Here is a 125,478-nt window from a genome sequence, read left to right on the forward strand (position 1 = left end):
ACATCTTTATTTTTTATAAAAGTAATGTGTGCGTTTGTTGACTTTCACACGTCAAATTTTTTTTTTTTGGGAAAAAATTAGTAAATTTTATTAAAAGGTTCAAATTGATCAAATTACATCAAAGGCTATAATACACTCAAATACACTTAGAACAACGCCTAACACTAAGTTTTAGTTAAGACAACGCCTAACATTAAGTTTTAGTTAATTAGGATAACACCTAAAAATGTAAACACAAATTTTATTCACTACTGAGTTTCTTAAAATCGAAAGGGAAAATTATTGATTCCTTAAACTACGAACTAGTAAAGAACTAGAGGAATTTCTTTTGAGTATGGTCGAATCAAGTCATCTTCCTTATTATAGATGAAGACAACACCATTCCAATCAGCCCGATTTTTTTCTGAAAAATGTTATATTTTGGGGTTATAAGTTTCAATAGTATTCTTTTTAGGTGAAAAAGAAAAAATTCCATTCATCTAAAGGCACTGCCCCAACTTTCCCTACCTTGCCAACTCAAATATGACACCCAAGTTCACCTATCACATTATGATGGCCAAGCTTAAAGCATAACAACTATATATAGGCACCAAATTCTGAAATCATACCATAAACAAAATACTAAGATGGTTCTCGCACTCAAACACTTGCTACTGTTTCTCCTTGGGCTAGTGGTTCTCTGCTCCTCTTCTTCTCTCTCTGCTATGCCTTTCAGCGGGCAATCCTTTCGTAGTTACAAGCCTCACCCAGAATCCAGACCTCGGAATTATAAGGACAAAAAGCCCATTATTTTTCTGAAACCAGCTATCGGAAAAGGATCAATCTTTCCGACTCCCGGGAATCCACCAAAGACTTCCAAGGTAGACAAGCCATTCCGAGAGCACAAGACGCCAATTTACAAGTCTTCTCTTTTTTGCATATGGATTACAACTTGCATTTTATTTTGGTTTTGTCAAGCTTCAGGCTCTTTTTGGGTTTTAGTTAGCACTATACATTTTATGAGGATCGAGTGAGGCTCATAATGTCCCTGAATACCTGTAACTTTCTCTTTTTAATCATTCCACTGAGGTTAAAGATTGAGAAGCAATAATTCCCAGAACACAAGTACTTATGATGAATAATATATCCATACAACTGAGTATGAAGTATATATGTACAGATAGATAAGAAGCTAGAAAAAAGTGCTTGTGCCGACTCATATTGCATATGATTTCTTCTGCATCTTATTTCAGTTATCACTAGTACTTGCTATGATCATCTCAGTGATAGGTAGTGCATGGATGTTGTTGATTTGTTTGTAGCTGATTCAAGTGTAAAAGCAGTTGAGCGCCAGCTGCAAGTGTACATTTTGGCTCCCTATCTGTTCTCAAGCAAGCTCAATATTAACTCCATGTTTTTGCCACTTGGAGAATTTTTTGGCCGACAGACTTGCATAAACACAGAATCTCATAGATTGAATAAGTTCACCAATTGGATTAGGTAAGTTGTATTTATTCAACCTGATCACTACACATCAAACTTGAGATGGTAATGAACTCTCCTTATAAACTTGACTCTTCAACTACGGCATATTACAAAAATTCAGCCAGCATTGCTAGGTTTTAGAAATGAGATAACAAATTTGTTGCATCTTGTAAATTTCACTTTTATTCTGAAATAAGGAAAAAGAAGCTACAGCCTCGGAAAAAATACAGACTGGTGTTTTGCAGTACATGTACATTTGGATTCGTGAAAGTTACAATTAGGTGAATGAGTTCCATATCATCCAGTGACCAAAAATGTTTGCTGTCATTAGCAACACAAAATCAAAAAGGATGCTAAATGATTTGCTCAAGCAACAGAGCAAGATGGACCAGCTACCTAGCTTTTCAATTCATTCACTAAATTTGAAGATTAAATTACTATTGATTAAATTAAATAGACACCAAACGTTTCAATGTGAATAGGAATGTTATACTCTTTCATGGAGAATGAAAGTTCTCTTACTTCTCGCACATTATAAGTAAGGATTTAACGAATAGGAGGAGCATGCTTGAAAACTGAAATGTATTATGATACAAACATCTCCGATTATTTTATAAGACCACTTATTAATAAACCCCATTACCGTTATAATTAATAATATTCTCTTCCTCTGTCTCTGCATCTTGCACAGAACCCAGGTCGTTATTTCGTCGCTAAGTGACACAGTGCAGAAATAATACTAGATGTTATTATAGCGTATATTTTTAAAACTTAAGAAATAGGACTCTTACAAGTGAGGAAAATATCTCAATTGAAAAATTATTGAATATTATTGATGGAAAGTTGGTGTAAAGAAATAAATATAATAAGTCTATTTATATTAGTTAGGATTATGCTATTTTTAATAAACTTATGATTCCTTATAAAAAAAGAAATATGACTTAAATAAGAAAATACAAAACAATTCTTAATTAAATTAGAAAATTTTATACTCCACTCTGTTTGTCTTACAACATTAAGTAATGTGTGCGTTTGTTGACTTTCATACCTCAAGATCTCAGCTTTCCATTTTTCTTTTTTCTTTTGGTTAATTCTCATAACATCTTGCATTTATTTCCATATATATAGACCTTAATTACGGATGTGCTCCCATTCATCTAAAGCTGTCTCTGTCAATCTTTGGTTCACCCACTTGTGGTGGTTAGTGCTGCTGCCTAGCTATCAATTTGCAATCTAAATTACTGACAAAATAAACCAATGAATATGAAAATACCGACATTTTGTATTTGAAACTGGGTAAATCCAACTTCTCAAAAAAAAAAAAAAAGGTAAATCCAACAGGAGACAATTGGGCTAATCTTAGACTCAATGGAATGAAGCACAAGACAATTGGGCGAATCTTAATCAAGATAGCACCTAAATAAAATGAATCACAAAACGCCAGCAAGAATCAGAGATAAAACAGAGAACTAACGTACCACAAGGTAGCCATTCTCATCGCACCAGCGTGAGCTTCAGGCTCTTCTTTATCAACTAGAAGGATCCCAGATTACAAGATGTTTCTACGAGCTTCAAATCAAGCTTCATAAGCTCTATAATTCCTAGAATTACACTAGTTCCAAGCTGCTAAGTTGGTACATTAATCAGCTTCAGAAACCAGCTATGGTCAACAAAGCTATCCTAACTCTCTCTGAAGTGGGGAAGGTCCACGTCAGCATCTTTAACAGCCGATTTTGCCACCAGAATCAGTTTCATATGTAACAGTTAACCCACAAAGTCTAATACAACATTTAAATTATGACATCCTTTCCCTTGAAGGAAATCAAACTGGAAATATAATCGAAAGATCCAACAGTTTCGGCCATTTCATTGAACAAACACAGGTACGACATTGAAGGCTCAAGTAAACATTTCCACTGCGCGCAGATAAACTCAGAGAAATTAAAAAACATATATAATTAAAGCTCACAAATCATATATAGTGACACAACCCTTATTCAGTACCAGTAGCCATGCATATATTTAAATAGTAAAATGAAACCGAAGATAAATAATTTAACTCAAGCATAGAGATCAGGATTTGCCAACAGATGTGCTTCCACAATCTTGTGCAATCCCATTGCTTTCTCTTCAGCTTCCTTGAGTGCCTCCTCTTTGATCTCTTGATCACCTTTTGTATGGAACTCAGAAGCAACCTTGCAGATGGATCCACCATTGCCAGAAGCCTCGAATTTAACATCGTATACAATTGATTCCAGGATTGTCCCCAACATATCTCCTTCAATCACAGTGTACTTGCACCTAAAGTTGTCTTTGTCAAGTTCATCAATTCTATGCTTCGCGTACTTGAAATTACCACCTGTCAATTACACCAAACTTTCATTAGCAGAACTCGGTTTGTTACTCAAAAAAACGAAGGTATTGTTTTTTGTTCTCCATTACATACTTTTACTTCAAAATTAAGTTTTAAAATCCATTCGTTTTTCAACTATCAGATTTTCTATTACAAAATGACTCAATTACCCTTTAAAGGAAATTTTGGTGGATCTTGAAATAATAGGAAAAATAAATAATTTTACCAAGGAAGGATTTTGATAGTTTTTCCCCATATATATGAGTATGTAATAAGTATGAATCTAATGTTGTATCAAAGATCAAATCAGGCAAGAATCTTAGTTTCTTGGGTACTAAATTGATTCATGATTTTAAAAATCTAAAAGCATTATATTATAGTTAAGTAGAATGAAATGTTAAATATGTTTACACATATGTGACAACTCGATCGAATAAGACATACCATCAGCAAAGTTGGTTATTTTAATGCTACCAGCACCTCCATCTCCTTGGAGAATCTCAACGCTCTTGATTGCTTGAGGCACCAATTTTGGCAGAAAATTGTGAGCCTCAAGGAAGAAAGCTTTGAACATCCTAGATGGCGCAACAGCAGCTGAGACCTCTTTCTCAAAGCGCATGACACCCATGTTGGCAATACAATTGAAAATAATTGTGATAATGAACTTGCTTTATTAGAAAAAAAAATGATTTTGATCGAGTTTTCGTAAATGGACAACAACTTAAGGGCATATATAGACCTTGGAAGCATTAGATTTGGCATTTAGAGATCGAACGATCCATAAATAAGGGCTGGCTACCGGCCTGGAAATTAATTTGAATTATGTTTTTTCAAACTTGGGCGGAAATTAACACCAGATTTGATTGCTGCAAAATTAGATGCTTCAAAGATAGTTGTTAACTCCCAACTGTTAGATTTTGATCGGTGTATGCAGTACTTGTCTGATTATGATTCTTAATAATAATAAAGCCCCAATACTTTAGCTTTGACAATATTATTCACAAATTAACCTGGGAATTGGGTGAACTTTTCTATGGGAACGGATAACAAACTAATGACTGTAGCGATGTATCCCAACAAATGTTGAATAACTAGATAGTCATCCTAAGTCGCAACTGCTGCAAAAAAATACACAAATAACTATGACATAAAAATTAATAATATATGGTAAATATAATTTTTAAATAATAATATTGACAAAAATAATAGACATATTATAAATTTTTGATAAAATAAGTATAAGATTAAATTAACTTAATTTTTAAACCACGACAACAAATATTTATATTTTAATAGTACTATAGTTTTAAAACTATAGTTATCCAATCACGTTACTAAACATTAGCTCATGAAACCAATCAACACATCTTAAATTAAAAATTATCACCTAATTAGTTGGGAGCCATCAACCCACAAATTCTTAATAATCATAATATGACATGTGGACACGCACGTTATCTTTTACGCCTCATGGCCATTGCTCTATAGACCCCATAAATCTCTTCATTTATGTTTACATTCTCATAATGGAGAAAGTCTTTGGAGCCAACTATATACATCACAGAGTCTCATATTCATTAACGCCAACTTAACAGATTCATCGATCTCAGTTTTAACACCACTTCAACTGTCAAATTAATTATATAATTTGAACTTCTAGTACTATAAGAATAAATGGATGCAGCTATTATATTAGTTGAATTTCTGAAGAACTTGCCCCATGACCCATCATTCACCTCTTCTAATATATATAACTACAAATTAATTAAATCAATACACAAATATATCCTTGGAAATTCCTTCAAATTTAGTAAGGCTTGTCTTAATTCTTATGTTGAACATCAATCAAATAGTTAATACTTTTGTGTCAATTTTCAAATAACCTACTATAAAATTAAGTCAAAGTTCAATATTCGAACCCGCCCCCATCTAAGGAGAAGATATGATGCAGAAAATTAACACCACAATCCTCCACCTGATCTCTCCCAATTCAATGTAAATATGGCAACGGCATAGTCGATTGCTTGATAGGTTCCGTTTAAACCAATGAAATTAAAGATAAAAGTACCTGATTCACTCATTTCCTTTTGTGGCAGTTATTAGGACGATGATTAAGAGGCTTGATTAATTAGCTTGAATGGTGGAGAGAGTAATGAGGTCTGACAAGTGACAAAAGTAAACTGAGAGTTTGAAGTAAGTGATTTTTTTTTAAAAAAAAATTCTTTTGCCACGCTTTAACTGGCGAATGAAAATTGATTTTTTTTATTTCATTATTTAAAAATATTGTATTTACTGATATACTCATAATTTATTTATGGATAAATTTATAAACACCTATGTATGTTTTAATTTTCACCAATTTCATATACTTTGAGTTAACAAAAAATATTACAAAATTAAAAATAATTTGTAACAACATGCAACTTATGGACGTTGTTATTTACATAATTATTTCTACACCATATGCATTCTATACTATTCTTCATCTTCATAGTCAGTGGGTCGTGGGTTTTCGGCTCTGGCAAATGTTTGTTGTTGTTCCTTTTTTTAAAAAAAAAAAAAAATCATATCAGTTTTAGCCACTGATTTTGCATGCTTTGGCTGATTTGTGCATGTATTGAAAACTGGGTTAGGGTTTGATGTTAGATTTGGTGGCAATGGCGGCAAAATTAAATTAATATTAATGAGTTGAGTCACGTTTTTCAGATATTTATTTATTCAATTTAAAATTCCATGTAGCAAGATAATAAATGCATCAATGACAGTAAAGTTAGTAAATTTTACATTTTACAACTAAATTAGTTGTAAAAAAATAATAAAAGATGGTTTTGGTGTCCCTTATCGAAAACTTGAGAATTTTCACTGTCAATCTTCTGGTAGAACAAGTGTTTCCAACCATTTCATAAGGAAATTCAATGTGAATAGGCCAAGTCATCTTGTAAGAGAAATCGAGTCCTCATGAATGTGATAGTTCAAGTGATTCTACTGGTAATCATTTTCCCAAATTTTATGGGTATACCTGTCCTTTTTCCAATATATATATATAATTTTTCAATAAAGATTTATTGAAGGAGAGCTACAATATATTGAAATAAGTGTTTTCTTTATCTTGTAACTTGTCTCTTAAGATATTAAAGTAACGGAACATTTAATATAGTTATGGTAAAATTTTATTATCATGATGATATCTGCCATTTAATTAGCAACATAAATAATATTCTTCATTAATTATAAAGGACTCGGTTCCCTTAGTGTGTAGAGTTTGATTAACAAAAATATTCAGGAAGAAAGAAAGCATAATGAATCAAATAGATATACGTACACACACACACACAATTTTATATCCATTGACGGAATAACTTAATGAACTCATAGAAGCACAATAGTTTTATTTATTAACAACAAAGTACATAAGCAAAAACTGATGTTCACATTATTGACAGATAATAACATTCTCCATCCTTTTATTTAATTACACATAACACGAAAGTGTAATATTATAACACTTAACCAGCATAATCAGGGTTTCTCCCGTATTGAGGAACAACGAGAATATCAAGATCTTTGTCATTTATTTTCTCGTCATCAACAATACTAAATATTACAAAAAGTATTAAACACTCCGTCCGTTCGTTCTTACCTGAAAATTTCATTATAGAAAACTTATTCACAAATGGATGTATTGTAAAATAAGATTATAAATGATATTCAACTGAACGTGGGCTAAAAGCTAACATGTGCAAGAAGTTTCCATATTCTTCATATCAGAAACAATCTCTGCTAGCTTCTGGACAACCGTGATCAAAAGTGAGTAGGTGAGCTTGATTGAGTTCCTATTTCTGGTTTCATCTGATATATATAGATCAAGTGGGTGCATGAGTTTGAGGCAGCCAAAATTAGTGTTTGGAACAGATGGCAGATCTACGGCTGAAGTTTAAAATTTGGCATGTCCCACACTCTTAGCGACTAAATTGAGTAGAATTTATCCATCAAAGACGTGGTAGGAGTTGATTCTTGCTTATCAGTTTTATTGTGCTTTGAAAATTTTGGAATGATTATCTGCATCTTTTAGCTAAAATATGGCTTTCGAAAGAAGGAAAACGAAAAGATAAGATAAGAAAAAAGATTATGTTAGAATACAGTAAATTAACATTTTTTTCCCCTTTTTATCAATGTCTCCAAGATCATTGTAAGGGTATTATTATTGTTGTAAAAGTAAAGAAAAATTAAGAACAATAGTGTAACATATTTAACAACAGAAATATTTTGAAGCATTTTTCAAAATATATAAGCTGATTAAATGGACTTATAAACCTGAAATATAAGGACAAATAAAACGGAAGCTTGATGACCAAAATTTGAAGATAATGGCGGTTTTCGTCATTTAACCAAATGTTCTAGTTAAGCTTGTCAAGTCTGAGAGTTTGACCTAAGTGAATTTTTTTTCTTTTACCGCGCTTTACCTGGTGAATAAAAATTAGATTTTATTTGGGAGGAGCAAAGAGTCTTAACTGTGACTACACCCTGAATCCGGATTAGTCGAGGCCCAATGCGGTCGCAGGACACCGAATGCTTTACACCAAAAAAAAAAAATGAATTTTCATTTTTTATTATTTTATTATTTAAAAATATTGACTTAATGATATACTCACAAAATTTTATTTGTTATATATGTTTATGGATAAACTTATGAACACATATATATGTTTTAATTTTCACCAATTTCATATTACACTGAGTTACCAAAAAAATTACAAAATTGAAAAAAGAATTTAACAACTTGCAACTTATAGACGTTGTTATTTACCAAATTAGTTCTGCAACATATGCATTTGAATGTTGTTATCATAAACAACTAAAGATAACGTGCAAAGTCTATATGTTGCGGTCATTACACACTCTTAAACAGCAGCTGCCAGCAAGGTTGTCGAAAAGTGTTACACAGTGGTCACTTGTTGCGTGGTTAATATTTTCTAGCTACTTGATTCTAATTTATCAGATCACAAATAATAAAGAAATATAAAGATCGCCCATGGCGATGGGATAACATAAACCCCCCCCCCCCCCCCCCGGGGCCGCGGAAAAGCGGTAACATAACCTCAAAACTACTTTATACAGCTTTATGACTTTTATATCTATTGGAATTGGTTAAGCCATGATCATTGGCAATCAGCCAAGATTATTAGCAATATTGTAGGCTATGTCTTTTACCTGTTAGAAGCATAACTTGTGCAGTTAATTTTGGCACATCACATGTTTGACGAAATTACAATAACAAATGCGTAACTCATGTACTCTTTCTTTTTTTATCATCAATTCTGTACTAAATATGTACCTGCAAATAGTGAAATATACACACAAATCATTTCTTTTATCAATTGTTCTTCTTCTAATTTATTTTACATGGTATCAGAGAATTGATTACTCTCTTCATCATGAGTATTAAATCCAGCCTCGGAATTTATCCGAGTACATCCACTGGGTTGGTCAGTCAAAATCATACTTCTCTATATTATCTTCATCCCTCTGATAATCCAGGCACTGTACTAGTGTCTCAACTCCTAACCGGTGATAACTATCCCACTTGGCGTCGAGCAATTCAAATGGCTTTTTCAGCCAAAAATAAAATGGGATTTGTCAACGGAACCATCCTAAAACCAGAGGGCCCTGAGGCTGCAAAATGGGAGCGTTGTAATGATATGGTATTATCTTGGCTATTGAATTCTATATCTCCTAATATTGCTAACAGTGTTATTTATGCTGATACAGCTAAAGAAGTTTGGGATGATCTTTACAATCGTTTTCTCAAGGAAATCTTGCTAGAATATTTCAAATCAAGCGTGCTATATGCACTCTTCTCCAAGAACAGTCATCCATAAATGTTTACTACACAAAATTAAAGACCCTATGGGATGAACTTGCATCTTATACTTCCATTCCAAATTGTTCTTGCGGATCTCTCAAAGAAATTCAAGAATATCAACAACAAGAACGTGTTTATCAATTCTTGATGGGGTTAAATGACTTTTACGCTGCCCTTCGAAGTCAAACTCTTGTTATGGGTTCACTGCCAACCTTAGGAAAGGTTTACTCCACATTCATCCAAGAAGAAAAACAAAGAGAGCTTCATATTAATGCCAATCCCCTTCCTGAATCTGCCGTACTAGCTATAGCTAAGGGTGAATTCAATCAAGATAAATTTCGTCCACAAAATAGTGATTCTAAAGGCAAGCAGCGATCAAAGTGCGAACATTGCGGTAAGCTTGGGCATGTTAAAGCAAAATGCTACAAACTTCACGGTTATCCACCAAAACAAGCTCATGCAGCTTCCACCACAACCAATGTCCCTTCAACAAACAACGCTGCAGCTCCTGCTTCTACAAATAAGGTTGAGATTCCTCACCTCACAACAAAGCAATATCAGCAGCTGATATCCATTCTCAATCTTAACTCTACTGCACCAGCAGTAAATCTCACGGGTAACTCTGTTTATTATTCAAATTCTACATCTTCATCTTGGATTATTGATACTGGTGCATCTGATCATATTACTTCATCTATAGATTCATTATCACATGTTACACCTATCTCTGCTCATAAACATGTTCGCTTGCCTAATGGTAGTTTTTCACAAATCTCTCATATTGGGAATATCAATCTATCAGAAAAAATCAGACTTAGCAAAGTTCTTTGTGTACCTGATTTTTCTTTTAATCTTTTATCTGTCAGCAAAATTACTAAGTCTTTAAATTGTGCTGTTATTTTCTTTCCTGACTTCTGTGTTTTTCAAGACCTTGTGTCGAAACAGATGATTGGTCTGGGTAAAGAACACAATGGACTTTACTACTATTATCCTACCATTTTTCCTACTGTTTTGCTCACTCAACAACAGCATCCTGCATTTGATCTATGGCACTGGCGCTTGGGTCATCCATCTGCATCTCGACTTCCTTATTTAGCTAAGAGTATTAATAACTTTTCTTCTAGTCATGATTTATTTTGACATATGTGCCCTTTATCTAAGCACACTCGCTTACCTTTTCCTAATAAAAATAACCGGTGTAATGAACCTTTTGATTTAATTCATGTTGACATTTGGGGTGATTATTCAGTTCCTTCTTTATCTGGAGCTCACTATTTCTTAACTATTGTTTATGATTACTCACGTTGCACTTGGCTTTACTTAATGAGACATAAATCTGAAACTCAAATTCATTTAAAAAATTTCTTTGCCATGATTAAAACTCAATTTCAATGTTCCATTAAAAAAATTCGTAGTGATAATGGACTTGAATTTATATCTCTGTCTCATTTTTTTAATGAACATGGCATTTTGCATCAACGTACTTGTGTAGCCACACCCCAACAAAATGATGTTGTTGAACGCAAGCATCGTCACATCTTAGAAGTTGCACGTGCTCTTCGTTTTCAAGCTTACTTACCTCTTAAGTTTTGGGGTGAATGTGTTCTAACGGCAACATATCTTATAAATCGTTTGCCTACACCCTTGCTTTCTGGTAAGACTCCTCATGAAGTTCTTCTTAAATCTAAGCCATCTTATGACCATTTGCGTGTTTTTTTATGCTTATGTCATGCTCAAAATTTATCTCCCAAGAAACATAAATTTGCTCCTCGAGCAATTAAAGGTATCTTTATCGGGTACCCCTTTGCTCAACGAGGTTATCGTATATATGATCTTGAAAAGCATGTCGTATTCACTAATCGTGATGTCACTTTTCAGGAAAAGATATTCCCTTTTCAGGAGAAACAACTTCAGCAAAATCAACCCTCAATTGTTTTGCCCATACCTATAAATGAAGTTATCAATGAAACATCAAATGAGGCTAATGCTCAGCCACCACCAAGTGATCAAGAAAATCTGCAACTATCTACGCTTGATCAACAAAATCAGCCACCACCATCTGGCTTGGACATTGATATACTTCGTCGCTCCACTATGACTCATCAACCACCTTCATATCTTCAAGATTATTATTGTTCGCTAGTCACTTACTCTAATTTATTACCTCATTGTCCTTTCCCAATCATTTCTAAGTCTAAAACAATCTCTTATCTTCTTCATAATTTTATATCTTACAATACATTATCTTCTAAACATTTTGCCTTTACAGTTGCTATTTCTACAGAAATTGAGCCAACATCTTATGCTCAAGCAATTAGGCACCCAAAATGGCGAGAAGCTATGGCTGCTGAAATTCAAGCTCTTAATAAGAACAAGACTTGGACTCTTACACAGCTTCCTCCTGGAAAAGTGCCCATTGACTGTAAATGGGTGTATAAAATTAAGTTTCGGTCAGACGGGTCTGTTGAGCGATACAAGGCTCGCCTTGTAGCTAAAGGCTTTACTAAAAAAGAAGGTTTGGACTATCATGGAACATTTTCCCCTGTAGCTAAACTAACAACTGTTCGATGTGTTCTTGCTATTGCAGCTATAAAAAATTGGCCTTTATATCAACTTGATGTTCATAATGCTTTTCTTTATGGAGATCTTCATGAAGAAGTCTACATGAAACCTCCTCCAAGTTTTTGTCAACAAGGGAAGCACTTAGTTTGTCGACTTCAAAAGTCCTTATATGGTCTTAAGCAAGCTTCTCGTAATTGGTTTGAAAAATTTTCTTTCGTCCTTCGTCTTGCTGGATTTAAACAATCTCATTGTGATTATTCATTATTTACATCTACAATAGGGTCCCCCATTACTGTAGTATTGGTATATATTGATGATATCGTCATTACTGGTAATAATGAACTTGCCATAAAAGCTCTTAAGGATTTCTTGCATCATCGTTTTCACATGAAAGACCTTGGAATTTTGAAATATTTTTTGGAAATTGAAATTGCTAGATCTAGTAAAGGAATTTTTTTATCTCAACGAAAATATGCCTTAGAGATCTTGAATGATGCAGGCCTTCTTGGTGCTAAACCAATTGATTTTTCAATGGTGCAAAATTTAAAATTAGATCCAGATGATGGTGATATCTTAGAAGATCCAAGCTTATTCAGAAGACTAGTGGGACGCCTCCTTTATCTTACCATTACTAGACCAGATTTGGTGTATTCAATTCAAAAATTTAGTCAATTTGTCTCTAATCCGCGTAAACCTCATTTAGATGCTGCTTATAGAATTTTAGCTTTTTTAAAATCTTCTCCTGGTAAAGGCATCTTATTATCTTCTAATAGTTCTTTTCAAATTGAAGCTTATTGTGATTCAGTTTGGGAAGGCTGTCTAACCACTCGAAGATCTGTCACTGGCTATTGTGTCTTCCTTGGAGAAAGTCTTATTTCGTGGAAAAGCAAAAAAACAGGCAACTGTAGCTCGATCTACAGCAGAAGCAGAATATAGGGCTATGGCTTCCGCTACTTGTGAATTAATTTGGTTGAAATCGCTTTTACATGATCTTGGCGTTTCACATCCACAACCTATGCAACTCTATTGTGACAATAAAGCTGCTCTTCATATTGCTGCCAATCCAGTGTTCCATGAAAGGACCAAGCATATCGAGTTGGACTGTCACTTTGTTCGAGAGAAAATCCAAGCAAGATTGATCAAGACAGCACATGTTTCATCTGCTCATCAAATTGCTGATATTTTTACGAAAGCCCTTGGAAAGGAACAGTTCCATCGTCTTAGTAGCAAGTTGGGCATTCACAACATCCATGCTCCAACTTAGGAGGGAGTATTGGAATTGGTTCAGCCATGTTCATTGGCAATCAGCCAAGATTATTGGCAATATTGTAGGCTATGTCTTTTACCCGTTAGAAGCATAACTTGTGCAGTTAATTTTGGCACATCACATGTTTGACGAAATTACCATAACAAATGCGTAACTCATGTACTCTTTCTTTTTTTATCATCAATTCTGTACTATAAATATGTACCTGCAAATAGTGAAATATACACACAAATCATTTCTTTTATCAATTGTTCTTCTTCTAATTTATTTTACAATATCACAAGAAAACAACATCGATCATAGTTTTCTTTTTGGCTTCTGATTTGGGACAGCTATGCACCAAAGGAAATCTCATCATCTTACTTGTTAATCCTACATAAGTGAAGATGATATAAGATTCCCATCAATAATGATTCCCCTTGGTTGCTGTCCCAAATCAATATTTGTTCTCTTTTTGATATGATCAATTTGTCGGACGGAAGATGCTAAGAATCCCTATTTTGAAATGAGAGCTAAAATGACTAGGATATGTTGTTCGGTGTAGCTGTAAGAAGATGAAGATGGTGACGATGTATTTCTGGTCTTTGGCTTCGTTGGTTGAAACGGCTAGGGTTTCTGAGAGATGGAAAAGTGAATTATTTTTTTTTTGTTGGGAGTCTTATCAAACCATATTTATAACCTTGTTTATTTAAGTGTTACTTAACAATATGGAAATTTCAATATTATGAAATGGAAAAAATACGCTTTGTAGAACACAACGAGCCTTATATTGGAGCTTAAATTATGGTGAACAAAGCCAGCTGAGTTGATTCAATTGATAATCCTAGAGTACATATCAATACTTCCAAGTCTATCTTAGCTCATTGTATGCACTTCACCTTGTCTTCATAATAAACGTCGATCATGTATTCTTTGTTTTTGTTTCTAGTTTTTTGTTGTTGTAACAGTTTTTCGTTGTTGTAATATTGTCATTTGGCACAGCTCAAATCCAGAAACTTTATTGTGTTGTTGTAGCATTTTTTTTTTTAAAGGTCCGTTTTGATTGTGGTTTCACTTTACAAATCTGAGTTAGGTAGCCAGACCTATAAAATTTTCTCGAATACCTCATGAGACCTAATGTATTAAACTACTTTTCATTTAGAACATAAAGGAAAAATTTAGAGTGAGTAAGACTCAAATTTTTGGTTCTCATTCTATCACCCGTTCTTGTGACAGTGTATTAGTGACTACCTAGGCCTTTGATAATCAAAGGTTTACCTTCTTTTCAAAAGAAGAAGAAGAAGAGGAAGAAGAAACGAAAAGAAAAGAAAAAAATAAGAGCTTGGGTCGCCTTGGCGAAGAAAGATGGAACATGCATGCATGCATGAACATCTCAAATCATCGAATCTTTGTTGGAACATGTCACCGAGTTACTTATACTTGGTACAGTCCAGACCCAACCCTACGCCGTGGGATAATATATTATTAATTGTTTGGATTTAGACTCCTTAAGCTTGTTTATACTTGGTCCCCAGTAGATATCGTATTTATATAAGTAAAAACAGTAAAGTTTAGAAATTGAAACTGCAAACATGTACGTATAAACTGATCATACACGATCGATATTTATCTTATATGTGTCCAGCAGATTGGACATTTATTTAGCGAACACACTGTCAAAAGCAGCCATCTAGATGGTTTGAAACAACCATCTAGATGGTCAGCATCCATGTTGTTCAAAGAAGAGGAATTTTGTAGCAAGTTGGAAAGGAAAAGGAGCACACGGGTTTGACATTTAAAAGAAGAAAAAAGAACGTAAAAATAATATAGAATTGCTGCATAGTGCCAAAGTTTTCTCTATAAATAGAAACGAAGAGAATGAGCAAAGGCATTCCATTTAGAAAGCAATTTAGGGATTTGAGAGAGAGTTCAAGAGCTTGCATTTATAAGCTCTTGTTACAGTGATAGAGAGAGTTTGGGTGTATTGGGGTTTTGGGTAGTGAGCTAAAATACTACAATACTTGTAACTCCTTTTCACTAGTAAAATATTTCCTTCTGTCTTCGCCCGTGGATGTAGGCTAAAAGCCGAACCACGTAATTTTCTGGTGTCCTCTATTGTGCTTGTTCTTTATTTTCTTACAATTTCACTTTAGCTGCGTGTCTGCTTCACCCACCAATTTCCTAACAGTGGTATCAGAGCTATTGGTTGTATTTTTTGGAGTCGAGAACTGTTCACGTAAGGGGTACTATTCACGTATACGGCACTGTACACGTATACGACACTATTCACGTATACTGTACTGTTCACGTATACGGGTTTGTTCACATATACGGTACTGTTCACGTATACGGTACTATTCACGTGAAACGGTGGAAGCGATCCAAGAATTTTCCGGTGCAAAGCAGGGAATAGTAGTGTGAGAAAAGCAACTGTGGTTTTGTACATGTCTAGGAAAGTTCTGTCACAAAGGCGATAAGAGCTTAAGGAGTCTGGGTTTTAAGTGGGACCATTGTGACCCCTCCAGTCTTTCCTGGGAACTTTCCTGGTGTGCATTCTCACACATACTCACAACTATTCAAGGTGGTACACTAGCTTGTGTGCGGTATTTATCAACAAAATGGCGGTAAAGTATGAAATTGAGAAGTTTAACGAAAATAATTTTTCGTTGTGGAAAATGAAGATGAAAGCTGTATTAAGGAAAAATAATTGCTTGGTAGCAATTGGAGAAAGGCCCATGGAGATAACTGATGACAAGTGGAACGAGGTAGACGGTAACGCCATTTCTGATCTACACTTGGCACTTGCGGATGGAGTATTATCTAGTGTGGCAGAGAAAAATACGGCGAAGGAAATATGGGATACTCTCACAAAATTGTATGAGGCCAAGTCACTACACAACAAAATCTTCTTGAAGAGAAAACTCTATACTCTTCGAATGGCAGAATCTACAATGGTGACCGACCACATCAACACATTGAAGACTCTATTTTCACAACTCACAACGTTGGGTCATAATATAGAGGAAAATGAACGTACAGAGCTTCTACTTCAAAGTCTACCAGATTCGTATGATCAACTCATCATCAACCTAACGAACAACAATCCAGTGGAGAGTCTAGTTTTCGACGATGTTGCAGCCTCCGTATTAAATGAGGAGAGCAGGCGGAAAAATAAGGAAAACAGACAAGCAAGTTCGCAGCAAGCGGAGGCGCTATCAGTGACGAGAGGGAGATCAACGGAACGTGGCCCCAGTGGGAGTCAAAATCAGGGTAGATCAAAATCCAGAGGTAAGAAGAATGTTAAATGCTACAACTGTGGCAAGAAAGGGCACGTCAAGAAAGAATGTTGGAGTAACCAGAAGAGAAGAGAGGGCAAAGAACCTGAGACATCAAATGCTCAGGGGTGTGTAGCAAGTACCTCGGATGATGGCGAAATTCTCTACAGTGAGGCAACAACTGTTTCAGAAGGCAGAAAACGACTTTCTGATGTCTGGCTTATAGACTCAGGAGCTACCTGGCACATGACCTCTAGGAGAGAATGGTTCCACACATATGAACCTATCTCAGGAGGATCTGTATATATGGGTAACGATCATGCCTTGGAGATCGCTGATATTGGTACTATCAAAATAAAAATGTTTGATGGTACAATTCGCACAATTGGGGAGGTACGACATGTCAACGGCCTAAAGAAAAATCTATTGTCTTTGGGACAAATAGACAATCATGGGTGCAAAACTCATGTGGAGAATGGAATTATGAAGATTGTTAAAGGCGCGCTTGTATTGATGAAGGCAGAAAAGATCAGTGCTAATCTATTTATGCTTAAAGGAGAAACACTACAGGAGGCTGATGCGTGTGTCGCATCAAATGGAGAAGAGTCAACGATGATGTGGCATCTCAAACTTGGCCACATGTCGGAACAAGGTTTGAAGATTCTCTCTGAGCGAAAATTACTTCCGGGGCTCAAATCGGTAAGTTTACCATTTTGCGAGCATTGTGTTACAAGTAAGCAGCATAGATTAAAATTCAGTAGATCTATTGCTAGAAGTAAATATATTCTAGACTTGATTCATTCTGATGTCTGGGAATCACCGGATATATCCATGGGAGGTGCAAAGTACATGGTGACTTTCATTGATGATTATTCCAGAAGATGTTGGGTGTATCCAATTAAGAAAAAGTCATATGTATTTCCAGTGTTTAAAGAATACAAAGCGCGGGTGGAACTTGAATCTGGTAAAAAGATCAAGTGCTTGAGGACAGACAATGGTGGAGAATATACAGACGGTGAGTTTCTTGCTTTCTGTAAGCAAGAAGGTATTCAGAGGCAGTTCACGGTGGCATACACTCCTCAACAAAACGGAGTGGCAGAGCGGATGAACAGAACTCTTACAGAAAGAATAAGAGCTATGTTGAAAACTGCCGGTCTACCTAATTCATTCTGGGCAGAAGCAGCCAAAACTGCCTGTTATATAGTAAATCGGTCGCCATCTACAGCAATTGGGTTGAAGACGGCGATGGAGATGTGGACTGGAAAGCCAGCTGATTATTCCTACCTACATGCATTTGGATGTCTTGTGTACGTGATGTACAATGCCCAAGAAAGAACAAAGCTGGATCCAAAATCTAAAAGATGTATCTTCTTGGGATATGTTGATGGAGTAAAGGGGTATCGTCTGTGGGACCCCACTGCCCACAAGATCGTCATTAGCAGAGATGTTATCTTTGTAGAAGATCAACTGCAAAGAAAAGATGGAGATGATGGCACTGTAAAAGAAAAGTCAGAGACTATACCGGTATATGTGGAAAATAATCCAGAAGATTCAGATTCTTCTGAAGCAGCGCCAGAGCACGAGGAACAAGAACCAGTCGAATCCGAGGCTCCAGAAGTTCGTCGATCAACTCGTGAGAGACGACTGCCAGCGTGGCACTCGGAGTATGTCACAGAGATCAATGTTGCATACTGTCTTCTAACAGAGGATGGAGAGCCTTCAACTTTCCATGAAGCTTTAAACAGTTCAGATGTTGTTTTGTGGATGACAGCAATGCAGGAAGAAATTGAAGCTCTACACAAGAACAAAACATGGGAACTTGTACCACTACCACACGGAAGAAAAGCCATTGGAAACAAATGGGTCTACAAGATCAAGCGTGATGGCAATGACCAAGTGGAGCGGTATCGTGCAAGATTGGTGGTGAAAGGATATGCTCAGAAAGAAGGTATTGACTTCAACGAGATATTTTCTCCGGTAGTTCGACTCACAACAGTCAGAGTAGTCTTGGCGATGTGTGCTACATTTGACCTACATCTTGAGCAGTTAGATGTGAAAACTGCATTTCTTCATGGAGAACTTGAAGAAGAAATATATATGCTCCAACCAGAAGGTTTTGCAGAAACAGGAAAAGAGAACTTGGTTTGCAGGTTGCACAAATCTCTTTACGGTCTCAAACAGGCGCCGAGGTGTTGGTATAAGAGATTTGATTCCTTCATCATGAGCCTTGGGTACAACAGACTCAGTTCAGACCATTGTGCATATTACAAGAGGTTTGAAGATAATGAGTTCATCATTACGTGGTTCGGCTTTTAGCCTACATCCACGGGCGAAGACAGAAGGAAATATTTTACTAGTGAAAAGGAGTTACAAGTATTGTAGTATTTTAGCTCACTACCCAAAACCCCAATACACCCAAACTCTCTCTATCACTGTAACAAGAGCTTATAAATGCAAGCTCTTGAACTCTCTCTCAAATCCCTAAATTGCTTTCTAAATGGAATGCCTTTGCTCATTCTCTTCGTTTCTATTTATAGAGAAAACTTTGGCACTATGCAGCAATTCTATATTATTTTTACGTTCTTTTTTCTTCTTTTAAATGTCAAACCCGTGTGCTCCTTTTCCTTTCCAACTTGCTGCAAAATTCCTCTTCTTTGAACAACATGGATGCTGACCATCTAGATGGTTGTTTCAAACCATCTAGATGGCTGCTTTTGACATTTCTCCCACTTGGAGATTAGATTGAGAGTCAATCAATCTCCACACCATCCTTTCTGCTTCGCCATAATCATGTTGCCTACGTTTCTGCTAGGCCACAAGAGGATCTACTCCAGACAAACTTATCAGTATTTATCGGCTTGGTCAAAACATCTGCTAGGTTCTCTTTGGTATGGATTTTCTGCAAATCCACACTTCCATCTTCCACTACTTCACGAACGAAGTGATACTGGACTCCTATGTGCTTTGTCCTGGAATGAAAGGCTGGATTCCTTGCAATGTGCAAGGCACTCTGACTGTCACAAAACACAGGAATTTTCTGTTGTTTGTGCCCGAGCTCCTCCAATAATCTTTGTATCCAAATAGCTTCCTTGCAAGCTTGTGTAGCTGCCATGTACTCTGCTTCTGTTGTAGATAAAGCCACAACAGTCTGCAGTTTAGAAACCCAGCTTACAGCTGCTCCCGCAAATGTAAACACATAACCAGTAGTGGATTTTCTTTTATCAAGATCTCCTGCAAAATCTGAATCTACATAGCCCTTGACAGTAAACTCTGATCCTCCATAACATAATGCAACATCTGAGGTTCCTCTGATGTATCTCAGAATCCTCTTCACAGCTATCCAATGCTCTCCACCAGGATTCGCCATGTATCGACTGACTGCTCCCACTGCTTGTGCAATGTCCGGTCGTGTACATATCATAGCGAACATCAAACTTCCCACTGCTGATGCATACGGTACTCGAGACATCTTCTTCCTCTCTGCTTCATTGCTAGGACACATACTTGAGGATAATTTGAAATTAACAGGAAGTGGGGTAGAAATTGACTTACAATCTTGCATGTTGAAGCGCCGCAAGATTTTCTTCAAGTAATTCGTCTGCGAAAGCCAAATCTTCCTGTTAATTCTGTCTCGGTAAATTTGCATCCCTAGAATCTTGTTTGCTGCTCCCAAGTCCTTCATTTCACACTACGTACGTACGCATATTTACATTCAGCTTCAAAAGCTTATTTACATACAATGGCACGAGCCTTATTTGATTAGCTAGCTAGAAATTTCGTAATTGGCAAAGCCAATGCATATGATGATTAATTTAGGCGTAGCGATTGGGGTTAGCCAAGAGATAGGCGTCCAAAAGCTTGAATAATCCCAATCCTTGTTCCTCGGATTCCTTTATGTACCCTTCATTGACCAGTTTATCATCATTAACATGGATCTCCTCAACAAACTTGAAGATGCTTCCTCCATTGCCAGAATCCACGATCTTAATATCGTACACACTTTTCTCAGCCAATTTCAAAAGCCCATCTCCTTCATACGTAGTGTACTTGCCTGTTAAATTGGCCTCATCAAGTGCATCGATTCTTTGCTTCGTCTGCTGGTAATCGCCACCTGTCAATCCCAATACTAATTCAATCTTCTTTAATTACATTTTTAATTAAGTTTGTGAGATTTTGGATTTGAAAATTAAACAGAACGAGCATGATGCATGTAGCAATTAATAAAGCTATGTATACTACTTACCACCAGCAAACTTCAACAGCTTGACAGTGCCAACACCTCCATCTCCTTGAAGAATATCGATGCTCTTAATTGTTTGAGGCGCTATCTTCGGCAGCAAATTGTGGGAGTCATTTAAAGCCTTGAACAATCTTGATGGTGCAACAGCGGATGGCACCTCTTTCTCAACGCGAAGGACACCCATGTTAAATATGAGTTTTGCTGCGGTAGCGATAGCTTTTGTGTTTGTTATGAAGATGAAGAACTTCTCAAGGGTTTATATAGAGGGCTTGGAAGTGAGTGGAATTCAAGACAACGAATTTGACATCCACCTAAAAAAATTTATCAAACATGAGGATTCTTTAATCTTAAAAGGCCAATAGTTGGGCTCCAACTATTACACTTTATATAGTATTTTATTTCTTTTCTTTCTTCAGGTGTAGGTATCCAATTTTCAAGGACACAAGCTTTGTTACGTGCCTTTTCAATCCGGATATATCCAACATTCAGAATAAATTTTTTGAGTGACTTTCAACGGATAAATGACAAAACTTATTATATTTAGGGTGTACTTTTATTGTGTTTTGGTTTGATACTCATCTTATCGGAATGAAAGAAATTTTTATTTTTATTTTTTTAATTAATAGTCCCGCAGTATAAGCGTTGATTTTCGCAGTGAATATGTTCTGCTTCTGGAATATCAATCTCAGATTTTATCTCTTTGTAGACGCTGGGCTCGAAATTTGTTTTAAATTCGGGCCACGAAGGTTGGGTTCTTTTTCTTTTTGGATTCTTGGGCTAAAACTAATGAACCTAATGTCCAATATTTACGATCATTTGCATGCTGATGAACATTCATGATTTTACTTTCGTAGCAGTGCAAATATTGACATATTGTTCTTTATTTTCTTTTTGCTTCTTTTTTCCAGCTAAAATTTTCAACGCTTACTACTCACTTGAAGTATGTGTAGCACCAGACCTATTCATTTGTCGAGAAAATTTACAGAATTGAGGTCATGCAATATATAATACACGGCAAATTTTGTGAATGAGTGGGACTATTAACACTCCTTTATAATTTTTATAAAACTCCTCTCTTATCACAATTATATTAAAGGACAAAATAAATCAACCTATATTTTCTCTCTCCATAAGTTTGTTTCTCTGGCATTTACACCCATATAGTCACAATAACAGTTTTTACAATTTTTTCCTTTTTTTTTTCTTCACAACACTTGGCATTTTAATTCGTGTGATTCTATTAAAAAGGATGTTTTAGAAGTTAAATAACATATATAAATTTTGTATAAGAAAATCATATTTGGAGATTTGGAGTAGAGAGGAAGAAACTAAACAAATTAGGAAAGGATGTTTTAGAAGTTAAAATAGCTCTTGATCGAAAATAGCTTTTAAAACCAACGAGTGCTTAGATCAGCTAGTATGAGATTGTTCTAACTTAATCAAGGTTCTTGGTTCGAGACTTGAGAATTCAAGTGCGTTAAATATTCGTTGGGAGAGCTTTGCTGCCTTAGTAGTCATACCCAATTTGAATCTAGATTAATTAGAGATCAATGTGGTTTTTGGATATCAAATGATTAATATACAAAAAAAATTCTAAAAAGAAATTATTGGGGTGCTAATAGTCCCATTCTTTATAAAAATAATTATACTAATAGTTTAGTCCAGTATAATCCAATTCAAGTTAATTTAACATTCCAAACAATTTTTTTTAGAAAAGAATTGAGATTTATTATGAAGCTTTGTATTTATGTATCTTTATTTTTTTTCCCACAAAACCACCATAGAATGATACATTTTTAAGCTACTTACATTGATTCAAGTTTCAAAAGTATGGTGCGACTCTTCTTTTTTTTTTTTTTCCTTTATATTTAATATAAAATTTAGTTTTTGTGTATCTACAATTTTTTTATCCTCCGTAAATAAACATTGAATGATATAATTTAATATCGAAGGCATAAGTTCTAGCTATAAAGTATGTTAAGACTATTCCCCTTTCATTCCCAATTATATATAAATTATTGTTATTATTAACGAAAACTAAAACCCTAGATCCTGAAATTGAAACCTTTACCATTCATATCATTGTTCACTTTTATTAAAAACAATAAAATCAACGGTCATTTATAAATTGACCTTACACGTTTATTGAACAAAACAGGTAACGTTCAAGCTTCAACTAAACATAATTATTAGAAGAACCAAAGATGAGCCGAAACAAGTCAAACAACAAATTAGAAGCTCACAGTGAGACAACCCTTTATTCAATTAGCAACCAAATTCAGAAATCGAAAACGCCAATAATGATGCGATTTAGGCATAGAGATCAGGATTAGCCAAGAGATGTGCTTCGACAATGTTGTACAATGCAGTTGCTTTCTCTTCGGCGTCCCTCATCAACTCTTCTTTGAGCTCTTGATCACCCTCTATATGGCACTCAGCAGCAACCTTGCAAATGCTTCCACCATTGCCAGAAGCCTCGAATTTAACATCGTACACTGCTTTCTCAAAGATTTCAGCTGCTCCCTCACCTTCATAGACAGTATACTTGCATGTAAGATTGTCCTTGTCAAATGCATCAATTCTTTGCTTCGAATGCTTGAAATCGCCACCTGTGAATTACATTGAACCTTCGTTAGCTTATCTATGTTACGCTTTACGAACAACATGCACGATGTAATGATTAATGAGAAAAATGACCAAGCCCTTTTTTTTTTGTCTTTTTAACGATCGAAATTGATCAGTTCTTTGTCATGAACCACTCTGACATTACAAAGATAAATAATTTGATATTTGAAATAGTAAAATCTGACCATTGTAAAAAAAAAATTGTAACACTAATTATGAAGTTAAAAAGTTGACGGATAATGAAATATTATTAATGTCAGGTGCGATTAATTTGAATCGTGGTACAAAGGGGAATCTTGGACTTGGAAAATTAACAAGCAGAAACAAGACTTACCATCAGCAAAGTTCCATAGTTTGATAGTGCCCACGCCTCCATCTCCTTGAAGAATATCGATGCTCTTGAATGCTTGTGGTACTATCTTTGGTAAAAGATTGTGAGAGTCAACGAAAGCCTTGAACATTCTTGAAGGAGCAACAGCAGCTGGAGCATCTTTCTCAAAGCGAATAACACCCATGTTAATTAGCTTAAAAAGAGAATGAAAGAGAAATGCACACACTACAAGAAGTTAAAATGATGAATGAATTTGCTTCAAATGCAGATGATTTTTGAGTTTGTGATGAGAATGACGAACAACTCAAGGGTTTATATAGACATGGAAGTGAGGGAGATAACTTGGTTGAATTCAAAGCGTGCACATTCCATTAAGGTGTTCTGTCTACTGTGCCACCGCCCATTACTAAAAATATTTATAAATAATTTGCTTCCTAGAAAACCTGATTAAATAGCCAATAGCCAATAGCTAAGCTCCAATACAGTTGCTAGCCTTTGTTGTAATTGTTTAAATATAATACTCGATAAATTTTCAATAAAACACCCATATGCTTTATATTGTGCAATAAATTAATCCACATGGTTAATAAATGCCAATAAATTAAGCAAGCAGCTGCACCCAAACTTTTAATACTGAATTTCTAATATTTGTTTACTTGTACAGTTGAAAGTTTTAGGTAAAACAGACAGAAAATCCACTGATTACTATTGCTATTCCGCATGTTCACAACTTGCATGTCAATCTGAGAGCTGCATATGCATTGATTTTTATGGTAATTTTTTTCTGTTTCTAGAAGATTAGGCAATGAGTTTTGGGCACACAAGGCTCTGTATTTTTCCTAAAAAATGGGCTGGATAATGTGGATTTCCTTTTAGTTTTGGGCCATCTACAAAACCATATCTAGTATTTGTGCCATTTATTACTGGAACGAAGCGGCTAATTCAATCGAAAATCATGTCCCGACACTTCCTTTTTTTTCAATACCATGTCCTAACACTTGAGTGTATGTATTAGCTCATTGTAAAACATCATTACTGAAAATATTTCACTTCGCCCACTCTATTCAATATTCATGATCGGATTCTATCATTTCACTTCGAAACTGAAGCAAATGTTTAAAATTATGTTAATGGGTAGTTGTTAAAGTCGGTTTGAAAATGCCAAGCAAAGGTCATTGTTATATCTAAAGAATTGTTTGTCTTTTATTACCTTCAAACATCATGCTTTTGCTTAAAAGGGATATGTTTGAATGTGCCTTATACTAGAGATCAGAGGGCATAAAAATTTGAGGAAACAAAGAAAAATGAAGATTCAAAAAATTTACCTAAAAAGTGATCGCAGTGAGCAAAGAAATGAGTCCCCATATCTTCAAAATCAAACCGATATTTAGTCAATTCATCAATTGCATGATGCCAGAGCAGGGTCCCCAATATTATCCAAGGCATGACGCATCCGTTAGTAATAAGAGAAAGCAGATGGCCTTCACACGTACCAGCCAAAAGTTTTGCCGGTGTATCATCAACTTACCATAGGTGACCTTGAGCTTGAACAAATTCAAAGCTTCTTGTTCCGAAAAATAATTGACCTTTTAACATTTGTCAATGCTTATGCTTCTGCACGCTCTGTCAAATATGGTGATCAAAACTATCTTTGATCCACTGTGAAGAGGCACACCAACTTCTAATGACGATATTGATGTCCGTAAATCATCCAACAAGAAGGCAAACTTCTTGTTTACCGATATTTTGTCAATTCATCAATTGTATGATGCCAAGATCAGGGTCGCCTATATTACAGGGCATTGCGCATCCGATAGTAATAAGAGTATGGTAATAAGAGAAAGGGAATGGCCTTCAGAGACGCTAGACACAAGTTTTGCAAGTACATAAGAATGAGAGTTCAGTTTAGCGTAGGTGAACTTGAGCTAGGACAGATTAAATGCTTCTTGTTCTGAAAAAATAATTGACTTTTTAACATTTGTCAAAGCTCATGCTTCTGCACGCTCTCTCAAATATGGTGGTCAAAACTATCTTCGATCTACTGTGAAGACGCACACCAACTTCGAATAACGATATTGTTGTTCGTAAATCATCCAACAAGAAGGCAAACATCTTGTTGTATAATTTTCTGAATATTTCAAATGCTCTGCCATTCTTATCCTTGTTGCTCCACGAAGAATTTGAAATCCGTAATCCAGACTCCAAAAGTCTTAACCAAAATTACCCTGTCAAAGTTGAGGTTGAGGTTTGGTTGGCTGAAATTTTTATTAAGTAGGTTTAACAAAGTGCTCTTCCCAATCACTCTAACTCCATACAAGCTAAAGATTCTCACATCATCATCTTCAATATAGCTCCAAACTTCATTTAGTCTAAAGCTAATGCCCACTGACTTCTTACAGTATCTCGTCCACAGTAAAAAGGGACTTCAATCAGTAGCTCCATTAAATTTTACTTGTGCTAGAAACTCAATGGCAGCATTTGTCATCTCAAAAATTTTCTTACCATAATTGTAGTTGAAATAACAATTCTTGGAACAATTATTATACGTACATAACTAGTCTTTCTTGTCTTCACCTTTCTGCAAAATGGATTCAACTTCCTGTGACTCTCGACGTGCTCTCTCCAACCACTCTTCCATATGCTTTCTAGGCGAGTACCTTCTTTCGCATGCTCAACTCTCCCTATAACATTGTTATTAAGGCCATCGAGACTTTGTTTGCATCTCTCAATTTGTTTAAGTTAACTTCAAGACGATGGATGTAAATGGTCTGTTCGACCATGCAACACAATATTTTACCAAGAAGAGTGATGACTAGGGTCACACAATCCATGATTTTTAAAAAATTACGAAAAACACAATGGTTACTAGGTCAGCTATCAAATGGTATTAGGGGTGGGCAGATTCAAGTTCGGGTCAATTTGATTGGGTTTCAAGTTGTTCGAGTTGGGAAAAAAGTTATTTGAACTTGTAATCTGATTTGGTCTGATTCAAACTCTATTTAGATCAGATTGGATAAAAATTCTAGGTTGAGTTCGGATTGGATTAAGTTATAATTATTTGTGGATCAAGTCGGATCAGATCAAAGCGTGAGCACCTAAGAATAACATATAAGGTTCATGTTATCATGTAAAACAAAAAAAGAGCTTTCTTATATCAATTTATGGATATAATCAAAAGTTTATGAGGCAATACTTATTTATTACCCAAGAAAAAAAAAATATGGATATAATGCACATATGAGTGGGATGAATATTGTTCCTCTAGAAGGATATAAACAAAATTGAATTTTTTTTCATAATAAAAAAATACTACAAATTATTAATTTCATTGATTTCAACGGATAAATTTATAAAATGCTGGTGACAAAACAACATGCCAATCATTTAGGCCGCCTTCATTTTTTAAAAATAAATTTAGATTTAGTACTAATCATTTTTAATGATCTTCGGTTGCACGTACATTTATAATAATATACGTTTAAATTTTAATTATTTATATATCCTGAACAAATAACCACGACATAAAAATTACATCAACATTGAATGGCTGTCCCTTAGAATGAATATCCATTTAAATAAATATAAAACATATCTCCACAATTACTCAACTATTATAATGTGTATAATTAAAAATCCTGCAGCACACGAATTGGTTTCATAAGATCATATCATGTACTTCTAGAAGAAAATTCTCAGATTTTATCTTTGGGCATGCTGGGCTCTGAAATTTTTGTAAAATCGGGCCACAAACTGGGGCTTCTTCTTCTTGGGCTTTGGGCTTAGAACTGTAAATCTATATCGACTGCAGATTCATGATTTTCCTATTGCTTATATTTTCTAGCAAAATGCAAAAATTTTCTATGCATGCTGTATAGTCACTTCAGGTATGTGAAGCACCAAATGAAATAATGGATTATTCAATATTAAAACTTTAATTATTATGAAGACATGGTGACAGAAGAAGTTTCCAATATTAAAATGAATTTAAGAATATCCCATTTTGGGTCATATCAAAAAGATCTTAAACTCAGATCCCATCAGCATTTTAAGATAATTACAACTCTATAGTCAATAATAATAATAATAATAATAATATCTAAATTAGCAAAATGATTAGTCCAAGAAACTGAAAAAAACAAACAAAAAAAATAAAAAATAAAGCCAAGAAATTTCTCGAATAAAATACATTGATGATCTCATCATTCTGGATTCTTCTCGCGCCTCTTGAGTATATCCCACAGTTGCCTACTCTTTTCGAGTTTCAAACTAATAAATATCTTCTTCAGAAGAATCTGAATTTCCATTATTTTTCTGGTCCAACACAATTACACAAAACGCTTCACTTCATCACATCGCCACATCTGCATAATACAAATCACTATTTAAAAAATTTAATCGCGATTATAAAAATAATTATTATAATTAACGGCAGCGAAAACTAAAACCCTAGATCTTGAAAGTCGAAACCTTTACTCTTCACATCACTGTTCACTTTTATTGAAAACCTTCGTTTCAGTTTCTTTCGATTGGGAACTCAAAAAACTGCGTCGTTTCGTTTTAATTCTCCTTCCGATTGCGATAATGTCCGGTTCGAGAACGGTTCCGATCGGCCGCGGAGGGCGCGGGGAGAACCGGTTTTACAATCCGCCGCACGTGCGGAAGCAGCAGTTGTTGCGGCGGCAACAGGAGGAAGAGGAGGAGAAACAAAGAGTGCGGGAGGAGCGCGAGCGGCTGAGGTTGGAGAAGTTGAGTTGTTCGGAGAAGAGAACAGCGGAGAGCGATGAATGTGAATCGGTTTCGAATTCGTTTGGTGAATCGACGAATTTGGATAGGTTCTTGGAGTACACGACTCCTGTGGTGCCCTCTCAGTATCTTCCTAAGGTGATTGTCACAAAAAAAAAAAAAAAAATCACTTTTTGTCATTTTTTTTTAAATCAATTTTGATGAAATTGTCGAAATTATTACTATGCTTTATTAATGAGTTTTGAAAGCTGTTAATTTTTGTCTCTTATTGCAATTTCTATTAGTTTTATTAATTGAGATGATGAAAATTTAGAATTTTTATGAATTTTGAGGGGGTTGGAATGCAGTCTTTAGTATATTTATGTCTATTGGAGTTGACTTCCATGTAATTTTGGTTTTTAGGGATTTGTTGTGGTGGTGGTTCTTTGTTATTCCGTTAGAAAATGTTGATATGTTTGGAGCTGAATGAAAATTTTAGTCTTTAAATTTTGGTTTATTAGGTTGCTTGGAAGGGAATTAGTGAATAACTCATAGTTCAGTAAGAGAGAAATTAGGGAAGCAATATATGGTTGAAAAAGAAAGGGTAGAAGAGAGGCTGTTTTGCCTGTTTGGTTGGTTGGAAACATTGACACTAAAGGTAATGGGGGATGCACAAGCCAAATGCTTACGGTGGTGAATGGAATAGAGTATAGGGACCCAAGAAAAAAACAATAAAGCTTATTGATGGGGAGATATAATTTATGATTTTACGTTCTTTTATGTAAAAGTAAATGAATGTGGATATGTGTATGGTAACTTCAGCACATATTGTCTGATTTAGATATAAATGTCTCTTGCTTTTGTTGTTAGGGGATGTCAATTAGTGAAAGAGCTGTATTTCCTTGAACGTTTATCATAGCAACCAAAAGGACAAGAAGAATGGAGCTTCGTCTGTGTCCTTTCCTTCACTTTTCTTTTTCCTTTCTACTAGCAAGCATGCTGATGATACAGTTATCTTGATTGTTTGAGAGTATTTATGAATCAATATTAATTATGCACGTTTCTCTTGTGCTTTAATCAGGACCAAAAAAAGTAAATAAAAAATTCTCCACAATGCAATCTTTTCTTGCTGGAATGTATTTATGTGGCATTTGTTCAATATTTCTCGGTTTCTCTGTTCTCCTTTTCTTTACTTCTTCCTTTTTTGTTACATTGTGGAATTTGTTATAGACAAGTGTGAGGAGATGGAGAAGCCAGGAAACAGAATTTCAGCCGTACTTTGTGCTTGGGGATTTGTGGGAATCATTTAAGGAATGGAGTGCTTATGGAGCTGGTGTCCCCCTCTTGTTGGATGGGAACGAGTCTGTCAAGCAGTATTATGTACCATACTTGTCTGGCATTCAGCTGTACATGGACCCATCGAGACCTTCCTCAAGGTTGAGGTGAGACATTGTCCCAGAATTCTCATTTATAACAGTTTTCTTTTTTAGTTACTGGGTTTTGCTGCCAAATGTTCTTATTTTGATATGCTTTTGATAAAACTTGGCTATATCCTTAACTCTATTGCTGGCATCTTGTAATTTTGTATTAGTCTGCGAAGAGCAGAAAGGGAATTTCTTGTGTATTTCGTTTAGCCATTGAAGCAGTCCATTCCTTTTCTGTTGGAAATGCTGGATGAGCATTCAAGCTTAGGTTAGATAGTTGTATGGTTCTTGATGATGTGGAGGTAATTTCTAGCATCAGGTTAGATAGTTGTATGGTTCTTGATGATGTGGAGGTAATTTCTAGCATCAGATTATAACGAACTCATAAATGCAGCAAGTGCTGAAGTATTACATGGATTACTCATCTTGTTAGAAACAACTAAGATGGTGCTGTTGTCATAATGTCCTGTCAGATTGTTTGTGTGGTCTATTATTTATTGACATTACTGTCATTGCCTTGGTGGGATCTGAAACTGTCATGCTTTGGCTAAAGGAATTTCATTCATTTCTTTGGACAGGAGGCCTGGTGAGGAGAGTGACGCTGAGTCATCCAGGGAGACAAGTAGTGATGGCAGCAGTGACACCGGGGCAGAGAGGCGAATCAATGCTTTTGTTCATGGGACGTGGAGTCAGCAGAACATTGCAGATGCAAATATTCAGAATTTCAGTGGGCTTTCGCTGAGGAATAAACCCTTTGTGGGTTCATCAAGTGAAGAAAGTGAGATTTGCAATCCCCCCGGCCAGCTTATATTTGAATACCTGGAGCATGATCCTCCATTTAGTCGTGAACCTTTGGCTGACAAGGCAAGTGCATTGTTCTTACGTAGAACAATATATTTAGTTTTCAGTATTTTTACCTTAATCATGAAAAAAGACTCAAAACCTTGGATCCAACCTACAGATTGGAATTCTCGCATCACGATTTCCAGAACTGAGAACATACAAGAGCTGCGATTTGCTACCTTCAAGCTGGATATCTGTAGCATGGTATGTTTTTTCCATGTTATTTTTCTATGTGAAGTTAATTTTTTTCGTCTGAGTTCATATCCGCAATCGTAAAGAGTTTGTGTGCTATTCTTAATGTAGGTATCCTATATATAGAATACCCACGGGTCCAACATTACAGAACCTTGATGCCTGCTTTCTAACCTTTCATTCTCTTTCCACGCCATTTCAGAGTAAGTTGCTTTCTTGCATCATATAGGGATGTGTGTGTGTGTGTGCACATGCGCGGTTTCTATTGTCCTCCCTGCCATAGGTAGTGACACTTGCAATCTTATCTGGGGCAGGTACAAGCTCTGAAGGGCTACACTTCCCTAATTTGACTGTTAGGGAGGTTCACAGTGCTGACATGTTGTATAAGCTACCGTTACCGACTTTCGGGCTTGCTTCATACAAGTTCAAAGTTTCTTTTTGGAACTGTAATGGAGTTTATGAGTGTCAGAAAGCTAATTCTCTGCTGCGAGCTGCAGACAACTGGCTTAAGCTTTTGCAAGTCAGTCATCCCGATTACAAGTTCTTTGTTTCTCACAACTCATATATGAGGTGAGGAAGTTTTCATTTTCCAACTCGAGATTTTATTTCATCGAGGGAATTGGCACCATCAATCTTGAAAGAGTAACCAGCTCCCTAGTGCATGTCTTTTGGTTTCAAATGTTGTGGAGTATCAGGACTTGCATATATTCACTTTGGTTCCTTCTTTATGTTAATGAATTTCCTCCCAAAAAAAAAAGAAAAAAGTTCCAATCTTGGTGTTCGTGGAAGTGCTTAGCAGAGGATTGATCTATTATTATGGGAGAAATGTGTTTCAGATGGATGCCTTACACATGGAAGTGATTGTCCAAGATATGGCTCGCTGATGATATAATTGGTGCTAGATTTTGTTCATGTGAATTGTTAGCTGGCTGATTTTGTGACCGGTTGCAGAGTTGCAACAGCTTGCTAATGAGTGTGTTAGATGATGATGAAAAGCTCAGTTATATGTGAATAGTTAGGTCCTCCTAAGTATTGTGTATACTCTTTATACTGACATCTTTTTAATTTAAAAAGCAATTTATAGACTTTGGCTTTCTTTAGTGCTTATGTGATGTTGAAGAGCTAATGTTACAGCACATCTCCAATTTTATGGTTTCTACATTGCATCCCAATGAAATGGCTTGTTTCTCACTCATCCAATTTTAGGCAATGCTAAGATAGTTCATGACATTAGTATGTTTGAAATTTCATTTCATGAAGTATTTTTGGAAGTTTCATTTAATTTGTGCACATTTTGGTGATTAAAAAATGATTACCTCTTTTCACAAATTTTATTTTTGCTAATAAACCATACTTACATTTCGTTGGTGCGACTGTTATGGAGAAAAATGGGAAAAAAGAGAAAAGAATTTGCTATATCAAGATGATGCCGTGTAGGTGTTAAACAAGAAAAAGGAAAGAGTGATCCAAAGTATGGTTAAAAAGTATGTGAATATGAGTATAATGATTGTTTTTGAAATCATTAGACAATACCCTTCCCCTCTAGAAACAGTGATAGGGATGAGATGAGATAAAAGTCTTTGGGGCCTGTCTGAACACATTTAGTTGTAATATTATCTTTTGAGACTTTGGTGATATCTTGAGTAAAATATAACATTTTTGTTGAGAATGTTGAACATTGGAGTTTGTTGTATATTGAATTATTTTGGGAGTGTTTGTTTTACATATTTTCATATTGAGAGTGTTATAGTCGAATTTTCGACAGAATCCTTACTAATAGAATTATTATCAATCCAGTTTGGAGGAGGTTAGATAGACTCCTCCTAGGGTTCGGGGCAGGTTGTTTCACAATATTTTTCATATATTTATTTATTTATTTTAAAATTTCACGTAAGAAGGTAGTAAGTGCATCATAAATACATAATAGTAAATTTTACATTTTCCATTGAAACTAATTGTAGAAAGTAATAGAAGAGGGTTTTAGTGTTTCTTATTAACTTGAGAGTTTTTGTGATTATTTTTATACATCATAGGGGTGCAGCCATCTTTAATCCAGTATATTGAAATATGTATTTTGTTTATTTTTTAACTTGTCCTTTATCATATTAAAGTAGGAGAACCCTTAATATAGTTATGGTAAGATTTTATAATCCTGATGATATACGCCATTTAATTAACAAATAACAAACATAAATAGTATTAGTACTATTAATTAATTATAAAGATTTTGGCCCCTTCAAGAAGAAAAAGAGCACAATTAATCAAATAGAGATATTTAAAATAATACAATTTTATATCTATTGCCAAAATAATTCAATCAACTCATACACACAATAATTTTATTTATTAATTAAGGACGACAAATACATGTGCTAAAGAAAGCAGTTTTTTGTCTATCCCACAAGATCTTAGTAGTTGACTAAACCAACCTTGTATTCACATCATTGATGGATAATAACATTATCCATCCTTTTATTTAACTAAACATAATATAAAAGTATAATGCTGTAACACCTAACCAGTGTAGTCAGGGTACCTCCCGTATTGAGGGACAGTGAGAAGATCAGGATCATTGTTATTTATTTTCTCATCATCAAACATGCTAACTCCTATATTAACCTGCTGACCCTCTGACCATTCTTTGTTACCTGAAAATTTGATAATAAAAACCTTATTCACAAACACATATATTAAAATTAGAATTATAAATGACATTCAATTGAACATGGCCTAAAAATTAACCTGTGTAAGGAGTTTCCATTTTCTTCAAAGCAGAAACGATCTCTGTTAGCTTCTGGAGAACCGTAATCAAAAGTGAGTAGGTGAGCTTGAGTGAGTCCTTATTTCTGGTTTCATGTGATATATATAGATCCAGTGGGTGCATGGATGTGAGGCAGCCAATATTAGTGCTTGGTAAAGATAACAAATCTACGGCTGAAGTTTAAAATTTGGCATGTCCCACACTATTAAGGACTAAATCAAGTAGAATTTATCCATCAAAGACGTGGTTGGACACTTGGACTGGATTCTCGAAGTCTTGCGTATCAATTTTTATCGTGCGTTTAAAAGTTTGGAATGAGCATCTGTATCTTTTAGCTAAGAATAAATAAATGATAAGTAGAATTTAGCTATGAAGGAATTTACTTTTAAACGAAGAAAAACGAAAAGAAATGATAAGATAAGAATAAAGATTATCTTAGAATATAGTAAATTAACTTCTTTTTTTCTTTTTTTTACTTTTCCAAATCATTGTCAGGATATTATTATTGTAAAAGTAAAGAAAAATTTAATAACAATTCTGTACATAATTAACAGCATAAGTATTTTAAAGCATTTCTCGTGGGACTATTTGGACCCATTAAATTTCTCTAGGGACCCATTAAATTTCTCTCATAAGTTCCTCTTAGTTAGTAATACTAGTTATTTGCAGCTAAAATAATATAGTTGAATGAACTTATGAGAATATATGAGATTGAGAAGCGAGAGAGAAATGGTTAATTAAGTAATCTTTAAAACAATTATTTAAAGAAAAAAATTCTTTAACTAAAAAGAAGGTATAGAGAGGAAATTAGTAGATATAGTCTCATCTTTTTTAAAAAAATTTATGGATTGATTAAACAGATACTTGAACCCAAAAGACAGAGACTAATTAAACGGAAGCTTGGTGGCCAAAGTCTCTAGATAACAGCAGTTGTAATCATTTTGACCTACTTGTCTTCGCTACCTGACTAGAATTAGACTCGTTTAGGAATTAATCAAATGTTCTGGTTAAGGGTGTCAGGTCTGAACTATATTTAAAATTTTCTTACCATTTTCCTGAAATTAAGCTTGCTGTGTCCTCTTTTAACTATAGTTATTTCAAGTATATGTGGTTTAATAAATAAGTAAATGACTGATATTCCAGAAATTTATCATGAAAAATTTTGTCCATGTTGATGACGGGCAGCAAGGCTACTGGGCCTAGTAGACGAGTACAAAACGAGGAAGAAACTGAAAATTTTGAATTTAAATTAATGTTTATTGAGGAAAAGAATGATTTTGGAATTAAATTCAGACTTGACGTTAAATGGCGGTGCTAAAAGGAAATTAGAGGGAGGCCACTAGTCCTGCTTTTCTTTCTACTATGAACATAATAGTGTTTGTGTGATAAGTCTGAACTACATAATTTTGTTATAGAGATTACATTTAACCTATTTCAATTGTATTAATTTAAAAATTAATATAGGACGACATGGAAAATGTTATTAGCAAATTAATTAATATTAATCTCTCTATATTTATATTTTGAATTTCTATATTCATTTCGGTAATGGCTTCTATTTTTCACTAAAGTTGTTTAAAATAATTTCATATTCTTTCCCACCAAATGAAATTCATGTTCAACGTTATATATGTATAGAGAGAGAGAGAGAGAGAGAGAAATGATTTAGGATCTTGAATTTATTAAAGTCTGAGAAAGATGTTAAACTACAATCATTACATTATTAAACCACGTTGTTTAATAACTTTTCTAGATTTTGGTAAAATCCATTATTCTAAAGTAAATTGGAACATTTATATATATACACTTCAAAAAATTTTGGCACACTAATTGATGTACCAAATTTATTAATGATTTTCTATCTAAAAGGAATTAATCTAAAATAAAATGTTTATCATCAATATCTTAATTTAAATTAAAAAAAGCCTAATTTTGAAAATTTGCTTGAGGCCTTAAATTATCTTGAAGAGCGTGAAAAAGTAAAATAATAAAATGCAAATAGAAAAAAAGAAATTTTTTTTTTATAAACATAGCAAAATCCAAATTACGCACTTATTTTTTTTTATATTTGAAGTTTTAATTTACATTCATTTAAGATACTTTTAAAGTTTGCCTTATTTGTTTTTGTATCTGAATTCTTATTGTAAGATATTTTCATCTAAATGAAAAAATTAAAAAAATTTAACGTTTATTTAAATGATAAAATTTCTGAATGAAAATTTTTTTTTTTACAAACATCGTCATTTAAATATATTTATTTCATACCTATTATGTAAAATTTAATAATCCTTTTTTTTCTCTAATCAAAAAGATTTTTCTAATTCATTGTAATATTGTAAGTTAGATGTCGTATTAGAATTTCTCTTGATCTCAATTTTTACTTAGTATAAAGTACCAAACATACAAGTTCAATTTGAATTTTGGCATATTCTTTTATTATCAGATAACAATAAAAATAATGTTATCAAAATTATTTTCCACAAATTATATATCAAATGATTACCTTATATATTTTTATAACATATAAATAGTATTATACTAGATAAGGTCATGAATATATACATATTTAAACTTCTAGATATATATAACACTTTTGAGGGCATAAGTGTTAAAAAACTAGATTTAAAATGTTTTGAATTTATAAAAACAAATAACTTACCACTTATACTCATAAATAAAAGAATAAAAAATAAATATATCATTCAAACATATGGATTTAGATTTTTGTAACATTTAGATCCATTCGGATTTTTTCTTAACCAAGCACATGCTATCAACATATGAGTTAGGGTCAGTAAATGAAAAATTAGACATGTTGAAATACAAGTAAGTAACCTAAGAGGGGGAGTGAATTGGGATTCTAAAAAATTATTCAATATTAAAGAAAATCTTAATGCAATTATAACTCAAATTTAAAGTAATAACAATTAAGACGATCACAATATAAAAAGATAAGGGAAGAGAGATTCAAACACGAGATTTTTACGTGGTTCGGCCAACCTTGCCTACGTCCACGCCTCCAAGCTTTCCGGGCTTGAGGATTCCACTAAGCAAGCCTCCAAGGCTTCAAATGCTTACACTTGACTTCCAAGGTGTCAATGAACCTTTACAACAAGAGATTATCCCCAATCTCTTAACCCAAGTGTATCCCAACACTTACAATCACTCAAAGTAAAAGATTACAAACTGTTTTGCCTCTCACAATATATAAGATTACACAATGATGCTTAATATGTGAATAGATGAAGCAAGAATGTGTTCTAAGCTCTATGAAAATTGTATTCTCGAATATTAGCTCAAATGGTCGTGTTGTGATCAACCTTCTTTGAATTTGAATGAGCTTATTTATATTTGGAGCCGAAAATCTAGTCGTTACAAACTGTCGGACAAAAAACGGTTCGTCGTTAACCATAAACGGTTAACCGTTTAGGCTGGTCAAAGTTACCGTTGGGCCAGATTTCAAATAAACGGTTTGCCATTTAGGTTTGCCCTTTCGCCGTTAACTTCCAGAGACCTGCAAGATGAGTATTTGTTATTCGTTTACGCTAAACGGTTAAGGACTTGCGTGAAGTGGCTTCTCTGGACATTATCGGTTAACCGTTTGATATAAACGGTTCGCCGTTTGTCTCCAGTAACCTGCAAAACAATTTAGCCTTATCAGTTTTTGTTAATCAGTGCCAGAGGAGGACAACCTTCAATTCTGGACATTATCGGTTAACCGTTTAAAGTAAACGGTTCACCGTTAAGTTCCAGTAGCCTTTCCATTCTTGGTGATTTCTGTTTTTCATAAACGGTTAGAGCTTTAGGCATTATGTCGCTCTCTGGTGTTAATCGGTTAACCGTTTAAAATAAACGGTTCACCGTTAAGTTCCAGTAACCTTCCCATCTTTTGTGTTTTCCGTTTTTCATAAACGGTTAGAGGTTTAGGAAATATGTTGCTCTCTGGCTGTTATCGGTTAACCGTTTAAATAAACGGTTCACCGTTTATAACCAGAATTGTATTTTAAACCAGTTTTTGTAGAGAATCTTTTTCTAATTTTAAAGTCCATCTTTTATGAAGTATGAATGGAATGATTACTAAGGCTCTCGTTTATTAAGAAATAGCTCCAATACTTTTATCAAAAATCATTTAAAATTTGTTATCATCAAAATCAATATTAACAACATATTTATGTTAACACATGTGGCTCAAATCATTACAATATTAGCAGAAAACTTAATTTTTTTAGAAAACTAAAACCGATAATTGTCATTGAGTGCATGACTTCATGTGCCGGGCGGCACCCGCAAGATAAATATAGTTGTACACACAAATGAATGCCCAAAAGAAAAAAAAGCGAGAGCTTTTGATAAAATTTCTCTTATTGTTTGTGCCTTTGTAGAGGGAGCCTCAATTTGTGCAATGAATAAGAGAATCATGCATGGGTCTGATTAAATTGCTCTACCAAACAGATAGTATCATTTTGCCAAATGCAGCTCAACACCACCACACCCAAGTGTCTGCATGCTTTCATATTACTCGTTCGGATATAAGATCCAAACCAGTATTTAATTCTAAATACTTGTCTATTGCGTGAAGCTATCGTCCGAGAACGCAGGGGCTGCCATTTCCAATCCCAAAACGACTAATGTTCAAGTCAGTTGCCTTAGTAAAGGGGTGAAAAGAAAGCAATTCTACTCTAAACTGAGAATATTTGATGCCCAGAAAAGTGATGCTTCTAGCATAAGTGCCGTAATCGCCCATCTCTACATATTATACCGGCAAATATATTATATATGAAAAATAAAAGCAAGCACACAGGAAAATATGATCTTCCATCTTTTCATTATACACACACAACCTCCTAACATATTATGCAGATACAGACTTCTGCTTTTACCTAAATTTATCTATTACAACTTATTAGATAAAACTGAATCTCTTCCCTCTTTATGCATAGGCGCAGCTCTGGTCCTAGTATTACGATAGCAATTGCATCACCCCCATCGCCGATAGCTTATAAATAGTCACCAAGAATAGTCGACAGCACCAACCCCTGAACAAACTCACTCTTGCGAGCCTTTTCTTCTTGATCTTTGTCTGATAGCGGTGGCTGTTGCACATGCCTGTCACCATAAATCAGTGTAAGAATATATCGCAACCAACACAAATCTGTTTTGTAAAATTATTACATCCTTAAAATTCGATGCCAATCAACACCCACCAAAGTTAGCATTGCCCACCCTCAAGGACTTCATCAATTTTATCTAAAACCAAATTGTATTATTGATACTCCAAAGTTCCTTCCAGATATAATCTGAGGACACCAGTGCATACACAGGGCATGCCACAAAATCATGCATCAAGATAGCTAAACAATTTTGAATGATATTTCATTTAGTTTCAGATATTGCTTAGATAAAACTTCTAATCCTACACTTCTACAAGCAAAATTTACAAAGCCATCAAACGCCAAATATTCTAATATCTTGTTGCATTGAAAAGAATTAAAAGCAGTAAAACAAATAAAAATGCCTATTGACATACCTTTCGTGAAGGTTCTCATTAGAGCTTTCCTTCACCAAGGTTGGCTCAGTAATCGAAAGTGGTTGCACACTAAGAGGTTCATCAACCTTAGGCGAGTTAAATATAAATGACGACAACAATGGATCAGCCTCTGTATTGGAGGAAGAAACAAAGCATGAAGATCCCCCAAGAAGAGATTGTAGGTTTCCATCTCGTAATTCTTTTCTCAGTAAAGAAAATGTCGAATTTGGTCCACCCCTACGCAATCTCCGTTTGCGCTGAATGTAATCCTACGGTCAAGGAAGACTAGATACTCTTCATCATGGACATATGAGGAAACCAAAAACAAGCAACAAAGAGCGTAATGCTACAACTATACAAATAAACTGAGTGACCTTGATAGGAAAAAAGTACAAACAAAGATTCAATTAATAAATTAAGCAGAAGTCAATAGCAGGAGAGAAAGGTTAATTCACAAGACAAATATCTATATAAAGCCAACAAACAGGAAAAGGATATTTTAAAAAAATTCCCATGCTGCATGGTTATGTGGCTAACAATATCCGTTCCAACTCTCTTCGCACAAACAGGGCATACCTGACAGCACAAATTAAACGAAAATTATGAGCACATATATATGATGTTTTAAAGGAACTAGAAACGTAAGATGAAAATAACAGTATTCGGTCAAAATGTTATTTCAAAACCAGCGCACAAGGCTGTGGAGGCCTAATTAACCAATGCTCCTTAAGCATGTTCATCAACCCGCACTACCTAAACAAATACTACCACAAGATATTTTCCAAAATCAAGTTTGCAGAAATGAACCAATTTCTCAGCTACTCTAGTGCTTTAAATCTAACCACCTAAAAAACTAAAATTATGCTGTCATGAGAAATATTCATTTCCAATCCACCAAACAAAACCTGGAAGCTCCTTATTTATTGTCAAAGATCCACATTTCTTCTACCCTTACTTCATTTCTGAGTTGTCACAATAAATACAAATTTTACACAAATTGCTAAAATCATATTTTTAATAAACTAACTCACAAGTATCACATGCAAATTTCTTTCTTTTTTCTTATAAATTCATAAAAAGAGTAAAGGAAGCATCAATTTAAAGTTTAACCCACAAAGCATAAAACTAATTAATTTATCACCTAGTAATTTAATAATTGAAATTCCTTTTCTAGAGTTTTGGGTAAATATATATATATATAACTTTACCCCGTTTTTAGCTTCAATCGGATGATCCTCATCGATGTGGCAACAAAGTCCAACAATGTCGAAATCTTCAGCACAAAACGGGCAAAGAAACATCGCATTCAAATCATCGTCGCCGTCCGTTTCATCGTATCCTCCTCCGATGAACAGATCTGTACAAGAATCAAAATTCCAACAACAAAACGAGTCAAACGGTGTCGTACGGCAACATTTCTTTCAATATTTTTGTTCAATATAAAACAAAACAAACAGACCAGATCGAGACTGGTGGTGGTAGCGTCTTGAAGAAGCCGTTGAGTGGCGATTGCTCCACAAATTCAACTCCATTTTTTTCGTTTAAGAAATTAACGATTTTTACGGTGGTGGTGGCAATCGTGTAAATTCGTTTGAAATTGTCGACTTAATTGTAAAGATCTTAATAAACAAAACCCCCCAAGACAAATGAGATGTGAAAGGCCAAGGAAGCAACACAACACAACACAAAACTCTCCTTCCACCGAACTTCCGCTGCGGTGAGCAACTCGGGGGAAGTCTATATGAACAATTTGTTTTGCGGAAATGCCCCTTGACTTTTCTTTATTTTCGTTAAATGCCATTACTTACATGAGGTTTGCATCACGGGGAAGGGTGTTTGTTTCGTCACCCGCGGAATTACACTGGGCCTAAGTCGAATTATAGCACGTGTGGGATTGTTCTAGGTCTTCGAAAATTTGTGAATTCATCTAAAATAGTATGCGCTATTCAATAATTGCTCTCGTAGCTCAGTTGGTTAGAGCACCCGTTTAGTAAGCGGGAGGTCTTGAGTTCGACTCTCAACGAGAGCAAGTTTTTAATTTTTTTGGGAGAGAAATTAATTTTTGTTTCAAAATAAGCAATACAAGTAGAAAATGACTAAACTGGCTACCACCACCCAAGATAGAGAACAAGGCTGGGTGGTCAATAAATACTAAATATTCAAAAAATGTAAATTAATTTTTTTTTATCTCCCTACCTTCACAAGATTTAAACTCCTATAAATAAAACTGTTTGAAACTCACTTGTCCAAGACTGTAAAGTAATCTTTTGTTTAATAGATACACATCGTATTCCACATGTTAGGAGTGTAAGTAATGAGTCAATTAAATATTATGTAAATGTTTTTAAATACGTAATTAAATTGACATAAAACAAACACAACTATGAGTACTCTATTATTCATCTCAAAAGAAACTAATGATGAAAAGTCTACAAAGATGAGATTTTATATTGAAGATGATGAATCAAGTGGAGTCATTGTACTGGATCCCAGTTGCTGTTGCACGTTCCAATAATTCGACGCGCTGGAGGAGCATGTAGATGGCTCGTGCACCTGCAAACTAGGATTCGAGGCTCGTACTGTTTTTTGTCTACGACTACGAGCATTGGCATTATAACTTGCGCCATTTTCAAGCGTTTGTTTTTTTCACTCATCTATTTTTTTGAGGAGTTTTACTCATCTATTTACTTTTTCATTCAGATAATTCCAATGATTTAACAAGTCAATATTCATGTAAAATTTTATATTTAATTTCCTTCAATATCTCAACGTCACTTTTATATAATTTGACAAAAGTTTCAAAATAGAAAATTTTAAGGAATTATGAGGACTATAGAACAAATGAAAGAATAATTATGAAAGGGGAGAATGATATAATAGTAACTAAGGGAGATTTCCAGTTTTGCCTATTATAATAAATAGATACCACTCACCCTCTTACTTTTTTTTTTATAATAGCTAATAACTTTCTAATATAAAAAGCTTAAAGGAAAAAAAGGGGATAAATAGGTCATCTATTTGATATTTTATTTTTAGAATAGAAAATATATTTATTTATTATTAGAAATTATAAGAAAAATATTTTATTACTATTTTTTATTCATACTAAAACCTATATTTTTTATTTTTAGTATTTATTTTTATTTTTATTTATTTTTAAATTATTTATTTATTTAATAATAAATATAAATAAAAGTATATTTGAAAACAAAGATACTATGTAAGAATTTATGACATGTGGTCCATATGCTATTGGCTAATTAATTAAATAAAGTGGATAAACTTATAATTATTACTCATTTAATAAGTTGTAAATTAAAGTGTATAACTTATTCACTTATTTGATGGAAGGAAGTAAAAGAATTTATGTTAATTTCACTTGTTTAATAAAAGGAGTTCAAGTGTCTTAAGTTATATCTTAAGGCTAACTATAAAACGGTCCTTAGCTTTAGCCAATTCAAGCTTTACACTAATTTTTTTTATTCATCACAAAGAGGCCGTAAGTGGAATAGGCTAGAAGACACCGTATGTCAACTAAAGTGTGTAGAGAATACAAAGCCTGAACAACTATCATTGGATGTATAATCCTATTCAATATACATAATATTGTAAAGTTATTATGTTAAAAGAGTTATTGATTATTATGAAAATAATAGATGGGTAAATAATATATATTAATTTTAATAAGGGATAAACTAACAATCTCTATATTAAAAACACAAACGTTAGAAAATACCCCCCCCCCCCCCTCTTCATGCATTATGTGCTCGACAATGTAATTATATGTGTGTTAGAAATAAACTATCATCAACTTTGTGCTTTAGTTTTACGAGAATATAATTTCTTAGAAAATTAAGCAATATTTTTTTTTTATACAAAAACTACATAATTATTCATGTTAATTTTGAATAAACTTAAATAAATATATATACCAATTTATTAAATTACCCAAAAAAAAACCTAATACATGTAATTGCCAATGACTCCAAGCAGTCAATACATGCCTATAGTATCCTGCTCGATACTCCCAATGCATATTTGATATCCACTTGATCAGGAATTGTAAAATATGTTAGAGGTAATATAATCAACTAAAGCATATATGATAAATGTAATTAAATTTAATATAATCAATACTTACATAATAGTTTTTAAAAATAAATATACACATATTATATCATTAATTATTTCTCCCACTTAATTCAGTTAAAACAAGTAAGATAAACACGTGCAGAATCCAACCCAAAAAAAAAAATGTATGAACAAGATAACACATAAAAGTTTATTAATTAATTATTTCTTATTCTTCTTTGAATGATGGAAATTAGCCCTAAAAGATGTTTTCAAAAGGTCAGAAAGCGTAAAATTCAGCTCAGAAGTGATTCTCTCGAGGATAGATGCCAGTGAGTTCACATCCGACATGGCTCGATGAGCAGAACCCTCTAATGGAATTCCAAAATATTCCCGCAGTGCTTGCAGTGAAGTCTTTGAAGAAACTGAACCTTTTTGCTTCATCAATTCACGAGCAAGAGGAAGAGTGTCGAGAAAACGCCAGTTGTCAGGAATGTTCATCGAGCAGCGGCTGAATTCTTTTGCTAGAAATGGCACATCAAAACGCCTCGCATTGTGAGCTACAAATATGGCAATCTCTCCAGGTCCAAGCCGACTGTTTACATATTTGATTAATATTGGAATCAAGTCCTCCATCCTGAATAAGAAATCTTACCAATTAATTAATCTATCAAAGCTCAGGTACAAAATTTCGGAAACAAAGAAGATTGAGAGTCCTGTTTGTAACTCTCGTATGTGTTTCAGTTAACGGGTTGATAAGCACTCACTTGAACTTGAACTTAAAGCTTATGCGAAAACTTATCTCCAATCAGACATCATGTGTTCATTAATTAAATTGTGATTTTGCACAATTGTAATTAGTAAGTTACGCTGTCACGAATAGGGCAGTAAAGTGCACTGAACATCGACCAAAATCAGAGTCTACTAAGTAAATACCATGTAACATGATGCTTCATTTAAGAAACAATTTTTGGGACAACTTTAGGAGTGCCAGCATTATTGATTTTTATTTCGCCATATATTAATTCTATCCTCGCTACATATGTCACATAATTTACACTGCATCTTTAGGATGAGGTTCTGAGATGTCATTAATCAAATTTACAACTACTCACCAGCTTTACATTTGAACGTTACTGATTTTATTTCACAAGATATATGAGATAAAAACCAAAAATCGCATCACCTTGATCCTGATTATGAACGGGCCGTGAGAAAGTTTTAGTTAATTACGAAGCAAAGATTGCATACATACCTTGGAACATATGATCGATTAACCATTTTGGTCGTGATGCCATGAATATGCGAATTCGGAACGTGTCTTTCAGGATTGACTAGGGTTTGAAAACAGCTATTCTTTCCCCCTGAAAGATCTCGGATTGCAATTTCGATAATCCGCTCTCCATCTCTGAAAAATCCAGTGGTTTCAATATCCAAACCAAACAATCTTACAAGACACTTGGAATTTCCCATCTCCAGAATTATTGGCTCAGCATCCGAGTACCGAATGCTTGCAAAATTACGTGACAATGAATTATTATTTTTAATGTTCTGTTCCCCAGTTGTGTCTAAGAATTCATGCCTAAGATTGCTTGGTTCACTGCTCTTAAGGTCACAAGATCTTTGCCCAATTCTTGCTGATATCGGACGCGAGATCCACCTTGCATGCAATGCATGTGCATGACAAGTGCTTCTCGAAGTGAACAAGCTTTCTGTCAACCTGCCTCTGTAAGTTGATCCAAGGAAAGAAAATGAATGGATTCTGCATCTGGTGGTGGTGGGTACTTGCAAAATTGAATGCCACATAGCTCTCATCATCATTCGAACTCATAAAGTAGTAGCAGTAACCCAAACAAATGATTAAACAAATAAGTAGTAAGAGATCAAAGCACTTGTGTTGAGTACGCGAAGAGGGGAACGAGGTAGTTAAAAACGGTTGGTGATGTGAATCTTGCGGATCATGCAAAAAATGAGACCCCAAATCCTGCGAGTCATGCGCAATTGAGGCTGTAACTTTCTTTCAATTGGGCTGAGCCCATTTGCAAAAATCTCTCACATTATCATGTGCTAGTTGTGTTTGTACTTTGTCCGAGGCCCCTCCCTAGCTCATGTGGCGTTTTTGGCCCTCACAAATAACGAGGATGCGGCAGCACCACCTATCCAATGATGGATGTTGACTTTTTGCTATCCAAGCCAATAATGGCACTACATGCAGATGCTGTCACCGCAACAACAAACACACCAAAACTCACTGCCAACAATTTATTGGCCCAACAACAGGGATGATAAGAGAAAGTAGAGATTTCAACCTAAAACCCGGTTGCTGCCTCTTGGCTAGTGGCAACTGCTACCACGACTCTCGTGTCATTTTAGTAGTTTTGTCTAATGCAGCATTATTTTTGATCGCATACACTTCAAGTTTTACAATAGTACCATTCCGAACAAAACATTACAACCGTACACTAATATATAATAATTATAAGTTGAGAGACGAAAACAAAAATTTAAGGGTCAACAACGAAAACTTTTAAAAATAAGAGAATAGGGTTGAAACCTGATGTCACTTTGGTCACCGTTTTGCAATTAATTTAATGGTTTCTTGTCGTGCACCACCTATGCACGCAGCTTCACTTTTTGCGGCTAACTTGAACTAAATTTGAACATTACTGCGAAAAGCAAGGGGATCCCATTGTTGCCCACCATGCATTGAGATACAAGAAAAAGGAACTGCAGCTCCACTAGCATGATTTTTAACATGGAAAATAGTTTCTTTTGTCAACAAATTTCCTTCGAGGTAAGAGTGTTACAAGACCAAGTACATCGTTTTGAACTCCCTTAATCATGCACCTAATTCCATCTAAAAGAAATGTACAACAAATTTGCCTTTGGTGCTATTATAAACAACAAATTTGCTAAAAACATCCTCAAATGCAGGTTGAATAATTTGATGGTTTTTTGACATTTTAAACTGCTGCGGTTTCTTACAATTAAGCGAAAGTATAAAAGTTATAATACGATAAAATCAAACAAGTTTACACGCACTTGAAGATAACCGTTATGAAATATATTTTAAATGTATATTTTATGAATCAAACATAATATACGATTATTACTACAATATATATATATCTTTAATAAATTTAGATATTCAATCGTATGGTCAAACACATGAACAATATATAATTATGGCATTTTTAAAATTAAGCAGAAACACAATAGTTCCAAACAAACAAAGATGAGACGAGGTCCATCACTTGGAGCTTGTTTGTTTGTGGCAGCAAGGTACAAGTATCCTGTTAATTTGTTGTCATTACCTTCTTATTATTATTGTATGGAGAAAAGCAAACGGTTAAAGTAAAAACAGTAAAACTTGGAACAGAGTTTAACGTTGTTGGACTTGTGAGTGTTTGCTGTTGGAGTAGAGTTAGATGCGCGGAGTTGTTTATTCATGTGTGAGCTGGATCCACTCTTCCAGGACTGTCCCACTTCCAAAAATTTTTATTCAAACAATTATAATTTTTTTCACCAAAACAAATTCAGCTTCAAGCTTTGACACAAAGCCATGTCTTCTTCAACTTCAATCTCTTTAAAAAATATTTTTTCTTCTTAATATTTAACTCAAATCTCTCTTCTATCTCTCTAATTCTTTGCGTATCTCATCTGGGTTCTTTGAATTTCGAACTGGGTATTAATATCTATCACTATCTTTTTCATGTAATCATCGGTTGAAGTTTCAACTTTGAAGCATGTAAATTCTTCTTTTATTAGTTATTGTTTCACTCTGTTTCTTCTTGCTGAAAAAGGATCCATGTCACCGGCTAGTTCAAGTGTTGCTGTTTCCGATCAGTTTCCGGCTGGCTTACGTGTCCTTGTTGTTGATGATGATCCTACTTGTCTTAGGATCTTGGAAAAGATGCTTAGGACATGTCTTTATGAAGGTACTATTCAAGCTTCTTTTGTTATGTCTTGTAATTTCATTTGTGTGTTCTTAGAATGTTTTTTTCCCTTCATTAGGGGTTTTTTTATTGCATGTAGTTGACTTTGAATGTTCTTCTTTTGTGATTCTTCAGTGTTTGATATGATTTTGCTGTTGGTTTGTTGTAGAAATGACAATAAAATGAAATTTATTAGATTTGGTCTTATTTTCAAATCTATTTTATTCTGTTTTCAAGTATCCTATGTTAGCTAATTTTAAAGTTACTTTGAAAGTTTCTGCTTGTTTCGGTAATCAGTCGGTGATTTGATTTGTTCATATGTGGATCAAGAGAGTTCTTTTGTAGGCCTGTACTTTCTGTAGATTTAAAGTTGTGTAATCAAGTAACCGTATGAATTGTTGATTAAGCTTAACATGGGGTTTTCAGTTACAAAATGCAATCGAGCAGAGATTGCTTTGGATATGCTTCGAACGAACAAGAATGGGTACGACATTGTTATCAGTGAGGTTCATATGCCAGATATGGATGGATTCAAACTCCTTGAGCAGGTCGGGCTGGAGATGGACCTGCCGGTTATCAGTAAGCAGCCTACTCAATGACTCTCTTTTGAGGACTTTGATTCTGTTAATTGAATCTGACTTGTGCAATTGTACAGTGATGTCTGCGGATGATAGCAAACAAGTTGTCATGAAAGGTGTTACTCACGGTGCTTGTGATTATTTAATTAAGCCAGTTCGAATTGAGGCACTGAAGAACATATGGCAGCATGTGGTTCGGAAGAGGAAGAACGAGTGGAAGGACTTGGAGCAGTCAGGAAGTGTGGAAGAGCGAGATCGGCAACCAAAACCATCTGAAGAAGCGGATTATTCTTCCTCAGCAAATGAAGGAAATTGGAGAACCTCAAAGAGGAGGAAAGACGAGGAAGAAGAAATGGAAGAGAGGGATGATACATCCACTTTAAAGAAGCCGCGTGTAGTTTGGTCAGTTGAGCTCCATCAACAGTTTGTGTCTGCCGTTAACCATCTAGGCATTGACAGTAAGATTCTTTGGACCTTATCTTTCTATTTGCAGATGCTTGTTAGCTTCTTATGATTACATACCTAAATACCTAGCACTCCCATTCAGACAGGGGATGAGAAAAGTACACCATATTCTGTGTTCTTGTCTCCTCTATCTTAATTCGGACTGAGAACCGCATTAAATATATTTATATTGGACTTTGAAGTTGTCCTTCTTTTTCATTTATTATCAGAATATAGTTTTGTGTATGGCAGCTCCCAATATATCACTTTTACATTTCCAATTCCTGTTGCAGTATTTCGTACTTATGCTTTTGCATTGATGTATACTACAGAGGCTGTTCCTAAGAAAATTCTGGAGTTGATGAATGTTCCTGGACTTACTAGAGAAAATGTTGCCAGCCACCTTCAGGTACTGTATAAAACTCTTGAACTTAGAAAATTCTGCAGGATATAGAAATTTGAAACTTTTATTTCTTTATTAAGTTGCATGCACAATAGAATGGTTATGTTCCTGAATTATTCTTCTTCTTCGGATATTCTAACTATTCAACTGTGTGGTGCAGAAATATCGTCTGTATCTTACAAGACTAAGTGGAGTGTCACCGCACCAGGGCAATTCATTTATCAGTTCCCATTCCCAAGAACCACCTTATGGTTCTCTGTCTTCGCTTAGTGGGCTTGACTTTCAAACTCTTGCTGCCACTGGTCAAATTCCAGCTCAAAGTCTCGCCACACTTCAAGCAGCAGGACTTGCAAGGTCAGCTGCAAAGCCTGGGTTACCAATGCCTCTTGTTGATCAAAGGAACATTTTTAGCTTTGATAATCAGAAGTTAAGATTTGGAGAAGGGCAACCACAACATATGAGCAGTTGCAAACAAATGAACTTACTACATGGAATTCCAACAACCATGGATTCGAAACAACTTCTCAATTTGCACCATTCTGCTCAATCCCTTCGCAGCTTGAGCATGCAAGCCAGTGCCCATGGAAACCCAAGTGGCCAGAGTAGCCATTTACTCATGCTAATGGCTCAACCGCTATTCAAGCTTCTTGTCTTATGCCTTATAATTTCATTTCTGTGTTCTTTGTATATTTTTTTTTCCCATCCATTTGGGGTGTTTTACTGCATGTAGTTGACTTTGAATGTTCTTCTTTTGTGTTTCTTCAGTGCTTGATATGATTTTGCTGTTGGTTTGCAGTGGAAATGAGAATAAAATGAAATTTACCAGATTTAGTCTTATTTTTCAAATCTATTATATTATGTTTTCAAGTATCCTATGTTAGCTAATTTTAAAGTTACTTTGAAAGTTTCTGCTTGTTTTGGTAATCAGTCGGTGATTTGATTTGTTCATATGTGGATCAAGAGAGTTATTTTGTAGGCCTGTACTTTCTGTAGATTTAAAGTTGTGTACTCAAGTAACCGTATGAATTGTTGATTAAGCTTAACATGGGGTTTTCAGTTACTTTGAAAAAGTGCTTGTAGACCTGTAAAATAACAAAATAAGGATAGAGGTAGAGCCGCAATGGCCGATGACTATACTTTGATGCTCAAGTCAGTTTTTTAAACTTTTTTAGGTGATAAAAGCTTACAAACTCTCTAAAATAGCAGAAAATAGCAGTTGGAGGTTAAAGAAGACCTCAGCCCGCTTTTTTGTGTGTGTTTGTGATTAGTATTAGAAAGATAAATTTTTATTGCCTTTACACAGTACACCCTTGATACCTTGCCATGTGACATATTTTTAGTGGTGATTCTTCTGTCCTTTTTGAAATTCTCATGTCCTTATACCTTCATGATGATTTTTGGGCTGTTAGGAGCATGCTTAAAGAGCAAAAATGTGATTTTTTGATAGGTTTTGTCGTTTTGTGTGCGTGGCGTATGCTACATTGCAGGTGATCTATGGCGCCTTTGCAGAAGTGACAATTGCAGGCGTGACAGTGAAGGACCATTATCTTTTGCATGTTACTTTTGACTTTTTGCAGGTATGACAGCCAGCTGTCCTTTCTTTTCCAACAAGATATTTCTTGATTTTGTCAAATTAAATATTCTTCTTTAGGAATAGAGATAGTACACGTGGTAGATATTTTTGGATGTTTTCTAAAATACCTTAGTTCTTTCATAGTGTACCTCGCGTATTACCTCAATTAGTAAGTATATATGGTATAAGTCAGGTACCCTACAAAAACTATTTATAATCATAAAACCTTCACATTGATACGTGGTACTTTATTTTCGATATTCTATTTATTCCCTAAACAACATGGGAAATTTACAAAAATGACCATCAAATTTTTGTTATTTTCACAATTAATCCTCTCAATTTTTTTCTATCAACATTAGCTAAACACACATTTTTCTCTCCAAATTACCCTTCTTTACAAGCCAAAAGCAACTTTCTTTCTCCCCTTTCGTCAAACCAAATGCAGCTTCCCACTCTTGAATCATCAACCAACGGCAACGGCAAAAGGCAACGATAAAAAGCTTTATTTTTACCATTGACATACTCCATACACCCATCCTCTAATGTCTCCCACCAACCATCGTAACATAATTCAAGTACAACTGAATCCATTAAGCCTGAAATTATAAAAAAAAAATAAATTATTTCAGCCCAATCAAATTAATAATTAATTACAATGAATCTAGCTTTTCATGCGACAGGCTGACTGTCGCACGAAACTTGGTGCGACAGGCTGCCTATCGCCATATTCACCCACGAAACCATCCACAGTTCAGTCAAACTGACGAGCAAGTTCAAAAAATAACTCATACCACTATGTGATGTTGATTATTGTTAGATCCGGATAAATTATGATCGGATTTCACTTTTTATCGTTGCCTTTTGTCGTTGCCGTTGGTTAATGATTCAAGAGTGGGAAGCTACTTTTGGTTTGACGAAAGGTGAGAAAGAAAGTTATTTTTAGCTTGTAAAGAAGGGTAATTTAGGGAGAAAAATATGTATTTAACTAATGTTGATAGAAAAAAAATTAAAAAATTAATTGTAAAAATAATAAAAATTTGATAATTATTTTTATAAATTTCCCAAACAACATCCCTTAGTTCAAAAAGTATTTAAGGCAAAAGAAATTCTTAAAAGAATGGTGAATAACACGTGGCGATATTTGTCCCACCTTCACAGATAATTGAGTAAAAAAAGAGTACCTCGCTCAGCTTTTTCTAGGCTGACCACATTGGTTAGCGCGTCCAAAAACTGTTGCCTCACTTTTCGCTTCCAAGTCCAACAAATCTTACTCTCAGGTTGGCCAGAGAATTACTTTACGAGACTAAGTGCATATGAGGGTTAAATATTGCATTCCTTATTTGGTTGACCTTCAGGTACCCTACAAGAATGAAATATCAGAGCGTCTTAAGACAAATGGGATAGCCCTTCATGTTGATCTGGGACTCTGTCTATCCCTCTGGTTCTTTTATAGGAAGATGTTTAGTTTCTTCAAATCGCTCCTGAGCACTTGTCCTTGCCAAGGTAGAGAGTGCTTACCAGCCTTGGGGTGTTGTGGTATGAATTACTTGAGAGAGATATTTAACTTAGAGAGTTGATGGGGCTTTACAGAGGAAAAATGATGTGTTGAGTCTGAACAGATTGGAGAAAGCTGGGCTAACTGATGAAAGCCCTTTATCGGCTTCTTAGCATAGGCCATATAAGGTTAGAAGGTGTTCCTGGATACCCCTCTTCATTTTGTGTTTGTTTATTCAATCGTAAGGTCAAACACATGAACAATATATAATTATGGCATTTTTAAAATTAAGCAGAAACACAATAGTTCCAAACAAACAAAGATGAGACGAGGTCCATCACTTGGAGCTTGTTTGTTTGTGGCAGCAAGGTACAAGTATCCTGTTAATTTGTTGTCATTACCTTCTTATTATTATTGTATGGAGAAAAGCAAACGGTTAAAGTAAAAACAGTAAAACTTGGAACAGAGTTTCACGTTGTCGGACTTGTGAGTGTTTGCTGTTGGAGTAGAGTTAGATGCGCGGAGTTGTTTATTCATGTGTGAGCTGGATCCACTCTTCCAGGACTGTCCCACTTCCAAAAATTTTTATTCAAACAATTATAATTTTTTTCACCAAAACAAATTCAGCTTCAAGCTTTGACACAAAGCCATGTCTTCTTCAACTTCAATCTCTTTAAAAAATATTTTTTCTTCTTAATATTTAACTCAAATCTCTCTTCTATCTCTCTAATTCTTTGCGTATCTCATCTGGGTTCTTTGAATTTCGAATTGGGTATTAATATCTATCACTATCTTTTTCATGTAATCATCGGGTTGAAGTTTCAACTTTGAAGCATGTAAAATCTTCTTTTATTAGTTATTGTTTCATTCTATTTCTTCTTGCTGAAAAAGGATCCATGTCACCGGCTAGTTCGAGTGTTGCTGTTTCCGATCAGTTTCCGGCTGGCTTACGTGTCCTTGTTGTTGATGATGATCCTATTTGGCTTCGGATATTGGAAAAGATGCTTAGGAAATGTCTTTATGAAGGTTCTATTCAAGCTTCTTTCGTTATGTCTTGTAATTTCATTTCTGTGTTCTTGGAATATTTTTTCCCATCATTTGGGGTTTTTTATTGTATGTAGTTGACTTTTTTTTTTTTTAAATTACATGGGACTAATGTTTAAGTTTTAACTCATATTTAATGAGATTAGTATAATGATATTTACAATAAAATAATTATTGGAATTAATTTATAAATCATATATAGCACAGTTCAAATGTTAACTCATATTCGAGAGATGTCTACTCTAATTATATTTCAAAAAGGACAGGGCTGCCTTCACTCAAATCAAGAAAAAAATGAATCCGCATAATGTATTGTGCGAGCTCGAACCTCACAATTGTGAGGCTTGTGTTCTAACCACTGGGCTAAAGCTTAGTGGCTGCATGTAGTTGACTTTGAATGTTCTTCTTTTGTTTTTCTTCAGTGCTTGATATGATTTTGCTGTTGGTTTGCTGTCAAATGAGAATAGAATGAAATTTATCAGATTCGGTCTTATTTTTCAAATCTACTATATTCTGTTTTGAAGTGTCCTTTGTTAGCTAATTTTAAAGTTACTTTGAAAGTTTCTGCTAGTTTCGGAAATCAGTCGGTGATTTGATTTGTTCATATGTGGATTAAGAGAGTTATTTTGTAGGCCTGTACTTTCTGTAGATAAAGTTGTGTAATCAAGTAACTGTATGAATTGTTGATTAAGCTTAACATGGGGTTTTCAGTTACAAAATGCAATCGAGCAGAGATTGCTTTGGATATGCTTCGAATGAGCAAGAATGGGTATGATATTGTTATCAGTGATGTTCATATGCCAGATATGGATGGATTCAAACTCCATGAGCAGGTCGGGCTGGAGATGGACCTGCCGGTTATCAGTAAGCAGCCTACTCAATGACTCTCTTTTGAGGACTTTGATTCTGTTAATTGAATCTGACTTGTGCAATTGTACAGTGATGTCTGTGGATGGTTGCACGCAAGATGTCATGAAAGGTGTCACTCACGGTGCTTGTAATTATTTACTTAAGCCAATACGAATTAAGGAACTGAGGAACATATGGCAGCATGTGGCTCAGCAACCAAAACCATTTGAAGAATCGGATGACTCTTACTCAGTAAATCAAGGAAATTGGAGAACCTCAAACAGGAGGAAAGATGAGGAAGAAGAAGCGGAAAAGAGGGATGATACATCCACTTTAAAGAAGCCGCGTTTTTTGGTCAGTTGAGCTCCATCAACAGTTTGTGTCTGCCGTTATCTGGCTAGGCATTGACAGTAAGAGTCTTAGGACCTTATCTTTCTATAAAAGTACACCACATGCTGTGTTCTTGTCTCCTCCATCTTAATCCCCACTGAGAACGGCATTAAATTTATTTATGTTGGGCTTTGAAGTTGTCCTTGCTTTCATTTATTATCAGGATATAATTTCGTGTATGGCAGCTCTCAAAATATCACTTTTACATTTCCAATTCCTGTTGCAGTATTTCATACTTATGCTTTTGCATTGATGTATACTACAGAGGCTGTTCCTAAGAAAATTCTGGAGTTGATGAATGTTCCTGGACTTACTAGAGAAAATGTTGCCAGCCACCTTCAGGTACTGTATAAAACTCTTGAACTTAGAAAATTCTGCAGGATATAGAAATTTGAAACTTTTATTTCTTTATTAACTTGCATGCACAATAGAATGGTTATGTAACTGAATTATTCTTCATCTTCGGATATTCTAACTATTCAACTGTGTGGTGCAGAAATATCGTCTGTATCTTATAAGACTAAGTGGAGTGTCACCACACCAGGACTCGTCCGTCGGTCTGTATCTTAGAGGACTAAGGTAGCGTTTATTTTTTGGATTGGATTGGGAATCCTAGGGAGTGGGAATCCTAGGATTGGGAGTGTGGAGTGGGAGTGGGAGTAGGTTGTTTACTTACACTGGAATGGAAGCATGGAATGGAGATCAGAATCAAATTTATGTGTTTATTTTGTCTTGGATTGGGAGTAAATAGTTTCAAATTACAATTTTATCCTTATTTAAAGAATTATAATTTTTAATTACAAAACTAATAAAAAATATATTTAATGAATAATATTTATTTTATTATATTTGTAAATTTATTATAATTATTAATATTCTTAATTATGAACAATAAATTATTAATTGTAATTTTAATATAAAATGAAATGTTATTTTATTTTATTTAATATAATTATATTAAATTTATTATTATATAAAATAATAATATAATATTATTTAGTACAAAATTAATATTTTCTTAGAATAAAGTATTTATTATTATTATTAAATAAATATAGTACTATTATTTTTAAAATAAATATAATAATATTATATTTATTAATTCTCTATTAATATAATAATATTATTTTAAAATAATTTAAACTTAGAATCAATGTAAATTATTATTTAGTTAAATATAATATTATTATTTAAATAAATATAATATTATTTATTTTATTTTATTAATTATAAAACATAAAATATAAAAAAAGGTAGAAATGGGAGAGGTGGGAGTGGGCACCTCCCCCAATGGGAGTCTCACTCCCACTCCCCACTCCAAAAATGGGTGGGGCCCACGGAGTGGGACTCCCAATCCCTCTCCATTTTAAGTAAGTAAACGCTGGAGTGGGAGGAATCCACACTCCTCACTCTCACTCCAACGAGTAAACACAACATAAGTGGAGTGTCACCGCACCAGGACTGTCGGTTCCAACTAGGTGGTAGTGCCCGATTGACAGACAGGTAGTTCAAAGCCGAGACTCATCACTTCAATAGTTCTGATTGAAAATTTTGAACACGATTTGAGAGTTGGACGTCGGGGAGCATAGCTTCTAATGCCACGTGCTCAGGTTTATCTCCCCTTACATTATTGCTACCACTGATGTTCCCCTATCCATATATGGATTAAAATGAGCGAACCACTAACATTCGCCCAAGCAATTTTAGCTTTGAATTTGTCTTGTCTGCATGCACTCATACTAGAGCTTCAGTACTTCAATTTATATATATATCACAAAAATGTGTAGTTACAATTATAAATTAACTAAACACACATAAGTAATACTCTGATGCTTCAAAAATGTGTAATTGAAATTATGAATTAATTAGTTTATTTGTAACCTACAAAAACACACCGTTACTCTTAATCTCATTATTTTTATAATAGAAGTTTCAGATATTACTTTATTTAATCTCATATCATATCATGAGTATTAGATTTTGATCATTTTATGACGTTATGTTTATGATGTTAGTAAAAAATAAAGGAAAAAAATTAAAAAAGAGTTACGTTTCCAATCAAGTGATATGCAAGTACTTTTATGAACAAAATATGCTAGAAATTTCATTTAAAACTAAAGAAAAAAAATCGGAGATAATAAATAATGTGCTTTGGATTCAACCGAGCCACCTACTTTTCTTTCTCACTTGAGCTTTCTTCTTCATCCTCTCAATTATTTATTTTTCATTTTTTTTTTGTTTTATGGTGATGGCGATGCGTATGAGAGGCATACGTATTCGACTCAATGTCTCCATCTGAAGTTTGGGCCCCACCGATTTAAAGCTATACTCTATTTATCAATATTACGTTTATTTCTATTCATTCAAATAAATCTTGTTGAGGAGTTGACTGTTGATTATTAAATGTTTAACCCTTCACTTCAAATTTTAGATATTAACTAAAATTTCGACCTTGAGTCAAAAGAGTGGAGCTGATAGCAATTCCAAAACTCTCATAATACCTCATGTTTTTGCACTTACCGTATTGACCTTGTTTTAGGTAAATTTTGGGGTGTAAGAGGAAGGGGAAAAACCTAACTGAGGACAATGAATTTCCTTTAATGAATTTATTCTCGGAATGTAAAGTGCCTAGCATTATTGATTTTCAATTCTCCACATATTAATTCTATCCTCCCATCATATATGTCACTTAATTTGACATGCATCTTTAGGATGAGTTTTTGAGATGTCAGTAATCAAAATTACAACTACTTACCAGCCTTACATTTGAGCGTTACCGATTCTTTCACAAGATATATGAGATAAAAACCAAAAATCACATCACCTTGATCGATTAACCATTTTGGTCGTGATGCCATGAATATGCGAATTCGGAACATGTCTTTCGGGATTCACTAGGGTTTGAAAACAGCTATTCTTCCCCCATGAAATGTCTCGGATTGCAAATTCAATAATCCGCTCACCATCTCTGAAAAATCAAGTGGTTTTAGTGTCCAAACCAAACAATCTTACAAGAAACTTGGAATTTCCCATCTCCGGAATTATTGGCTCAGCATCCGAGTGCCAAATGCTCGCAAAATTACGTGCCACTGAATTATTATTTTTAGTGTTCTGTTCCACAGTTGTGTCCAAGAATTCATGCCTAAGATTGCTTGGTTCACTTCCCTTAAAGTCACAAGATCTTTGCCCGATTCTTGCTGCTATCGGACGCGAGATCCACCTTGCATGCAATGCATGTGCATGAGAAGCCTCAAATCCATTTGATGGAAGCAACCGAAAAGTGCTTCTTGAAGTGAACAAGCTTTCTGTCAATCTGCCTACGAAAGTTGATCCAAGGAAAGACAATGAATGGATTCTGCATCTGGTGACTGGTGGTGGTGGGTACTTGCAAAATTGAATGCCACATAGCTCTCATCATCATTCGAGCTCATAAAGTACTGGCAGTAACCAAAACAAATGATTAAACAAATAAGTTGCACGAGATCAAAGCACTTGTGTTGAGTATGCGAAGAGGGGAACGAGGTCGTTAAAAACGGTTGGTGATGTGAAACTTTGCGGATCGTGCAAAAAATGAGACCCCAAATCCTGCGAGTCATGCGCAATTGAGGCTGTAACTTCCTTTCAATTGGGTTGAGCCCATTTGCAAAAACACTCATATTATCATGTGCTAGTTGTGTTTGTACTTCCGTCCGAGGCCCCTCCCTAGCTCATGTGGCGTTTTTCGGCCTTCACAAATAACGAGGATGCGGCAGCACCACCCATCCAATGATGGATGTTGACTCTTGCTATCCAAGCCAATAATGGCCCGACAAGCAGACGCTGTCGCCGCAACAAACATACCAAAACTCACTGCCAACAAATTACTGGCCCAACAACAGGGATGGTAAGAGAAAGTAGAGATTTCAAGGACTTGACTAGCTTACAGAATCTGTAAGCTACAGACAGCAGCATCAGCCGTTGGATGTGGTTGGATGTGGAGTGAGAAACTAAACAATAGACAATCGGATGGTGGGATGACGGGAGATGTTTGTTACAGAATCAATTCAATTTTTCTTTGATCCTAAAACCTGCTGCCTCTTGGCTAGTGCCAACTGCTACGACGACTCTTGTGTCATTTTAATACTTTTGTCTAATGCAGCATTCGTTTTGATCGTAGACACTTCCAAGTTTTCCAATACTATCATTTCCAAAACATTACAACCGTTTACTAATATATATTAATTATAAGTTGAGAGAGAAAAACAAAAATTTAAGGGTCAACAAAGAAAACTTACAATTTTTAGATTGATAACAATAAGTAGGAGGGGGGAACACTCTATCAGACAACTGTGTGCTGTAGACATTTTCTATAATCCGCACAAATTTCATGTTATTGGTTATAAATTAAAGCATATATGAGTTAGTCCACATGAATACATGATGGTGAACTCTTGTGACTAGAAACAAAATTTAATTTTGCAATCCCCCCCCCCCCTCCCCCCTCCCCCATCATTAAGAGAATAGGGTTGAAATCTGATGTCACTTTTGGTCACCGTTTTGCTATTAATTTAATGGTTTCTTGTCGTGCACCAGCTATGCTGCCTCACTTTTTGTGGCTAACTTGAACTAAATTTGAACATTATTGCGAAAAGCAAGGAGATCCCATTTTTGCCTACCGTGCATTGAGATACAAGAAAAAGGAACTGCAGCTCCACTAGCATGATTTTTAATTTGGAAAATAGTTTCTTTTGTCAACAAATTTTCCTTCCAGCCAAGCTGTGTTACAAGACCGAGTGCATCGTTTTGAACATGCACCTAATTCCGTCTAAAAGAAACGTACCAGCCAGCTTTTATATATTCTATGTTAATGCCATATTTGTACGCAACAAAGCAGCCCACGGGTTTTGTAAAATTCAGATGCCAAACTGAAATGAAAACAAAGTAGTGGTTTCAAAATATTGATCATAAATCATCAGCATTTGGCACACTTGAGACATGTCATGTGAATACATAAACATTGAACAATTAGATTAAATGCTTGGGCACATGAATATGGCATCGATCCCATTTTTTTCGCATGGTTCCAAGTTGCCAACTTGAGGGATAAAAAAAAAGAAAAATGCCCAGGTTTATGTGGCATCAGCGGTTTGCAGCCTGTATGTTACTGCAGCATTAATTACATAAATCTAACAGCATATTCAGGACCCTTTTTCTATGATCTCGGTATGCAGATTCGAAAACATCAGCAAAGCTGGCGGATTTTATCCCAAAGCACGCAGAAATATAAGTAATAATTAACATGTGTAATATATGTATATATATATAACTGGCTGCGAGACGAAATATCTGAGATGAAACTAGAGTTCTTCGAGTCCTAGGGTCTGTTTAATTACCGTCAATTTGTGTGTATCTCAGAATGTGACAAGTAATTGGAAAAAAATAATGACTCCTGACGCGTCACTCAAATTAGTTTATTTACAAGTGTGTGTAATAGACCTCGTCTCTATACGATATTAAAAACAGATTTCTAAGTTCTTATTTCTTAAAGACAATGATTGGACTCCTGTAAAATTCAAGCGTACCATTAATTCTGTAATTAAAGTTGTTGTGGAAAAGTGTTTTCAGCTTCTTTTCAAAATGATGAGTGATTCTAACTTTCAGCTTATCATGACAACCAAATTGGCTGGAGAAGGTGACTTGCAAGCCTGGCAGAGGGTGCCCAAAATTAAGGAGATGTGGATCTAATTCCAACTGGGTAGTGGTGCTAGTACAACATAGGGTAAGGGTAACCCCCCTCTTTAAATAAAAAAATTGACAGACGGGTCCTTCAAAGCCGAGGCTCATCACTTCAATAATTCTGATTGAAAATTTTGAACATGATATGAGAGTTGGATGTCGGGGAGCATAACTTCTAATGCCACGTGCTCAATTTATCTTCCCCTTACATTATTGCTACTGCTGATGCTACCCCTATCCATTTACGGGTTAAAATGAGCGAACCACCACCGTTCCTCCAAGCAATTTTAGCTTTGAATTTGTCTTGTCTACATGAACTCATACCTTAGCTTCTGTATCCAACAATTACATAGCACTATCTGGTGCATTACTTTCATAATTTTATACACACACACATATGCAGACATGTACATATACATACACACACCCACATGTGCATTACTGTGACGTCTCAAGAACGTGTAGCTGCGAGAATCCGGAGAGAGAGAGAGAGAGAGAGAAGGAGGAACCGATTAAGGGAAAGTGCTAAAACAAAAGCTATGGATAGATCCTGCTTCTCACGCTTGATTGCTTTCGAGAGAGACCGAAGAACTTCCCTTTGCCCCTTGCATAACTAGCAAACTTACCTACTTTGCTGGATAAGATAAATTAAAATCCTGTTTAGAATTGAAGTATTATAACTTTTAACATATATCTGCTGTGAAAAAAAAATTATAATTATAGAACAAAAATTAATAATTTGTAGTAAATATAAACTTTAAATAATAATTTTGACAAGATTATTAAAGATATAATAGATTTTCATGAAATAAGTAAAAAATTATATCAACATAACTTTTAAATTACAGCATTTAGTATTTACTAAATACTTTAATACTGTAACTTTTAAGTTACAGCTGTCTAACATCAATTTTAAATGCATTCTAAATTGCAATTACTATATAAGAAAAAGGTCCCTTGCTTAAACTGTATACACACATGCACATATTCATTACTGTGTCGTTGCAAAAATGTGTACTTGACTTGAAATTATAAATTAACTAAACACGCATATGTAATACAGCGATGCCTCAAAAAATATGTAATTAAAATTATGAATTAATTAATTAATTTGTAGCATACAACAACATCCGTACTCTTTTTTTTATATAAATCTGAAAATATATTTAAAAATTAAAAAAAAAAGAGAAGATATACAAAATTCTCATGAACAAGAGATTAAGTTATGAAACGATACTTAGGATAGCCCCAAGCATCGTCAAATAACTTTTTCCTAATAACCATTGGTGGTTCATCCCATCAAGTATACATGGAACAAGATAAACCCAAGTTAGCCAAGCAATCCGCTACAGAATTTCCTTCTCGAAAAATATGGGAGCATCTAAAAACTATAGTTTTAATCAAGCTATAACAATTAATCCATCTATTACGGATGCACCATGGAGGAGCAAATTTAGGATTTTGGAGAACAACGTCCGTACTCTTAATTTCATATTTATAACAGAAGTTTCAGATATTATTTCATTTAATCTCATATCATATCATGAATATTAGATTTTGATCAATGTATGATGTGAGTAAAATTCAAAAGAAAAAATTTAAAAAATTGTTACGTGTCGAATCAAGTCATATGCAAGTACTTTTATGAACAAAATATACTAGAAAATTCACTCGAGAAAAAAAAAAGTCGGGAGATAATAAATAATGTGCCTTGGATTCAACCTACTAAAGCCACCTACTTTTCTTTCTCACTTGAGCTTTCTTCTTCATCCTCTCAATTATTTATTTTTCAATTTTTGTTTTATGGCGATGGTGATGTGTATGAGAGGCGCACGTACGCCACGAGTGGCCCCCCGCCTTATTTCGACTCAATGTCTCCATCTGACGATTGGGCCCCACTTATTTAGCCTTTTCCGAGTCGGCCCCACACTTCTATTTGTTCATTCGTTTTTTATTTGCTACAGTTTCATGGGTCCGGTCTCCCTCTTTCTATCTCAACCAGATACTACCACGTGTCCGTCCGATCTTTGCGCTCGTAGATCATCCAACACGTCACGTCTGTTGCTCCTTTACAGTTTGCTGATGTGGATTTACTGAAAACTGGCCCGTGGGTCCCACTTTCTCGTCCGTGGGGCCCTATTCGCGTGTTGAACTGGAGCTGGATCTTTTGTAGTGGAAAATTGTGAATTTTGGGATAGAAAATTAACATTTTGATCCCTAAGGTTTTAAGATATATTAATCAAGGACATAACTTGTCTAATTTTATCCAATGTATCGACAACTCTGATTTCTTTTTAAAATTTAAATGATCACATTATCCTTATGAGGCTGAACTTTACCCATTTTAGACTTTTAGTTGTCTATTGTGTAACATAACTAGAAAGAGCATTTCAACTATTTAAGTCTCTTAGATCCTTTCCGAATTTTTTTTTTCTACTAGTTACTTCTATAAAAATTTATTTCGATTCATTTTTTACTAAAGAGACATCTCTCTCTTACTTACAAACTTTCTCGGCCTATTTAACACAACTTCTTATATTGGAGTAAAATATATATTTCTTTCTTCTACTTAAATTTTGCTATGCATTAGATATGAATTTCTTCTTCTTTTTTCTTTCTTTTTGGTTTATTAAGATATGTTTTGTTCCTGGACTATGGCTTTCAAGTTATTGTACCAGTTGGTATTAGTGATAAACAATCATTTGAAAGAATTTAGGAATATTTGTAGATAGGTAATTTCAAACTTATTTTTATACATTGGTCTGAGATATTATTTAAAGATATCTTGGTGCTTCTTCTTTTTTATTTTTTATTTTTTCAATTGTCAATAGGATTTCAAGGATTTATCAAAATACTTACATCAATTGACCGACCATAAATCTATCTCAATGTCGATTATGGACCTATTAATATACTATTTCAGAGGGTGGTACATATTGATTTGATACCAATGGACTAACAATATCTTTACTTTAAAAAAAAAAAACTTAGGGAGATTAATGTTATTACCCAATTAAAAGTTTAGTGATATGATGTAATTGAATAATTGATGGTTTGATACCATTACCTTTTATTTTGCACTAGCAAACAAAAAGTTAAAATAAATGAGATATTAAAATGAACACACCGAGCTTATTGGCAAAGCTTTTTTGACAATTTCTTGTTTTCGTTATCTTTAGGATGGTTCCACGTGAGAACTCACATATAATGAACATGGTTTTGGTGATAAAATGTCCCATTTATGTCTTTAATTACCAAAAGTTGAATACCTATTTTATATACTAAATTTAGCGATAAGGGTCGTATTCTTTCTTACAATTATGGATTTGTAAAATAAGTTCTTATGGTTAAAGGCAACGTGCGGTGTGAGGTTCAAAATTCAAACTCATAAAAATGAAAATTTGTTTATATATTATTTTATGTGCCTGTATCCGTTTTCTGTGGATAGACATGACAATGCAATAAAATAATAACAGGATAAATTTTTGGATTACTCCTTTCATAAAATAATAATTTTTGAAATACTCCTCAAGTAAATATCATAATATCAAGTTATCTTATTTTCATTTAAAAGATAAGAGAAAAATAAGGGTAGATTGATGAAATTTTATTTTATTTTATCTACTTAACAAAAAATAAATTGATGTTTATAATAATTAGGAATATTTTAAAAATTATCATTTTTGAGGTGATTAATCCAAAATTAACTCATGATGATATAAAGAGGAATTCAAAATTGCAATAAATAAAGTAAAAAAAAAAATTTATACAATTTTAAATGGCACACTCCACGTCTCCACTCATGGTTCGAGAGAGGGGGGCACAAGCAAAACACAAAAAGTGAAGAAATATATATATATATATATATATATATATATATATATATATATAAAGTTATGAGTGAGTGAATGAAAAAGCTAGATGGACTCTTTTCTCCAACTTCCATGAGATGCCACGTGGCAAGCAAAACCCACCAAAGCAAATGATAGTTTAATGGCGCGCGTGAAATAATGCTCGCGGTTACACATATTCGATTTTTCTTAAAAGCATCTCCTCCCCCCATGAAAAGCTAAACCCAGAACAAGAAGAAAACAATAAACAATTATTCTTTAAATCATCCAACTTTAAAGATTTAAATCTATTGGGAAAATAAGATATATGTATATATAAAGTTGCTTGCAAAATATTACCTGCATGCAAGTGACAGTTTGTTTTTATCGCTGGGGTTTTTTCTTGGATATGGAGCTCTAGAATTAAAACCCTAAAAAGCTACACATTTTGGAGGTGAATAGTCGAAAGTGTGGTGTGCATAATTCATCGTAAGAGAGAAAAGGTTTACAGGGAATATACGTTTTTTCAGAATTCTTCTACTTTAATTAGCTACGTACTGTGTGTCGCTGCTTTTCCTTGCTGTGGGAAAAAGCAAACAAAATCAATTGTTTAATCGATATGTCTCTGAAGCAAATGGGACGGGGAGGTTTGTAAATTGAGATTCATTCATTATAATTAAATCTTGTTTAATCATTTAGAATCTTTCCCGGTTGATTTCTTAATTGCATAAAGCAAGTTTCGTCAAAGAAGTTCATCATTTTTTTCTTAAGTTAGAAAATCACGTGAAATGAGCACAATAAGCAGCTTTATCATTTGGGGGTGGTTTAATTCTTTTAATGAATGCATTTATTTAGTCAAAACATTTGAGAGCAAATTCGAGAACGATGTTTTTTCATATTCTTAATTCTTTTAATCAAGATTTATTGAGAGACTAAATCATATAATCAATAAACATAACTTAAAATATATATGTTTTTAGAATTGAAATTTCAACGTGGGTCTATCCAAGGTCGAAATTCATGCAATCGAGCATACTAAAATATCTATTTTCGACCTGTATTTTTATGTACCCTCCATCTCGAAGGTAAAGAGATGAAAACATCTTCTGAAATATTGTAGATAAAGAAGAAGGTAGGTGAATTTAGGTGGGCTAGAGACCGAGTCATAATTTTGACCTTTTAAAAGAACATGAATATTTACTTATCAATCTCACAAGACAAGAAGAAAAAGAAAAACAAATAAATAAGTGCAACATAAAAAGGCCAAAAAAGCGTGGAGGGGGTGGTGACTGAGAAATTAAAAACTTGGAAAAAAAAAAACTGTGGAACAATATAAGCCAAAGAGACCTTATCTGTTGATGCGGCGAGAATAGGACACGTGTCGGTTGGGGGAAGTGGGTAGATGAGGTGGCAGTGAAAAACTAAAGCTTTTGGTCAGAGATGAGAGAAGCACTTTTTACTTGGAACCGTAAAGATCAAACCAAACGGGGCCTTAAAAGAAGTGCTTAACGGGAATAATAACCCCCCTTCTTTAGTTCCGTTTGTTGGGCCTCACATTTTTCACCGGGATTCCGTAACTGCCGTTAGTTGTTCTCCTTTTTAGATTTGTTTTCTGAAAATCAAAATAATAATTTTGAAAGCGTTTTTTTTTTCAAAAAAAAAAAAGAAAAAAAGCAGTAGTAATATGTGATCAAAGTGTGGGGGGTGACCAATCTTAGGACTTGAAAGTGGAAAACGAAACCACCCCACAAAGCAAGTGGTTGGTGGCATGGCAACATTAGCTTTGAAATGAAAAGAAATTATTGTTAATGTTGCTACCACTTAAGCTTTTTAAGGTGTCGTTATTAGGTCAATTTGGGTAAGTAGCTTACATTTTGATAAAGAATTTGACACATGCAACTATCAAAACACGTCAATAGCATTTAGGACTTCAATTAGGTGGACTCACACTAGAACTCCTTATGATTAATCATTTTTATTCCCCCCCCCCAAAAAAAAGTAATAACCCATTTAAACCCCCCATATTGCATTTGCCCTAAAAGTGATTATCCTAAGAAAAGTTAATGTTCTTTATCCCTCAAGCCTAATATTGCAATCATGTGTCTCAATTAATTCATTTAACTAAAATAAAATAAAAAATTGTACAAAGCAAATTCAACCATAAAACACATAAAGAACTATTTTTTTTTGGGACAAGTATAGAAATAACTTTTTGGTGCTATTATAAACAACAAATTTCTTAAAATCATCCTTAAATACAAGTAAAATACTTTAATGATTTTTTTTACATTCTAAACTATTATGGTTTCTTAAATTCAAGCGAAAGCATAACAATTACAAACAATAAAATCAAACAAGTCACGCGGACTTAAACATAACCGTTATGAAGTATACTCAAATTTATAATTTATGAATTAAACATAAATATATTATTGTTATTACAATATATATCTTTAATAAATTTAGATATTCCATAGTAAAGGTCAAACACATGAACAATACATGATCATCACATTTTTAAAATTAAGCGGAAACACAATAGTTCCAAGCAAACAAACAAACAAAGATGAGACGAGCTCAATCACTTGGAGCTTGTTCGTTTGTGGCAGCAAGGTACATGTATCCTGCTAATTTGTTGTCATTGACTTGTTATTATTATTGTATGGGGAAAAGCGGTTAAAAGTAAAAACTTGAAACAGAGTTTAACGTTGTTGGACTTGTGAGTGTTTGCTGTTTGGAGTAGATTTAGATGCGCGGAGTTAGTTAACTTCATGTGTGAGCTGGATCCACTCTTCCAGGACTGTCCCACTTTTAAATTTTTTTTTTTATTCAATCAATTATATTCACTAAAATATTAGCATTATATAATTATTTTGCACTAAAACAATTTCAGCTTCAAAGCTTTGACACAAGGCCATGTCTTCTTCAACTTCAATCTCTCAAAAAAATATTTTTTTTCCTTAATAATAAACTCAAATCTCTCTTCTATCTCTATAATTCTTTGCGTATCTCATCTGGGTTCTTTGAATTTCGAACTGGGTATTAATATCTATCACTGTCTTTTTCATGTCATCATCAGGTTGAAGTTTCAACTTTGAAGCATGTAAATTCTTCTTTTATTAGTTATTGTTTCACTTTGTTTCTTCTTGCTTGTTTTTGGGTATCAAAGTTTTTGAGATATGAATCTCAATAACGATAAAGGATCCATGTCAACGGCTAGTTCAAGTGTTACTGTTTCCGATCAGTTTCCGGCTGGCTTACGTGTCCTTGTTGTTGATGATGATCCTACTTGTCTTAGGATCTTGGAAAAGATGCTTGGGACTTGTCTTTATGAAGGTACTATTCAAGCTGCTTTTGTTATGTCTTGTAATTTCATTTCTGTGTTCTTAGAATATTGTTTTTTTCCCTTCATTTGGGGTTTTTTATTGCATGTAGTTTGACTTTGAATGTTCTTCTTTTGTGATTCTTCAGTGTTTGATATGACTTTCCTGTTGGTTTGTTGTAGAAGTGATAATAAAATGAAATTTATTAGATTTGGTCTTATTTTTCAAATCTATTATACTCTGTTTTCAAGCATCCTATGTTAGCTAATTTTAAAGTTACTTTGAAAGTTCTGCTTGTTTCGGTAATCAGTCGGTGATTTGATTTGTTCATATGTGGATCAAGAGAGTTATTTTGTGGGCCTGTACTTTCTGTAGATAAAGTTGTGTGATCAAGTAACTGTATGAATTGTTGATTAAGCTTAACGTGGGGTTTTCAGTTACAAAATGCAATCGAGCAGAGATTGCTTTGGATATGCTTCGAACGAACAAGAATGGGTACGATATTGTTATCAGTGATGTTCATATGCCAGATATGGATGGATTCAAACTCCTTGAGCAGGTCGGGCTGGAGATGGACCTGCCGGTTATCAGTAAGCAGCCTACTCAATGACTCTCTTTTGAGAACTTTGATTCTGTGAATTGAATCTGACTTGTGCAATTGTACAGTGATGTCTGCGGATGATAGCAAACAAGTTGTCATGAAAGGTGTTACTCACGGTGCTTGTGATTATTTAATTAAGCCAGTTCGAATTGAGGCACTGAAGAACATATGGCAGCATGTGGTTCGGAAGAGGAAGAACGAGTGGAAGGACTTGGAGCAGTCAGGAAGTGTGGAAGAGGGAGATCGGCAACCAAAACCATCTGAAGAAGCGGATTATTCTTCCTCAGCAAATGAAGGAAATTGGAGAACCTCAAAGAGGAGGAAAGATGAGGAAGAAGAAATGGAAGAGAGGGATGATACATCCACTTTAAAGAAACCGCGTGTAGTTTGGTCAGTTGAGCTCCATCAACAGTTTGTGTCTGCCGTTAACCAGCTAGGCATTGACAGTAAGATTCTTTGGACCTTATCTTTCTATTTGCAGATGCTTGTTAGCTTCTTAGATTACATACCTAAATACCTAGCACTCCCATTCAGACAGGGGATGAGAAAAGTACACCATATTCTGTATTCTTGTCTTTTCTATCTTAATTTGGACTGAGAACCACATTAAATATATTTATATTGGACTTTGAAGTTGTCCTTCTTTTTCATTTATTATCAGAATATAGTTTTGTGTATGGCAGCTCCCAATATATCACTTTTACATTTCCAATTCCTGTTGCAGTATTTCATACTTATGCTTTTGCATTGATGTATACTACAGAGGCTGTTCCTAAGAAAATTCTGGAGTTGATGAATGTTCCTGGACTTACTAGAGAAAATGTTGCCAGCCACCTTCAGGTACTGTATAAAACTCTTGAACTTAGAAAATTCTGCAGGATATAGAAATTTTAAACTTTTATTTCTTTGTTAACTTGCATACACAATAGAATGGTTATGTTCCTGAATTATCCTTTTTCTTCGGTTAGTCTAACTATTCAACCGTGTGGTGCAGAAATATCGTCTGTATCTTAGAAGACTAAGTGGAGTGTCACCACACCAGGGCAATTCATTTATCAGTTCCCATTCCCAAGAACCACCTTATGGTTCCCTGTCTTCGCTTAGTGGGCTTGACTTTCAAACTCTTGCTGCCACTGGTCAAATTCCAGCTCAAAGTCTCGCCACACTTCAAGCAGCAGGACTTGCAAGGTCAGCTGCAAAGCCTGGGTTACCAATGCCTCTTGTTGATCAAAGGAACATTTTTAGCTTTGATAATCAGAAGTTAAGATTTGGAGAAGGGCAACCACAACATATGAGCAGTGGCAAACAAATGAACTTACTACATGGAATTCCAACAACCATGGATTCGAAACAACTTGTCAATTTGCACCATTCTGCTCAATCCCTCGGCAGCTTGAACATGCAAGCCAGTGCCCATGGAAACCCAAGTGGCCAGAGTAGCCCTTTACTCATGCAAATGGCTCAACCGCAATCACGAGGGCAGATACTAACTGAAACTAGTGGAGGTCAAGTTCCCAGGCTTCCAACATCTGTTGGGCATCCTATACTATCAAATGGGGCTGCTGGTGCAATGTTAGCAAGAAATGGGATTGGTGAAAATAGTAGAGGGACAGGGTACAATTCAGTTTCTCAAACATCTTCAGTGTTAAATTTCCCCTTAAACCACTCGGCAGAATTGCCAGGCAATAGTTTCCCCCTAGGAAGTACACCGGGAATATCCGCAGGGATGTCCACTCTCACAACTAAAGGTGGATTTCAGGAAGAAATCAACTCAGACATTAAAGGATCTGGAGGATTTATGCCAAGTTATGATATTTTTAATGATTTGCAACAGCACAAACCCCACAACTGGGAGCTGCAGAATGTGGGCTTCGCCTTTGATGCTTCTCAGCATTCAAACTCTCTGCAAGCCAGTGTTGATGTAACACCTTCAGTTTTAGTTAATCAAGGATATTCTTCTAGCCCAAGGAATGTACAGAATAGTAGTGTATCAGCGATGGGCAAGCCAATTTTCTCGGTTGGGGAAGGGAGCGAGCATGGGAATGCTCTGAATGTTGGTCAGCATCTCAATAGCCTTCTTGTTGATAACTCAACAAGAGTGAAATCTGAGAGAGTTACAGATACAAGCTGTCAGCCTACACTCCTCCCTCAACACTTTGGTCAGGAAGATCTTATGAGTGCAATTCTGAAACAGGTTTGTTACTGTCTATATTCCATTTAAACTCTAAACATTCTTGCATATGCATAGTTTCTTACCTGTGGTTTTACTAATCCCCACAAAACTTTCTCTGAATTCCAGCAGCAGGATGGCCTTGGACCAGCTGAAAATGACTTTGAATTTGATGGGTATTCCCTGGACAATATTCCCGTGTAGTTCATGGATGCAACTTCTGAAGTACATACCACAGAAATAGTCGATGGTAGAGAGGATTGCATGATTTCATGTAGCTGCATCTTCCTTTTTGACTATCATGTTTTGCTGGTTTTATTTGCACATAAGAAGATCAGGCTAATGATATTGATTGGTATGGGATCAATTGCGTCAGAAGATATTTGTGAAGCTTGTAAAATAGCAGTGCATGATATGCAAAGGCGTACATGCAAAATTTTTGACTGTTTTCAGTAGCAAACTCCAGCAACAAGCAACTAATTTTAGGAGCCTTGTCATGGTGTCCATTGGTTTTGAGGGCATGTGTTAAGTCCTGAGGCGACATTGTTTGTAGACATCTGCAGACTTATAGGAGCCTTTCTAACTCTAATAACACTTCAAAATTTGGTTGCTTTTCTTCATTTTTTTTTTGAAATATTCGTACCTATCCTTATTTTTCCTTGTCATGTTTTCTTTTCCACTCATGTAAGGAAGTAACTTGATGTACATATTCCATTTGACTGCAAGACACAAGTGTCTGGGTATTATTCTTTCTTGGTTGTTATCATGTACCTAAATTTGAAGAGATTGTCAATTATGCTTTCTTAGCTTTTGCCGACTCTGTTAAGCACTCTCATGTGACCTTTGTTCTTTGGGTGTATATCCAAAGTTCTTCGCATTCATTGTTGAAAACCTCTTTGTCGCTGGTCCAAAATTTTACAATGGTGAACATAATATATCGTGAGCTCGAGAGCATGAACAAAAAACTTGGAGGTCAATAACGAAAATTTTCGAAAACTTGGAAGTTCTCTGTAGCAAAGGTGAAGGTAGCAGTGTTGTATTAAACGAGGTTGAACTGCAGTCACTTTCACCACTGTTTATTCTGTTGCTTTGCGCTAAGTCGTATCATTTTTTCTCTCCGAAAGGATATCAAGTGGTATCTGATATCATTAAAAGACGTTGCAATTGTTAATATGCATAATGAGTTGCAGGATAGCTACATTGTGAGGGACCTGTCATTTGCCTCTGTGACCGTAAGAACAGGGAAACAACTCCAGAAATAGTCCTCACAAGGAATATTCCTCAAAAACCAAATCTACATTGATTTTAACAAAAGGCATTCAAGAACATCAAATAATCATCACAACATCCTAGAAAACTAAAAGATATCAAACATATAAACAATCAAACTAGGCAACTCTATCCAATGATTGTGTACAAATCACGAAATTCTATAGCTGTTTATATAATGTTCCACAATTTCTGTCATGTGAATCAACTGCATGGCTAACATAATGAAATGTAACATACTGTATATACGAATCATAGTGTACACCTCATCTGGTAACGTCAATCCTCACAAGTATTTAATCAACACTACTGAAAGAATCAAAAAATCAGCAAGCACTGCCTTGCCCAATGACTATTGCTGCTGTATCAACAATAACACAAATGCAGCTGCAAGGACCGAAAAGAGTAGAGCTGAGCTCTTTGTATTACCATCACTTGTAGGATATATTGAAGGAAGCGAGCACTGCTCCCCGTTAAAGAATACTTTAGTAGGAAACCCATCTCCAAGAGGCACATTAATTCCAGGGGTATCTTTCTTTTTAAACGAGATCACTGACTGTTGTTTCCCAGGCACTCTAGGATCCTTCTCAGGATTGGCTCCATCTGTCTCACCCACAAGAAAGTTCAATCCCGGAAGACCCTGCATGAATATAGTATCATTGCCGCCATCCAAAACAGTTCCATTGAATGAGTATGCTGCTTCAAAACCCGGAGCTGCTTTGTCGAACTGCATCGCAGCAAACCAATCAGGAAAAGCAGTTTCACCCCAGTTGAAGATTGTCACTCTTGCAGTCCATCCACGATTATAGTCTGTATGTAAATGCCAGTTGATACTGACACCACAATTATCTGCACAGGGCATTGGGTTTGGCACTGTTCGATGTTTAAGATCCGCCCAAGCTCTTGCCAGAGAAGAACGATTCTCAAAGGGAAGAAGAAGAGCTTCAGGCGGAAGAAGAATAGCAGGAGCAGTAGTACTACAAGTTTGGCTTGTACTCTTGCACCCACATGCACAAGTTTTGCAGGGGACAACGGAGTCATTGTAATAGGCAGAAAATGATACACAGCATTTAGGGCTCCTTCCCTTGGGCCGTGTAATATTGCACACAACTTGCCAGCTAGCAAAAGCAGTTCTATTTGCTGGACCACCACTGGGGTCCGGGAAATGGCTGGGACTCACCCTCACTGGAGGGCCACATTGATAATTAGGGTTGAGTGTCCCGTTGATTTTCCAGTTCTGAGGTGGTGTGAGCTCAGATCTATTCAGATCAGGTGGCATTTTGAAGACCTGCAACTGAAAAACTGAAGTCGACTTGCTTGGATCCATTGATGGTGGCAAGATAGCGCCATTTCTACAACAGAAAGGGACCAGCCCAAGGGTTGTGTCATTAGCCTTTGTAGGAGGCAGGTCAATTATGGTTGGCCTTCTCTCGCAATTCAATACGTTGGCAAAGTCTAAGTCCCTGTAGTATGTACCTTGTGGACCATATATGCAGTCGGATGAATCAGCAAGATAAGGGTAAGCCCCTTTCATAGTGTAGATAAATTCATCATGCATCCAGTCCCAGCTCAATTTCCAATTATCAAGACGGCCAATGGGGTTATGGTTTGCAACTGTAACCTGTGCCCAGTAATTCGAGTCATATGTTCTAGTCACATCATACACGATCGTAAGATCACCACTTTGGCGTGGCAAGAAATTATCATCAACAGTGAAGTTTGATTTAGCATTTGCATCTTTCGTGCAGCATACGTGCAGCTCACTCTTACCTGAAAATCCACCATCATAGCCATCAGCAAGCGCAAACAAATACCATATAAGCAAAAATGCCACACAATATTTTCTAGAATCCAGTCCAATATATTCAGCACAAAAAAGAGAAACCTATAGCTGATCCTCACAAACAAATAATCCTTCATTCATTCTCTACTTCCATCAACAAGTTCATCGAGTTATCCCTTCAAAATCAGGACAGTTGCATACATATAGTCAACAATGCCGTTTCTAATTCAAAACATAACTGTCTGAATTTATCAAATATAAATTGCAGTGCTTGATGCACCCAATTTCAAGCATCATACGTTCAAGCCACATAGGTTTCTCCTAAACTATTGCTAGATCTGTTACAGCATTACATTTTTGCACCCACATACTCTCTGTCACACACACACATCATCATCATCATCATCATCATCATCATCATCATAACATAAACTTATAAACTAAAATCACATACATAAATAAGCAACAAACAAACACCCGCATCACAAAATGAAAAAAAGAAAAAAAGAAAGAAACACATTTTTTTTTTTCTAAACAATTATTTTACCCATCAGAAAAAGAAAAGATTTTTACCTTGCCTGGTCACAGGAGAGCACAAGAACCCATCATTAGCAAGGCTAATATTCTTCGGCATGGGCACATCACGTAACCCAACACCAAACTGAGTCCCCACAATCTTAACCTGGACCTGCATCTGAGTCAAGTCACCCGCCGTCATCACCGCCGTCTTCAAGTCAGACATCGGAAACCCAGCAAAAAGGGTCCCGTTTCCCACACTAGCAGGGAAGCTATTCCCATCAAACAACACCGCGTTCGACGCAGACACCAAAATCTCCTCGTGCTGAAACCCCACAAAAGCCCTCCATTGCTTCAGCTGTTCCAGCCCGTTGTTCAGAACAGTCAGCGTTGACTCGAACCGATACGCTTGGTGCTTCGGGTTGTCGGGCGGGAGCTTCGATCCCGAGTTGTAGGTGTACGATAAGAAAACGCCGTTGCAGGTGTTGGCTGCCGGTGCTGGCGCTTCTGGGGTTGCTGGTGATTGACAGATCGTAAAGGGCAGCGTTGTAAATAAGATGAAAATTGAAACCCAGTTCAAACTCATGGCTTTTGAGTTTTTTGATTTTGTTTGTTCGAAAGGATTTTGAAAGTAGGCTTTGTAGAGACTCTGTGGGAAAGGGAAACGCGTGACTGAAGAAGAGATGTAGCAATAAGACAGCTTAGTGGTAGCTGTGTATACCTCGGAAAACATGTTTTTTTTTTTTTCAAGTTTGGTATAATAACAAATAGATCCCTATTGGTTTGGTAAACCACAGAATATTATAATTTTAAAATACCTCAATAAAGTCGTCATATATAATTCATTGTTTTATCAAATAAGTAATGTTATTAAAAATATAGGCATTACCTTAGCTAAACGAAACTTATTTTAATTTAGGTCTTTAAAAATGAATTAAAACAAAAAAAATGAAATTGATCGATTAAATAATTCAGTTCAATTCTCAAATTTATATTGAATTAATTTTTCAAAATAATCAAGTTTAAATTAGATCTATTTTCAGAAGATAAATTGAATTGAAAATACCCATAAAAACTAGAATTATTCCATTTATAATTAGATTTATACAATAATTAATATAACAATAAAATATGAGAGTCTGGTTTAAAATTCGACAAACTTAAGGACTTGAAGAAAATAAAAGGAAAATTTCAATGTGATATTGACATATTATAACAGTAGAGACCCACATTACAGAACTTCAAATTATATATCTAATTGTGATTTTTTTTAAAATCAAGGACTTGATTGTTATTATCTTTTTATTATTATTTTTTTGAAGTTTTCTTTTGGTTTTCAAATTGTGTCGACTGAGTCAGATAAAACGACTCGTTCTGGGGGTTAATTAGTCGTAGGTGGTAACTTGATTTGTTTTCTGGAATTAAAAAAATAAAAACAAAAACAAAAGTAGTTGGTTTATTTATTTATTTATTATTTTTTTTGTGGGAAAATGCTTCAAAGGAATCGTTGTAAAGCAAAAGAGCCGTTGTGTATGTAAGAAGGAGGGCTCTACTTTCCTGTCACTATCTCAATCTTTCCAATTTTGAATTCATAATGCCGACTGCACGTCTTTTCATTGCACTGGACCCCACCAACGTGCCGGCCGCGTCGCTCCATTTGCGTGTGTTTGTCTGGTTAATAGGCTTTCACAATGAGCCCATAATACAATAAATGGGCTTCAAAACTGGCATTAGGCGTCCAGTTTTAAGGCCCAATGATGGATTCTCAACTCTCAAGTTTGTCAACGGGAAGAAATTGGACCTGGGCACCTGGCCTGGCACTTATGACATGAACTTTGTTTATTTTCGTTTTTTTTTTTAAATTTAATATCACTTACCATTTCTCTGATTATATAATAACAACATGCCCAAAAATTGCACGTGCAGGCACAGGTTTCTTGTAAAGCTTCTTTGCTTGTATAGTGTTTTTCGCTTTTGTTTTAAAGGTTAGGTGGATATGTATTTGAGTCTCCTGCTTTGAATTCACATCACACCTACATTTTGACTACATCTTTGTTTCATTTTCTTTGTTGTTCCATTTACAATCTTTAAAGATAATAGAGATCACTAAAATACTTACAAAAAAATTTGAAAGAGTTTAGTTTGATAATTAGAGTAGTGATTCTCATAAATATAGCTTGAAATAAAAGATTTAGACCAAGCCCAACTTATGACACGATGATACACAAAAACTCAGAGCTAAGCAGATAGAAAATTTAGAGTTTTTTCAACCACGAGATAAGTGAAGGCTTTCAATCCCAAGCCTCTATTGCTTACTGGCTTGGGAAGAGAAATTCTAAAATACTTCTGATGTATTACAACCAATTAATGCATGCACGACATGTGTAGTTGAATTTAATATAATCACCATTTGCATGAGTAATGATATAGCCACAAACTCTTGTACAAACTTATTTTGTACAAACTGATGTGGCATGATAAAATTGGTTGAATTAAATATCTCTTGGCTCACATGATTTATTTATATTATTTTATATTTTCATTCAACCAATGAATTAATGTCACATCAGTTTGTATAAGATAAATTTATACAAGAGTTTGTGGTTGTATCATCACTCCCATTTGCATATAAATTTTTAAAATAAATACACATATACCAAATATCAGATAGCACAGGGACCAACAACCCAAGCACGTGTCAAAAATTCAATTATTGACAGCTAATGCTGAATTTTTATTTCAAAGGAGCCGGTGCGGTGCGGATGTTACTCTTACCAAATAGCCGTTATATCAGGCTAGATGATTTTTGGTCTTAATCAACTTGCTTGCATCATTAAATGACTAGGTACTATAAGTCAAATGTTTCATGAAATTAATAATCAAATGAATTGAAACATCCGAACAATAACGTTTCCTTGTCGGTCAAAAATCACAACTCTGCTCGAACATTCTTCTTGTGAAAACACTTCTGTTTTTAGATATAAGATCATACAGAGTCTTAAGATAATTTGAATTACGAAATATCATGGCAATAATTGGTTGGTTTACCCCGTAAATTCTCTAGTGAATAGATTCTATTCTCTCATGTATATGAAAACATTTTCTCGCAACTTTTGATAAGAGATCACATCAGAAATGAGGGGGGATTTGATAATTATTCATTCATCAGCTGCCTCTATTATTCTTGCTTATATTTTAAAATTATACGTAGAAAATAGTCTGAAAAATATAACATAATCTTTGCATGGACAATGACATCGAGAAAATCTTTCGTACATCGAAGATAATACAATCAACTAGCACAAAAGATTAACGTGGTAAAGCCGTTGTACAAAAGATTTCTCCTTATTGAAATGTTATACTTCTGAAACTTTTGTTGTTAGGCAACCAAAAGAGCACAAACAGGGGATGGCATATAGGCATGCAAGGTAATATTCCTTTGAGCATCTGCATGGATAGACCCACCTCCGATGGCGGCGTCACTGCCACGCCGTCTTCTATAACCGGCGTCGAAGACCCCAGAAGCTTTATTAATTCTTTTGATTCTCAGGCAAACTTTTAGGGCTTACTTGAAGCTCTGCCTTGATGAATGAATCTTTCGCGTCACAACTGTTGCAAATTGTTGGCTTGTCATTATTCCCATGAACTTGATTGCTGCGTTTTTGTTTCCACTGCTTCTTCAGGCCCTTAAACCAACTTAAAGACATGTGTGTGTTTGCATGCACATTGCTTGAGAAATCTCGCGTGTCTTTATATATATAGTAACGAGCTAACTCATGAAGTGATGGCAAAAATGCAATTTTTCCACAATATTGGCAGTTTGTAGAGCTCATGTAATAGAGCATGCTCATACGTACCCAGAAAATAAATGAATCTTATCTGCCTATCTGAATCTGAATCCATAAAAATGTAACACATATATGATCAGGTCATTAATTTGGATTTAATGCGGAATCCAGGGGTAATTATTTTCAAAGCAGAAATATATTATTTCTTCATTAAGTTAAAAAAAAAATCTAAAATAATTCTTAACAAAGACACCCCTATCGATGAAGATGATCCAATTTTATGATTATAAGCCTCCCAATGACCAAGACACAGTCTACCTTCAGTTCAAGAGTCCAAGCTTGAAAATTTTGCTAAGACTGGAACAGATTGGCTCGCAAATGAGCAGTAATTTGGAACGTCCAAGCTTGAAAATTTTGCTAAGACTGGAACTGATTGGCTCGCAAATGAGCAGTAATTGGAACGTATAAATGAGTTGACACCAAATGACCACTTAGGGTTCGAACCTATATGAGAGAAACGACGTTCAGATCCCATGCTTATTTCAGTTGTGTTTACACTGCTTGAGTTGACCTGAAATTTTGGTGCAAGGTCGCCATAGATCAAGTCCTTTAATAATCTGAAATCTTACCACTGTATACGTGCATTGGAAGCAAATTCATGTAAAAAGTGTCCAACTGCAAATCTCTGATTTCTTTCACCGAAAAGAAAATATCAATTCTTTTTGGTTCAATAAAATAAAAGAATAACCCGAGAACAAGGCAGAAACTATCCTTGAATTGCGCGTACTTAAAGGCATACGTAAGAGGTAGATTCGAAATCCACGAATAAAGCCTATTTCTCGAAATTCTTCAATATTGATAAACTGGGTTAAGCACAAAAGATTTTTTTGTTAATTATAGATTCATGCTAATTAATACCTTACCTCTTAAGGGTTAAGGTTAGTTCATAGTAGTAACAATTAATCGTATTTGATTTGATGTGAGTGTGTCAAATCCGCATAAAACCTCCGCAAACAGAGATATTGCACCAGTTGCGACCTCTAAATTATTAACAAGCACTTAATACCAATACCTTTCAGATCGGAGTTATGATTTTAATTGTCGGCAACGTCAACTTTTTTCCTGAATATTTTGTGCTTCGTCCATGTGAAAGCTAGCTATGTGCATTTCATTTTATTCAAATCCAATTATTCCAACAATCTTATAAGCTGCCACCAGAAGCAGTACTTTTAATGTCCAAAGAACTAAGCCAGCATGTTCTTAGCAGTAGAATTTAATTAAAGTTAAAAAGCATAAAAAAAAAAAATCAGATTAAAGTTGAAGGAAAAACATAATTCAAATAAAGTCCCGATCTATTCGTGGCATGTGGGATGAGAATAAAGTACGTGCACAAGGAAATTATATTCACAGAGTCATCGAAGGGGCCCTAGAAAATAGCAAGTGCTTACATCTTAACAAACAAGGCCTTGTCTCGTTTCGTAGCTTTATTACTATCGGTTTGCATTATTGGTATTGTCGTGGTGCCAACGTAGTGCTAATTGTGCACCACGTGTCACAATGCATGAACCGAACTCGCAGAAAGGTCCAAGCTCCATGACCATGAGCCTCTTTTGGTAATTATATTTCATTTAAGTGGGCAAAATAGTTGGTGACGCACCAACCATCACATCTCCTAATCAACTAATTACAATTACAAATAACCTTTAATTTTCCCCTTATTTGTTACTTGATGGCTACTTTATTTCAATTATTAATGGTTCATTCAATGCTTTTCAATCTTGTTTCTCAATCCTATACATGTTTAGTGGTCGGCCATTTTCTTTGCTAGTGAACATAATTAATTTGGAAGTTTTTCTAACTAACCTTTTAGGAAAGTCATGTGAGTGAAATTTTTTTTCCTCTAAAATTATCACTTCATGTATTTTGTATTAGGATTAAAATTCAGTATTGAGTTTTTTTTTTTTTTAACTGAGCACTGAATCAATGATCAAGATTTATTTTAAATTTTTTTATTTTATTTCTCTTACCTAATAATTATTGATTCAGTGCTTAGCAAAAACTCAGCTCAACACTAAATCATCATCCTTTGTATTAACCATTTGGGCAAAATTCTAAGTTATCGTACCATAAGAACTATCATATTCGAGGACACTTTTTTTTTTTTCCTTTTTTAAAGCTTCATGAGTAAGCATTTAGAATCTATTTCTTATTAGTTCAAGATCTATCTTGATTACTTTCCGGAATCAAAGCTAGTAGATTTGTTTGGGTGAAGTTTGTTATCAACTTTTAATTACATAAAAAGGAACATAACCGAACACTACTATAACTAATTTTCAGATATCATAAAATTCTTATTTATCTCGATTGAAGGATCTTCAGAATCATCACCTGATTCCAATGAGGATTTCTGAGATAAAGTTGTGAACTTGTAATCTGTAATTTATTAATGTGGTGCTAAATCGACGATAAACAACAAGTGCACTTTTACAGTACTGGACTACACTCATTAAAAAATAAAAATAAAATCGTGAATTCAAAATTTAGAATAGATGGTGATTTTCTTCTTGTGCCGTCCAACTTGTGAACAGATCCAATTGCGGATTTCGTTTTTGGGGTCTAGAGAAAAAGGAAAATGGAAAAGAAGAAAGGTAGTTAAAATTTCACCCTGTTTACACTTGAGGCTCCAGTAAACGAGGCAATCAAGCCTATAATGAACTTGAAAAAGGTTATATTATAAAATAGATTGTGAAGAAGTTGCTTCGGACAACCAGAAAGTAAAAGGAAGAAAAAAGATTTGAGTAAAGTTCAAGATTCTTTATACTTCTAGTTTGGGTTTTGAGGTTATTTATACACATAATTTTGCCTTTATTGATTTTGAATATCTTGGCATCAGGAGTCCTCAAACAGACTTTTTCAAAGCATTTGTTAACTAAATTATACCGTAAAATTGACAATTACGAACTTTATTCGGACATCCTTATTCCTCCCTCAAGAGGTGGAAAAGAAAAGAAAAAAAAAACAAATTTGAAGATTCTAAAATCTAATCTCATGGATTTATATATCATCGTTCACACCTTCTAAAATGTAGATTTGGAGTAGATTAATTCCGTCTAACTTTAATTAATAACATTTTAATAAAGCTAAGCGGTGATAACTAAGTTCAAATCCATATTCTATAACATATTGATATTTGTACTAAGTAAGAACTTCTTAAGCATATAACTTAATTAGCAAAAATGTCGGTCAGATACCGTTAATTTTCCTCGTGCAGTTTTATGAAGAGCATATATTTCTGAAGAGAAGCACAATTGGGGACTTAACTAACACGAAGCAAGTTAAATAATTAACTGACTTTCGGTTTATCAATCAATCAAATCTATGATAATTGAGAAGAAAAGGAGCAGCATCTGTAGATGCCAAATTGAGACGCCACATGGCATTTAATTAGCAATTTGGCAATTTTGTGAAGAGCCATCATCGTCACAATTGTGGAACCCGCAGGCAAAGGTTCATAGCTAGTGACTTAGTACAAAAAGACTATCACCACCGAACCAGCCTGTAAAGTTCCTTTGTCCTCTGGAGTCTGGACGGCCATTGCCATTGAAACTTGCAACATTGAATAATGATATAATTTAAATATCCTTTCAGTGTATCATCTAAATTTTGATCAGGATATGATGGTATGGTTACTTATCCTTATTGGGATCATTTGTTCCACGAGATAAATACCGACAGGTCAATTGAATTGGTTTTATTTTATGAAGCTAGCTAGCTGTGTTGCATGTGGGCAAAATTAGATGAGCCTTAAATTTTTCACCTCAGTGCCCCATATTGGTGATGGTAGCATTTAGTTTGCGTTTTCACAACCAGTTCTATAAACTAATTAAGAAAGAATAATGCTATTTCACCTAAAACTTAATATCGTCGAAATACTCGAAATTATTTTTTATTGTAATTACGGTGAGAATTTTTAATTTTTCACTATTATTCGAAAAAAAAACTTAAAAGTAATTAAGAAAGACTCAAATTCGGAAAGGGTCTTAATTCTAGAGTGCAAACAGTTTTGTAGGCATTTAACTATTAAGGAATTGAAAAAAGAGAGAATTTGACTGTGCTGCCAGCTTTCTTATATGCGAAGGGTGAGCATAATTAAAATGAGGTGAATTATGGCTGCAACTACTAAGAGAAACTTTTTTGTTTTACTTACTAATTAAGCCTCATTTGGTATTAAGGTGTTGCAACTTCAGTTGTATTAACAAAATAAAATTATGAAATAAAAATTAATAATATATAGTAAATATAATTTTAAATAATAATTTTCATAAAATTAGTAAAAATATCATATATTTCATCATACAAGTATAAAATCAAATTAATTTAACTTTTAAGATATAACAATTAATATTTATTAAATATTTTAGTGTTGCATTAACTGTCCAATCTCAATCTAAAACAGGGTCTTAAGTCTTAACCACACTCAAATTTATAAAAATGGAGCGTAGCTAATTGATAACGGTAACAAATACCAAACCTGACTTCAGAGAATTGAAAGCCCACATGTCAAAAGCTTTAAGTATGAATGGTAATGGAAATAAAACGTAGAAACGTTTGAATTGAAAGCTGCAACACAAAAATCCATACATTATGGCTGCTAAGGGCTAATTTTGATGACATAGCAAGCCAGAGAGTAGAGAATTTTGTTGCGTATTAGGGCCAGCCAAGCCCACGTGTTAGCTTGCGTCTTCTTGACGTCTACCTCCTGTTTTCGCCACAACAAGGATGAAACTAATCACTTGTGAGAACACGTCTACAAGTCAAGCCCCACAATCATGACCGTGGTGTAAATTACACACAAATTGTAATTTACAATCTACCATGTTATGTTACTTATAAAGCAGTGGTTAAATTGTGTTAACTCTTTAATAGATTATTGATAATAATTATTAGAACAAATGTAGACTTAATATTTATTTTTATAATCGTATAGTCATTATCAAAATTTTATTGTGAAGCTGATCTAACTTATCTAAATCTTGTCTCTCTCCTTTATAGAGAGTCTAAATATATACATACAATCAAACAATAAAACCATGATCATGATGTGTTCATAATTTTTTGTAAATATTAAAAAATTAGATTTTACCTCATCTATAATTAGTTACCTGAAATAAATGAGTTTTGAAGGGACTCCCAACTTTCACCAACCAGCCAATAGTTTAGGCGGCCGGCAGTATCTTTCCTTAAAAACTTCACAAAATTTACCCTAATTCCACTTGATTAACTTAAACCAACCCTTAATTACGCGGCTCTTTTCGAAGTTGCTGCCCTCAGTTAAAGTAAAGTAGTAAACGTGTCGGTGTCATCTTTTAGAAATTGAAGGCTCCTCCTTTTAAACCCTCGTTTTTAAAATACCCTTTTTCTTGCATAAAGGATGCCGTGTACAGTGTATAGTCATTTGAGCTTGTATTAATATTTAAGTAGTATAATGTAGCATCAACCAATCATAACGAAACCCACACCCACACAACTACAGGCCAGCGCCTCTTTATCGTCACTATCACTACTATATCTGCTCATTTCTCTTTCTCTCTCTTTCTCTCAGCCATTTCTTATCGGCCTCTCTCTTTTATCTCCTCCTAAGAAAAAAATTCCGTCAAAAATCCCTCCTCCTCCTCCTCCTTCTTCTTCTTCTACATTTCAATTTTCACAAACAATGAAAAGTTCACGCATACTCAGCTTCTCTTTCTTTTATATTTTCTTTTTACTACAAGAACACTTGGCCTTAGGCGCTAATGTGACAACAACAACAACAAAGTACCAGATCGAATGCACAATGTGTTCATCATGTGACAACCCATGTCAGCCAGACCCGTCACCCCCGCCGCCATCACCATCACCACCACCACCATCGCCGCCACCGGCTTCCTCCTCCCCAAACTGCCCACCACCACCATCACCACCCTCCAGCTCCGGTGGTGGTAGTGGTGGGTCATATTATTACTCACCACCCCCACCTTCAAGCCCTTCTTCCTCCTACTCATCACCACCACCGCCGTCCAACGGCAACGGCAATGGAAACGGCGGCATTGGTGGGCTGTATTTTCCACCGCCCAATAGGGGAAATTACCCTACACCCCCTCCACCAAACCCTATTGTGCCCTACTTCCCATACTATTATTACAGTCCCCCTCCTCCTTCTAAGTCGTCATCATCACCAACTTCAGTTTCTTTACAAACATTACATCGTTGCACTCTTGGCTTTGCTCTTGTTTTGTTGCTTATGTGGTGATCATGCGAACTGAAAAAAAAGAAAGAAAGAAAGATCAATTAAGTGAAAAAAAAAGGTAATAATGTGGCAGCAGATTTGCAGATCCGGGGTGTTGTGAGAGGAAGTGATCGAGAACAACTTCAATAGCACTTTCTTTTTTGCTTTTAGGCAGCTTTCTTCGAAGGTCAAAGGCACTATCTTTCTCTTTCTCTTTTCCCCTGTCTTCTTTATCTCTTTACTTACACTGTAGATGTCGTGAATGATCTGTAAAATTTGTGTTGACAGATTTGTATGTAATTTTGTTCCATTATTAATTGTTAGTGGTAATTATCAATTTTTAATTAATAAAAGAAATTAGCGTCGTTTATGCCAATGATTACGCTCGAATAATTTTTTTTTTTTAATGTCTAGCTATTTATTATATATATTTATATAAACATGCATATTACACAGATAGGCGCCATAGCTTTGGTAAATGCCATGATTGTCGGTGGATAGATTGCAGTAATTGCTTAGCTTCAATTATTTGATTTGCCCATTTGCTTCATGGACCGCCCACCTCCTCTTGTTCACTAACTTTTCTTTATTATTAAATTATTACTATATACTTAATGAGCTATTTTTTTTTTGGAATGAAAATATTTAGTGAACTATTTTGCTCACGTTCTGGTTAACGGTATTATTATTAGGTGACGTTGATTAATTTATAATTTAATATTATTTGCATAGTATTACAAGATTAAGATACATTTGTACTTATTCATTATATAGTAATCGAAATTATTCAATGGATATTCTTATAGAAGATATTCATTTACTAGTCAACTTTTATTTCACATGCGTCCAGTGCACACAAGATATTTGAATGCATAATTCATATACTTTTTTTTAATTATAATCACATGTATCCATATTTTCCACTTTGGTTAGATGGATAATACAACGAATTTTATTTGGCACACATTAATAAAAGCACACCCTGTCATTATTGGACGCTATAAGCTTTGAAAACTTGGTAAGGGCTGAAAGCATCCTTCTTGAACAGAGGGAAGGCGACTACCGCTAACCTCATCATGATGTGATGACGTGGTGACATGTGGGCTGCTGGGTATAATCAGGTAGAGTAAGGAGCTTTAGGCTAAGGTAAGCACGCACCAATCAGAAGACTTAGAGCTCTGGAAGAGTGGAAGGTCTGCTTTCGTGGACTGACACAGGATTCTGACTGGCCAGTAACATATCTTTTCTAATGAATCGTTGACCACCAGAATCCTACTCCCTGTTCCTGGAAACTTAAGCAAGAGATGAATTTATTATTATAGATAATACAAAGCCAAAATTCAAGCGAAGCCCAAAACCCAATACGTCCATGTAATTTAATTTTTAAAATATATAAAAATTCGTTTAGCTCTTATATTTTGAAGTTTGTGTTCGTTTAGACTTTATATTTTTTAAAATACCTTAAATCATCACTATTTACTATCATTAAATTATTGACACTCTTATCATTATCTTTTGTTCATTTTAACTTATTTTTACAATATTACTCTATTATAATAATTTTTTAGACATTATTAAAAAATAAATAAATTACCAATTTAACACCAATATATATATATATATATATATATATTAATTTTTGTGGAACACTCTTTTAAGTTAAAATATTAATTTTTTTAAAAAAATTGATAATGTAATTTTTTACAATATTAATTTTTTAGACATACGTGAGTTTCTACAAAAATTAATATATACAATTTTATTTTTGATAATCTAATTTTTTATTAATATCCAAAAAAGAAACATTATTGTAAGAGTGTAATATTGTAAAAATAAGTTAAAAAGAATAAAAAATAATGGCATGAGTGTCAATATTTAGCAGTAGAGACGTTTGAGGTGTTTTAAAAAATATAGGGATTACATGAACACTAACATCATAATATAAGGACTAAATAAACTTTTACCCTTTTAAAATTTTAAAAATTAAATATCAATTACATGTTTGTTAGTATTTATTAGACCAAATATATTATCTACTATTGTCAGGGGAAAAAGAAAAATTTCAAACTTTTAGTTTGTCTGGATAAGCTTTTTGCCCCTTTTTTTTTTTCAATGATTAATAATGAGTTTTCCATTGACGTTCAGATTAAGTTTTTCACTAGATCTAAAAAATTAAAACAGGATAAAAGACAAAAAAAAAGGACAAAAAGATATTAATCGTATCAACAAATTATCATTTGTGAGATTTATGTTTATAAAAATTTTGATTTTGTAAAAAGTGCAATAAAAGATCCACACACCCAAGGTCTTAAATTTGGAGTATATGCATTAGTCTTAATTAGTTAATGGTACATTTATATATTATTAAAGTAATTAAAATTTTATTTGGTATTGAGATTAAGCAGTTATAAATTTTAAATTATATTAGTAATTTTTATGTTATTGTGGCTTAGAAGTTGAGAAAATTTGATTCACTACTTGTATGATGAAAAATAAAAAATACTTTTATTATTTTTATTAAAATTATTATTTAAGAATTATGTTTACCATATACTATTAATTATTATTTCATAATTATAATTTTTTTCAACAATATATTAATACTAGATAACATTATGTCCAATTATCTGTCATTATGCTGTCTAAGTGTTTTTTTTTTTTTTCCTTCAAATTAATAATAACTCAGTGGTGGCAAAACCAAAAAGGCAAACTTTCTCCATAATTCAATGGGAAGAATAAAAAGAAAAGTGTATTGTCTTTCTTATGCAAATGGGTCCAATTTTTCCTCCTAAAATTGAATGTGTCGATCTTTGATCATATGAATGAGCTTCGAGATCAAAATAATTTGGGCACTAAACTCCAACTATGCAAGGCAACTACCATACCATGTGCCCAAAATCGAAGCTACCTAATTGTTTCTCAAGATTTGCCAAATTGCTGGCACATTTCAATTGTGAAAATAAAAAACTAAAAATTGAAAGAAGAATTTTTATTTATTTATCTTGGTTTACACAAGCAGCCTGGAGATAGTGTAGGGACAATTATTTGAATTCCTTTTTATTTGTTTTAATTAATTTTTAAGGTGAGATGTCATGGGGACAAAATTATTAGCTGGACTCCACGTAATTGTGTGGGTGGTGGGGGCACAAATTATTCTCTAGAGATATTGTTGTAGTTTTTTTTTTCATAAAATTAAAATATGTGAATAAGAACCAAAAGTCCGAAAGAAAATATATAGAATTATGGTTAGTTTAATTCAATTATTAATATTCTCTAAATTAAATTGGTTAAGCTTAAATAGTTCATAATTTGCACGAATTCCCATGCAAATTGTGAGCCACAAAATTATTCATGCATGATTTTGATTATGTGGCCGGCTGCCAGCATAAGTTCACGTTACGGGTTGCAATGCTGACCACGAGCTGAAAGTTCGACTTCATAAAGTAATGACTTAGCTTGCCACGTTGCCACGTCATTATGCGCTATAGTTGCTGTATGACTTCTTTTTTTTTTTTCTTTTTTGTGTGTTTGAGATTGAAGTATTATAATTTTAATTATTGTGGAAAAAAATTATAATTATGAAATAAAAATTAGTAATATATAGTAAATATAAATTTTAAATAATAATTTTGATGAAATTATTAAAGATATAATAGATTTTCTATTATATAAATGAAAAATCATATCAATATAACTTTTGAGTTAAAGCAGTTAGTGTTTATTAAATATTTAACTGCTGTAATTTTTATCCAATCTCAATCTCAAACGCACCCTGAATATTCTTAATTTTAACGTCGTTTACACATCATTATGGATTTTATTTTCACACTCATTCGATAATTTCTGGTACTTTATATACTAAATTAAAATTTCTTTTTTAATAATTGCTTTGTAAGGTAAATTTAGAGGTAGTTCAATGAATTTAATTATGATGTAATATAATGTGTGTCATTGCTACTAAATTTCTTAACGGAGTTTGAAAACTCCGAAAACTTTGGTTGTCACCGGTGAGTGGTCCATTTCTTCATAAATTCCCAATAACTACCCACCACATTCATTTATGATCGGGGGTACTTATGGGCATTATGATGTTGGGTCAGACCCATCTTCAATGTTGCTAATTTCGAGACACTACAGGGCCCAATCTGGATCTTCAGGCTTCTATAAGCCCCACGGCCGTGTTCGCTTCACAATGTTGGGGCTAGAAGATCCTAACCCAAGAAGAAGAAGAAGAATGTTATTTTGCATTTCAGCAATTAATACAATGCACTGGTTCAACTATTTATCTAAAACCCAGAACGGTTCAGATGTACTTGAAAACATGTGAAGTAATTAATGAGTTCAATTTGGTTTCAAGTGGTGCTTGACCACTGAGTCAATTTACTGGTTATTATTTGTTATATCATGCATTTTTCTTTCAATTTATTTGTATGCACCCTCCATGACGGCAGCTATTGGATTTGGCCTGCTCCCAAACGTAGAAATGTGGCGCCATATGAAAATGACTGCTACATATCATTTGAACACATGCTCGCCAATATTTAGTGTCTTTTATTTGTTCAAACAAAAGTTTTGACTACACTATCGAATGGAAATTTAGTCGTATTTTAGCATCTCAAGTAATTAATTAATAACAAGCCATTATTATTATTTATTGAGTTTGGCTATGTTGGAGTTGTTGTAGAGCACCCCTTCATAATCACATGATCAAAGTTATAATGAATTTTCTACTATTTATCACTTTACGTGTGTGGCTGAGAAGATATTCGTACTCCACCGCAAATCTAGTCCAACATAGTCATAGTCTTTTTTGAAACTACCTGATGCCTATTTCATAGCATATGCACGAGGGTATCACTCACTACCTAACAAGAGTTTTACATTACAACCGTCCGTTGCAAAATTTTGGTTTATTTAAGTACAAGCTTGTCAATGTATTTACCAAGTTTTGCATTTGGTATCACAAGCCAGCTCCAATATTTGTGTACTTATTATAATGAGCACTTAGAATGTTGTGAAGATTATTGCGTATGACTATAAGACTTGCGTAATCGGGTTGGCTGTCACATCAATACTCCATAGAAGTAATAAACTAAATTTTGGTATATAAAGACGCCTTGTGGGAGAAATTATATGTAATAAAAAAATGAAAAGGAAAATTGTTCAGGTGATTCAACTTACTAATTGCTAAATTTGGTCAGCGCATCCCTGTGCCTTTTATATGTCATCATGCATGGTTCTTTCAATTTGCATACACCGTTAGTGGAATGGTGGCTTGGGCCAATTCGTGGTTGCCCTGCCCAAAACTAGAAACATGGTGCCCAATGAAAATTACAAAGAAAATGTTCTAAAAATAGACAATATGCTTTTAATTCTTCAAATTTTGTAGTAGATAGTGTGCCAAAAAGAATTGTTGTATCCTCTTCATTAATGCACACACCCACACTAAATTCTCTCTTTTGGGGGGTGGGGGGAGCAATTGAATTCAATTTGAGCTCTTGTTTTAATGCTTTCATGCCATTTCCCTTTCATCTTTCCCCCAGTTTTTATTTTAGAACATATTCCTATGGGTCACCATTCACCAAACGAAGAATCCAAAGTGCATAAACTTTAAAAAGGTATACCAATTAATGTCAATTCCAACAAAAGGTAAAGATTAAACATAACATGTTTCGCATTCATCTATCATATCATTACTATAACCATCCATTTAATTTGATTTTGGGCCTATGAAGTTTTTTTTTTTCATTTTCAGAATCAAGTTTCATGAGATACCCTTTGTTCTTTGCTATCTTTTTGGCCAGCTAATGTGCACCACATATAAAATTTATTGAAAAAAAAAAAAACAAAAACCGAATAGATAAAATTAATATGTGATGAGAAGATAGCGGCATGGATAAATAAATTACTATGTAATGAAAAATTAAAATCAATCTCCGTTTCTTACAATTACTTCTTCTTCAACTCCTCAAAAATACAGTTAGTTAAAAACTACAATTACCTAAAGACAACAAAAATAATAAAAAAGAGAAAAATTACAAAAATTTAAAAAATTAAATAAAAGTCCCCAAAAAACCATGAACAAAACTCATCATCACAAGATAAATTGGTCAAAGGGGACATCCATAAAGTCCTAGTATTATTATTATTATGATTATTACTGATTTGATTTTTTTTGGGTTAATCAACTAAGCATAAACGGAACCATAAGATAAAGCCATTAACAAAACAGCAGCTTGCTCTTCTTCTCCAAGCGTCTTTCTTTGCTTCTCCACGCTTGATCTTTGCATCAAAACTTCTCTTCCCAATGCGTACAATCTTTGCTTTAATGAATCCCCAAGCTTATTACTTGAGCTATTACTGCTGCTATTGCTGTTGCCTCTCTTTGATTTTTTCTCCTCTTTAGTGATTCCCAATATTGCCCTCCTCTTCTTCCTGCTCCTTATCCCGCATGCATTACATAGTGACTGCAAGATCACACGTTTCAAATGAAATCACTAAATGTTAAAATACCGGCAGCCGGAAACATTACCCACCGCAAATATGCACTTGATCGATCATCGCGATGATGATCAAGGGCGGGCGTGAAATTACCTTGGGGCCAGCGGGGCCACCTCGCCACAGTGGGGTCTTGGTGGTCCCACAATCAGCACAGGTCTTTTTGATACTATTTTCATCCGAAGAAACCCCATCAAGCCTCTTGCTGCCGCTGCTGTTCACTTCGTCGGATTCAAATCCCTGCGATAAAAGAAAACACAACAACCCACGGTCAGCTAAGATGTGAATGATTGGATCAAAAAGAAAACCAATATCCAACACAAGCAAAGCACGATCACTCACTTTGTCACTCGGATCCATCATTTTTAGAAGATTTTTCAAGAAACTAAGACTGACCCAGGTGAAAAGAGATTGAAAACTGAAGTGGGTTTTGATCAAAAGGGAAGCTAATCACTCTAGCTAATGATTTGGAATGAAGCTATTAGCTGGCCGGGGCTAAATATGAATGAAGGAAAGAATGAATGAATGTGAGAGAGAGAGATAACGAAGTGAAGTGTGTAATGTTCGTGCCGCTTTAGAGAGACCGAGAGTGAGAGAGAGAGAGAGAGAGAGAGAGAGAGAGAGAGAGAGAAATTCAAAACCGACACACAACAGAGACCAGAGACCGCACGCAGGGCAGAGATCTGAAAAATACTCCCATTTATATATGAGATGCGAAACCCTAGCTTTCGGTTAAGGAAATGACTTGATTGCCCTCGTTGGTTTAAAAAGTTTTAATCTAACCCGCCCTTTGGCCAAAATGTGCAACCAACGCACGCCCCCGCCAAAACCCAAAACGAAATGGCTCCGAAAAGAAACCTCAACAAAAAATGGCGCCATTTTGATGAGTTTTGCCTCCATTTCGCTCCTTCGTTTACTTGTTTATTTTTATAGATTTGGTAGTAATCGTGTGGTTGATGAGTTTGCGTAGCTATTCTTTTTCTTCTACGCGTCCGGTGTGTTTAAATTTGGACCCTTTGATTAGTTAACTAATGCTGGCCCTACCTTTTAAGTTTCTTTGTATGTCACAAGGTCTCACTTGTCACTTATCACTTTGTTAATGAAACCTTAAAATATAAACCAGTCTTTATCAACAAGGAATTTATTAGGGATGCTTACATTTACAATTGAAAACTGAATTGAGTTCTTTTAAATTAGTTATGTGAAGATGGAGTTTGAGCACTTCAGTTTTGTAAGAGTTGAGTTCATTTTAAATATTGAGAAGAAACCCAAATGAAGTTTGAATTACCCCCAAATTTATTGATACCTAAATTCTGTCGTTTAATGATTATTTGACTAATAAAATATTTACTGAAAACTTCTTAAATCAATTATGCGCCGAGTTACTTTTACTCCCAATAATAATAAGTCTTTTACTTTCACTTACTTAAAAAATAATTGAAAGAAAGAAATAAAGTGTTAACAAAGTAGTCCAAACTCTAAAACAACTAAAGTTATTCGATAAATTTTAGAATGTATACACACGAAATAAAAAAAAAAATTGACATTTAAAATAGTCTTTAGTTACAGAGCATATCGGTAATTTTCTCAACAATCGATAATTTAATGGAAAATATTGGCCATTATAATCCTCAATAGTTGTGTGAATTACCCAAAAAGCTGAAGAGGAAATTAATAAGAATTCAAGTCAAATTTAGAGACGTTTAAGCATATGATAAGACAAGAAAAATGGCGAGTGGCGTTTGATTATCCAAGTAGCTCACTTAAAGCCCACAAATCCTAAGAGATGAGGTTTTACATATATGATCCAAAATCTCATTAGCAAGCGCTGATAGATAATCAGAGCGTCACCGGTGTCACCATCTATTGACCCAAAAACAAAAAGCATAAAAGACACCACAACTTAAGACCAAAAAATGAAACTTGTCACAGTCATTATTTCTGGGATGAGTTTTCCACATAGGGCTCTGTGAACTTGTGGCGCACATAACAAGTTGTTAATAGAAGATGAGAATTGAGAAGCATGAAAATGCAGATGAAGCAAACAGATAAGAAAACAATAATATGCCAGATATTATGTGAGGGGACATGAGACCAGACAAGAAAAAATGAGGACCACTTAAGTAAATCTTGTTGCCGTATTTTAATTTTAATTTGTTTTATATTTTGAAACAACAAAACATCTCCGTTTGTTCATTTAATAAGTCTTTTATTATTGTTGTGGTTGAATTGGAACTTAATGGAAATGGATAATTGAAGGCAACCCACACAAAGAAAGAGTTTTTTTTTTTGGCAAGCTGCTGCCTCTCTGCCGAGACTGCAATAATAGTGCCATTATTAATGTGCTGTTGCTTTCTTTTTCTTTATAATAATTCACTAATTTGCTCGTCTCTCATTTGCCTTTGAAGAAAAAGTTCGAAAAGCTTCGAAAACTCGTTAAGCTCCCGTGGATTTTGTTTTCATTAAAACCTGTGACGTTACTTTTGAGTTTTGACATTCTTTGGCCATCAAGATTATAACCAAAGAACCCAACCAAGTTCTTTCCGATTGTCACCCACTACTTATGGTAACCTACTACTTTATTCTGACTGAAAAATTAAAAAAAATATATTGAAGTTTCAACTTTAGAGCTTTTGTTGAACAAAATGCATATTTTAGCAAGTTATTGTTAAATATTAATTTAATAAAAAAGAAAAGAGGCTTACGAGCAGTAATATGCAACAAGATAAGAACACTATTGTGTTAGATTAAATCATTGTCTAGTGAAAAAGTTGATTAGGAGATGTACCAAAATTGGCACAAAGAAAACCTTTTCTTGACGGGAAATAGCAAATGAAATTGCAACACTTTCCCATGAAGCATTTACGTAGGGATTGTCAATTTTTCCATGCAAGATCATATCTCATTTGGGACATAATTGAGATATATTTAAAAAAAAAAAAACGAAGGTATATGAGTGAGACTTTTTTTTTTATCTCACTTGTATAAATAGGATAGGATTGGGATTGGCAAATCCCATCCCATCCTATCACATTGCCAACTCTATTAGTTTAGTTTATTATTATATTATTTAATTATTAAATATTTTAACATGGTTGAATTTGGTTATTGTCTAAATTTATAGTTTTTGAAGCATTAATATTAACATGTAATGGAAGCAAATAGGCAATTAAAATGTTAGCATAAAATTATATTCAAATATGCATGTCGTCAAAATAAAACTATTAATTGATAATTCTATTTCGTATTTATTCAAGATTTTTTCTATATTGAGTTATGATGATCTTTAAAAGAAAAAAGTCATAATTTATTTATTTATATTCGATATTATTTAGGATAACTGGATGAGATGAGATATTTAATAGGATCAGACTATGACAAATTTTTGCCCCAAAAAAATAAAGGGACATGAATGGCTCTGCGTCAAATGATGTCGGGATTGAGTATGGCCGGCACATTCCATGATCTGCCTTTTTTCTTCTTTTTTTTTTCTATTTTAATTGGATGTAAAATTAGATAAAGACATTTTTTTTAGAAGGTTAGAATTGATAATTATGGAAATGAGAGACTCATTCCTACTCCACTTTTGAAATTAATCTCCCATTCCGTAATCCCAATATGAGGTGAGTCGCCTCAATGATTCCAATTACTATTCCCTAATCCCAATATGAAGTGAGCCTCACCTCAATGACTCCAATTACCACTCTTAATTTGGTTCAATTCAGAAAGTAAACACTGTTACTTATTCTAATTTCGAATTTCAATTATGCTGTAAATAAACACACTGTTAGAAAAGATGAGAAACCCTCCATGTGCTCGTTAAAACCGATGCCTTGATTTATTCAGAAACTTAGTAGTACCAAGCTGTTCCTACTAGTTACTATAATTTAGTAATTTTTCTAACCTTCCAACTGTTTAAAAAAAAAAAAGGAAGTTCCAAATTGCATTGAGTTTAGTGGTTAATTAATAAATTTAACGCACGTGCCCCATTTCAGTCTTTGCATGTCTTTTTTCGTCGACTATTATTTATTCAGTCAAAAGACTTACGAGTCCTTTACCAACCTCCATAATGAGTACAAGATTACCCAATGTCAACATTACTCGCCTATTTTCATTCCTAAAAAAAAAAAAGAAAAAAAAATTGCACGCCATTTGAAATTTGAAGTACGGCAATTTTCTAATTCTATCACAAGTATTATGAATTGAAATCACTAAATCAAAGAAAATAACAACACTTGAACCGTTGACAGTCACAAACACATTTTCCATTGAAAATTCATCACTCACACCAAGAAATTTTTGGTCTTTTGACTCCCAACAGTTCAGAATTTGAGATTTTCAAAGGAGAATGTAAAGACACCGGTTGTATTGTAAACACGCCTGCTACTAAAACAGCGGCGATTTGCGGCAGCAAAATCTTCCCACATGCGGAACAGTTCACATTTTAGTCCAGCCCATAAACTCCACTAATGCAAACTCCAGCTCAATTCAGCCATGTTCCCCCTTTAGTCAAATGAGCCTAATTCTGATTATTCAGCTCAGGCTCACACATGCGCTTGCAAAAACATGATTGTAGAGATGAAAGTAAGAACATGAGGATTTCGCACATTTAAGAAAGATACTGCTAATTACTCGTAATACACACAAACAAGAGGTTTTTGGTACTCTACATTTTCAGTTATTCACCCACCACAATGAAACAAATATGCCAAGCCGTAGAGAGACTATGGTTACACACACGACTCATGGGACAAATTGTAGACTCGACAATGCCCCGACTACAACGACCACCACAACCACCACGACCACTTCAGATCAGTCCCTGGACATACACTTCTTGCATTCCTCTTGAAGCATTTCCAAGGCAAAAACACATGCCATCATATTGTAGTTAATCCATCCAGCCTCACTTTATTGGACTCTGTAAGTATAGACCGACCTTAGTTGGCACCTTTTCAACCACAATAGACACTGGACCAAACCTGTAACCAGACATGCAAAGGCGCCCTGACCCGACCCAACTTGACCCCGACATACGTCGTCAACATTCAAACCCACCCCAACACAAACTTCTGCTCCATCCGACAAACTATGTATCCCTGCAATTTTCGTCAACATATCAGCAAACACTACTTCTAAACAACCCATCCCAAGTTCTTAAGGTAAAATGATGACTCAAGTTGCACTATAAATCAAACATTTGAAAATAAATCTAGCTTACCTCCCACCAGAAAACGAGCCAATTGATTTTCAACTGAAATTGAATCCACCAGACGGAACTTGAACCTCATTCCCTGCATATGGGAAACCTGGCTGAGGACCATCACCTGCAGCTATTGTCTCATCGTCCTCTTCCAACCAGTATGTCTCAAGAATTTTTACTGCCTTCTCATAGATCTCATTGTTGTCATGACTTTGTAGATTTTCAATCTTTTCTAACCCCTCAGCCTCCTCAACCAACTGGGCATATTGATTAACATCTGCAGTGGCAGTACCCATATTCTTTTCAGCTTCCCCGACCTTCAAAATGTTCTCTAATCCTTCTAAGCAAACAGTGACAATCCGTGGATCAGGGCATACAAAGAGATCACACAAAGGTTTTATACACCCTTCTCTCACCAGGTACCTACCATACATAGGAAAGGGGTTATAGCCAATTCAATAATGAAAAAATGAAGACAAAGGGGAAAAAAAGGAGGTTCAAAACTGAATAAATAACATACTTGATTTGCTCATGAGTACCACCCGAGGTGGCATTTGAAATTGCCCAAGCAGCCTCCTTCTTTATATCAAATTCAGCATTTTGAAGCAGATTGACAAGGGGACCAACTAAGCCAGCATCAATTACCGCCTGAATCACATAAAAAGTTCAAATTATGAGGCACTAAGAATAAAACATGTAAAATTTAATGTGCTAACATCCTGGTCCTAGACTCCTACTTTACTTTAAACTAAAGTTCAAACACATGAAAACAGATTAAAATCCATTGAAATACTTTTAAGATGCTCTCAAAGCTTACTTCTGTAACTTCAATCAAGCCACCCATTACAAATCCACAATCAACTGCTAGATACTTGAAAAACACCTAAATCATTACCTGAATCTGGTCCCTGTTCCCAGCTGTAATATTTGAAATAGTCCAGCAGGCCTCCTTCTTGATGCTCTTTTTATGACTATGGGTCAACAGGCCCAAAAGGTAGGGCAGTGCACCATAGGTAATTATACACTGTAACGAAGGAAACAAATGAGCATAAAATATGTTTCACATAAAAAGCATCCATAGTGGCAAAGTTAAAATATGCAGTGCAGATGGATCAAAAAGCGTACAACAAGATTGTTCACTTACATCATGTTTTGCAGGAATTTATAAATAGAAAAGCAATAAATTGAATATTGTGCATTTCCGTTAAACATTAAATACAATCGAGGAAAATAAAGTCCTGGATAAGCTCATACCTGAGTCTGGAAATCATCTCCCGTCACAATATTTCCAACTGTACGAAGGGCAGGAATGAGCACTGAGGGTGATTGATGACTGGAACATAAGTTTTAAATTATCAGATTTACACACATATAGGAAGAAAGAAAACCAATAAAAATTATCAAATTAAAATATTTCACTCACCCAAGGAGCTCAACAAGTCGTGGACAAACACCTGCCTCAATCACAGCTTGAATTTTGTCATTCGTTCCATCAGAAAGATAGGAGAGTGCCCAGCAGGCATCAGTCAAGACCTCTTCATCATTTGAATGAACAAGCTGTGCAAGAGCTGGAAGAGCTGGTCTCACCTGCACATCAAATTTCGGAACTTATAAAATAAGAACGACAATGAATAAAACTTGCATGCATCCATAAAAAGAACCAAAAAGTAAACCTGGTCAAATGGTGGCTGGGGCTTCCCCCTGCAGAAATTAGACAAAGTCCATGTGGCATTTCTTAGCATTGAAAGCTTAGCACGCTCATTTAACTGTGCCAGCAATGGAATCAAAGCTCCTTGGCTGAGCACAAGATCACGGCATCTAGGAGAGTCACCAGCGACATTTCCCAATGCCCAAACAGCCTACATTATATAAAAGAACATTAGTTAAACTATAACCTTCAATTCGGTTCTCTGGTTCCACATAACTCTAAGCCTATTAAAAATCCAAAACCAGAATTTAAAAAAAAAAATGAACATATACCTGCTCACGAACATCATCACTTGGAGAAGCAAGTAACTTCACAAATATTGGAACAGCACCATGGTCAATCACCACCTTAGTGTTCTCTGAAGTTCCAGAAGCAATGTTTGTAAGAGCCCAGGCAGCCTCAAACTACAAAAACCTCAAACATATCAATACACACACACACCACCAATTTAAAAAACCCCAGACATGGAAAAAAATAACAATAAAACCAAACTCAGACCTGAAGTTGCGGATAGTCTTCCCTCATAAGAAACTCAACAAAACGCGGAACAACACCAGATTGTATGACTTCCTCAATTGGTGGACTCCTCTCTGTTAATCATAACAAATTTATTAAACAAGAAATAACATAACAACGGCCAACATATTTGCTTCGATAACATGTTAAGTAAATACCGATTGAAAGCAGTTTTCGAAACTGAGTAGTTGCTTCCAGCTGCAAGCTACTGTCGTCTGACCAAACCCCAGCAACCATGGCGGGCAAACTTTCCAACTGCAAGTCAATTATCAGCCCAATTCAAAGACGGAGTCGTTTGATCCGCAAAAAAAAGTTGAAACTTTATAACCCAATCAAAAGCCTTAAATTGAATTTAACCAATCAAAACCCTAAATTTACAAAAAAAAAAATTACCTTAGTTTGGAGATTCAGATTGGATGCAGGAGCAGGAGGAGGAAATTGCTGAGATTGGAGACCTTCGCGTCGCTTCTTGAGCAAGCTTTCTTCGCGCTTATTCTTTCTGATCTCCACCATGTTATCTTCTCTCCGTCGTCGACCTTCATCGGCGTCGACGGCAACCTTGTAACGGTTTCGACGAACCTCGGCTCTGGCGTTCGGCCTCAGCGACATCGTTTTGGCTTCGGAAAAAAAACCCTAACTTGTGATTAAATTGAAAATTAGGGATTTGGAGTGAGAGTCAAGGCTGAGAAAAAGCAAGGGAGGGAAAATGAGAATGTACTTATTGAAGAAGTGAGAATTTGGAATTTATAATTTTATTTTTTTTATTAGCACTAATTAATTGATTAATTACAGTTGTTTAGTTTGTTGGGCTTGAATGGAAGTCGTGACTTTGAATGAGTTTGAATTTGAAAGACTATTGGATACCGGGAGCTTGGACACGTGTGCAAGTCTTGTTGGTTTGAAATTAAAATGGTAAAAACAATTTACTTTTATTTATTTATTATTTTCTCTTTTTTAGGAGAACAACCTATTTTTAACAACATTGTCTTTTTCTTCAGTCGAAATCGCTATGGAGAAAATTGTTGCTTCTAAATATATAACTCTAATTAGACAATGTGAAAATAACAGAGATTTTGGCTGCAATTGGATGTAGGTTATTAGAATATAAGATTTATTTTCTAAATTGATATTGAAATTTCCTTAAAAATTACAATATAAAGCAAATTATGTAACTAATATTATGTTGTTTATAAAGTAAAATTTTAAATTTTAATACAATATTTTTTTAAAAATAAATTTTACGAATATTTTGTCATTCGGTTTAAATAACTACACTCTTGTCGGTATTGTGTCGTGTCACGTGTGTGTGGCATGAGGAATATTACACGTCTTGCCCATGAATTTGCCAAAGGAAAAATAAAAAAATTGAAAAAAGGTAAGGAGAGGTCTATCTAGCATGTACTCTAATGATCCTTTAAGAAGCTATAAATGAACTGTGCAGTTGCATTTGGGCCATCAGCATTGGCCCAGAATTTACTGGATCCTTCTCCATATGAAACATGAGAAAATTCTATTCACAAAACCACGTACAGTATAGATTTTTCTTTAATGTGTTGATGTTGTGTACATTACACTAAATTTGAGCGTTTGCTAAAGGAGGCAAATGATGATGCCCAAGTGCTCTGCTGTTGCTCCTCAAGTTGATTTTCTCTGCGCACAGGATTCTCTCTAGCCATGGTTGTGATGATGCTAAGCCGCGGCGACTGCGGCGGAGATGCATAAAGGGCAGAGGCCTCAAGCACCTCTCGCCTCACGTGTTCTTGTTCTTGGGAAATTCTTTGTGCACGTAATGCTGTTAAGTATAAACCAGCAGCAAGGAATACAGCGAGTAATGCGAAGACTCCAGCAGCTGAGAACAAGCCTTGTTTGATTACGAGACAATTTGGTCTTGGCCTGGACCAGTTCTTTAGATGCCCCGATTCCACACTTAGCCCTATTAACAGCAGAATCTCCCCAACAGCAAAACAAATCCTGGAAGAAACCGGAACTGTATTAGAGCCCGGGATTAAGAAGTCGTAGCTTTTAATCTACAATTGCTGTGAATTCGCTTATCAAACAATATAACCGCTGTACTTTTAAAGTAAAGCTGAAACACAATGCCAACAAAGGGCTTCTTAGGCTTGCTTCAAAGCTTTGGCTTTCTTTGTTCTCAGACAAATGAGAAAAGCAAAGATTCCTACAAAACTTATGCCTGCCATTTTCTTTTGTGAGAAGAGTAACGCTTTGCAAATCTTGAATCAATGTTTTTGGTCACAAATGCTACTAGAAATGCAATAATAATACGCAAATGATTTGATATAATTCTTCCAACTTGCTGCAATATTAAAGCAAAATATTATAAAATGAGATAGTAAATATCTTACCAAGTGGTAACAAAGAAAAAGCCCGCTTGCCATGTTAAGGACTTGACAGGAAGATAGTTAGGATCCCAAGAGACCAAAGCCGGAGGTGGTGATTTGCTAATTGCTATCAGCATGTACATATGTTCAATTACCATGGCAACTGCCAATCCAACAAATGCAGTAGCAGCACATAACAATGGCAGCTTGCCGCTACCACTGTATACACATTGATTTTCCTCTCCTTTCTTATGAGTGCTCTCCCATGTCATCTGCAAGGTTTTATGACATGAAAAAAGCTTGTAATTTCAATTATGGTTTTTCATATTAACAAGAAAAAGAAAAAGGTACCTGGGAACGAGTGGCTTCAGCAATGAGACAGAGGATGAAGCAACATAAGCCACAGAGAATGGTCGAGACTATTAGAACAACTCCAGTTTTGCTACCGAATTCTGTGCCTTGGGGACTTGGAGCAAGATCAGCATGTGTAATTGCTGTTCGTTTCGGCATTTTTGGAGTCGAAAGAAGCTAGAATTCATGCAGGCTTAAGAAGGTGGTGACAATAAGGGTTTAAGTTTTTTAAAGCATTGAAACGAAGGGGAAAAAAGAATTGCGGCATTGCTTGGAGCAAAGGTTGCTTAAAGGGCAAAGATTCCCAGGTTCTGGGCTTTACTCTTAAGTATTCACACAGGCATATCTGTTCTCAAAATTTTGCTTAAAGCTATTCTGCGCATGAAGCTGATAAGCTTCGGTACAATTTAGTTCCCTTTTGTCCTTCTTTTGTTAAAAGCACATTTTGGCCGACCAATTAATCAAATCACTTGTGGCAATAAAGTCCCAAAGCACTCAAATATTTTGATATCACCTCATCGATCTCATTATTAAGGGATTAATCAAATACTACTTACCCAGTTGTCCCGATATCTTGTGAAGTTCACTGCTAAATGAGGCGCCGAAGACTATTGCTTGTTCTTAAATCCTTTAGTGAAATATCAAACAAGGCTATCACTGCTATCACTTTGCATATCTTCACAAGAAATTTGGAGGCTTTGTGCCTAATCCATATGTGTGGCCCCTTTATCTCCCACGTAGTCATTGACCAATGCCAATAAGCAAGCTCACTTTACTTGCATGTTGGCTTCTAGGCGAAAGCTATGGAAGGACGGAATTAAGCTCAATACAAATGAATAAATTTTAGTACGCTATTTGAACATGATAAAGGGAGCATGAGAATGAGATGGACGGTTAGTAATATTTGTTAACCTTTAAATGGGCATCTTTTTAACTTCAAATATCGGAAATGCAAGGCATAAAAACTCCACAGCCCTAAAAGTGCATTTGTTGGAGGGTCAGATCTAAAAGAGAAAAAAAGTGGCTGTTATGTTAGTAAAGAACAAATGAGAGAATTGACAGATGGGGGAATGTTGATTAATAAATTATAACATATATGGAGAAGAATCCAGTGGCTCTGAATGCACTGCATCAAATATGTGAACACAGATTAGGATTCTTCAGCAAAAGTAATGATTCCATCAAACAGCAAAACAAGCCAAGGAAAGATGTTGGGATCCGCCGATCCAGGTGATGTGGCTTTTATCAAAAGTTATAACGATATAAAATCACTAACTGACAAGTATAAGAGAAAGAAGCATCACCACCCCTTCTATATTCCATTTCTCGAACTTACATTGATATTTCTGATGAAATTCAGTTCAAAGGGCTACCTTTTTGGTGCTATAGAAGATGCTTATGTATCAAAGAATCCACAAAAGATGGTGCCATTGACATCAATCTTATCACTTTATGCCCTCTCCTGTTTGACCGATGTATATATTTGGCACAATGCAGTGCAACCGTATAACTGGGATAATATAATGATCCTCTCTTCTGAGATATTCTTTCAGTTTCTGATATGCTCAGCAAATTCTTTTCAAAATTTCTAACCATTAACATATATCACAAAGGTCGTCTCCTAAGTGATCAATGATCTTCATACTGTCTTCGAATCAAGGAATATTAGAAAGATATTTGCTTTTTTTGTATTTTTGGTTTCTTAACACATAAGACAGTAAAAACTTATTCCATAGGCAAGAACCGTTTGCAGATTCTTTTTCAACCCACAAGTATGGCTTGTTCATGTCACCAAATTGCAGCTTCCCATAGCTGCAAAAAAAATACCAAGTACTCTATAAATTTAACATTAAACCGTACCTTACTAACCAATCAACATTGGCTTCTTATTCCTGTAGCTCCCTTGTGCATCTCAGAAAAATGGCTTCTGAAAAGGCCAATGCAAGGGATCCGGAGGTTAGTACCAAAAGTAACCAAGCAACTCAACCCACAACTAGCAACCCTAATTTTGGAAAAGCATTGGTACGGAGAGCACTTTATAGGTCACACAATCATCGAGGCCATGGCAGAAAAGCCACAAATACTGGTGCCAGATTGTTGCCGAGCAGGTTGAGCAAGGTTTCTTTGGCTGAAGATTCATCTGACCAAGGAATAGCTTTAGAATTATCCAGTGTGTAATATCTTTTGTCGCATAATCATCGATTTGCAAAGTATTAGATCTTACAGTTCAGTGGTATAGAAAGTGTAATAAGATGCAGAGAGCTAGATAATATACAAAGTTGTCTGTCATTAAGTGTTACTATAAAATAGAGAGCACAAAATATCAATTGCATTCTCTATTTGTTCAAATCAGTCCCTATATCTTGAATGCTTGCTAAGCCTGGATTAAAAACCTTCTACAGATAACTAGTCTAGATGAGATCTTTGCTATAACAAGGACTAAAATGAAAACTTGTATGAGAGAATTTCAGAGCACTAAAAAATGCACCAATCACTGACAAACTTCGACATTAGTGCTTTGTACATAAACAGATTTCCCAGTATCTTATTCTACAAATATCCTAGTAATTCTGCATTCAAAGTATCACTTCCCATTATCGGGCAACTAGATGCATCATGTCCAAAATGCCTACAACAAGGCTCAGAACAATGCCTTCGCTTTCTGGAAACATCAACTCCATCTCTTGGCCTTCTCTCTTTGAGCTTTCCAAGAGTAAAAGATTCGTGAGAATTTCCTACTGTAATGCTCTGAACAATCCCATCAGTATCTTCAACCTCAGGTAGAATCAACGAGTGAGATGGACAAGCATAGGCAATGTCATCCATACCATGTATTGGCCTGGGAAGGTCTTTTACATGATTTAAAACCATGGCAACCTGCTCACAAGCAACATCAAGGCGTTCCTCTGTTTCAAGTGATTCTGATACAAGAGCAGAAGCCATGGACTCTAATAACTGAATCTTCTCCGAACGATCTCTAGTAGTAGTTCTTAGGGGGTTTGTGGAAGCTGAAGTAACATTACGCCAACGGATAGGTAGATATTGATCAGGAATCTGAAAACAATTGTCAGTTGAAAGGACGCGAAGAACATGCCTACAAAGAATGCCAGAAAACTCAAACTGATGGCAGCTACAGCTAATGTGTTCTTGACAAGGAATCCAAATGACTTTGCACCCTCCATCCGTCTCAGTATGGTGTTTGACCTGGAAACAACCTTCATCTACTAGAAGAGATGCATACTGTGGAGCCATCAGGAGTTCCTCTTGAAGTTTACCAAAGGCATAAGGAGTAAGAACGGTAGCAGCATGAGATTCAATTGGTGAACCTGTTTTGAGGCAGATTTTTTGCAGCTTCCGTTGCATCTTTTGCTTTGTTGCAGCACGATCATTAAATTCAACAATCTCTGCCACCTAAAAAAAGGTTGTTTAAACAAAATTGGCCTAAAAACTAGTTAAATAATCAAAAGAAAGAGAATTAAAGTTACATACTCGCTCCACAAAACGATCCAGTTGAGACTGTGCACTCAAAATCCGTTGGATGAAAGCATTAATTGCTTCTGACTGACAGGGACTCAACAATCCGGCAAAAAAGTAATGTCTCAAGAATGGCAATGCCCAAAAAGTCCGTAATGCATATAAGCTGGTAATGTGCTTATATTCACGGAGTCCATATTTATTAACCATTTTGCTCCATTCTTCTTCAAAATCTTCTTCCAACTCTAGGTTATAGAGACGATAAAACTCAGCTTTCCAATCATCATAACTTGATCCAAGAAATGTAGGAAGAGAATCTGAAAGCTTTGCAAGAATGTGCCAAATGTAAACAGCATGTTTGGTTTCAGGCATTTCAACAGCAACAGCCTCCTTCAGCCAAATGTTTTGGTCAGTTAATAATGTTTGTGGAGCCTTGCCATTCATAAAGCCCAACAACGTCTGCATAACATTAAAATATAAGAAATATAAATTTAAAAAGTTGGCAATAAAAGATACAAAAAACCAAAATCTTAGTTGGCTAAGATAATGCAATGAGGTCAATCAGCACAAAAGTTTGTATCACCAGTGAAAAGGAAAAGCAGGAAGACTACAAATTCTAAACAGAAAAACGCATAATCTCCTTCTCAGGATTTTATCTTCATTCATGTAAAATGCAAAGTAGGGCATTGGTACCATCAAAATGGTGTTTCTCAGACCTATCAAGAATGCAAGCAATTGAAGCATAACAAGTGACAATATTAATACGGTTCCTTTAGAACCAATAAGCTCATTACCTTCAATGACCAGGAAAAAGACTGCATATTTTCATCCCGCAGAAGTACACAACCGAAAAAGCAGGCCATTCCATGATTATCCAGCCCAACCCAAATGCCAAACAACATATCATAAGAATCCAAACGGTGGGTAGTGTCAAAAACCAATGCATCTCCAAATGCCTCATACAATTGAACAGATGAAGCATACGACCAAGCAATATGCTCTAGCCTATTATGGCCATCCATTTTAAAGTCATACTGAAAGCTTGGATTTTTATCCTTCATTTTCTTGCACATTGCAATAAGATCAATAGCATCATAATCACGATTGACATTTCTAAAAGACTGCAAGAGGTTTCTAACATCTATTTCAGTAAAAGGTAAACAGCCGAGCTTAACACCTTTTTCGAGCTCCATTAATCTTAACATTTGCCGAACAGACATTCCAGCTTTTGCAAACATGCATATCCGAGTTTTGTCATCTGGAGTAATGCTGCAGTAAGCAGGAAGTAACCGCACTTCATTCAATTTCAAAAGTTCATGGTTGTGAACATTGCTAAAGCCTGTAACATGCCATTCGGGGACATCAAAATCCACACGCTTAACAATCCGCATATATGCTTGACAACCACAACGTGATGATTTCCGATTCCTTTGCATCTTCCCATCATCAGAAGGTTTCATCTGCGGGAACCCACCACGATGGCAAGTAAAATCCCTCCTTGTGACTCCTCGACCCACCCCATCCTTTCCTCGAGTACGATGCCTTCTAATTGAAAACCCACATTGCTTAGCAAAACTACAATAGAACTCATAAGCTGCATCTTGAGACACAAACCGTTGTCCAATAAATGGAACAAGATTGACAGACGTTTGTTGGGACAATATCGTCTCCTCTGGATTTTCCTCTATGGTTCCAGTATCATCTTGAGACAAATCTGTGCCATTTTCAGAAGCCATACTATTTCCTTCTGACATTATCTCCTCAGTACATGATTCTGATTTATAAACCACACTTCAAATATGAAGCCTGCAAGCATTAATTGATCATAAGCACTAAGCATTGTCACAGCATACTCAAACTTCACTAGCTTATACAACAAGACACCGCTTTCATTGATTGCAAATGCTACGATTATTTAAATAATTACTCATTAATCATACTCATTGACTTCTAAATTTCACTTCTTCATTCATAATTGGTAATTAAAAGTTATAATGTTAAACAGCATTTGGTCTTGAAAATTTTCAAATTCACCAATTCTTTCAATCATTAATTTTTTTTTTTAATTTACGAAAAAGCTTAAGTTGGAGCAAAAAGAAGCAAACCCACAAAGCACTTGCATCTGTTATTAATAAATAAGATAAAATTAATTCAAGCAACATATGGATCTAAGATTAAAAGAGAACAATTATATATTTTTAATAATATTTTAGAGTAAATACACGTACCAGATTACTTTTTTAACGGTAAATAACGAACCGGAAATTAAAGAGAGCAAAAACGGGAAAGTGGCGGTGAGGTTAGAGAGGGGAGCAAAGCGCATCCTGCGGAGAACGATTACTGTTTGCAGTGGGGAATAGCTATCGTGCGCTATGTGGGTGCTTGAGATTATCAAGCGCATACACGGCGTGATTTTTAAGCCGTTCGATTAAAGGGCGCGGTTTGTGGGGTCCATTTGGGCCGGGATATGTGTGGATAAGTTGGGGCGAGCTTAAACCTTATCGTCGGAGGCGTACGTTAGAGGAAAGCCTGGAGTTTTAATTTATGGGCTAAATGGGCCATTGATATCTCTACTGCCCATTAATTTGGACTCGACGCTTTATTTTGTAAAGAACTAATTATTTAGTGTGGACATTTTCATTATTATTTTTATAGAGACATATTTTTAAATTATAAAATTTAAATGAATTAATTTTTAACTCTTTTAAATTATACAAGTTTTATAATTTATTAAAAAATACGAATGGTAATGGAGTGGGAAGGCCTATCTCATTTCCCACCTCATTAAAAATTTCGCATTCATTCCCCCACCATATCTCCTAATAAATTTAGTAGGATGGAGATGGTGAATCCACATGTGGAGAATGATTTTTTTAAGGCCGGGACTAGCTAGCTAAATGAGGAGGGTCCCATTATATTTGTGGATTGAAAAAAATATAAAACATCTTGCACGCACTTCAAATGAATAGATTTTTTTGATTAAACAAATTAACACAAAAGGAGAAGATAACGCACTAGTACAAAAGAGTGATAGAAAATGTCTTTCTTACTCTATCGTCGGACGAATTAACATTCCCCACCTGCATGCATGTCCATGTCACTGGTCTGTAACATCTGTTGTAGTCAGAAAGCAAGAAATAATGCCGTATTGTCTAGTGTTTTTGCATACTGGAATCCTCCATCAGTCATCGTAAGCTCGCAATTGAAGATTACATATACATGAAAAGCAACTCTATTAACCTTACAGTACGTAGAACCCAATTGATCTCTTTTAAAAAGCCTTTAGCTTTTGGAAGCTAGGGCACGCTGTATTCTAGATATATTTTTTGGTTTCAAAAGTAATTCAATGATTGGTACGTACATCTTTTGCATGATCTTCTCGGACACTTAGTTTAATGGTTTCTTTAGTGACGTTTAAAGTAATTAATAAACGGGCTTAAGATAAAAGAGTTCAGAGAGTCAAACAAGATCAGACTAATTGTGGGGCGGAGGCATGCAATATTACACCACTTGGCTTGCTCTTCTCAGCTAATCTAGTCGCCGACAGTGGCTTCGAATCATCAAGCATCCACCTCGTTGGTTTTGGCACATGTCTTGTCAATTGTTGTGCCACAAAAATCTTACTCCTAGTACTACTAATTTAATTCCACGCCATTTGTTTTTTTGGCTTATTTAATTTCTTCTACTATCCTCATTATTTTCTGAGATAATTATACTTGATCAAACCAAAGAAGCATGCCTTGTGAGTATTTAGGTCATGCATATTCTTATGCATTTATACACAATGATAAACTTTTAGAATTATCATTTCTCGTCAACTAGAAAATCTTAGATGAAGTATATATTGCATGTCATTCTTGCATCCACTCATCAAATCAACAAATAATCTTGCTATAATGCATTGAATTAAAACTAACCAAAGTGATCTAATATAATTTATTGGACAATCCTATTAAAAACATCTCACCTACGTCTTACTCGCTATCGGCCATTATTATGAATGTTCATCTATCAGTCGAAATCAAGATAATAAACCATTAACCAAGAAAGTCATCCGTTTTTTTCAGCGCCCTAACTGACACGTAGTGCCGGCAACACAACACTCATGGGATAAAGACACCAAGATGTTTATATGCGTTAGGAATTTTTAATCTCGCCCAAGATCTCACAAGTAAAAATAATCAATAAATAAAGGTCTAGCTATATAGGATTTGCTCTAATTTAAAGCATCTATTACAATCATTGGATGTAAAGTTGAAAGAGCCAATACTCATTTTAACTTTAAATCCAATGGCTAGAGTACTTCGAACATAATAAATTCTCAATAAATAATTACTAGAAAATATAAATGGTGAAAAAAATCAATCGTCAATCACACAACACTGAGATTTTACACTAAGGATGTTGAGTGGAAAATTATTACAATAACACCAGGTAGACCTACCATTTCTCATATTAGAAATTGAAGTGTTATGCAAATAAATGAATCCATCCTCTTTATAATATTGATTATTTCTTGCACAAGTAGAATTGTGGAAGTTGTATTCTTCCTTTAATAAGTTAAGTGCCAGAGAGTAAATTGCTTATTTCTAAATAGGAATCCTCTTTAAAAAAAATTATAGGAAATATACTAACAATTATAATACAAATCCTTATCGAAAAAAAGCCATATTTTCTAACAAAATGTTAATACCATAATGGAGGGTTTTCTAAATTCTCAAGGATCAAGTTGTGGGATCATGGCCATGCCACCAATAGCTAAATGAACATTACATAAGCAAAAGGTATGGAATCCCAGCAAGCTCAAAAGTTGCCTAAATTTCTACAGTTTTATCGTCAATAATTAGTATTATCAATCATTACCCTGTATTTATGGAACCGCTCAATTTAGTTGAATCACAGATTACTTTTTCTGTGGCCCACGTAATGAGTAGTGGTTTAAGCATTTTCAATGTTTAGATACTCAAATTACATCCTCAAAGAACATAATTTTTATCGTAGATAAGGTGATGTACCTCAATTGATGTGGTATGCATTATATTATTGGGTATGATAAATGTTTGGGATAATTTTAGAAGAATATTTTTATACTAATAAATAAAGGACACATGGATAATTATAAGGATAAAATGAGCACAATTCTTAGAGGAATATAAAGATGTCATTTGGAAGAATTTACTATATTGGATGGACTTAAAAATCAAGAGTTAAGATTGCACACATCAAGATATTTATGGGAAAGAAAAAAAAGTAGTACAAAAGGAGTATTCTTCTGGTTCTTCGTTAAATATGACACATAGTCTTAAAAGTAGCCTCTTGTTTTATTATTATTTTTTTAACAAAGTCTCTTGTTTTGATTTTAAAATGATATCTAGCTCTAATTTTTCCTTACCATTACCCTCCACTATACAAATGTCTTGACCACTCATATTTAGAAGGCTCTCGTCTCTCTCGTCTCTCTCTCTCTCTCTCTCTCTCTCTCTCTCTCTATTATAGATCGACACCCACTTCTCTATTTTTGGAAGACCACCTTTTATTCTTCACCATCATCATCTTCTCTACCATATTATCACCATCCATATCTTTATGAACCATCTTCATCTTTATTAACACTAAAGGTGATTATATAACTATCTAACTTGCGTTATTCATCTTGAAAAATCTAAAATCTCATGTAACCTCTTATTTCTATAGTAACTTGGTGACAACTTACTCCCGTTGATGTAGGTCAAAGGACGAACCATGTAAACATTGTGTATTTTTCTATATTTATGTCTTTTAACTCTATTTTTCAATTTAAGGTTAATATCATTTTTCAAGTATGAGCTTATCTAAGCTATCCCAATTATTCTAAGTATTCTGTGAAATCACTTAAACTACCCTCGAGTTCACCTAAGTAATTCTTGAGCTCACATTAGTTCCAACTCCCAAAATTAACTCCTACATGCTCCACAAAGCTCTCCCTATTGTTTCCTCAACTATATCACTTGCCCCCAATATCAGGAAAACACACTTAAACCAATGAGAACTACCAATTAATTTGAATTTAGATCCTATAAAAAATTTAGTGAAAATAAAAAATAAATAAATATACTAATTTATTTTTCGAGTGCAAGACATTATTAGTGGCTTATTGATAAATTAATTGCACAAGTATTGAGTCAAACATGCCATAATATATTTGGACAAACAAAAGGAGAAATTCAAGGCCATCCACAACTCCTCATCCTCTTTATTCTCTCATATGCACACAAGTTCCCTTTTTTATTTTTATTTTCACAATGTTTAATTATCAATTTAATAAACTAAAAAAAAGAAAAAAAAATAAAATAGTAGTGCCACCGCAATTATTAACCAAGATTATAACACAAGCCAGCTATTCATGAGTAATTTTCCTCTGATTTTCCAATTCACAATTTCAATCTCTCTGGCTGTCTCCTCATCACGTCTGCCCAAAATTTCTCCCTTTAAATTCCACATTAGCCTTAACAACACGAGCTCTTAATCTTGCATGCATATGCCTTCCATTTATTCACCCCCATATTCATAACCCTACTTAGCTCAATTCTTCCATCAATATCCCTTGTGCAACTTTTGTTTGGCAATCAATTAATTTTAATTTCTTTGCAAAATAAATTATCTTCAAGCAAAACATATGAGAGAGATGGAAGAATTTAAATCAGCTAACAGTGCATATGGGAGTGAATTATGGAAGCTTGAAAACAACAACAGGACGAACAATGCTCGTCATCGATCATCAGAGGATTTTAATCAAATGCGTCGACGTGCACCGGATTATCCTCATCCTTCCAATAGAATATCATCATCAACGTTCAGTGCGTGGAATAATAATAACAAAAGGAATCATCAAATTCAACGTAAAACATCATGGATTAATGATCCCGAAGTGAAGAGACAACGAAGGGTTGTGAAATACAAGGCTTATGCTGTCGAAGGCAAAATGAAGGCTTCAATAAGAAACAGCCTTCGATGGGTCAAGAACAAATATTATCAGCTCGTGCATGGCTATTAATTAGAAAAAGAGAAGACCTTCAAATAAATAATTTTTTTTTTTTTTTTTGGGGGGGATGAAGTAAGTTGCTCTTGTGCTCTGAAGTCTAAATGTTTTCGATTGCTTTCTTCCTTCTGATTCTTGTACATTTCTGTCATTTTATTTTATTTTATTTTATTTTTCCTCTTTGCATTTGTTGTTCATATTTTACGTGGGGTAATGTGAGAACCAGAAGCCCTAGCGAAGATGCAGAACCTGTGGGATGATTCATGATTTTTCAATTAAGGGAGAAGGTGCTGATTATTTGTCAATTTTGTTTGTGTAATTATGGTCAAGCTCGTAATTGAATGGATTAGTTTGTAGGTTTTCAATTTTTTTTTTTAAAAAAATTAATCTCCCTCTTGTTTTTATTGTTAAAATTGATTCTAATATTTGTATTTGGATACATTTTCTATCAAATGCCATCATCCAACATGATCTCAGGTTGGTTAATTTATGTAATGTTCATTTAAATGCTCGTCTAACTTTGAAGTGAGACATAATTTGCTTTCATTTGGTTAGTGTTTTTAGTTTATTTAGAGATTTCATCCAATATACCATCAAATTCTATATTTTGAGATTCACATGACCTATTTGGAAAAAGAAGAAATGAAGGAGCTGCTTAAATTATATTGATTATTACGACCTAAATTAGGAATTTACTTGTCTAAACTAAACGATTTTCTTATGTCTTTTTTTTTTTTTTTTGTGTTCCTCTAAACTATAAATAAACTAGATGATTAGTTTGTAAAAGAGGGGAAAGGATAAAATTCAGATCTCATTCAAATTGATCAACTTAATTATGGGTTATTAGTTGATGACGGGGACATAGTTAAAAGAATGAGACAACTTGTGTCTTTTAATACCAAAAAAAAGAGGGACCCAGTTACATCATTGAGATAAACTATATCTTTATAAAAGAAAAAACCGTAACACAAGGACCTAAACGATAAAATTTAAAATAATTATGGTTCAGATTCAAAACGTAATGGCACACGTGGCTGTCAGCAGAACGAGGGAGTCAGCCTTAACGTACACCCAGCTGTGAGTTTAAATAATCCGAACACTCCGTCAAAACAAATCATGTCACCATTCGGAATTTGAAATCTCTCCCTCTACCAAAAAGAGACGTTACAAACTTTATAATTTTTAATAACGATTATTTCCTCGAAATATTTTTTAAAAACAGTTTTATTATTTTTTTAAAAAGAAAATATATATGTATGTGTCTGCATTTGCCTCTCCCATTTATTGCTTTGAACTACACACGATCTCACACTACACGCACACTCTCTCTCTCCCCAGTCTGGCTTTAAAATCTCTGCAGATATCAGTAGTTACTTCGGAAAATAAATTGGAAACCCTAACCACCAAAAAATTAGCTGGCATTGATTGAACCGAAGGAGATCCAGAGTCTTCTCTCGATTGTTTGATGTAAGTTGTTTTCGTTGCTTCGAATATTGATGAAATTTCTTTTTTTTTTTTCAGGGTTCTCTTTGTTTGCTGAGAAAATGTAGTAAAAAAATGGAATTTGAATTGAATACTTTAGTTTTCTTCACGTGGGTTCTAAAAAATTTGAATTTTGCACCTACTTAAGTTTGGTAAATTTATTGAGTATGCTTGAAATTTGTTAGTTATGGAAGTTAATGTAAATAGTCTGCTCTATATTTCCTTGTTTGGTGTGTGAAAGGAGCAACTTTTTTGCTTTTGTTTGAAAAAAAATTCAAGCGTTTTGAGCAGTTGAATTGATGAGGTGAATCCAAGGGAATGTGATATTCTAAAATAATGATAAAGACTTGAGTTGATGTGAAAGAAGAGTTAAAACTGATGAAATTCAGGTTAACGGTTGAGGTCATATGTTTTATATAACTAAGTTCTTGTATGCTTTCTTGTGTAATGTAGAAGGTCTGGTTTTGTAGTTTCTCGTGATGGGAGGTGAACAGTGAGATTGAATGTTTGCCCTTTAGAACAAGTCATGGAATGTTAAGCAACGGGGATAAGTGTTGATGTGAATTTAATAGACATAGATACGGCTAAGTCTGAATCAATAACTTAAATGGACCTTGCAGCATTAGCCATATAGATGCTACTAGACTATTGGAACAGTTACTTTTTATTGAGAAATTCTGTAAAGATGTTGAAATTCTAGTTCATTTGTTGAGAATGTATTGATTCAATGGGTTGATGCGGGATGACAGTCATATAATCTTCAAAAGATAACAATGCTTAATTTTCTTTTTTATGAATGTTACAACTGTGGCATGGGTTATGAAGACAGTAATTGGAACATCAATAATCAGTTCTGTTCAATCAAGTTGCAGATGGCATTTGATGGGTGGAGCACAGTTTGGCTTCCCTGTTTCTACAGCTTATAATTGCTAATGTTGCCTTAGTTTTGGCTTGTGAAAATGGGCATCGAGAAAGAAGGTTCAAAAGGCGGAGGAGGTTATGTAGGAGGATTCTTTCAGCTGTTTGACTGGACTGCAAAATCTCGAAAGAAGTTGTTCTCTAGCAAGTCAGATTTTCCAGGTACAATCTACTCCACATGTAATGTCAGTAATGGTCATGTATGTTTTTTTGCAATTTGTTAGTTGTTTGTAAAATCTTTCTTATTGGTTGGTCATTGATATTCTTCATTCTTATCTTATCTGTAGAACGTACAAAACAGGGGAAGAAAAGCGATGGAAACCTGCCAATGACACGGGTCCATCTGGTAAGAATATGCTATCATTGATGTTTTTCTTGATGCTTATGACCCCTGAATAGTTTTATAACGGAGTTTTACAATGGTTGTTTATGTCTCAGGTAGATGAGTATGATACTGCAGCAGGTTCAAGTTTTAAAGGAAGTAGTGATTATAGTTGTGCTTCATCTGTTACAGATGATGATGGGTATGGTGCTAGAGCCCCTGGGGTAGTAGCCAGGCTTATGGGATTAGATTCCTTGCCCACATCTTCCGAGCCATATTCTACCCCTCTTTTTGACACCCAATCTTTTCAAGATGCTCACTCCTGCAGGAAAAACATTGACTATTGTTATGACTCCCAAATGATGTATTCTGGTAACCTACTCAATAACATGGAAGGCCGTGCCAGGGACTTTGTGGAGTTGAAGTCTCAAAGGATGCTGAGCAGGCCGATAGAGAAGTTCCAAACTGAAATTTTGCCTCCTAAATCTGCTAAATCAATTCCGATTACCCACCATAAACTTCTGTCACCTATCAAGAGCCATGGCTACATACCAACTAAGAATGCTGCACATATTATGGAAGCTGCTGCAAAAATTCTTGAGCCTGCCCGCCAAGGAAATAGTAGCAGGACCAAAATGCCTGTTGCTGGGTCTTCGTCAGCTCCATTGAAAGTCCGGGATCTCAAAGAAAAAGCAGAGGCTGCACAGAAAATGCCACTGGTTTGCTCTTCTGCACCCTTGAAAGTGAGAGATCTTAAAGAGAAAGTAGAAGCTTTGAATAGAGCATCCAGGGTTGCTGAAACTTCTCGAAGGCCTGTTGAGTCTAATGCTGCCAAATATCTTAAGGGTCAGTCTTTAAATAAGAGCTGGAATGGTTCAATAGATACATCATCTTCCCGGGCTTCTGATACCGACGAAGGTACTTCTGATGTAAAGAATAAGGGGAAGTCGATTTCTCTTGCAATTCAAGCCAAGGTAAATGTCCAGAGAAGAGAAGGTTTAAATTCAAGCAATAACCGAAATCTGGTTACTCAAAAAGAACAGAATGAGGTTAAGTCAAGCCAGCCTTTCAAGAGCCAGCCAAATATTCAAAAGAATTTGCATAAAAAGTCTTCTGTGCATAATTCTTCTGGAGTGCTTAGGCAGAATAATCAGAAGCAAAATTGTGCAACGGATAAAGACAAGTTACCCTCAAAACCCGTGGTTTCCAACTTGCAAGGAAGAAAAATGCTGTCCAGGGATTCTTCTACTGTGCGTCAGAAACCTTTGACTCGAACTGCTGGGAACACCAAAATTGGATCCAGGAAGTTGGACTCCGATGTCATGGATAGTGAAAAGGGAATCCTATATTCCAGCACAAAGAATGTCCCTAGGAAGAAAAGATCAATTGAGAGGGACATGCATTATGGGAAAGATCAGGCTACTGATCTGTTTGTTAACAAAAATCAGAAGGCATTTCAATCTAATCCAGTTACGGAAAAGCATTTTACTTTGGCTGAAGACAGCAGAAAGAAAGGCATGGATGTTGTCTCATTTACATTTACAGCCCCACTTACTCGATCAATATCTGGTTCAGAAACATCTTCTCTGGCTAGACAAAAAAATGACAGTCTTTGCATGGACAACCAGGGTAAAAGATTAATGCTTGACTCAGATAGTATGAAGTTGTCTTCACTGGGAGCAGATGCTTTGAGTATGCTTTTGGAACAGAAGTTAAGGGAACTAAGTTATCGATCCGAGTCTTCCCTTCATGAATCTTTCAAAACAGGATCATCTTCCAGTTCTGCGTCAATTATACCAGATCGAGTACCCACTCTTGATGCGATTGGCAGCGGATCTAGGTTCCAAGATAAGGTGAATCAATGTGCACAGCGTACTGATAGACAGGGTAACCCTTATGAATCTGAATTTCTATTCACTGCGGCTACAGCACTGGAACCAAAACACAAGTTTCAGGTACAGTACACCTCCTTTTCAAATTCTGAGAAATCATATTTCATTTTTTTCTTTCATTGAGTTTATTGGAGTTATCAGTTATTTACTTATTTATTTATTTTTTGCATCTTTTGGTGTTACAACCTCAGAAATGATCCTTTTAAGAACTCTTCATAAGGACTTTCTATATCGAGTTTGTCTCGTCTGATTTCTCCCAAAACCTTCCGCTTTAAGAACCTGGTAAAATGTATAAGCTATCTTAAAGGGTCAGTTACTTGGTCAGCTTGTCTGCCCTATTTGTCTCTTTTTCCTTGTGTTTAGTGCGGGGTTGGCAAGTAAATCTAAAACAAGCTCTTGTTCAGTTAATCAAATTAACTGGGTTTTACTGAGTCCTTTGTAACTTTGTAACTTAAAATTTACACTCGTTGTGGATGCTGATGCAAGATGTAACATAATCAGGGAGTTGATGAGATGGATGAGTGCAGCACTAACCATTATGATAGCAAACAGTTGCTCGATTGTCGACATCCCAGTCCGGTTTCTATACTTGAACCTTCTTTTTCAACAGAAAGTTGCAACTCCTCGGATAGTGTAGATAGTGGCAGTACAGAGGGTAAGACTTATCAGCCTCAGATATTTTCTTTGTAAAGTTGTTGATCAGTTATATTCAAATTTTAAGAATATGCATACAGGAAATAAGCAGTGTTCATCTGTTCAAGCTCAAGATATTATTGGTTTGAGTTCTTTGAAGAAATTCCACGCATTAGAAGTAGATACGGAGATGTCAGATTCGGCTTCATCTATGTCCATAGGATATGTGGCTAAAAAGAATGGTAGTGCAATTATGGTGACAGATCTTGCAGGATCAGCCAAGTGGGAACTGGAGTATGTAAAACAGATTCTGTGTAATGTGGAATTGATGTTTAAGGACTTTGCACTGGGCAGAGCACGGGAGATAATCAATCCTTACCTCTTTGATCTGTTGGAAAATCGAAAACCTGGATTAGAAAGTGATGGTGATGAGTCTAGGCAAAGCAGGAAGGTATTGTTTGATTGTGTAAGTGAATTCATGGACATAAGATGCAGGCGGTATGTGGGTGGGGGATGCAGAACATGGGCAAAAGGGGTGGCAATGGTGAGACGAAAAGAGTGGTTAGCCGAAGAAGTGTACAGGGAGATTTCTGGATGGGGAAGCATGGGAGACTGTATGGTGGATGAACTTGTAGACAAGGACATGAGCAGTCAATATGGGAGATGGCTGGACTTTGAAGTCGATGCATTCGCTCTTGGCGTAGAGGTTGAGGGTCAAATATTTAAGTCGTTGGTTGATGAAGTGATTGCTGATATCTTGCAATTTTAAAAAGCCATTTTGCTTTGATAATTTATACAACTTGCTATGTATGTTGGTCTCATCAAGTTATTGCTTCAGGGCTTTTTTGTGTGAACTTGAAGGCTTTGTGAATGATCAAGTTTGTTTTTATAAAATTGTAGCAACATGCAATAGTATGGGGTATACAGCCTGTTGCGCACTAAATTAGAATGTTGACGGAGGTAAAAGGCAAAATAACACGAACTCCAAAAAATAGTGTCTTAGAATTTTTTCTTTTCTTTTTTAACTCTGATTGCATTTTAATTTTGTGTGAGCATTCGTTTGTGAGCACCTATTTATATTATAAATCTATACACACACACATACATATATATTTTTTATACAAGGGAGCCTAATAAAGTTTAGGGCAAAATAAAAGTGGGAAGATGGGTCTCATACATATCATTATATAATTAATAATCAAACCCTTTGGGGGCTCTCAAATATATGAAAGCCAAGAGGCAAGGAACCTGCAAGTTTGGCCATAGAATCAGCAGCAAAATTAGCTTTATATTATATATGCTTTTATGGTGATTTGCCATCCTCTATTGTATCAACTCCTTGATGGTGGTGATAAGAGAAAAATGAGTATTGAGCACCACTTTTCATATCATTGAGTAAAGATGTCTCTCAAATATAAAAATGTATAAATTTCAATATATTAGAGTTTTTTTTTTCTTGTTAGTAGTATTTTTATTTTTGTTAGAATGAGAATATCCTTATTAGAATTTTTTTTTATACATATATATAATCATGCTCAAGTGCAACATCTTTATGCAAAATTCATGCGGAGGGAGTTAAAAAACAAAAAGATATGAGCTTCAATGCACTAAAACTTTAAAAAAAATATACATTAGAATCTATATTTTTATTATTTTTTAGTTCCATCTATATTTTAATTTCGTGCATATAGCTATGTGTAAGCAATACTAACTATATAATAATTCTTTAGTGTGAGACATCCTTATTTTAATAAATTGAGGAACACAAATTTCAATACACTAACAAATAAAAAAAATATAATATACAATGTATTGAAATATGTAATTTTTAAAAAAAGAAAAGAAAAACAAAGATAAAGGTTTCAATATACATTTGAAGACCGCAAATGCACATTGAACGTTTAATAGAACACAACAAATACAAAAATCCAAGCATAATACTTATTCAACTCATCAAGCACCATTAGTATTACAAACTTAAACCTTTGTGCATCTCAACTAGGCAAATTGATTACAATATTTTGAAGCTCTACCACAAACTTACTAGCTAACAAACAATACACTTATTGACACCCTTCACCATTACCACTATCCCATAACCAACACAATAACTTGTCATCTCCATCCCGTAATTCACACTGATTATGACACTCAGCACCACCTGCTGCCCAGTCAAAATCAAGCCATTCCTCATCAAAGCCTGAACAATTCATCATTGTTGGATCAAATGTGTACAACAGTTCATCCTCATTAGAACCCCAAAAAACGCTTTCCTTTTCAGCACTTTTTGCCATTTTGTCTTGGTCCCTTTTCACTTCGTCTTCTGCACTTGCTTTTTCCCTGTTAAGGTTACTGTTAACTCGCTTTATTTCACTATCCAGCCACTCGTACGGTCCCAATACTTCACTCTCAATGTCCTTGCTGAGGCACAATCCACTTGCCTGATCACTACTTGCTTCACCACAGAAAAATTCATCACTTGCCATGCAAGAAACTTGTCCAATGCTGCTCTTATTTTCATCTGCTGTTACTTGCTGATCAAGTACTTCACTTATGGTTCCCCTTTTAGTTTTAGGCATCCCTATTGATGCCAATGCGAGTTTGTGCTTTTTTGAGTTCACTTTGCTGGTTCTGCCCTTCCTCTGTTTGCATCCTCCGGCTAACTTGATACCGTTATTACTCAAATCATCACTTGTTAATGGATCATCTGCGGGCCCTGTGAAGCTGAATGTTTTTCTGCTTAAATGGGAGTTCCAATAATTCTTTATCTCATTGTCTGTTCGGCCTGGTAATTGTGCAGCTATCAAAGACCACCTATAACATTATACAACAATAATTAATACATATAAATACATCCAATCATGCAATTAGCGAGTGGATTTTAGAAAATATTTATTGACACTTTCAGAACAAATACTTACTACTAAATAACTACACCATTGTTTGCAACAAAAAAAGAAAAAAAGAAAGTATATTAATACTTTATGTGTGTACATATGGCGTGATTTCACAACACCTCATAAACGGCACTGAAACTGGGACACTGTCGTTGCCCCCTAAATTATCACTCATCATTATACATATCTACTGCATCACTTTAGCAGTAATATTTGTATTGTATATCCTGTGTCAACCCAGTGGCTCAATAGAACTAGAGCCAGTAATAGAATCGACACTCTGTTGCATCATCACCACCCAGCAAATGAGCAAAAATGAAAGCTCCAAATTCAAGCTAACAAATTACATATTGTGAAGTAAACTCAAGATGAGATTTAGAATATTCCTGATATGCATGCAATTTTCAAAGGCTGCACATACCTGTTACCCAAAGACGAATGAAGCTTAACAATTGTTTCTTCCTCTTCAGCAGTGATGTTTCCTCTCTTTAGGTCAGCCCTTAAGTAGTTTATCCATCTCAGTCTACAGCTCTTGCCACATCTCAACAAACCTTTTGAAAAATGAAAACATACATGTGAATTAGAATTAAAAAACACCTAGAAATTGTACTGCCAAAAAACCTGAAACAAACAGAGCATTTTAAAGATTCGAGCCATTTGGATACCTGCATTTTTGGGTAATGATCTCCAAGATCCTTCTCCATTGGCTCGAATGTATTTAGTCAAAATTTCATCTTCTTCAGCTGTCCATCTTCCTTTCTTTAACCCTATTTTCTCACAACAAGGTGCCCTCCCCATTGACTCTCTACGTCAAAAAAGACAACAAACACAGAAGCTCATAGACTTGAAGCTACTTCTAAGTTTGAATGAAATTTGGTGCAGCGAGATTAAATAAAAGAGTGAAAGAGGTGACGAACTTAATTGCACGAGCGGTTGCTCAAGTTGCCACGACTGTGACTGTGATTTATTTTATTTAATTATTTATCATTAATTTTGATGCCGTGTTCCACTCCAGTCTAGCTCTAGAGTCTGCTGCATTGTTGTTTCAAGAGGTGACATTAAATATCAATGGGCTTCAGTCCAATGGGAGAAGTATTGCACTTACAATATTGAGTGTAATGGTTCGAGTCTTCGTAAGAGCATTATGTAGGTTCGTTTCAGTTCTTCCTCAATTATCAACTAATTGAGTGGAGACAGTCTCTCCCTTATGAAATGTGAGTGGAGTAGACACCCCTCGAATATTAGAGAGGGTTTAAAGTATTTGAGCAAGTGCTTCAGTAGGTTAATGTATGGCAGTGGTTCCAATTGTTTAGTACGATTGTAAATATTATAATTGTAATGTCTGATATAATATCAGTAACAATCTGTGTATAACAGAATTAAAAAAAAAAAAAGAGGTGACATTAAATTCACAGCTATGGCTACGTGGGCTATGGGTTACTATATGTATCTACATACCGACGGTGAGATAATCAATTATTAGCGTGTTTTATTTGTTTTCCACATCATAAATTCAACTCACCATATGTCTTTACAATTAGGGATGGCAATGGGGAGGAGAGGGGAGAGGACCAATCTCCCCATACCCATCCTCGATATTTTGCATATGTCCCCGTCCCCGTCAAAATTATTTAAGAGAATCCTCATCCCCTCTCCGAATAATAACAGGGGATCTCCGAGGGTCCCCGATCCCCGAATAACTAATACATTTTTTTTGTTTTCGATTTTGAGTTAATCATATTAAAATAAAAAATGCAAATAAAAGTAAAGTTCGAAATATATCTTACATTAATATCCATTACAAAAGTCACATACATTAAATTAGTAAGTAACGCAGCATGCAATAGATACAAACTATCATGAACAAATTAATAGTCTAATACAAAATTGTTACAAATAAAATCAAATTTAGATTCAAAATTAACTTTTCAATGGTGGCGTGGGCACTTTATAAATGTGGATTATTCCCTTTACAGCACAATAGTTAAGTCAAAGCAAATCAAGAGCAAATATTAGATTAGATTAGATATTAAAATTGTGATTTACTGTGGGCAATTATAACATCTAAAAATAAATAAATAATAGATTTAAGATAAATAAAAAATAGATTTAAGTTTAAAATATTTAATGAATATTAAAATTAAAACAAAAGTTTTGGGCTAATAAAATCTGTCCGGTCTTTTTAATGTCCTAAATAAAAATTTAGGACTTTAATTAGTTAATTAGGCCTAAAAGTTTAATAATATAAATATTTTGATATTTTTTATTTTTACCAATACTTATAATTTTATAATTCAAATTTTATTATTTATTTACTAGTAATTTTAAAAATAAAAATTAAATTAAAAATTAAAATGGGGAAATGGGTAGGGCATGGAGATTCCACCTCATCCCCGTCCCCTCCCCGAATAAGAAATTGGGTAAAAAAATTTTCTCGTCCCTTCGCCGAATAAGAAATTGGGTATGAAATTATCCTCATACCGTCCCCGAATGGGAAAAATTCCAGAGAGTATCCGTCCCCGTGAGGATTTTTGCCATCCCTATTTACAATCAATACTCTTATGAAATGATACTAGAATTTCATCATCCACATTGATCTTTTCATATGTAGTTGTCCTCATTGTATTTTATGGTACATTATAACAAGACAAACTCTGATCTCATTTACAAGAGGACATTTTTAGTTTGTAGGAACTATTGGGTTTGAGTGGAGTGCTAGTTAGTTCAAATAATTTAATTTAGGGATTTGTTCTAGTTTCTGTTTTTCGGCCCTTCCCTTAAAAAGCTAGATGAGTAGTATAGTTGTTTCAAATTAATTTTTTAACATACTAATACCTAAAGATTTGAACTCATGTGGCTAACTAAATAAAATTACTTGAAAACTAATAGATTATGTTTTAAAAAATGAATTTATTCTGAGTCAATTTATAAATTTTTGAACCAATCAATTTTAGATTAGTTAAGGTTTGAATGAAGAAATCAGTCAATTAAACTAATACATATTAGTCCACAATCCTACCGAAATATTTGTTTTTTACTGAATATTCAAAGCCATTGTTTTTTTTATTGAGGTGATAAATTTTGAATTTTTTTTTTGAAAGGGATAAATTTTGGATATTGAAAATGAGAGGATTGAGATTTTAACTTATCCCACATGGGTGAGAAAAAGACTGAGTTGACGTTAGCCAAAATAATAATAATGGTAAGATCATTGCTTGTCACATTTTAAGGCACGGTGCCAGTGCCTACTGTTGTGGCTGGTCTACGTGTGATTACTGCAATCACGAGCAGCTTCCAGATCCTAATTAATGATAATCACTCGTATTCGTTCCGTCCCCAAATGGTGACGTATTGTCAATCGGGATCACACATTCAGCCCTCTCTCAAATATTTTCTTAGGTGAAAAGTTTCAATTTCAATGCATCCCATGGGGAGAAAGAATGAACCGCTTTTGTATTATCGTCCTTAAATTCAATTTGACCAAAATCATTGAAAGCCACCAGAAATTTAAAATACCTGGAAACCTACAAAATTGAGTCACTGCAAAGTCCGCTTAGACAGATCAGGGCCCCATTCCATTACCACGCCAGCCTTTCTGTCTACCGAAACTTAGTACGCCAATATTGACTCTTTCGGGATTATTCCTCCCCTTATTCTGCTGTATCCGGTAAAGGGGGAGAAAGAAAAAAAAAATCTTTTAAGAAATGACCATAATTCAGTAACATCTCTGGAACTGGAAGTACTTAAAACGAACTTGGTATGCAGAGAAATATTGAGTATTGAGAGAGAGAGAGAGTAAAATCCTCATTGCTGCGGAAACACTGCCGCTCGCAAAATTGTGTCCACTGAATTGTGATGAGAGAGAAAAAAATTCCAGAAACCAAGAACATCTCCAGAATGTCAAAAACCCACTTGCAGTTGCCGCTTGCTGGATGATCGATGCCCTCATTGTCAACCATCCATAACCGGGCGTGGTCCAAAATCTCTAAGCTTAGCCTTTCAACAGCCTATGTGCGTGATGTGTTCCTCTTTATTTGCCTCACCAACCATTCTCCCACGAATAAAATGCACACTACAACTGTCGGCGTGGCTTCTTAGCACTTTGAGTAATCACGGACCACTTATCGACTTATCGTAACTACAAATGTAGTAACTTGTTCAATCCTCCATTCTATCATTCGTCATGTTTCTCTATCAAGGGAAAGAAAAAGCACAGATGACAACCTTGCACATCAAAGGCCTCAGAAACCGAAGCCCTTGTCAGATTAAACTCCTAACTGCTCTTTGAATAATTACAACCCATTTGTACAATGTTTGCTTCTTACAATCATATGGTTAAATCCCAAAATCTCTGACTAGGCGAAATGATACAACAGCAATACACTTTGGATAAGTACAATGGTAATTAATATTTTCTGATGAATCAGAAAAATGAAAATCCTCTATTTTCGGCAAATTTCTACTGAAGAAAAAAAAAATGAAAATCCTCTATTTTCATCAATTTCTACTCAAGGAAGTAGTTTAATTTACATCACTATCAGCTGCAGAAAAATTCACTGTTGACGTGATTTCTTTCTATGAGTAAATTATTAACAAAAATGCCTTCGTGTACATCAACAAATTGCAAGCTCACCGAAGATCAACAACATCAAATTGTAATTTTGCGTTCATAAAGACATGTGAGCAGTGCTCGTATAAAGGGCTTCCATCTTCAGGCTCTTCATGGGGATGGAAACCCCGCTGCTGGCAATTACGTATCACTGACACACCGCCTGGGTCAGACAAATGAAATATGCCATGTGGACTGCAAGAGCATAGAAAGTATATATATATGTATGTTAGCTTGCAACTAGTAAGACGATGATAATAATAATAAGAACAATGCACATATAGGGCAGGTTTCTCTCTCTCTCTCAATTCTATCCACTCTTAAATGATTAATCGGTCATTTTCCATGAAGAATATCAGTTTTGTAATAAAGACCATGTGCTTTGCAATCAATGAATAACTATTGCCATTTTCATTTGCAAATGAATATTCTTGTTATAAGAATATTCTGTCAAAGGTGACAAATTGGATTCAATGCAATTGTCACAGGAAAGAAAAAGCAATGTACCTTGATGTATCAGTTGGGGCCATGACAATAGCAACTGCTTCAGGCAACATAATCTACACAGAATTTACAAAAGAAACCATTTGGTGAAACATAATAATGATACCTTTTTTTATTTTTTATTTTTTTAAGTAATCAGGACACTAATGGATAAAGAAAACAAGAAAAGACTATATGCCGTTATGCCCTCAGCTATGAGAAATGTTTAATGCCTTGCCAAATCGCATAAGCTAGTTCAAGAAACAGAGAGAATCACGGTTTCTTACCTGATAAGAGTAATGAGTGTGCAGATCGACTGACGACATGAAACAAGTCTGCGATGGGTGTGTCTGGAAACAAACATAAACTAAATAACATAAATCTCCATGGATACAAAGTATATAATGTCGTAAACCTGCACATCTGTGCCATCAGTACAGGCTGCCTAATAACTTAAAGGATGCCCTAATTTTTGTTAGCACCAACTTCATTGGTTATCACATTCACAGAAAAGCAATTAAAAGAGTAATCAAACAGTTCATTATTCTTTAATTTTTGTTCGAGATAACACCACTAGCTACCATTAGCAGAGAAGACTAAACATATCAATATTAAAAAGTGATAAGAGGGAATAAATTTTAATAACTAAATTGAGAATTACTGGCATCATGGCTCTCAATAACTTACATGAATCCAGCCAAGAGGGAAAAGAGATAATCTATCTTGAACTTCAAAAATTTCTTCTTCATTCAATGTCTGACACTGAACATTAAAATGGTGTTAGTGCAATAGTATTAATTATGATAGCAAGTGATATTGATTGAAGTCAGGACCCACAGCTAAACTCCAATGCTGCTTGCATAAGTAATTTGGATTTACAAAATTGACGTGCATTACTTCAAATTAGGCAAAGCTTGAGTTCATTTTCATAGTTAGTAGATTGTGAAATTAAAAATAATAAATGAAATGGTAAAAGTACGTATGCATCTCTCTATATGGAATTAGAAAATTTCTTCACAAGGACCACCATTGCATCTATTAGAATGAAGGACCTAGACAAGGAGAGTAATAACTATTTACCTGATCTACATAGATTTTACAGTCCAATTAATACCCAATTTCCTTTCACTTATTGATAAACATAGATTAGAATTAAAAGTACATATGCATCTCTCTATATGGAATTAGAAAATTTCTTCACAAGGACCACCATTGCATCAATTAGAATGAAGGAGGACCTACACAAGGAGAGTAATAACTATATACCTGATCTACATAGATTTTAGAGTCCAATCAATACCAAATTTCCTTTCACTTATTGATAAATTCAAAGTTCATGGAGTCACACCAAGCAGAAGTGACAGTAACTATATAAACGATAATAGAGACACCAAAAGATAAAATGGAAAAGAAAACTAAACACCGAAATGAATCTTTTAATCTTTTACAAGAAAAAGAATCAAAATAAATAAAATGGAAAAATATAAAAATGTGTATCTTACCGAATCAGAAGTTGATTCCTGCTTTGGGATAATGAGAGTAGTTATGTGAAAAACCCTGTTTTTCTACGACCATGTAAAATATACAAGAAAGAATGTCAGTCAACACTTAGCATCCTAATAGCATCCCTTCCACACGGGGCTTGCCCCACCCAAATCCACC

General features: G+C 34.8%; 16 protein-coding genes, 1 long non-coding RNA gene and 1 other non-coding gene across 31 annotated transcripts in view; 5 read left to right on the top strand and 13 right to left on the bottom strand.

The window, feature by feature from the left end:
* Positions 1 to 3,405: 3,405 nt before the first annotated feature.
* On the bottom strand, positions 3,406 to 4,543 carry LOC102620501 (major allergen Pru ar 1-like). The gene is made up of 2 exons (XM_006488942.4): positions 4,262 to 4,543; positions 3,406 to 3,823 (listed from the first exon to the last, which is right to left on the bottom strand). Exons 1-2 carry the CDS (start codon positions 4,443 to 4,445, stop codon positions 3,525 to 3,527), a joined length of 483 nt encoding a protein of 160 aa, XP_006489005.1. The 5' UTR covers positions 4,446 to 4,543; the 3' UTR covers positions 3,406 to 3,524.
* Positions 4,544 to 20,437: 15,894 nt separating this feature from the next.
* LOC102609243 (major allergen Pru ar 1-like) lies at positions 20,438 to 21,250 on the bottom strand. 2 transcript variants are annotated; one of them, XM_025092221.2, is made up of 2 exons: positions 21,007 to 21,250; positions 20,438 to 20,889 (listed from the first exon to the last, which is right to left on the bottom strand). In XM_025092221.2, exons 1-2 carry the CDS (start codon positions 21,185 to 21,187, stop codon positions 20,576 to 20,578), a joined length of 495 nt encoding a protein of 164 aa, XP_024947989.1. In that variant the 5' UTR covers positions 21,188 to 21,250; the 3' UTR covers positions 20,438 to 20,575. The 2 variants fall into 2 exon arrangements, with proteins under 2 accessions (XP_024947989.1, XP_006488895.1); XM_006488832.4 differs by having other exon boundaries at positions 20,438 to 20,874; positions 21,007 to 21,244.
* Positions 21,251 to 23,076: 1,826 nt separating this feature from the next.
* Positions 23,077 to 24,254, bottom strand: LOC112495609 (major allergen Pru ar 1-like). Its single transcript, XM_025092220.2, has 2 exons — positions 23,963 to 24,254; positions 23,077 to 23,612 (listed from the first exon to the last, which is right to left on the bottom strand). Exons 1-2 carry the CDS (start codon positions 24,141 to 24,143, stop codon positions 23,314 to 23,316), a joined length of 480 nt encoding a protein of 159 aa, XP_024947988.1. The 5' UTR covers positions 24,144 to 24,254; the 3' UTR covers positions 23,077 to 23,313.
* Positions 24,255 to 28,176: 3,922 nt separating this feature from the next.
* On the top strand, positions 28,177 to 32,225 carry LOC102608954 (uncharacterized). The gene is made up of 6 exons (XM_006488831.4): positions 28,177 to 28,840; positions 29,912 to 30,123; positions 30,684 to 30,969; positions 31,067 to 31,152; positions 31,252 to 31,343; positions 31,455 to 32,225. The coding sequence occupies exons 1-6, from the start codon at positions 28,541 to 28,543 to the stop codon at positions 31,712 to 31,714; spliced, it is 1,236 nt and encodes a 411-aa protein (XP_006488894.1). The 5' UTR covers positions 28,177 to 28,540; the 3' UTR covers positions 31,715 to 32,225.
* Positions 32,226 to 33,452: 1,227 nt separating this feature from the next.
* Positions 33,453 to 34,088, bottom strand: LOC102621057 (uncharacterized). Its single transcript, XR_371848.3, has 2 exons — positions 33,883 to 34,088; positions 33,453 to 33,788 (listed from the first exon to the last, which is right to left on the bottom strand). It is a non-coding gene; the product is annotated as an uncharacterized LOC102621057 (long non-coding RNA).
* Positions 34,089 to 38,617: 4,529 nt separating this feature from the next.
* On the bottom strand, positions 38,618 to 41,154 carry LOC102608375 (protein DEHYDRATION-INDUCED 19 homolog 4-like). The gene is made up of 5 exons (XM_052442143.1): positions 40,888 to 41,154; positions 40,637 to 40,785; positions 39,925 to 40,004; positions 39,429 to 39,689; positions 38,618 to 39,007 (listed from the first exon to the last, which is right to left on the bottom strand). The coding sequence occupies exons 1-5, from the start codon at positions 40,958 to 40,960 to the stop codon at positions 38,899 to 38,901; spliced, it is 672 nt and encodes a 223-aa protein (XP_052298103.1). The 5' UTR covers positions 40,961 to 41,154; the 3' UTR covers positions 38,618 to 38,898.
* Positions 41,155 to 41,383: 229 nt separating this feature from the next.
* TRNAT-AGU (transfer RNA threonine (anticodon AGU)) lies at positions 41,384 to 41,457 on the top strand. The gene has a single exon. It is a non-coding gene; the product is annotated as a tRNA-Thr (tRNA).
* Positions 41,458 to 43,721: 2,264 nt separating this feature from the next.
* On the bottom strand, positions 43,722 to 45,317 carry LOC107178374 (exonuclease DPD1, chloroplastic/mitochondrial-like). The gene is made up of 2 exons (XM_015533461.1): positions 44,755 to 45,317; positions 43,722 to 44,136 (listed from the first exon to the last, which is right to left on the bottom strand). Exons 1-2 carry the CDS (start codon positions 45,315 to 45,317, stop codon positions 43,722 to 43,724), a joined length of 978 nt encoding a protein of 325 aa, XP_015388947.1.
* Positions 45,318 to 46,906: 1,589 nt separating this feature from the next.
* On the top strand, positions 46,907 to 70,663 carry LOC102607197 (two-component response regulator ARR2). 10 transcript variants are annotated; one of them, XM_052440027.1, is made up of 7 exons: positions 46,907 to 47,184; positions 47,303 to 47,437; positions 53,686 to 53,838; positions 67,748 to 68,128; positions 68,446 to 68,522; positions 68,677 to 69,876; positions 69,982 to 70,663. In XM_052440027.1, exons 2-7 carry the CDS (start codon positions 47,308 to 47,310, stop codon positions 70,054 to 70,056), a joined length of 2,016 nt encoding a protein of 671 aa, XP_052295987.1. In that variant the 5' UTR covers positions 46,907 to 47,184; positions 47,303 to 47,307; the 3' UTR covers positions 70,057 to 70,663. The 10 variants fall into 10 exon arrangements, with proteins under 10 accessions (XP_052295987.1, XP_052295984.1, XP_052295981.1 ...); XM_052440013.1 differs by lacking the exons at positions 53,686 to 53,838; positions 67,748 to 68,128; positions 68,446 to 68,522 and adding exons at positions 47,861 to 48,013; positions 48,090 to 48,470; positions 54,479 to 54,555 and having other exon boundaries at positions 46,910 to 47,184; XM_052440014.1 differs by lacking the exon at positions 53,686 to 53,838 and adding an exon at positions 67,519 to 67,671 and having other exon boundaries at positions 46,911 to 47,183; positions 47,296 to 47,437.
* Positions 70,664 to 71,261: 598 nt separating this feature from the next.
* Positions 71,262 to 74,114, bottom strand: LOC102630593 (COBRA-like protein 7). The gene is made up of 2 exons (XM_006488819.4): positions 73,478 to 74,114; positions 71,262 to 72,891 (listed from the first exon to the last, which is right to left on the bottom strand). The coding sequence occupies exons 1-2, from the start codon at positions 74,004 to 74,006 to the stop codon at positions 71,474 to 71,476; spliced, it is 1,947 nt and encodes a 648-aa protein (XP_006488882.1). The 5' UTR covers positions 74,007 to 74,114; the 3' UTR covers positions 71,262 to 71,473.
* Positions 74,115 to 82,690: 8,576 nt separating this feature from the next.
* Positions 82,691 to 83,849, top strand: LOC102630290 (leucine-rich repeat extensin-like protein 3). Its single transcript, XM_006488818.4, has one exon. The coding sequence runs from the start codon at positions 82,922 to 82,924 to the stop codon at positions 83,495 to 83,497; it is 576 nt and encodes a 191-aa protein (XP_006488881.1). The 5' UTR covers positions 82,691 to 82,921; the 3' UTR covers positions 83,498 to 83,849.
* Positions 83,850 to 89,366: 5,517 nt separating this feature from the next.
* LOC102629993 (GATA transcription factor 16-like) lies at positions 89,367 to 90,776 on the bottom strand. Its single transcript, XM_006488817.4, has 3 exons — positions 90,314 to 90,776; positions 90,068 to 90,211; positions 89,367 to 89,940 (listed from the first exon to the last, which is right to left on the bottom strand). Exons 1-3 carry the CDS (start codon positions 90,332 to 90,334, stop codon positions 89,662 to 89,664), a joined length of 444 nt encoding a protein of 147 aa, XP_006488880.1. The 5' UTR covers positions 90,335 to 90,776; the 3' UTR covers positions 89,367 to 89,661.
* A 3,803-nt stretch (positions 90,777 to 94,579) lies between these two features.
* On the bottom strand, positions 94,580 to 98,125 carry LOC102629719 (importin subunit alpha-2-like). The gene is made up of 11 exons (XM_006488816.4): positions 97,792 to 98,125; positions 97,557 to 97,653; positions 97,381 to 97,472; positions 97,155 to 97,286; positions 96,848 to 97,033; positions 96,598 to 96,761; positions 96,429 to 96,507; positions 96,070 to 96,198; positions 95,695 to 95,822; positions 95,193 to 95,597; positions 94,580 to 95,070 (listed from the first exon to the last, which is right to left on the bottom strand). The coding sequence occupies exons 1-10, from the start codon at positions 98,005 to 98,007 to the stop codon at positions 95,222 to 95,224; spliced, it is 1,599 nt and encodes a 532-aa protein (XP_006488879.1). The 5' UTR covers positions 98,008 to 98,125; the 3' UTR covers positions 94,580 to 95,070; positions 95,193 to 95,221.
* Positions 98,126 to 98,812: 687 nt separating this feature from the next.
* Positions 98,813 to 102,154, bottom strand: LOC102629428 (uncharacterized). The gene is made up of 3 exons (XM_006488815.4): positions 100,089 to 102,154; positions 99,762 to 100,009; positions 98,813 to 99,369 (listed from the first exon to the last, which is right to left on the bottom strand). Exons 1-3 carry the CDS (start codon positions 100,245 to 100,247, stop codon positions 98,967 to 98,969), a joined length of 810 nt encoding a protein of 269 aa, XP_006488878.1. The 5' UTR covers positions 100,248 to 102,154; the 3' UTR covers positions 98,813 to 98,966.
* Positions 102,155 to 102,349: 195 nt separating this feature from the next.
* Positions 102,350 to 106,004, bottom strand: LOC102629134 (protein FAR1-RELATED SEQUENCE 11-like). 2 transcript variants are annotated; one of them, XM_015533504.3, is made up of 4 exons: positions 105,822 to 106,004; positions 104,357 to 105,368; positions 103,578 to 104,021; positions 102,350 to 103,499 (listed from the first exon to the last, which is right to left on the bottom strand). In XM_015533504.3, the coding sequence occupies exons 2-4, from the start codon at positions 105,314 to 105,316 to the stop codon at positions 102,639 to 102,641; spliced, it is 2,265 nt and encodes a 754-aa protein (XP_015388990.1). In that variant the 5' UTR covers positions 105,317 to 105,368; positions 105,822 to 106,004; the 3' UTR covers positions 102,350 to 102,638. The 2 variants fall into 2 exon arrangements, with proteins under 2 accessions (XP_015388990.1, XP_006488877.1); XM_006488814.4 differs by having other exon boundaries at positions 105,791 to 106,002.
* A 5,851-nt stretch (positions 106,005 to 111,855) lies between these two features.
* LOC102628873 (uncharacterized) lies at positions 111,856 to 116,737 on the top strand. 3 transcript variants are annotated; one of them, XM_015533503.3, is made up of 6 exons: positions 111,856 to 112,047; positions 112,888 to 113,142; positions 113,268 to 113,326; positions 113,419 to 115,257; positions 115,696 to 115,849; positions 115,929 to 116,737. In XM_015533503.3, the coding sequence occupies exons 2-6, from the start codon at positions 113,022 to 113,024 to the stop codon at positions 116,594 to 116,596; spliced, it is 2,841 nt and encodes a 946-aa protein (XP_015388989.1). In that variant the 5' UTR covers positions 111,856 to 112,047; positions 112,888 to 113,021; the 3' UTR covers positions 116,597 to 116,737. The 3 variants fall into 3 exon arrangements, with proteins under 3 accessions (XP_015388989.1, XP_024958269.1, XP_006488876.1); XM_025102501.2 differs by having other exon boundaries at positions 112,892 to 113,142; XM_006488813.4 differs by having other exon boundaries at positions 112,935 to 113,142.
* Positions 116,738 to 117,746: 1,009 nt separating this feature from the next.
* LOC102628375 (transcription factor MYB111) lies at positions 117,747 to 119,739 on the bottom strand. The gene is made up of 4 exons (XM_006488812.4): positions 119,390 to 119,739; positions 119,146 to 119,275; positions 117,843 to 118,641; positions 117,747 to 117,810 (listed from the first exon to the last, which is right to left on the bottom strand). The coding sequence occupies exons 1-3, from the start codon at positions 119,520 to 119,522 to the stop codon at positions 117,891 to 117,893; spliced, it is 1,014 nt and encodes a 337-aa protein (XP_006488875.1). The 5' UTR covers positions 119,523 to 119,739; the 3' UTR covers positions 117,747 to 117,810; positions 117,843 to 117,890.
* A 3,250-nt stretch (positions 119,740 to 122,989) lies between these two features.
* LOC102628088 (AMSH-like ubiquitin thioesterase 3) overlaps positions 122,990 to 125,478 on the bottom strand; it is a 5,655-nt gene continuing 3,166 nt past the window's right edge. The window contains exons 10-14 of the mRNA XM_006488810.4: positions 125,319 to 125,381; positions 124,504 to 124,578; positions 124,104 to 124,166; positions 123,841 to 123,893; positions 122,990 to 123,528 (exon numbers count right to left, since the gene is read on the bottom strand). Coding sequence (XP_006488873.1) covers positions 123,354 to 123,528; positions 123,841 to 123,893; positions 124,104 to 124,166; positions 124,504 to 124,578; positions 125,319 to 125,381 — 429 coding nt within the window. The 3' untranslated portion in view covers positions 122,990 to 123,353. The remainder of the gene's footprint in view (positions 123,529 to 123,840; positions 123,894 to 124,103; positions 124,167 to 124,503; positions 124,579 to 125,318; positions 125,382 to 125,478) is intronic.

Source organism: Citrus sinensis, chromosome 1 (genome assembly GCF_022201045.2).
Source record: "Citrus sinensis cultivar Valencia sweet orange chromosome 1, DVS_A1.0, whole genome shotgun sequence".
Lineage (NCBI taxonomy): Eukaryota > Viridiplantae > Streptophyta > Magnoliopsida > Sapindales > Rutaceae > Citrus > Citrus sinensis.

Excerpts from the sequence above, each read along its gene's own strand:
- LOC102629134 (XM_015533504.3), bottom strand. The coding sequence starts at position 105,316 with ATGTCAGAAGGAAATAGTATGGCTTCTGAAAATGGCACAGATTTGTCT. Across the intron at positions 104,022-104,356 it reads CTTTTTCCTGGTCATTGAAG|ACGTTGTTGGGCTTTATGAA; the intron begins GTAATGAGCTTA and ends AATGTTATGCAG. Across the intron at positions 103,500-103,577 it reads TGGATCGTTTTGTGGAGCGA|GTGGCAGAGATTGTTGAATT; the intron begins GTATGTAACTTT and ends ACCTTTTTTTAG.
- LOC102620501 (XM_006488942.4), bottom strand. The coding sequence starts at position 4,445 with ATGGGTGTCATGCGCTTTGAGAAAGAGGTCTCAGCTGCTGTTGCGCCA. Across the intron at positions 3,824-4,261 it reads AATAACCAACTTTGCTGATG|GTGGTAATTTCAAGTACGCG; the intron begins GTATGTCTTATT and ends TGTAATTGACAG.
- LOC102629428 (XM_006488815.4), bottom strand. The coding sequence starts at position 100,247 with ATGCCGAAACGAACAGCAATTACACATGCTGATCTTGCTCCAAGTCCC. Across the intron at positions 100,010-100,088 it reads CTGAAGCCACTCGTTCCCAG|ATGACATGGGAGAGCACTCA; the intron begins GTACCTTTTTCT and ends AAAACCTTGCAG. Across the intron at positions 99,370-99,761 it reads TTTTTCTTTGTTACCACTTG|GATTTGTTTTGCTGTTGGGG; the intron begins GTAAGATATTTA and ends GGTTTCTTCCAG.
- LOC107178374 (XM_015533461.1), bottom strand. The coding sequence starts at position 45,317 with ATGATGAGAGCTATGTGGCATTCAATTTTGCAAGTACCCACCACCACC. Across the intron at positions 44,137-44,754 it reads AATCGATCATATGTTCCAAG|GATGGAGGACTTGATTCCAA; the intron begins GTATGTATGCAA and ends TTTCTTATTCAG.
- LOC102608375 (XM_052442143.1), bottom strand. The coding sequence starts at position 40,960 with ATGGAGTTGAATTTGTGGAGCAATCGCCACTCAACGGCTTCTTCAAGA. Across the intron at positions 40,005-40,636 it reads CGATTGAAGCTAAAAACGGG|GTATGCCCTGTTTGTGCGAA; the intron begins GTAAAGTTATAT and ends TTGTGCTGTCAG. Across the intron at positions 39,690-39,924 it reads CATGGGAATTTTTTTAAAAT|TCAGCGCAAACGGAGATTGC; the intron begins ATCCTTTTCCTG and ends GTAGGATTACAT.
- LOC102628873 (XM_015533503.3), top strand. The coding sequence starts at position 113,022 with ATGGGCATCGAGAAAGAAGGTTCAAAAGGCGGAGGAGGTTATGTAGGA. Across the intron at positions 113,143-113,267 it reads TAGCAAGTCAGATTTTCCAG|AACGTACAAAACAGGGGAAG; the intron begins GTACAATCTACT and ends TCTTATCTGTAG. Across the intron at positions 115,258-115,695 it reads AACCAAAACACAAGTTTCAG|GGAGTTGATGAGATGGATGA; the intron begins GTACAGTACACC and ends TAACATAATCAG.
- LOC102607197 (XM_006488826.4), top strand. The coding sequence starts at position 66,938 with ATGAATCTCAATAACGATAAAGGATCCATGTCAACGGCTAGTTCAAGT. Across the intron at positions 67,095-67,518 it reads TGGGACTTGTCTTTATGAAG|TTACAAAATGCAATCGAGCA; the intron begins GTACTATTCAAG and ends TGGGGTTTTCAG. Across the intron at positions 68,523-68,676 it reads ATGTTGCCAGCCACCTTCAG|AAATATCGTCTGTATCTTAG; the intron begins GTACTGTATAAA and ends CGTGTGGTGCAG.
- LOC112495609 (XM_025092220.2), bottom strand. The coding sequence starts at position 24,143 with ATGGGTGTTATTCGCTTTGAGAAAGATGCTCCAGCTGCTGTTGCTCCT. Across the intron at positions 23,613-23,962 it reads ACTATGGAACTTTGCTGATG|GTGGCGATTTCAAGCATTCG; the intron begins GTAAGTCTTGTT and ends TGTAATTCACAG.
- LOC102629719 (XM_006488816.4), bottom strand. The coding sequence starts at position 98,007 with ATGTCGCTGAGGCCGAACGCCAGAGCCGAGGTTCGTCGAAACCGTTAC. Across the intron at positions 97,034-97,154 it reads GTGATGATGTTCGTGAGCAG|GCTGTTTGGGCATTGGGAAA; the intron begins GTATATGTTCAT and ends TATATAATGTAG. Across the intron at positions 96,762-96,847 it reads CCCAGCCACCATTTGACCAG|GTGAGACCAGCTCTTCCAGC; the intron begins GTTTACTTTTTG and ends TTTGATGTGCAG.
- LOC102608954 (XM_006488831.4), top strand. The coding sequence starts at position 28,541 with ATGTCCGGTTCGAGAACGGTTCCGATCGGCCGCGGAGGGCGCGGGGAG. Across the intron at positions 28,841-29,911 it reads CCTCTCAGTATCTTCCTAAG|ACAAGTGTGAGGAGATGGAG; the intron begins GTGATTGTCACA and ends AATTTGTTATAG. Across the intron at positions 31,153-31,251 it reads AGCTGGATATCTGTAGCATG|GTATCCTATATATAGAATAC; the intron begins GTATGTTTTTTC and ends TTCTTAATGTAG.
- LOC102630593 (XM_006488819.4), bottom strand. The coding sequence starts at position 74,006 with ATGAGTTTGAACTGGGTTTCAATTTTCATCTTATTTACAACGCTGCCC. Across the intron at positions 72,892-73,477 it reads CTCTCCTGTGACCAGGCAAG|GTAAGAGTGAGCTGCACGTA; the intron begins GTAAAAATCTTT and ends GTGGATTTTCAG.
- LOC102609243 (XM_025092221.2), bottom strand. The coding sequence starts at position 21,187 with ATGGGTGTCCTTCGCGTTGAGAAAGAGGTGCCATCCGCTGTTGCACCA. Across the intron at positions 20,890-21,006 it reads GCTGTTGAAGTTTGCTGGTG|TATTGGGATTGACAGGTGGC; the intron begins GTAAGTAGTATA and ends AGATTGAATTAG.
- LOC102629993 (XM_006488817.4), bottom strand. The coding sequence starts at position 90,334 with ATGATGGATCCGAGTGACAAA. Across the intron at positions 90,212-90,313 it reads TGATGGATCCGAGTGACAAA|GGATTTGAATCCGACGAAGT; the intron begins GTGAGTGATCGT and ends CTTTTATCGCAG. Across the intron at positions 89,941-90,067 it reads GTGGCCCCGCTGGCCCCAAG|TCACTATGTAATGCATGCGG; the intron begins GTAATTTCACGC and ends GTGATCTTGCAG.
- LOC102628375 (XM_006488812.4), bottom strand. The coding sequence starts at position 119,522 with ATGGGGAGGGCACCTTGTTGTGAGAAAATAGGGTTAAAGAAAGGAAGA. Across the intron at positions 119,276-119,389 it reads ATCATTACCCAAAAATGCAG|GTTTGTTGAGATGTGGCAAG; the intron begins GTATCCAAATGG and ends ATTTTTCAAAAG. Across the intron at positions 118,642-119,145 it reads CATTCGTCTTTGGGTAACAG|GTGGTCTTTGATAGCTGCAC; the intron begins GTATGTGCAGCC and ends ATAATGTTATAG.
- LOC102630290 (XM_006488818.4), top strand. The coding sequence starts at position 82,922 with ATGAAAAGTTCACGCATACTCAGCTTCTCTTTCTTTTATATTTTCTTT.